General features: G+C 45.3%; 1 protein-coding gene across 1 annotated transcript; it reads right to left on the bottom strand.

The window, feature by feature from the left end:
• Positions 1 to 37,812: 37,812 nt before the first annotated feature.
• BAG3 (BAG cochaperone 3) lies at positions 37,813 to 118,390 on the bottom strand. Its single transcript, XM_078643923.1, has 4 exons — positions 117,973 to 118,390; positions 68,489 to 68,836; positions 47,786 to 48,163; positions 37,813 to 40,409 (listed from the first exon to the last, which is right to left on the bottom strand). Exons 1-4 carry the CDS (start codon positions 118,141 to 118,143, stop codon positions 39,702 to 39,704), a joined length of 1,605 nt encoding a protein of 534 aa, XP_078500049.1. The 5' UTR covers positions 118,144 to 118,390; the 3' UTR covers positions 37,813 to 39,701.
• Positions 118,391 to 144,179: the final 25,789 nt, after the last annotated feature.

The raw sequence follows: 144,179 nt of genomic DNA, 5'->3' as shown, positions 1-144,179 counted from the left end.
ATTTTATATAATGCACTAGGCGTACTTGTCCCCAGACAGGATCAACAAATACTTCATGATTGACACCGCTGCCTGTCCCAGATGCGACCTGATAGGCGCGGACATTTTGCACATGCTCTGGAATTGCCCCTCTCTGGCCACATATTGGGGGGAGGTGACATCTCTCTTAACGCACAGCGCTGGCCCGGGGCTACCACACACTTGGGAGGCCTGCATACTGGGTTTGTATAGAAGAAATAAGCCAAATAAGACTCACGCCAGGTTCTGGGATTTAGGCCTCATCACAGCCAAGCGGTGAATCACCAAACACTGGAAAAAGCGGGAGCCGCCAATCCCCAAATACTGGTGTGCTTCCTTCACCAATTGGGCTAGAGCAGAAAGTGTGGCTTTACATCGGGAGGAGGTTGCGGGCTTGAGGCAGGTTCCAATTGCGCAGCTCTGGGATGGTTTTGTGGGATCCCTCCAGAAAGAAGGCGCGACCAGGGGATTCATATAGGGATTGCCATGAGCGAGATGACACAGATGGAATAGATGAGGATACGCTAGGCGCGCAGATGGGGCTTTCCTCCCCCCCCAATGGCAGTCAACGCTCGGAGCGCTGGCTGTGTGGCATATCTAGATTGACTGAGGTTGCCGACTCCCAGGGTGCCCAGAGGGATGACAACTGCGCCCATAACATGTTCAACACACTAACCGGTGGGCCAACACGAAGGACCGTTACAGTATCCTCCGGGCCACCATCCACGGCGACACTCTCTCACACACACTCTCCCTTCCCCCCCCCCCACTTCCGTATAAACACCCCCCGTTTACCTGTTCTGGATTCTTACCTTCCATATATAGTTCATGAGCCCGGAGGCATACACGTACACCGAATCAGACATTGGGACTGATGTGGGTCGCGCCTCTCCAGCTAACTGACAGGCTATACAACTACCCGTGCGAAACACTACACAATGAAGAGATGTAACGAGAGGCTCCGCTGTCTCTTAGTGGGCGGAGTACCTCGTGGCAAGGGTTGACCACATACGAGAGTCAAATACACCCACACTATTGACAAACACCGGAGGTTCGCACGCAATCTTTATGGGTTTCGGTAGCACGACTGCTGACATGTTCCTTGGAGATACAGCCGACAAAATGGGACACACCGATGAGAAATGTCCAGTTTACAGAGTTGAAATGTTTTTTTATGTATAATAAAATAAGACGTCATTTGAAGGTACATTGTACATATGAGCACCTGTAACGCGAAGGTTACTGTTACCGACCTACGGATTTAGGTAGCTGATGTGTGCCTGCATATACGTTACTTGTGTCTATTTGTACATCACGGACACCCACAAGTTGCAGCCGGCCCTCAGGGTTGTACGCTATGCTATATGTACTGCAATGCGGAATATTAATAAACGTCTTACAAAAAAACAAAAGCAAAAACAAACAAAAAAAAAAGAACGGCCAGTTCTTAGTGACATCTTTATTGACGTCTTATGTCCAACCTTACGTCAAACCCAGGCACCTTTCAGGTATAAATATACCAACGTTGCCTTAAGCAAACACGCGGTGGTGAATCTGGAGCAGAGCAGCTATCTACTTGCCCGAAAGCCCAGCTGATGCGAGAGCCCACGGAAGCTGCCCCTCCTCTTTGACGCGCTGAGAAAGAAGCTGTCTTTTCTCCTGCCGAGAAATCCAGCTCCGGCGTTTCCAGCCTACCCTTGCGGGTTGCTGGGATATCGAGTCCTGAGAGAGAGATACCAGACCTCCTGCTTTCTATTACCCAGGTACGGAACTGACTAAACCCTTACAGAGAAGTCTTGAGTCAGATTCTTGGCAAAACAAACTTAACTTAAACTGCTACTTACTTACTCCCACCCATGTATTAGGCTTAGGTCAGGTACACCGGGGTAGGCGTATTTAGAAGCACCAGTTGAGTACGATTAGTCAATGTATATATGTATGTATATATTTTATATATTTTAAAGTATCATATGGCTAAGAAACCATATCAATGCTTTTACAGTATTATTTTATAATCCTCCTTTTACTGTACGCACTTTACTTTACCATGAGCATTACAATCGTGGCAATTCATTTCTCTTGTATGAGGAAGAAGACTGCTCAATAAACAACACCTTTTTATTGAAAACGCCCGTCTCTCTTTTCTCTGTATTCTGGTGAAACTAAGTACGCACATTTGACTGAGTGAAATAGCTGTCTATTGTTTTCACACGACTCTAGGGATACACTCTTATTCAGGGAGAGCAAAGTTGTCATGTTTTATGGTTGTCAGAAGCTAATCCCTTCTTCTCTATCCAGGGAGGTTAAACTCCTCGTTTATCCGAGAAATTTTCTAGTGACCTCTAAGCTAGCTGGCAAACCTTAAGTCTAATATAGTCAGTAGAGACCTAGATAACCTCAGTCCTACGTCTACACTGCTGAATATATTATTCCAATGCGCAGAGCCTATTGGGAATATAGGAACTACACTACAATGTCACTTTGTGATTTCCCCTTTATAGAATATTCATTTCAGTTCATTAGATTGCTCCCCAGTCAGTGTCCCTCCAGTTTAAAGGCACTCCTGAACAGTTTCAACACAGTTATTCAGAAACTTGTGAGGAATCGGACTGCAATATAAGATTCATTAAAAAAAATAGCAGAGCTGCCTTTCCAAGTTTTATGTCGCTCTATAATCCATGTATAAACAAGAGCAGCTTCTAAACATTGTGCAGACACCCATGTGGCAGCTTTGCAAATCTCTGCTCATGCAATAAGCTTTATGGAATTCACTGAAGTAACTTTAGCCTGACTGAGAGTGAGGAGCAGATCTCGTTTTGAGCAATATTTTAATGGAATAGCATTTTCTACTCTGTACTATTAAACATGAAATTGTGTCTTTTGACAGAACGATTCCTGGTGCTGTTCTGCAAATCATACAAAACATTGTGACTTATGCCACACTAAACTGACTGTTTCTGTAACAAATCCGAGTATGGTTTTAGGAAGAGTATGCCAATACTTTTAAGTTTTGCCCATTGGGCGTGCAGCCTTCAGATAGTGAGGAGTTGCAGTGAAGTTTCAAGATGAGGGAGCATGAACTATGGAAATGACAAACCAAATTTTCTTCTTTTCAATAGTGAAGAGAATCCTTCTTTGCCAGATAGGAATATTTCTCAGTACTTTGCGGTTCTACACACCTGCAGTGATGTCCACATGACTTAACAAAGTGTAGTAGTCCTTTCAGTCTCTTTCCAACACAGCCAAACAAACGTGCCATGACCACAACAAAACTATGGGCCTGACTTAGGACCTAATTACGACTTTTGGCAGAGCGGTGGCGTGGCAGTGCTAACCACTCCGCCACCGTTCTGCCGAAGGTCGCTGCCACCCGCCATATTATGACCACTTTTCTGCACAGCATGGACTCAAAAGCCCATGCCGTGCAGGTACCTCGGTGCATGCACACACAGGGGGGCACATGTTGTATGTACCCCCACATGGATCTCCAGGCTGAGGGGGCAAAGAGGGCCCTTTAGATCCCCTTTGTTTCAGCACCGCCAGCCTTTTCATGGAGGAAAGACCTCCATGAAACTGCTGGCTGTCCTGAAACTTGCAATATGCATGGCTGTGCCGTAGTGGCATCACCTGCATATTACACAGCCCCTGATTGCCAGGCCATCGCCGGGGAACAGCCGTTACCTGGCAGAGTCGGTGGTCCAATTACAGTCCGACCAGCCAAGTCGTAATTGGGCGGTCGGACCACTAGTGTGGCGGTAGCTGGACAGCCACCGCCGCACCACCACGGGTCTTGCAGCCCTTCGACCGCCAGACTCGTAATTAGGCCCTTAGAGTTGGACTGATGGCACTCTGTCTGTCAGAGTGGTTGAGGACATCACATCTGACATCCTGACGTCCTACCGTCCATCACACAGATGACCACTGGGCCAGCGATCATCTCTGTATATTGAAAGGAACAGCCATCACGGTGGTTTGTTTCGTGGAGTTTGGTGGACAGGTCGTTTTCGGGTTAGACCGCCGTTCACCAAACATTTAACATTGTTGTGTTTTTCAGACACAGACTCCCAAAATAAGAGTTTGTTTCAGAAAAACAAAAAAACTATGATGCAGGGAATTTGTGGGGGTCAATATTTTTGTTTTATTTCGCTCCCTACTAGGTTTTTCTTGGCAGTGACCGACAGGGGAAAAAAGTATTACACTGCCTTTCCTAAATAGGGCGGGTGTTGTCAAGTCTTACCACTGACAGCCCCTATTTATTAAAGCCATCAGAGGACGTTTCGATGCAGGCAATGGGGGTTCCGTTAACGGAAAACGTATAGTCCCCATCTCTAAATGAGGCGGGCAGACCGAGGATTTGCAAACTGGGAACTCCGTGGCGTTTGAGACGTAGTATTCTGCCCACCAAACTCTTAATTTGGCCCTTTGTGACATACTGCCAGTGTGACTCAGACCCAGACTTCCATTCGCTCATTCTACCTATAACATACAGAAGAGTTAGCACACTCATAAATAATATAATAAGGCAGGCCTAAAACAAAGACAAAAATAAATCAGACATACTTTTTCTTCTCTGACTGTACTACTCTTTCTCTGACATTGCCAGATTTCTTTTTCTTTTCATTTCCCTTAAGAGATAAAAACAGCCTAGATATTTGTAAGGTAACTTTGAGGTGTTGGAAAGGCGACCCCAGGGGAGACAGAAGGTGTCTGACTGTCCGCCCCGAGACCCACCTCTCTGTATGGAATAGGCCGAGCACCGTAGGGAGGCCTCCTTGGCGAGGCTCCTCTCCTACAATCGTAACAGCAGGGTAATCACACTACTTACAGATAGACACTACACAGGAAGGAGGTTCACAAGAATCTTTATATAAGTACTCAAAGCAAGTTCTTGGCAGGATAGCGGCAAGGATCGAGGGATCCGTAATGTCTTGAGTTCGGGGGAAAAGGGGGTAGCGGGACAGTCTTGGCACCCACTGGTGCGGGGATAGGTCAAGGGTTCAGGCCGCGACAGCGTCAGCAGGGCCTCGGAGACAGTTCCGCTTGGACAGGCCGCGACAGCGTCAGCAGGGCCTCGAAGATAGTTCAGCTTGGTCAGGCCGCGACAGCGTCAGCAGGGCCTTGAAGATAGTTCAGCTTGGTCAGGCCGCGACAGCGTCAGCAGGGCCTCGAAGGTGGTTCAGCTTGGTCAGGCCGCGACAGCGTCAGCAGGGCCTCGAAGGTGGTTCAGCTTGGTCAGGCCGCGACAGCGTCAGCAGGGCCTCAAAGGTAGTTCAGCTTGGACAGGCCGCGACAGTGTCAGCAGGGCCTCAAGGGTAGTTCAGCTTGGACAGGCCGCGACAGCGTCAGCAGGGCCTCAAAGGTAGTTCCAGGTGCAAGAGTTCGGATCAGGATCAGCCGCGACGAGGTCAGCAGGGCTTCGACTCCAGATACAACTGCCGTCCTGATCCAGGGCTGGCCCAGATATAGGACTGGAGTCCTTTGATGTCCGGACCCTCGCGCCTGGGGGTCAGAGGGGCCGGGATGAAGGTGTCCAGACACCCAGCAGGGGGGTGGAGCTAGCGCCCAGGGAGGCTGGAGGGCGATCGATACCAGGCATCCGGGGACGGCTGGAGGCCCATCGAAACTTCCTGCCTCTCGGATCTGTCAAGTGGCCGCTCGACCACCTGGGAGGATCTTGGTGCCCCGATGTCGGGGCTGCGCTGGGGCCGGGGCCAGGGTGGCGGCGGCCCCGTGCTCGGGACGTGATGGGCCCAAGATGGAGTCGGGCCAGAGATGGGGCCAGGCATGGTTGCTGGACCGGCGGTGTTGGCGAGCAGGGCCCGCCGGGGGCCAGGAAGAGGGAGAGCCGTAGGTTGCCAGGGGGCGGCCCTCCTTGCGGGTTCGGGAATGTTCGGGTCAGGGGGGTCGACAGCAGATCGACGGCGGCCCGATGTCGTCCGGGGCCCGCCATGTGGGAGGGGTAGGCCCACGCCACGAGGCCGTGTCCAACACACGTCCCCTCCAGCTGAAGGCGGGGAGAGTCACCCATCGTCCTGGGGACTCTCTTCGTCGAGGCGGAAGAATCGGGACAGGCCATCAGCGTTGGCGTGGTCGTTGCCAGGGCGATGCTCCACAGTGAAGTCCATCCCTTGGAGGGAGATGGACCATCGCAGCAGCTTCGGGTTTTCGCCACGCATGTGCATCAGCCACCGTAGGGGCCGGTGGTCTGTCTGCACCCGGAAGTGGGTGCCGAAGAGGTATGGCCTGAGTTTCTTAAGGGCCCACACGACGGCGAAGGCCTCTCTCTCGATGGTGCTCCATCGTTGTTCTCTGGCCAGCAGCCGCCGGCTGATGAAGGCGATTGGATGGTCAATTCCCTCGGGGTCCATCTGAGATAGGACCGCCCGATGCCGTGTTCCGAGGCGTCGGTTTGGACCACAAACTCTCGGCTGTAGTCGGGGGCCTGGAGCACAGGGGCGGTACACATGGCTGTTTTCAAGGTCTCGAAGGCCACCTGACACGCGGGGGTCCACTGCACTTTCTGTGGCCGGTTCTTCGAGGTCAGTTCCGTGAGGGGCCCCACAATGCTCCCATAGTTCTGGATAAAACGCCGATAGTACCCCGTGAGCCCCAGGAAGGCTCGGACGGCGGTCTGGTTGGCCGGGGGTTCCCAGGCTAGGATGGCGTCTATCTTTGGTTGGAGGGGAGCCACTTGGCCGCTCCCCACTTGGTGTCCCAGGTAGGTCACGGACCCTTGGCCTATCTGGCATTTGCTGGCCTTCACAGTTAGCCCGGCCCGGCGGAGGGCGGTGAGGACTTCCCAAAGGTGTTTCAGGTGCTCAGCCCAGTGGAGGCTGTAGACCGCAATGTCGTCTAGGTAGGCGGCACTGAACTCTTCTAGCCCCGCCAGTACTTTGTTTACTAGTCTCTGGAAGGTGGCCGGGGCGTTTTTCATGCCGAAGGGCATCACCTTGAACTGGAAGTGGCCGTCGGGTGTGGAGAAGGCTGAGCGCTCCTGGGCGCTAGGGGTGAGGCCGATCTGCCAATACCCGGCGGTGAGGTCGAAGGTACTGAGGTACTTGGCGGCCCCCAGGCGGTCGATCAGTTCATCGGCCCGGGGGATGGGATGTGCATCGGTTCTCGTAACAGCATTCAGCCCCCGGTAGTCGACGCAAAACCGGAGTTCTGGCGGGGTGCCAGGGGCGGCGGCCTTGGGGACCAGGACCACTGGGCTGGCCCAGGGGCTGTCGGAGGGTTCGACTACCCCCAGGGCCAGCATCTTGGTGACTTCCTTCTGGATGCAGGCCCGAACTCGGTCGGGGACCCGGTAGGCCCGGTGTCGTACTGGCTGACTGTCCCCGGTGTCGACATCGTGGACACACCATTGGGTAACCCCGGGGGTGAGGGAGAACAGATCTGTGAATTGTCCCAACAGTTCCTGACAGTCTCGACGCTGCGCGGGGGTCAGGTCGGGGGAGAGAGAGATCCCTTCGACGGAGCCGTCCTTCTCAGTGCACTTTAGGAGGTCGGGCAAGGGCTCGGAGTCGTCTTCGGTCCCATCGTCGGTAGCGAGTAGCAGGCTCAGTTCTGTGCGGGCAAAATGAGGTTTGAGCCGGTTGGCGTGCAGAACCCGGAGGGGGTTCCGGGGAGACTCCATATCCACGAGGTAAGTGACGGGGCTCTTGCGCTCGATCACCTTGAAGGGCCCCGACCATTTGTACTGGAGGGCACAGGGTTCGACCGGGGACATGACCCAGACCCGCTGGCACGGCTCGAACTCGATGGAGGAGGAGTGCTGGTCGTACCAGCGTTTCATGTCCTCCTGACTGGCCTCCAGGTTGGCCTCTGCAAGGGCCCGGAACTTCCGAGTCTGGTTTCGAAGGGTCAGGAGGTATCGGTAGACATCCGGGGGTGCGCCTTGGACGGTAGTTTCCCAGCCCTCTTTGACCAGGCTGAGCGGACCTCGGACAGGGTGTCCGTACAAGAGTTCAAAGGGGCTGAACCCCAGGGATTTCTGTGGTACCTCCCGATAGGCAAACAGGAGGCAGGGCAGCAGGACGTCCCATCTGCATCGTAGTGGCTCCTCTAGGCCCAGTATCATCCCCTTGAGTGTCCGGTTGAACCGCTCCACAAGTCCATTCCCTTGGGGATGATACGGGGTGGTGAACTTGTATGTGACCCCGAACTGTTGCCACAGGGACCGCATATATTTAGATATAAAGTTTGTGCCTCGATCGCTCACGACCTCCCGGGGGAATCCTACTCGGGAGAAGATCCCCATCAAGGCTCGCCCCACCACGGGAGCGGTGATGGTTCTGAGGGGGATGGCCTCAGGATAGCGGGTGGTGTGGTCCACTAGGACAAGTATGAAGCGATGCCCTTGCGAGGTTTGAGGGTCCAGGGGCCCCACAATGTCTATTCCCACTCGCTCGAAGGGGGTGGTCACTACTGGAAAAGGTTGGAGCGGGGCCTTCACCTTCCCCCCGCTCTTTCCGCTGGCTTGGCATGTCGGGCAGGTGCGGCAGTGGTTATGTACATCAGTGCGCATTTTGGGCCAGTAGAAATGGGTCACCAGGCGGCTGTAAGTTTTGTCCTGCCCCAGGTGCCCTGCGAGGGGCACATCGTGCGCCAGGTTCAAAAGGAAGTCTCTGAATCGGAGGGGAACCACTAGCACTCGGCTGGCCCCCAGCTCGGCAATTTTCTGTTCACTATATAGGAGGTCGTGGTCCCAGTAGACCCAGTGGGACCCTGAGGTGTCCCCGGTAGCTTGGGCAGCGGCTTGTTGGCGGGTCCCCTCGAGGGAAGGGCAGGTCTTCTGCTCCTGCCGAAACTGTTCTCGGGTGGGACCACCCTCTTGGCGCCATTGGGCGAGTTCGGGGATGTCGCTGAGCTCGTGGTGGCTTTCGGGCTCCGAGGGCCTGGTCTCGGAGTCGCATTCTTCATGGATGGCCGAGGGTGGTGGCTCGGGCCACTCCGGCTCTTCGGTCGGGGAGGCCTCGGTCGCTGCCGGGGCTCGGGCCGCCATAGATCGGGTCGTCGCACAGACCCACTCTGGTAGTCCCATCATTCCTAGGTGCTCCCTCCGCTCGACTTGGGCCCAGGGAGAGCTCTCGAGGTCGTTCCCAAGGAGGCAGTCCACGGGGGCGTCGTCCCGGACGGTCACCTTGAGGGTGCCCGACACTCCCCCCCATTCGAAGGGAATTCGGGCCCTCTGGCATAGAGTTTCGGAGTTGTCGGCGGCCCTCACGGGGCAGCGTACGTTCGGGATGATCTGTTCGGGGGTCACCAAGTGGCAGCGGACGGCGGTCACACTGGCTCCCGTGTCTCGGAGGGCTTCGGTCCGTCGTCCATTGATGTGGACCCACTGACGGTATTTTCGAGTGTTGCTCGGTAGCGGGGCCTGGGGGACCATGTCTCTATTGCCCAGGCAGGCTAGGGCCATGGCGGCCGGTTCATACTCGATTTGCTCTTCCTCGTAGACCTCTACGTCTTCTTCTCCCTCTCTTCCCAGAGCTGCAGCAGCGAACTGGCGGGTCGGAGGCCCAGTGGTGCCGGGACGCTGGTTCATGGGGCAGAGGGGGTCACTGGCATAGTGACCGGTCCGCTGGCATCTGTGGCAAGTAATGTTCGGGTGGGGCCCCGGCCGTGCTGGGGGGTCCCTCCTCAGGGACGGCGAAGTGTTACTCGGGGGGGACCCGGGAGGGGGCCCCCGGCCCGAGGCCGGCGGGAAACTTCGGCTCTGGTTCTGTCCTCCTCCGCCTCCCCGCTGGCGGGGGTGCCCCCGGCCGCCCTGACCGGTTTCTCCTATCGGTGTTCGGGGGACCCGGGTGCTCACCCATCGATCTGCCTCGACGGCGAGTTTCCGGGGCTCGGTTAGCTTGCTGTCGAGTAGATGCTGTCGGAGCTCGACAAAGCAGTTGTTGGAGAGGTGCTCCCAAACGATGAGGTTGAACAGCTGCTCGTAGGTGGACACTTTGCTGCCCTTTATCCATCCTTCCAGGGCCCTGCTATAAAAGTTCACGTACTCGACCCACGTGGTACCGGGGATTTTCTTGCAGTCTCTGAATCTCTGCCGGTACATCTCGGGGGTGAGGCCATACCGGACGAGCAGGGCGTCCTTCATGTGGTCATAGGAGGACATTACGTCGTCGGCCAGCTCCAGCAGGGTGTCTCTTCCTTCGCTGACGAATCTCCCCCATAAGCCGGCACCCCAGTCGGATCGCGGAATGCGGTGCGCGGTCATGGCAACTTCGTACGCCTTGAACCATTGCTGGATATCGTCATTCTTGTAGTACTCCTTTACGATATCCTTCGGGATGTGGACCTTTGGGTCGGCAGGCGGTGAGGGGTTCCGGGCTCCCGTGGCGCCAGTTCCTTCGAGGTTGGCTTTGATTTCGAGTTCTTTGAGGCCACGCTCGTGTTCGTATGCGAGTTTTTTTTCTTCCAATTCTCTTTGCCGCCGCCTCTCTTCCAGATCTCCCTCCAATCGCCGTTGGTCAAGGGCCATTTTTTTTTCTGCTAATTGGAGTTCTCCGTCCAGCCGGAGTCGGGCGAGCTCTAGTTCATGGAGCCGACTCCTCTCTCGCTCCCGGGCATCTTCGTGGGAGAGGCCCGGGTCCCTGTTGGCGGTTCTTTCCTCTATGGGGGCTATGACGGTACTCACGGGTCTTTCTCGTACAATGTCATCGTTCGGTTGGGGTGGGGTCTCTGTGGTCTCCACCCAGGTTTGCAGCGCTTCTTTGAAATCGTCCTTTGTACTTAGTCCAGTGGTAGCGATACCCAAGTCTTTGCAAAATTGTTTAAGTTCTTTATGGGTATACTCCTCTAACAGGTCTTTCTGGAATTCTGCGGTCGTTCCGGCTTCCTTAGTAGTCATCGTGGCTGTGGGTCTCTGTCAGTAGTGACGTGTTACTCGCTGTACGATTTTGCGTGGGCTCGGATCCCGTCGCTGCCACCAATGTTGGAAAGGCGACCCCAGGGGAGACAGAAGGTGTCTGACTGTCCGCCCCGAGACCCACCTCTCTGTATGGAATAGGCCGAGCACCGTAGGGAGGCCTCCTTGGCGAGGCTCCTCTCCTACAATCGTAACAGCAGGGTAATCACACTACTTACAGATAGACACTACACAGGAAGGAGGTTCACAAGAATCTTTATATAAGTACTCAAAGCAAGTTCTTGGCAGGATAGCGGCAAGGATCGAGGGATCCGTAATGTCTTGAGTTCGGGGGAAAAGAGTGTAGCGGGACAGTCTTGGCACCCGCTGGTGCGGGGATAGGTCAAGGGTTCAGGCCGCGACAGCGTCAGCAGGGCCTCGGAGACAGTTCCGCTTGGACAGGCCGCGACAGCGTCAGCAGGGCCTCGAAGATAGTTCAGCTTGGTCAGGCCGCGACAGCGTCAGCAGGGCCTTGAAGATAGTTCAGCTTGGTCAGGCCGCGACAGCGTCAGCAGGGCCTCGAAGGTGGTTCAGCTTGGTCAGGCCGCGACAGCGTCAGCAGGGCCTCGAAGGTGGTTCAGCTTGGTCAGGCCGCGACAGCGTCAGCAGGGCCTCAAAGGTAGTTCAGCTTGGACAGGCCGCGACAGCGTCAGCAGGGCCTCAAAGGTAGTTCAGCTTGGACAGGCCGCGACAGCATCAGCAGGGCCTCAAAGGTAGTTCCAGGTGCAAGAGTTCGGATCAGGATCAGCCGCGACGAGGTCAGCAGGGCTTCGACTCCAGATACAACTGCCGTCCTGATCCAGGGCTGGCCCAGATATAGGACTGGAGTCCTTTGATGTCCGGACCCTCGCGCCTGGGGGTCAGAGGGGCTGGGATGAAGGTGTCCAGACACCCAGCAGGGGGGTGGAGCCAGCGCCCAGGGAGGCTGGAGGGCGATCGATACCAGGCATCCGGGGACGGCTGGAGGGCCATCGAAACTTCCTGCCTCTCGGATCTGTCAAGTGGCCGCTCGACCACCTGGGAGGATCTTGGTGCCCCGATGTCGGGGCTGCGCTGGGGCCGGGGCCAGGGTGGCGGCGGCCCCGTGCTCGGGACGTGATGGGCCCAAGATGGAGTCGGGCCAGAGATGGGGCCAGGCATGGTTGCTGGACCGGCGGTGTTGGCGAGCAGGGCCCGCCGGGGGCCAGGAAGAGGGAGAGCCGTAGGTTGCCAGGGGGCGGCCCTCCTTGCGGGTTCGGGAATGTTCAGGTCAGGGGGGTCGACAGCAGATCGACGGCGGCCCGATGTCGTCCGGGGCCCGCCATGTGGGAGGGGTAGGCCCACGCCACGAGGCCGTGTCCAACATGAGGCTACCTAACTAAATAAGACCCTGAGTTCATCCTCACATGTAGTGAACCACCGTGTCCTGCTCCACCGACTGGCCAGAGCAGGAATCGGGGGCACAGCTCTGGCCTGGTTAGAGTCATTCCTGTTGGGCCGCTCATTTCAGGTCAGGGATGGCAGCTCCCGTTCTGACTCTCTTCCTTTGACAAGTGGGGTCCCCCAGGGTTCCTCACTGAGCCCCACCTTGTTTAATGCCTACATGGCCCCCTTGGAGGATGTAGTCGCCCCCTTCAACATCAAGACTGTGAGCTACGCGGACGACACGCAATTGGTCGTCTCGCTCTCACACTTAGACCAATACCCAGATAATCTTCTGCACTGCCTCCAGAAAATCCACCTCTGGATGTGCGAATCCTCGCTCAAACTTAATGGTTCCAAGACAGAGGTTATGCTGATGGGCAAGAAATGGGCAACAATTCCACCATCCGTCTGGCCCGACATCATGGGTGAGGTACCCACCCCCAGAAAAGAAATTAGGAGTCTGGGGGTTTGGCTTGAACCGGACCTATCCATGAGAACCCAGGCTACTAAAACAGCGGGAACCTGCTTTGGACTTATGCGGTCAGTCCGCAAGATCCTCCCTTTGCTCCCCCCTCTTTCCAGGAAACTGCTGGTGCAAGGACTGGTTCTTGCACGACTGGATTACAGCAATGCTGTTTACTTAGGAGCCCCTGAAGCGACCCTGGGCAAGCTGCAACGTACCCAAAATGCAGCTGCTCGGATGCTGATGGGCCTCCCTTCCAGATCCTCCGCCAGATCGGCCCTTAAGGCACTCCACTGGTTGCCAGTGCGAGAGAGGATCGAGTTCAAGCCTATGTGCATTGCCCACAAACTCCTCAATGGACAAGGCCCTTCTATCCTAGGGGACATGGTCACCCCCTACAAAGCCCCGAGATCCCTGCGCTCGGACAATGAGCGTCTGGCTAATGTCCCCAGGGTTAGGAAGGCACGTACCGGAGGTCGCCGTTTCTCAGTAAAGGCGGCCTCCCGATGGAACCTGCTCCCCCGCAGTCTGCGATTGGAACCCTGCTACCTACGTTTCCGCAAGCAGCTTAAAACGTTGCTCTTCCCTAAATAAAATGGTTTTCTCCCCTTTCCCCCCTCTCAGCCAACCTTACCGGTTTTATAGCGCGGGGATGCCTCCGGGTCACCAGGCGCTCTACCAATCTCTAAATAATAATAATAATAATAATAAATCATGTGTCCGTTGGCAGCAGCAATACACATATCCTCTAAATTATGTATTTTATCTGCAACAATCTCCGCAATAGAATAGGTGGTCTACTACAAACCATGCTCACTTAATTTCATCTTAGTTTTTTGTTAGTTGTGTACTTACACGCCGACAGCGTATGGTTTTCAGTATTCACTAAGGTGGGGTGTGCTGCTAATATTGGAATGGTATTCATACCTACAGTTCTATTGTATTATCTTTCATTTGCCCTTCTCTGTGTTTAAATTGTTTGATGTGTGACTTATAGCCTTGAAAACCTTTAGGGCTCACAGCCAAAGGGTGAAACGTGTTGGCTTGTTAAAAAAAAAACTACAATATCGATAAGGAAATATTTTCATGAATTTGTTGAAAGATTTATGAAGGTTTTTTTAATAATATGTTACAGCACTTCTAATAATAAGAAATAATGTGTATTTCATTGGGTTTAGGTTACATTAGTAGGTCACAAAATATAGTAACTTGGCCTTAAGTTAGCATTACTAGGCCTTAGCCTGCTGACACTCACATCCATTTTAAAGCTGCTGAAGATGGATGCAGAATTCATTGTTTGTGAAAGCTTTCCTGCATGCATGTTTTGTCTATCCTGTGTTTTACCATTGCAGAAAATGAGCTAAATAGAGTTCAGTTTCATGGTGATGTTTTCTTAGTGCTGCATGAAATGTTTTAATTTGTGTTACTCAAGAAGAAAGCTGTGTGCTGAGAGTTCCTGCTATTAAAGTTCCTTTGTCCCGGTCTGCTCTAAGCAGTGCCCTTGCATTGTTTTCATTTCTTGCACGAAGTTCACTTAATCATGTCTCATTTAATTCGTCACTTACTTATGCAAAGTAGGTGCTCCTAAATGTTTCTTGTTTCATGTTTATACGAAAGATGATTTCCTGTTACCCCTATGATCTCACTTCATACTCTGTCGGGTGTTCCTTCACTGTCTGAAAACCTATAAAAAGTTCCCTTTTTGGCATTCGTGCCAGACATTTCTTGCTCTATAGACCATGCATGCTCCACGTTAGTCTGTCTATTTGACTTTATACTTAGAGTTATGTTGCCTGTTAGACCTGGTACCATTGGCATGTCTCCCTTCCTTTTTTTTGCTGTTGTCTCCTCTGTTTTTAATATGTTTTGCTGGTTTCGATGCTTTGGGCACTGTGCCACTGCTATTCAATGCCACAGTGCAAGTGCCCCCTTTGGTAAATTACTGTAATGGATTAGGGACTCCCTGATTGGCTTATTTGATTTACTTGTCAGACCCTAGTACAGTGCCCCATGTGTGCCCATGGCCTGTAGATCAAATGCTGCTAGTGGGCTTGCAGCACTGATTGTGCCACTCACAGAAGCAGCTTGTAAAGTGTGTCTCAGGCCTGCCATTGCAGAGCCTGTGTGCAGTCTAGTACTGCCATATTGACTTGGTAAGTGCACCCGCTTACCAGTCCCTAAACCTTCCCTTTTCTACATGTTAGCCACCCCTGGGGTAGGCCCTAGGGCAGGGTGCATTGTATATGTAAGGTAAGACATGCCCTGATGTGTGTGGCATGTCCTGATAGTGAATTACAGCCAATTTCGTTTTTCACTATTGCAAGGCTACCTGTCCCCATAGGCCAGAATGGGCAGTTTGATTATAACATCTTATAATCCTAACTGACCCAGGGAACATGGTAGAAAAACGAAGTTAGTATGCCTGAACTCAGAATGATAAAATACATCTTTTAGTGAAGTTGGTTTTAACATTCTGTGTTTGAAAATACCACTTTTAGAAAGTAGGTATTTTCTTGCCTAACCATCCAGCCTGCCTCTTCTAGGTTGTGTATTGCATGTCTGGTATGTGAGTGACAGGGGCTGGGGTGGCTGAAGGAGGCAGGGTGAGTCAGCACTAGTGTGAATAGGCCTATCTGCACTAGGAGTGGTGGGAGGAGTAGCACCTGGGCCTGAATAGGGCTGTGCCTGCCTTCCACGATGTTGGCTCCACCTCCTGTGGTGCGTCTGACGACCCTGACAAAGGAGGAAGTTGTGCACCTGCAGAATGGACCCAAAACTGGTTTGGACTAGGTACAGACACTCTCCGCCTTCACAGACAAAGGATTTGTGTGTATAAAAAGGGAGAACCAGACCCCAGTACTTTAGATCACTTCTGGGAATCAAGATGGACCTTTTGCCAAGGAGAAGAACCAGAGAATCTGCAGGAGTTTGTGAAAACCCCTGTGCCAGTGTGCAATTGCTGGGGTTGGCCTGCAGTGGTTTCTTTATTGCCAAGGAAAGGAGAAAGACTTTTTATTTGCAACTTTCATCATCTTGAAGAAGAATCTCCAAAGGCTTGAACTGTGCTTGCCTCCTGCTGAAGTCTCAGTGATACAAGGCTTCACCACCAGCTCCCCTGTGAATATCCTTGCTGGGAATTCTGTCTGCAAAAGCCTGCATGTTGTTGGGAGCTGGAAGTGAGACTCAACAAGAAGAAGTGTGTTGCATCCCCAGCTGTTGCCGACGCATCATCGGTGAAGCGTTTTGCCACCGCATGGGTCGCAGGTGCATCACCGGAGAAGCGTGTCTCCGTCGGAGCTGTTGGTTGTCGCATTCCCGGAGAAGTGTGTCGCCATCTCAAGGGTTGCCGTCGCATCACCGGAAAAGCGTGTTGCAGGGCCTGTCACGGCTCCAAAGTTACAGAGTCGCCGCATGGCTGTCGGCGTGCACGCATTGTCTTATCGCATCAAGGCGTCATCTTCTCACATCGCAACCGGGATGCACCACGAGATCGTCGGATCAACTCCTCTCAAGTAAGGAACAGACGCATCGCCTACTTTGCGCAAGCACTGAGGAACAGATGCATCGCCTACCCCGAAGCAAAGAACTGATGCATCGTTCTCTCTGCGAACCTTTTTTTATCTTGTGTGACGCATCCAAAGGTACTTTGTGAAAAACGTGTCGCATTTACCATCTAAAGTGAATTGAGTTACTTCAAGCATTTTAAAGTCATTTTCTTAATATTGTATTGTGGATTTTTGTCGTTGGGTCTAGTGTTAAGTCTAGATAAAGAATACTTATTTTTATAAAAACCTGTGTTGTGTCCATCTGTAGTGTCTTCACCGTATTACTGTATGTGTTTACAAATGCTTTACACACTGCCTCCGAGATAAGCCTTCCTGCTCCTGCCAAGCTACCACAGGGTTGAGAACGGGTTGTTTAGGAGTGTAGCCCCCTTACTCTGACTAGAAGCAAGGGTCCATATTTGGACAAAGGCGCAAGCCATTGCCAACTAGAGACCCCCAGTTCTAACATTGCCTTTCTAACGAGCATGCCTGTATGTCCTTCTGCTATTGGTTTATACTTAGACTTCCCTTGACTTTTGAACTGAGCAGATTTATGGAAATCATTTGCTGTTTTGGTTCTATTTATTTGCTTTAATAGATGATTTTATTTTATGACCTCTTGCAATTGCCTTTATTTGATTAATTATTGATGTTGATTTGAATTTAACCAACAATGTTTGCATTCTGTAGTGACTCTTGAATTGTAATAAACCTTTATGGTTTTGACCTTGAGTTTTGTATTCTGAAAGTCTTCTTTATTGTTCTAGGGCAACTGTCCTGTGGGACTCACATGCCTCCTATCCTGTGTTCATCCTTTCTAACTTTTAAGTTTAATCATCGACAAAAGCAAAATCCATATAATATAACTTGTCCATTAAATAGAGGAATTTATTCTAATCATTAATTGTTCTTCCTGTTTAAGCAAAAGCAATTATAATATGTCATTGGTTTGGTAGGTTAAACTCATCAAGCACGGGACACCCTTATTCTACAAAAAAAAATAGATGAAATAGTAATTAGACATGCAGCCACCTCACACTTTTGATACTATCACCATATAACAAACTGTCTGTTTGTTCCTACCAGCCTGCAAACAGTGCTCCCTTTGCTGTATGTTATGTCACAATGTCCTACTGTGTAAGTTGGATGTGTTGTAATGCATTGATGAGGCATAGGGTCAAGCTTACAGGAGATACAGCCTGGCTATGTTCTATCACTGTCAGCAAGAAATGGCTTTGCCAAGAGATGCCCTCCACCCAGTGAACTTCTCTGTACTCCTCGCACTCATCCGTTTATGAAGCCCCAGCCCGAACTGTTTCTGTTTCTTTCTATCACTGTCCTTCCAAGCCACCGAGTCCCTTTTATTTTCATGATCTCTAGCCTCCAAGCCTCCCTAACTTTCGTCCTGTACCAACACGGTGTTCCCAAAACTGTGGTTGTTGCTCTCCTCCATCTGCCCATCCACCACTTTATAAATTAGCCTCTCCATCACCCCCTCCTCCCCATGCACCTCATGCTGGTCGCCTTCTCCCTTCATTATCGCTCGTCTCCATCATGGTGTTCGATACCTACATCCACCCCATCTAAACTTTTGCTTTCCATCACCCCAAGCTTTTTGTGTGCCTGCGGACGTACCCTCACACCTTATATGGTCATCTCTCGCTCCCCTTCTCACTGACCAGCCAGGACAGTGAGACATTTTCACAGTGACTGGGGCCTCTGGAGGCAGCTTCTAGGACTGGATGCGTAGTTCCCCCCAGCTCTGAAAGCAGCGTGGAGCGCAAAGCCAGCCCGACCTGCACACCGCAGTACAAATGATTGAATATGCTACTTACCAGTATGCATGTGTTCTTGGCATGTAGGGCTGCTGACATTCATATCTATACCATAGATCGCCTCCTAGTGTTGGGTCCGGATGATTGCACATTGTTGTCCTGGAAGAGTCTTCGAAGTATCACGAGATAGGTGGCTCCTCCCCTGGACTACAGTGCGCATGGGCATCGACTCCATCCCCAGATTGTTTTTAGCCATTGTGGCGAAGATGGAGTGTAACAGTGTGAGCGATGACCATGCTAAGAGTAAGTGTAAATTCTGCAGCCGCTACAGGCGCCGGGGAGGAGGGCGGGCGATATGAATGTCAGCAGCCCTACATGCCAAGAACAGATGCATACTGGTAAGTAGCATACTCAGTTCGAGGCATGTGGGCTGCTGAATTCATATCTATAGCATAGAATACATAGCAGTCCCTCCATTATCAGCGGCCGCCTGTGCCAGCTGCAGACGTTTGAAAAAGTGTTTTTAGAACAGCCTGCCCTACAGCTGCTTGCTGCTTGGAGTGCACATCTACACAGTAGTGTTTAGTAAATGTGTGTGGGGTAGACCATGTGGCCGCTCTACAAATGTCTTCCAAAGGAATATTACCCAGGAAAGCCATCGAGGCCCCCAACTTGCGGGTGGAGTGGGCTCTGGGGGGGACCGTTAAAGTGCGCTTAGCTTTTTGATAGCAAATTTGAATACACTTAACGATCCACCTGGCTATACCTGCTTTGGAAATGGGGTTGCCTTTGTGTTGTGCAGAAAAGGCAACAAAGAGTTGTTTTGTCTTTCTAAAATCTTGTGTTCTATCGATGTAGTACATCAAAGCTCGTTTGACGTCAAGATTGTGGAGCATTCTTCCGGCCACTGTCTCTGGGTTTTGAAAGAACACAGGCAGTTCAATAGTCTGATTGACATGGAGCTGTGAAACCACCTTAGGAAGAAATTTAGGGTTAGTGCGCAGCACCACCCTGTTTGAGTGGATCTGTATAAAGGGCTCTTGCACGATGAGCGCCTGGAGCTCACTAACACGTCGCAGTGACGTAATGGCTATAAGGAAAGCCACTTTCCATGTTAAGAACTGGATTTCGCATGAATGTAGAGGCTCAAAAGGTGGACCCATCAGTCTGGTGAGGACCACATTAAGGTTCCATACAGGAGCTGGCGGGGTCCTGGGAGGAATGACTTGTTTCAGTCCTTCTAGAAAGGCTTTACTGGCAGGCACTCTGAAAACGGAGAGATGCTGCCTGTTCTGGAGATAAGCCGCTATGGCGGTTTAGTGTATCCGAATGGAAGCATACGCCAGATTGCATTTGTAAAGATGTAACAAATAACAAATGATGTTGTGAGTAGATGCATCTAGCGGGTTGACGTTGTGTTCTGCACAGTAAATGACGAACCGCTTCCATTTTGCTGCATAGCATGCTCTGGTGGTGGGCTTTCATGCCTCCCGTATGATATCCATGCAGTCAGGAGGCAAGTTAAGGTAGCCAAATTCTAAGACCTCAGGAGCCAGATCGCCAGGTTGAGCTGTTGCGGATCTGGGTGCTGAATGTCGCCATGGCTCTGCGTCAAAAGTCTGGGTGTGAGGTGCAGCCTTTGATGCGGTACAATGGAGAGTTCTAGAAACGTGGTGTACCATGGTTGGCGTGCCCACGTTGGAGCAACCAGGATGAGTGTCATCGAGTGTTGCTTTAGCTTTTTTGCCACCAGCGGTATGAGAGGTGCTGGGGGAAAAGCGTACGCAAATTTGCCTGACCAGTTCATCCATATCGCATTGCCCTGCGACTGTGGGTGAGGGAACCTGGCGGCAAAGAGTTGGCATTTTGCGTTTTCCCTTGTGGCGAACAGGTCTATCTGTGGATGACCCCACTGCTGGAAGTACGGGTGGAGTACTGATGGGTGTAACTCCCACTCGTGCATTTGGTGGCTGTACCTGCTGAGCAGATCCGCCATCTGATTGTCCTTGCCCGGGAGGTGTCCCGCCATGAGGAAGATGTTTCTCTGAATGGCCCACTTCCACATGCTCTGAGCCAGATGAGACAACTGTGGAGAGTGTGCACCTCCCTGCTTCTGAATGTAGTACATGGCTGTCATGTTGTCCGTCCGGATCAACACGACTTTGTTGCACAGGTGCACTTTGAATGCCTTCATTGCCATGAAGATTGCCATCAGCTCTAGGTGGTTGATGTGCATCTTCTTTTGCTGCGTTGTCCATAGTCCCTGCACTGTGTAGTGCAGTACATGAGCTCCCCAACCTTGGAGAGAAGCGTCCGTCGTTAGGATGATCTGTGGAACAGGCTCCCGGAACGGTCGGCCCTTGCAAAGGTTGTGTGGATTCCACCAATGCAGAGAGTTGTATGCCCGACCGGTCACCAACACTAGGTCCTTTAACTTTCCGTGAGCCTGATTCCACTGACGTGCCAAGTACTCCTGAAGCGGACGCATATGTAGCCTTGCGTGCGGGACTATGAAGATGCAGGAGGCCATCATGCCTATCAACTGCATGAACACTCGTGCTGGAAGCGAGTGTTGCGGTCTGAATTTCTGGATCAGCGACTGAATGCTGTTGATCCTCACAGAATTTGGCTGAGCCGTGGCCGCCAGAGAATCTATCGTCGTGCCCAGATACTGCCGCACATGGGCTGGCTGAAGGTGCGATTTGGGATAATTCAGTGAAAATCCCAGACTGTGAAGAAGGTGAATGGTGTGGGACATGTTGGCGGCGCACAGCTGGGCCGACTTCGCTTGGACAAGCCAGTCATCCAGATAAGGGTAAACGTGAACGTTCTGCCTTCTGAGGTGCGCAGCCACTGTCGCCAGTCATTTTGTGAACACCCTGGGCGCCGTGGTCACTCCGAAAGGTAGGACCTTGAACTGATAATGCCGACCCTGAATGGTGAATCTGAGGTATTTTCTGTGTGATGGATGTAGAGGAATGTGAAAGTATGCATCCTTGAGATCTAAGGTTGCTAGGAAGTCTCCCTGGTTGAGCAACGGAAGAACTTGCTGCAGTGTCAGCATGTGAAAGTGTTCTGAGAGAATATATTGGTTCAGGGGTCTGAGGTCCAGAGTGGGTCTGAGGGACCCGTCCTTTTTCGGGATTAAGAAGTACAGGGAGTACACTCCTGTGCCTTCCTATTCCACCCGCACGAGCTCTATTGCCCCTTTTTGCAGCATGACAAGTACCTCCTGCTGCAATAAGTGCAAATGCTCTGTGGACATAGGACGGTGTTTTGGTGGCATGTTGGGTGGAGTGGATGTTAATTCCAGACAATAACCGAACTGTATAAGTCTTCTGACCCACCTGTCTGTGGTGATGGATTTCCAGACTGGCAGGAACTGCTGGAGTCTCCCCCCGACCGGCGTTGTGTGGTCGGGGGGGAAGTGGCAGGGCGTCACTGTTTGGTGGTGGCAGAGAAACGGGAGTTGTTATTTCCACGGCCTCTGCCCTTGGCACTGTTGCCCCGATAGCCGCCTCTACTCTGCTTGGTGTAAGAGGACTGCGCTCCACCTTTAGTGTATTGCGTTTGCTGGGACATCTGGCCTCTGGAAACACCTCTATTGCTTGAGCGACGAAAAGTATTGGCCCGAAACTGTTGGGACTGGAGAGGCCCCATGGACTTTGCAGTCTCGGTATCCTTCTTTATTTTTTCCAGTGTGGTATCCAGCTCAGGACCAAACAACCTATCAGGGTTGACCGGCTGATTGAGGATGGTGGTTTGTATCTCCGGCTTGAAACCAAAGATTCTGAGCCATGCTTGACGTTTCAACATCACACTGGTGTTAATGGCCCTGGCCGCAGTGTCCGCCACGTCCAGCGCACATTTAATGGAAGCGTTGGAGATGAGCTTCCCTTCCTGAATGAGAATTTCCGCCGCCTCTTTATACTGATCGGGTAGATGTTGCAACAGGGTCTCTAGTGTGTTATAGTGCGCCCTGTCATATCTGGCCAAGAGTGCCTGAGTGTTTGATATACGCCAGATATTGGCTGCTTGAGCCGCCACCCTCTTTCCTGATGCCTCCAGCACTTTAGATTCCCTGTCTGCGGGAGGAGCATCACCAGTGGTTTGCGAATTCGCCCTCTTCCGGGCATTAGAAACGACCAAAGATTCCAATGGCAACTGGCCCTTGATGTAGGTAGGGTCTCCAGGTGCCGGCTTATATTTTTTTTCAATTCTAGGGTTGACCACCCTGGCACGTGTGGGTTCCTTAAAGATGTCTGCAGCATGTTTGAGAACCCCTTTCAACATTGGGAGAGTTTTGACAGTCTTTTCTGCTGTGGAAAAGGTATCAAAAAGGAAGTCCACGTCAACAGGGTCAGCGTGCAGCTCGACGTCGTGGTTTTTAGCCGCCCTTTCAATGAGAGCATTAAATGCTGCAGAATCCTCAGTAGGAGATGTTTTAACATTGTATACTTGAGTGTCCGGGGCAGTTTGCGGATCCCCTGGGTCCCCTGCAGCTGCCCAAGAGTCCTGGTGATCCTCAGGATCAGTGTTGGCAGGAAAGTTATACTCTTCTTCATCACCTTCCCCAGCCTCCACATCTGAATAAGTGGGTGGGGGTGTGGCAACTCTAGGAGTCTGTGGAGCAAGTGGCTCAACTAGAACTGGGGAATTCGTAGAAGGCTTCTTGCGCTCCAAAAGAATGGTGTAGGACTCCAAAGGCTGCGTCGCCGTGATTTTCCTCTTGTAGAGGGTAAGTTTACCGTTGTCGGCGTCAATAAAGTGTTCCGACTGCTCCTCCATCAAGGGTTGTCGATGCTTCAAGCTCTCAAGCTGCGGAGAAGGCTTCGACCCTGCAGCCCCGTGCACGGGCGCGTTGGCGACCGACCTCGGTGCGAAGGCCTTCGGTGCCACTTTGGGCGGCAGCGTAAACAGGAGTGGCGTCGAAGACTGTGGCGTTTTGGCAGCCGGCTTCGGGGTGGAAGCATCCTTCGGATCGACCGCGGAAGCCTTGTTCCTGATGCGTTGCAGTGAGTCCGACACCTGCTTCGTAAAGGAAGCGGACGGTTTCGTCGACCCGACAGACGTCCTCGGTCCACCAGCGTGTGGAGACTCGAGCGTCGATGGTTTGGTTTTCTCCGGCCGAGGCACAGCTTTCTTAGGTGCGCCGTGTCCGCCTTCCGCACCGACGTCCTTTGGCGCCGACGACTTCGGGTCGGCGGCCTTGACTCCTGGGGTTGGGGCCCCAGTCTTCGGCTCGATGCCCTTGTTCGATTTTGGATCGACGTCCTTGACCGACTTTGGCATGACGCCTTTGGTCGACTTCACCGGGTCGACAGGCTTCTTCCGCTGCGTCCGCCCCGACACATCGGAAGACGAGGAGGCGGCCAGAGGGACAAACGTGTTCCGTTTCGTTGGCGTTTCCATCACTTTCGGTTTCGTCGACACCGAGGGTTTTACTTTCGGTTTCGTTGTGACGACCGGCGGCTCCGCAGAAGTGTCCGTAGCCGGGCCCGCAGGCGAGGCCGTGGATTTGGGTGAAAGGTCTTGGGTAAGGCCGTGTGGCGATCCCGCGACCTGAGCCTTAGTGATTGTTCGAACGGGGCATAGCTCTTCGCCAGAACTATCTTCCATGGTGTGGAAAAGTAAATTTTGCCATGTTCTGTGTCCCTACGTGTCCTCCATCTTATGTTATGTGTGCATGATTAAATATGCATATGTATCCCCCATGTTTGATTAAAGACGCAATTACAGTTGTGTCCATCACTAGTATGCCAGTTTCCAGTTCTCGTGAAAGCTACGAGTATCAGGCCTATGTAAAGTTACGTTGCCACGTTTCTCAGTGTGCACGTTATTTCATTGTAAAGTCCCCGTTTCTAGGCCTCAAAAGGGCCCGGACACCAGATTCAGCTCCTGTCTTCTGAGTCCTCGCTGAGGAGCGATACAGCCCCCACCTGTATCCTCGACCCTTCACTTACTTCCTGCCCCACAGTGCCCGGCTCAGCCTGGCTCTGCCTCTGAGTCTGCCAAGAGTATGTTATGATTCTAGTTATCAGTCCAGCCCTCCTTCTCTGCATTCCTAAGCTACTGAATCGCATCAATAGTTTCCGTCATTTCTAGCCTTTACGTCTCCATGTAAGAGAAATACTGCATTTAATGGTCATTTAATATTCTTCATCACGCACTACATGTAGAATAATGCATGCTCCAGTCTTAGAGTCCGTTAGCCTTTACCCCGATAACTTTTGGATTCTATCAACATGTTCTCTAAACATCAGATACTAGATACTGTTTAGGTACATGTCGCCCTGACTCTCCAGACTTCAGTCTCTGCTCCTAGCACAGAGTTCATAGCCCCCAGCTTCTCCTAGTAACACGTCATTGTCAGTTTGCGCGCACCATTAGGTTAGAGGTCCCGGCTCCTTAGGTAGCCCCCTCCATGTTTCCGCCCCATTTATGACATATTCTGTTACGTTTGCATCACATGTCTATGTATACGCCTCTGTTACACCCATTTTCACCCTTATCTTTCGCGACTGCTATCGACCACACCCACTGCTCCGCCTACTGTAATTCATTGTAATGTAACTGTTTTAGTATATATATTTGTGCACTGTTATTAAATGTTACGCCTATTCTGATCCTGCCCCCGGCAGCGCTGCCATCCTGTTCCCGTGCAGGTTGTCCTGTTCCTGTCCTTTATGCTGTATTAAACCTGCAAACTCCTACTACCTCGAATCTTGACTCTTATTTATTGAGCTATCTGTTATTACTATGTCCAGTAAAACCTAGATCCGGTATTATTTATTTATATACCACATAATGGCGCCCGAATAGGGACTTGCCCTTTCCCCACGCGCCGGTGAAGCCACGCCGGCCCCCTGACCCTCTGCAGCCGTGACGGAACCATACCGTGCACGTGCAGATATTTCTGCTTCAAGTATCCCTCAGGCCCACGGAGGAGACGGAGGTGGTGGTCCAGCATCCAGACGAGGCGGTGGAGGAACGCGGCGAGTCCCGACCAGAGCCCAAGCCGAGAGTCCAAGGTCCGAGGTATCCGGAGGCCCACCCGTAACAGAAGTCCGAAGTTCGTCCGTCCGGCGTCGAAGCAGTCCAGTCCAGTCCGAGGCCTTCCGTTCTTGCTGCCCGGTGAGTACCATTGCTGGGGTAGTATCTAGACAGGGTCAATCTAATTGACTCTGGTCCGTGGGTTGGTGGTACACAGACCCACAAACGAAGTGTCCACTTCGGTGGATGCGGGTCCTGACGTGTCTCTTTATGAGACCGGTAAGTTTCGTACTGTTTCAGCAGTGCATCTAGTTTCTGTTCTAGTCAGTTCTGTTCTCGAGAAATTCATGTATTCTGTTTTCAGTATTCCAGGTAGTATTCTGTCCGAACTGTTATTTTAAATGTTCTTCATGTATTTTAATGTCGTGGTATGAATGTGGAGTAATTATCGTGTTCATTGTGTATTGTATTGTGTCCAGATTACAGTTCAGTCATGCCGTTATTTTCCAGACTACGTCAGTTAAGAACTAGAAAAGGTCTGTTAGAAGAAGCAGTTCCTGTCCCGCCTAGGGACAGTCCAGGTCATTTTATGTATCAGAAGCATGGCATAAGTGCCATATTATATCTAGATTTATGGGTAGAGTATACCAAACAGTTAGAAGAAAAGTATAGATGGCCCGTATCGGGTACATGGGATGCCGAGTGCATCATGCGAGTAGAAGAAGCATTATGGAAAAAGAAAGCCAGACAGTCACAGAAAGATGCCATTGAGTTATGGCGCAAAGAATCTCATAAAAGAACCGAAAAAGAAATCAGAAAGTCAGAATTAAGTAGAGAATCTTTAGAACGAGCCCAAGAAAGGGAACTAATCGAGATAGGTGAACGAGTCAAAACTGAACAGTCAGATAGACAGAGACATGCCCTCATTAAGGGTATGTATCCTCTTCTTGCCAAAAGCGACCCCGGAGGCATCCAGTAATTTTCCGCCACCATTAGTTCCGACTAAGCTACGTCACAAACCGACCGCAGCTGATATTTTCATCTCGTCCTATTTGGACGACACAGTCCCGGAATATGCAAATCCTGTTCCGCCAGTCCCTGTAAATCAGGCAATTCCTGCTCCCCCAGACACCGGGGCACCTCTTGCAGTACCTGCTACGGTACCCCCGGTCCAGCCTACATTACAATTTCCCACTCTGCCAGCACGAAGAGTATCAGTCGACGATTCCAGCATAGGGGCCGCAGGAGGAGGTCCTCCTGGCACCCCGCCACCGCACCAACGTAGAACGTTGGCCGAGTTACATGAATGTGCGTTACAACGTACGCCCAAATTTAAGTCCGTTGCAGATATCCGACGAGCTCTTACTGAATGCCGCTATGATCCAGTTGCAGGTGATGATAGTACAGTAATATATTCCATCCGTGTAAGACGGGTGACCGGGTATTTAGACACCCTACCAGATATGAAAGGAGATCTAGACAGAATATATCGTTTCATCCGTACAGGGGATGATCCAGAAAGTATTGGCGAAGCCATGTCTCAAAGGAAAGCTGAGATCCAGCTCATGATATTAAAGTTTCTGATTAATTGTCTAATAAGAGAACAAGATTACCCGATAAAGATCCGGCCGAAATGAAAATCCTGACAAGGTGGAGTGATAATATAGCCGAGGGTAAACACAAGACTATCAGTAGTATAGAGAGTATGTACAAGAAAATTCGTAAGGAAATAATAAAGTTACACGAACAACGTAAAACAGCACAAGTAAAGGAGAAAGAAAATGACTCTTCTACTGAAGAGGTAGAGGACGAGAATCCCGCCAGAATAGCGTATGTAGGAAAATCTAGATTTCCAGACCGACATTCACGTCTAGACTACAAGAAAACTGTTCCTCATCCGGCACCAGAACAAGGTTCTCTAGAACAAGTATTTCAAGCTACCGATCACATTCTGAAATCACGAATCGGTTATAGCGAGTTAAGTACTATGCATGAACAAGAACTAGCCCGATCAGCAGTCCGATGGATTACTGATTCTACCACTTTTCCAGACGAAATAGTGGCACAAATGTTCCTGAAATTGCCCCCAGCCGAGCAGCGACTGGTGGGTATGTATATGATCCAGCACCTCATTACATTGTATGAGGGTCAACATTCTGATCCAGGTCCGTTACGCGATGCCCTGAACGAGTTACTCCAATATAGATGGAAAGGTTTAGGTACCGATTTAATTAGTGTCATCCTAGAACAGCGCCACAAATATAGAACGTTTCTGAACCCGCATTTTGTTCATGTCTCACCTCCAGAAAGTAAACCCTTTTACATAGACAGACAGAATCCGTTACGAGAAGTACACCCAGTCAGGACAACAGATGGTGAAATGCAACGAGTGTTTGTTTACACCCCGATTACAAAGATGGAACTCTTAGAGATGAAGAAACTAATTCCCTGTCATGACAAAGATCCAGCAGGGTTCCACCGAGAATTAAAAGACATGCTCCGTATGGGAGAATACACGTATCCAGATATAATTAAAATGTTAAAAGTCTTATTGCCCGCAGGGGTATACGAGAAACTCAAGGAAAAAGATTGGGAGGTGGGAGAGAAAAAGATCGATTGGGCAGTTCTAGAAGCTGAAGATAAGGCACGAGTACCAGGTACCGGTCTAGGAGAAAAATGTAAAGAATTACCAGAGCTGTTAATTCAAGTTTTGCCAAGATTATTAGCCACTAAAAAGGAAGACTGGGATGCAATCTCAGCCTGTAAACAGAAACAAGACGAAGACACTAGTGATTTTTATTCTAGATTCGAGAAATGCTTTAGTATCAACAGTGGCCTCAAGACAAGTAGCGAGTCATACCCTCATCTTTTTGTTACTAAATTAGTCGAGAATTCAAGTCCACAAGTTAAGAATCGAGTTTTGAAAGTCGAAAGTACCTGGCAAGCTAATACCCCGTCCCAGATGTTACAGATGCTTCAATACCACCAGAATAGAATCAGAGAAGAGCAAGAACACGAAAGGAAACGTATGAAAGACACGAAAATGAAAGTACTGGTTGCACAATCTATTCCACAAGACAGTCAGAAGAGGGGTACGAATCAAGCCAGTCATCCTGCAGTTCCCGTTAAAGGGACATGCAATTATTGTAAACAGCCAGGTCATTTTATAAACGAGTGTGCAGTTCTGAAACATAATATAGCTACCGGTAAGACTAAAGAAAGACCACGTCCGCCTAGACAAGAACAAGTTTTACAGACTTCTCAGCCACAGAATGCACAACAGACAGTTCCAGTACCGCAGCCTATTGCTGCAACACAGCATGTTACACAACAGATGTACCAGTATGCACAGTCCGAGTATCCAGAGTATCAGCCATATTCATGAAACAGCCTAGAGAGGGAGGTAGGCTTGCCTCTCATCGAGATACCTGTAGATCAAGAGGGTCCCTATGTTCATAGTCAAGTACTAGGGAAAGACAGAAAGTTTCTGATTGATACAGGGGCAAGTAGGACCACCATTAGTCACGCCGAAGTTCCAGGGGCTCCGCTCTCAGGCTCTAGAAATGTTTCCCTTGGATTTTCAGGAAAGCCTATTGTAAACGAGATATCTCAGCCAGTTACTCTAGAAGTAGGTCCATTGTCCCGCACTACTGATCTGTTACTTACGAAGTCATGTCCAGAAAATCTGTTAGGCATTAAAACACTGAAAGAATTAGGTGCAGTTATTTGCTGTTCCCCCGAGGGAATACGACTGTTTCTACGTGACTTCAAGGGTCACTATGTATTACGAGATTTTGATCCGAGATTGTCTAATGTTCCGCAGCATCTATGGGCGCAAGGTCCAACTGATGTAGGTTATATGCAAATCACACCCCATCGTGTGACTCTCAAGCCAGGTGTAGTGTTACCACGAATCAGACAGTACAGATTGCCACCTGAGGCTGTAGCAGCCTTATCCAAAATTATTGACGAGCTCATCGCTCAAGGAGTAGTTGTAGAAACTGACTCCAATGTATGTAATTCTCCGATCATTCCAGTCATGAAACGTACTGATCCAAATGCACCCCCAGTATATCGATTAGTGATTGACCTACGAGAACTTAATAAATGTATTATTCCCCAGTACCCAGTCGTCCCAGATATCTCTTCCCTATTGACAGCCATTGATTCCGAAGCCTCATTTTTCACAGTCATAGACCTCAAGAACGCATTTTTTAGTGTCCCCATTCATCCAGACAGCCAGTTTCTTTTCGGATTTTGTTTAAATGGAAGGAGCTATATGTTCACACGCGCTCCTCAAGGTTTCACAGAAAGTCCAAGTATTTACAGTCAAGCACTTAAGAGACAACTAGACAATATTCACATGCCAACTGACACTGCCCTGCTCCAGTATGTCGATGATCTACTGATCACAGCCCGTTCTGAACGTGCTTGCGAGCGAGCATCCCTTACAGTCTTGTATTTCCTTGCCGAGATGGGGCACAAGGTGTCCCCTTCGAAGCTTCAATTCTGTGTCCAGCAAGTGATCTATTTAGGCCACTTACTGTCCAAGAGGGGTAGGCAGTTGACACCCGACCGTATCCAGTTAATAGCGAGTCTTCCTCAGCCCAAGACCCAGAAGGAGGTACGTGCTTTTATCGGCCTCACTTCTTACTGCAGACAATGGATTCCTCAGTATGCATTTCTAGCTAAACCACTGATACAGTTAACGACACAGGAGGCAGCCGTATCGACTGTCCTCCCTTGGACATCTGAACATACACTTAGTTTTAATGAGTTAAAGAAAGCTCTATGCCAAGCTCCAGTTCTAGCAACACCGAACTACAGTAAGCCTTTTACACTTTTTGTCACTGAACGCGAAGGTACAGCATTATCTGTTCTCACACAAGATCAAGCAGGACAATACAAGCCCTGTGCTTATTTTTCGAGCACACTAGATCCTGTAGCCCAGGCTCTGCCTGCGTGCCTCAAGTCAGTTGCAGCCACAGCACTAGCTATCAGACAAAGTGATTCCATAGTATTAGGACATTCCTTGACAGTACAAGTTCCACACTCCGTGGAAGTTCTTTTAAACCGAACACAGACTCAGCACTTGACAATTGCACGTTTAACAGGTTATGAATTGACACTGTTCCAGCCACACATAGAAATCAGACGCTGCAACGTTCTAAATCCTGCTACACTGTTACCGTCAGTTAATTTGAATCCTGCCACACATGACTGTGTGGAAGTAGTTAACATTATGACTAAGCCAAGACAAGACTTGACAGATATTCCATTACCAGATCCCGACCTGACACTTTATGTGGATGGTTCATGTATGAGAACAAGTACAGGAGAACTAGTAGCCGCGTATGCAGTGACTACTGACACTGAAGTTATAGAAACACACCGTATTGACACCCTGTCTGCTCAAGCAGCAGAGCTAGTTGCTCTGACACAAGCCTGCATACACGCCAAGAACCTGAAAGTTAATATTTATACAGATTCACGCTACGCATTTGGAGTCGTACACGACTTTGGAGTGCTCTGGCAGGAGAGAGGTTTCATGACTTCTCATGGAACCAAGATTCAGCATGGTCTCCTTATTCAAGCTCTGTTAGATGCCATACACTTACCGACATCTATTGCTATCATGAAATGCAAAGCACATACGAAAGTTACTGACATTATTTCCCAAGGTAATGATCTAGCAGATCGCACAGCCAAGCTTACAGCACAGACACCAGACATTCCAGTTAATAAGACACCGACATACACTCCAGATCTGACTACCTGTATGACAGTTAAGGACCCTACTCAAGATGTCATAGATATCCAGTTACATGCCACTCCCGATGAAATTAAGAAGTGGTCCGAACAAGGAGGGGTCCAGACAGATCAAGGATGGGTAACGAAGGGTAAAGCCACATGGTTTCTCCCCGATTCTATGGTTCAAGTCATCATCAATACCGCACATAGTCCAGCACATTTAGGAGAAAAAGCTATGTTAGATAGTATCCAGAACATTTGGTTCAACAAGCATTTACGAGCTGCAGCCAAGCAGAAAGTCCGTACCTGTATGATATGTTGTCAGTTTAATCCAGGTAAAAGTGTCCCGGTGGAACAAGGTGGATTCCAGCCCCCTGACCACCCTTTTGAAGTCCTCCAGATGGATTATATTCAGATGGAGCGATGTCGAGGTTTCAAGTATGTCCTAGTAGTTGTATGCGCTTTGTCCAGATGGACAGAGGCATATCCAGTCCCAGATTACACAGCCGCGACCACTGCCAAGCAGTTGGTTCGTGAGTTCTTCCCCCGTTATGGACTCCCAAGGGTCGTATATTCTGATAACGGCCAGCCATTCTCATCCGAGTTGATGAAACATGTTTCCCTTTTGTTAGGGTACCAGTGGAAGTTCCATTGTGTACGCCATCCAGAAGCAGCCGGTCTCGTAGAGAGACATAATCAAACCTTGAAAATCCGAATTGCAAAAGTATGTAAAGAGAAAGGTGTGGACTGGCTATTAGCTCTGCCAGTTGCCTTATTTTATATGCGCATGGTCGCACATTCCAGATCAGGTCTGTCCCCTTATGAGGTCGTATTCGGCCGCCCCCCTAACATGTGGGGTACACCTAGACCTCGAAGTATTACCGATGTTTCAAGTAATATGCTGACAGATTACCTAGCTTCCTTGATGTCTGCCCTCAACTCTTGTCGTTCACAGGTTGCTGCCGCATTTCCAGACAATACCGAGGTGGCACCGCATGAAATCGTTCCCGGATCCATGGTTCTTGTCCGGAATTTTGATCGTTCAAGTCCGCTGGAGCCTCGCTGGAAGGAACCCCGACAGGTCCTGCTGGCCACCCGTACTGCCGTCAAGCTGGAAGGCAGGAAGGGCTGGGTCCATTTGTCACATGTGAAAAGATTTTTTGGATTGAAACCTGTTTCAAAGAACATTTCCGAGGATCTTAAAGACTGCCAAAGTACTATTCTTAAGGACTGTCCCGCAAAAGACATTGCTACGAACCCTTCCCTGTTAGAGAAAACTCCGCAACAGGAGTATAAGCTTAAACTAAGGTCTAGTAAAATAAGTCAGCCAGTTTGATTGTCTAAGTCCTCCCCTAGGTGAAACGGTTAGACCGGTTTCTGACATGTATATAATAGACCCCCACAGAGAGAGAGTTAGTGAGAACTCTAGAAGTTGCACTATTATTTTATGTTTTCTGCTATATTTTAGCATTATGATTTCCTGCACCAGTTATGCATTTTATTTGTGTTTTTCAGTTTCTCATGTAAATAAGTCTGCTAATGTTACAGTAGAGCACACGTTTAGTGATCTGCCTCCTCATGAACTCTCATATCGTCTTGCTATGCGTAATAACTCCTTTATCCGCATGTTACATTATTCACACCAGACCAGCAATGCCACAAATTGTTGGGTGTGTGGTCGACTCCCCCCTTTCCAGACACCGAAGGGAGTTCTGCCACTCTTTCCTTATCCATTTTCACATAATGGTTTGTGTGGAGCATGGTCCACGTTAACGTCATCTTCAACAGATATGTCTTTTCTTAACAGTACATGTTTTCCAGACAAGCAAGGTCTTCCCCACAGAACAGGGTTAGATCTAGAAAATGAAGTTTATAATTTGGGTAATTATTCTTCGAATTTTATGGTCCTGAATGTTCAGTCTGATTCTACTCCAGACTTACCTGCCATGTCAGTATTACCAGTTAAAGGTGAATTATGTGTCCGAAATAATGGTTCCGTACATGTAGGCCATAGTGATTGTACTACTATTGTCAAGTATAGTGACAGTAGGAAATCTATTTTCAAAGCTTCACGTCATTCTTATTTTGTTTGTGGTCAGACCGCATATGTTCGTCTGCCCCTCGATTGGGAGGGAACCTGTTACATTGCCTTCCTACTGCCACCAGTTTTCCTAGCCCCACCTGACTATCATAGGAATTCCCACCTAGTACATACTAGACACAAGAGAAATCTCCCGATTGTCGATTATACTGAAACTGCTCTAGAGCAATACATAGATATCAATAAAGGTGTCTTCCCCTACTTAGGTACAGTTGTAAATAGTAAACTGATACGTAGATTAACCAGAACACTTGAAGCAGTAGTGATCGAGACTACTTCTGCTCTAGGTAACTTAACCGAAGAGCAATCCTTTATGAGGATTGTCGTGCTCCAGAATCGTCTCGTCCTTGACGTCATACTGGCCGATAGGGGCGGGGCATGTAGAGTCATCGGATCTAGTTGCTGCATTTTCATTCCTAATAACGCACCGTCTGTTTATTCAGCTATTACCAGACTCCATAAAATTGCCCATATGTTACACCAAGATCCAGGCACCTGGACATGGTCCGGTTGGTTCTGGAATATAATTTCCGCCTGGGGATGGAAAGTATTGTCATTTCTGGGTATTGCAGTAGCGATCATATTCAGTTGCTGCCTCTGTATACAATGTGGCCCTGCGATTTGCGGCATTTGTGCTACATCTTGTATTCCTAGTCCCGAGTCCCGTCCTAAATCCCGTTCCAAGAAAATTCGAGACGAGCAAATGATACTGTATGAAATGATAGATGGTATCATGAATATTGATGTTTCCTGATGGAAACGTAGTGACAAGGAGGGAATGTGGAAAAGTAAATTTTGCCATGTTCTGTGTCCCTACGTGTCCTCCATCTTATGTTATGTGTGCATGATTAAATATGCATATGTATCCCCCATGTTTGATTAAAGACGCAATTACAGTTGTGTCCATCACTAGTATGCCAGTTTCCAGTTCTCGTGAAAGCTACGAGTATCAGGCCTATGTAAAGTTACGTTGCCACGTTTCTCAGTGTGCACGTTATTTCATTGTAAAGTCCCCGTTTCTAGGCCTCAAAAGGGCCCGGACACCAGATTCAGCTCCTGTCTTCTGAGTCCTCGCTGAGGAGCGATACAGCCCCCACCTGTATCCTCGACCCTTCACTTACTTCCTGCCCCACAGTGCCCGGCTCAGCCTGGCTCTGCCTCTGAGTCTGCCAAGAGTATGTTATGATTCTAGTTATCAGTCCAGCCCTCCTTCTCTGCATTCCTAAGCTACTGAATCGCATCAATAGTTTCCGTCATTGTCTAGCCTTTACGTCTCCATGTAAGAGAAATACTGCATTTAATGGTCATTTAATATTCTTCATCACGCACTACATGTAGAATAATGCATGCTCCAGTCTTAGAGTCTGTTAGCCTTTACCCCGATAACTTTTGGATTCTATCAACATGTTCTCTAAACATCAGATACTAGATACTGTTTAGGTACATGTCGCCCTGACTCTCCAGACTTCAGTCTCTGCTCCTAGCACAGAGTTCATAGCCCCCAGCTTCTCCTAGTAACACGTCATTGTCAGTTTGCGCGCACCATTAGGTTAGAGGTCCCGGCTCCTTAGGTAGCCCCCTCCATGTTTCCGCCCCATTTATGACATATTCTGTTACGTTTGCATCACATGTCTATGTATACGCCTCTGTTACACCCATTTTCACCCTTATCTTTCGCGACTGCTATCGACCACACCCACTGCTCCGCCTACTGTAATTCATTGTAATGTAACTGTTTTAGTATATATATTTGTGCACTGTTATTAAATGTTACGCCTATTCTGATCCTGCCCCCGGCAGCGCTGCCATCCTGTTCCCGTGCAGGTTGTCCTGTTCCTGTCCTTTATGCTGTATTAAACCTGCAAACTCCTACTACCTCGAATCTTGACTCTTATTTATTGAGCTATCTGTTATTACTATGTCCAGTAAAACCTAGATCCGGTATTATTTATTTATATACCACAATGGCCCCATAGGCCTCATTGTCGTCTCCTACCTCGTCGACGACTTCTTCCGCATCTAGCGCCTCGACATCCGCGTCGTAGTCGTAGTCGATCTCCTCCGCAGGAGGTGAAATTTGCAGATGAACTTCTTGTTCGTCGGCGTCTTCTCTCTCGAAGATGTCCACCGGTGCCGGGGCCGACTGCTGGGCCTCCAGTCGCGCCACGCGCCGAAGCCGAATTGTCTTCTTCGATCGAAACCGGGAATAAGCCATACAGTTGGCTTCATCGTGGTCCGGCGACAGGCACTTGTTGCACACTGGGTGGACGTCGATGTGGGGATACTTCGATCCACACACGGGACATTTCTTGAACGGGCTCCGTTCCATGATGGGTCGGTGAAAGTCTTGCTGCGTCGACTGGGCCTCAAGTGCAAAGAGTCACGCGACTCCTCGGGACGTCCGGCTCGGGACTGAGCCGGAACAGAGATGGGCACCGAGTGCAAAAGCAATACCGACGGTAAAGGAAAAGGCCGTTAGGCCTTAAGAAAGTCTATATCGATTCCAAACTGGAGATAACGAATACACATCCGAACCCAATGGCGGAACAAAACAATCTGGGGATGGAGTCGATGCCCATGCGCACTGTAGTCCAGGGGAGGAGCCACCTATCTCGTGATACTTCGAAGACTCTTCCAGGACAACAATGTGCAATCATCCGGACCCAACACTAGGCGGCGATCTATGCTATAGATATGAATTCAGCAGCCCACATGCCTCGAACTCTATGAATTCATGGTCCGCTGCTGGGCATAATATTGCACAGCAGCACTACTACGTGATCTCACTAGTGCACTGTGGGCTAGCATGAGTTTTGAAACGTATAACCATGCACAGGAAGTGCACCCTTTTAGGTTCTGTGAGGCATACATCTTGTGCTTAATTTGTACCTGCCCTCATTTCTAGGAACGGGATTTGTAGGATTTGTGATGGGTTATAAGGTGGGAGGTGGAATGTGACAGTCATTCCTGTTCCATTACACTGGATCACTTGTTCACAGTCTCAGGGAGGCTGCTGTGCCCTGCAGTGCTGGCCTTCCCAGATCCGCCTGGGTGGATCATCAGTACGCATGCGCACTTTCTTCCCCGTCTACCTGTGCAACCATACGGCCCAGGTCAAATCTCTGCGGACCCCACTCTGCCTATCCCCCCAAAACTGCTGCTGCTGACATCCAGCCTGGCTGCTAAGGTGGAGGCCCTAAATTCGAGAGACATAGAAAACAGGTCAAAACTGCCCACTTATAAACTGTTTCTGTTAATTTATAATTTGTGTATTTAGCCTGAAGTCTGTATATTTTTGCTAGTACGCAAATACAATATTAATCTTGTCAGACATTACATAGACAAAGATACAAAGTGCCCTCTGTCATGTTTGACAGTTTTAACCAGTCCTGACTTTTGAACCAAATACTACTCAGCAATATTATGTGTAAGCCTAGTGTTGTGTATTAATCGCCTTAACAGTTCACACACAAATTACACAAATTGTGAGAACAACTTTTCACGTTGTGATCTAAAGTCCAGTGAGGAAGATTACTGAGATGCATCATTTATTTTCCCCAGGAGCGGGATATGAATTCCCTGGCTTTAAATTGCTCGAGGAAGGCTTTTGGATTTCAAAGGGAGATGGTACTGGTCACCTGAGCATCCTGTCAAAGAACACTGAACACAAGATTGATAAACATTGCACTCAGTGCTGATGATCCAAAGAGAGATAATGGATGAGCGTAATGACGTTTATTTCTCTGAGATCAGCAGAAATTAAAATGTAGACACTCTTTGCTCTAACTAAAATGTTAGGTATTTTCTATTTGTTTGTTTTTGTTAATATTTGGGTGTGCTAATCTGTTTCTAAAGTTCACAATAATTGCCTTGCATCTCTTATGGGTTAGATTAGTGTTACATAAATAATTGTAAATTATAAATACATTTGTGATTTTCTTTGACTACTAACTGAGAGCAGATTTCTACTTTTGAGTCGCCAGCAGAGATGTGAGTCTCCATATAGGCCGATCTTTGTGAGGTATGCCAACAGGACCCCTGTTTATTCCAACTATGTGCAGTCACAGGCTAGCTACAGTGAGGGCCAGGAAGTATCAAACCAGTGGGCCTAACCGTTTTTTGGCTTGCTTCCAAACATTAAACCCTTACCCTGTAAGTGATGTTCCAACTTCATGTCTCGCTGCATGGTAATGATGTCCCATTCACTTAAGGTCAATGAGGGATTTGTCTAATATTGGTCCTCGAGGGAGGTAAATAGCAAGGACAGCAGGAATGTCCACGTTTGGTCCCCGGGGAGCCTCAACAAAGCTGATTTCAAGATAACCAATGGTGATTTCAATGATTTGCATATAGATGTAATGTATTCAAATGGGGAGACAGCATTTACAACACTGTCAGTACCACGCGCGTTGGGAACAACGTGGACGTTACATTGTCTGCGCGCTAGATGGCGTGCAACACCAGGGAATGTGTTGCATTTCAAGTCCATCACATTCTCTGCTGTTGCGCTAATTGGAGTAGGAATAGTAATTTATACTATTCCTAAATCCAGCGTGCCATCTAGTGTAAGTCGCAGAAACGACTTGCGTTGTAATGACATGCTTGGTAACAATGCAGACGATGTAACGCGTTGTTACCTACCGTGATGTAATATGTGGCTTTGTAACGTCACATATTCATATAAATGTATTCTATGTGGCTAGACTGACAATCTAGCATGGCTAAGGCCTTAGTAGACAATTGATGGACATCCTTGAGGTAAGACGTCATGAATTACAACAGCTGTATAAAAGCTAATCTCTAGTCAGTGTTTCATTAACAAACCATTATTAAAAACAACCATGACAATGCAGGTTCTAAATTAATTTTATTCTTTGCAAATATAACAATACATTTCTCTGCACACATATAAATAAACCTACAGTTTTGTACACACACTTTATCTGGGTTCTTACATAAAGTGCCTAGTTGTGGAAGGGGAAGCAGTGCCTTGTTAAAGCAGTCTGATTTACATAATGGTGTGGCATGTGGCAGTGAGCCAGGTCAGGTTCATTCAAATAAATGCCTGCAGACCTCTATATAACAAGTGGAAGCCCTCTCTCGTACCCCTGGTATGGGATGCAACATTCAGGTTATTTGAGATTGTGAACCCCACGAGTATCGTGCTAATCAGTCAGTATTAGCACTGGCCAAAAGTAGTTACATTCATATGGCTTCAGAAGTAGTTATAATCATATGGCTTTAAAGGTTCATTACAATCATATGGCTTTTCAGTGGTCCGTGTTTAGTAGCTGGTGGCCTCAGTTAATAGTACTCAGTGGGAATAGGCCCTTTTTAAAACTCCCTGTAACAACTTTGCCCAGTTGGGATCCGACTTATATCATCAGCAACTGGGCCAATGTCAGAATTAGAAGCCAATATGAACCCCCTCATATTCTCTAGGCAAAACAATGAAGAAGACACCAAGGACTGAATTTACACAGACTACACTCCAATAACAAAAAAAGGCCAAGCATAGAACAGCTATAGAAAGAAACCCATCTGAGGTCTTCTTGCAAGGAGAAGTGGGGAAGAGTCTGGGCGATCCCTCTTCAAAGAATAAGTCTTGGATCAAATGACCATGGAGACCTATCAATCTTTATTTTTAGGGGGCACTCCTAAAGAGAGATAAGGGACGGCATGGTCTTGAAGACTGGGGTCTGTAAACACAGCCCTTAAAATGGCTCTTTCTGAAGGGGTCCACGACTGACAAAGGACAGAGTAAAAACTCATTGACTCCCCTAATCTAAGAAGTGAAAGATCTCCATAGAGAAGGGATGAGGCACATTGGTAGGAAAAGGCAAAGGGGAGGAAGCTGGGTGTTTGAAGTATAGTATCTGCTTCAAAGAGGCTAGAGAACACTATCCAATGGATCCATTCTGAGAGTGGCTTGATAACATGGCTTTGCAGATGCTCCAGAAATAATCAAATGCAGGAAGAACAACATAACTGTGCAACACTGCCAAAAAGGCAACTCCTTAACATGCCCATTGGTACTAAAGTATTGCAGGAAAGGCTGCTCAGAGAATTGAGAAATGGTTGCCTTTGCTTGAAATTATTCAACTGGAAGCTGGTTGTGATCTGTTCTGCTCACTCCAAGAGGGAGATATTGGCACATATTAAATCTCCCATAGGAGCTCAAAACAGGATATAGTATAAGGTAAGATTCTGTATGAAAGAGCATTAACAATAGTATCTTCACAATCTGCAATGTCTTATTTAAGAGTCAAGTTCAATATGCTGTACACATTGGGCTATAACAATGTTAAATGCTACAAAACTTCCCAGGAATATTCGGATGAAACACGTTTCTCCTTAAATACACCAAATACTAATGTGGAAAACAAGGCACTGTGGAAGAAAATGGCTGCATCTCTTGCTCTGGATTCAGGAGTCATTCCGATTTTATCATTGAATAGACAGATAAAATAATCTGTTTTCAATTTTCTTGCAGTTTATATTCCAGAGTTAAAACAATTGTTGACTAAAGCAGTTCTTGTTTGTACATCAGAGCAGATAGATATGTTTAAAAGATTAAACCATAAGTTTTTTCTTAATTGCTTTTTTCGCCCCGCCCACCAACATGTTCTCAAAGCCATATTTTGTGCAATGCTCTGGAAAACACATGCAACATAAATGACACTGAAAAAGCACAATTAAGGTATTAAATTGTGAAAGCAAATAGCTGGTGTATAACCCCCTAGGGTGCAGTTGCATCGCTAGGTGTCTGGGATGAACTGGTGGGGCTGGTGAATCCCTCTTCCTTTGATCCCGATTGGCGAGTTCCTCGGCCACTTTTGTCTGCCCCAGAGTCAACCTCCATGCTTTCCTGCACACATGGTGGGGCATAGCAAGTGTTTGCATTCTCCTGTGCCTTCTTCTCCAGTCTTTCCAGAATGCTCTGGACCTTCCGGACACCATCTCGCCTGACTTGACGTACATCTGCCCGGCCTTCAGGATCCACAGAATCCAATGCCAGCAGCTCTTTGGTGAGGTACTCTTCCAGCATCAGATATGGCTTCTCATTCTTCTTGCCCTTATATTCCTCCACAGCCTGCTCAAGTGTCTGTACTCTGTCTAAAATCCACTCCACCTGCAGTATGCCACGGTGCTTCGCAGACATCTCTGGTTCCGCGGACTGCTCAGGTGCAGGCTTTTGAGGGGTGGGTTCCTCAGGTGGGGGAGGACTTATACCAGGGCTGGGCATACTTTTCTCCATGCTCTCCAGCTCAGAGACCGGAGGAGGCGGAGGCGGAAACTCTGGCTCAACCTCTTGGTGAGCAATGTGGAAGGGGACATTGCTAGGAGGAGAATCTGGCTCAAAAGGACTTGCCTTGCTCTCGGACACTGGTTGTGGAGAGGATTCTTTCTGGTATGGTATTTGTTGAGATGTTTCTTGTGGAAAAGCCTTCAGAAAGATAAAAAAAAGATATTGGTAAGTTTGGTGGTGTATGTAGTCTAACATGTTAACATTCCATCTTATTTTTTTGTACTGAACACTGAAGTTATGCATGAAAAATAATACGATGATCTGCCTTTAAATCAGTGACTCATAGAAAGAAAGAAAGGCAAAGCTTAGGTTTGTACATGGACGTCACTAAGGGGGCACAGCTGCGACCCCTGGCATCAGAGGTAGGAAACTTAGTGTCAGGAACTCAGAGGCAGCTCGCCCTTATGAACATAGGTTGGTGCTCCAATCTGCTTGTTTTGCGTATTTATTTTTTTACTACACTAATGGTGTATAATAATATATTATTCACCATCAGTGAAATAAAAATGGGGTTCAAATTGCTGGAATATGACCCTCCTTAGCACCTGAGGTAAGTAAAACAAATGTTTTAATGTATGTTGTGTGCATGTGAGAAAGTGTGTGTGTATGTGTAATTCTGTGTATATGTGTATGCATGTGTGTGTGACAGAACGTAAAGGTCAAATGGCATGCAATGTCACTTCCGCTACCCCTGGGCGTTTGTTGATTTGACATTTATGAGTTTGTTGGGAGTATACCAGATTCTGCACTTGAACTGTGATTTTGCAAAGGAAAACGTCCACCCATGTCTAATTTACACTTTGTTGGTAAGTTCAAACATGGCATACTTACAAGTCTACAAAGAGAAATGGCCACCCTATATTCCCTAAGGGAACCTGGGTATGTAGTATAAAAGGACAATGTTTCCTATGAAAATATGATCATTAAGTTTTCTGTTTATGTATCGGCCTATTACTATGTGCGGTAAACATCACTTACAATGCAACTTTTACCACGCAGTGCCTTTACGACGCAACTTTTACAACGCAAACCATTACAGCGTATTGCGCTGGGGGCGCTCTAGGATAGGGAATAGGTTTAATGTACTATCCAACACCTTCCCTACTATCCACGGGGACTGGAGTTGGAATAGTAAATTAAACTATTCACTATCCAGCGCCCAAAAGCACTATGCGTTGTAAAGGTATTCGTTGTAAATACTGCGTTGTAAAGGCATGCGATGTAAAAGCATGCGTTGTAATGTCATACATCCCTATGTGCAATCCTTATTATCACTAAAGAAAAACCAAAAGATGGCTTAAATGAAATCTATTTTCAAACCTAATTTAATCAGTTTGAGGGCAGTATATACTGATTCAATCAAAATGGTGGCAAAAAACGTCTAGACAAGGGAGTGTGGGCAGTGCATTTTAAAATAACGCAATTAGATCAAATGAAAGAAAGAAAGAAAGAAAGAAAGAAACAACGATTGTATTAAGGTGATGCGCATTGGCAGTATGTCAGTCCGGACAGGCATCATTAAAACGTCTTCTTTGCCACCATTTGGTGATATTGTTGCAAGCGTTAACAACAATGAAAAGGAGAGCTTCTGGGAGGTGGTGTTTGGCCTTGAGGAAAATAACAATTCTTTAGAAGAGTTGTATCAGGAAGCGTTTTCACTGGGAACTAGCCAGCTGTGGTTTCTTCACTTGGGCAGGGGAGCGTTGCCCCCTTGCCGCTGAGAGACTCGCAGGAAAAATAAAATGGCAATGAAAACATTTCACTGCCATTTTATTCTTCCGATGTGCGCACTCACCACACTGCAGCATTCAGTCTTACTCCAGCCCAGAGACATGCGGGCGTGTCCTCTGCTGCCAATTGGCAACAGCGGACAGGAGACGTGGCTGGATGCTCCAAAGTGCGCATGTCACTTTGGGCGGCTGTCTTGCTTCAGAAACTACTTGCCCCATACACATAAATCCATGTGTCCCTTTTGGGTGTCATGCTGTGAGATTAGAAATTATGCGAGTTTTCTCCTTATATCAGAGCTCTGACATAACACTCTCTAATTATGCGAGGGTTTGGATTCTAGCAAGGGTCTGATTTTATAACCTTTTTGCAAATATACATACAGGGGCTGGAAGTAAGAAGGAAGAGGAATTTTTGGGGTTTGAATGACAATGGAGTGGGTGCACACCCATAAATTAAAACGTTTAAGGATATTCACGAAATCATCTCCAACCTCTTCATACACTGTAAAAGTTTGGAAATTTACGTGTGACATGGCCAGGAATAAAACATTTTCCAGCGTGGGGAGAAAGATGTAGGGGATACGAATTTGCAATCGCTCAGCAGATTTTCACATGAGCAAATATACATATCTGTTCATGCGAAAATGGAATTCAAAATTTAGGGCTATGATTTCCAGGCATACATCTGTAAACTCTTGTGAATCCCTGAGAGCTGTAAATCTGCACCAATTCAAGTACATATAACTGTGGTGCACTTCTGAGACTTTCATTAAAAATTGGGCCCCTAATTTATTTTCATGTTGCCTATAATGGTTTTAAATGTATTCTCCATTATTAGTCTTTCTTTAGAATATTGGCATCTGTCAAACATGTTACTAAATGATGGCTCAGAAATTTTTTATTTAAAGTTAAAAAAAAAAAATTCATTGGGCATTTGTAGAGCGCATGGCTACCCGGAGGCCTCCCAGCGCTAGGCTGAACCTACTGGTCCGGATGGCAGGACGACGGAGAGCATATTCAGGTAAATAGGAACGTTTTTAACTGTTTCCTAAAGGAGAGGTGGTTGGACAATAGCACAACCAAACTTTTTACGCTGTACATGTTTTTGTTTACATTTTATTTTGAAAGCAAACTATGACCACTCTTGCTTTTATACTTATGCATTTGTATTGAATCAGGGAGCATTCACTGAGCATCATAAATAGCCCTGAATTGTTAAATTTTGAAAATATGAACACTGTTTATTTTATATTTATACTGGAATCAATGTCAATAATACGAGATGAGCTCCCAGCATTATCTAAGAACACTTACCCTATCTGTAAAGTCTTTGCATTAAGGAATCATATATATAAGTTTGAACAACTTATATATATATGGATAAAAAGTTTGCCTTATCAGCAGGCACTCTTCTTTCACATGCCCACACTGTGGTACTATAAACTAGCAGTTAAAAGGTTTTTGTTGCAAAGAATTGGACCTCATTGTCCATAGGACAAAATAAACAATAAAACACGTTGGCTTTGACCATAAACAATATGTCGTGTGTGTGTGGTCCGATAGGAATTCCACACCCTGGTTGTTTCAAATCCATTTTTTGCTTTTTGAATAGGGCTTTCATTACAAAGGTACAGAAGAGTATCGCCCACTAGTTTTGCCTAATTTCGTCCAATCCTTCATCTACTTTCAGACTGGTAACTCAAACTTCTCTATTCAAGCCACTGAACAATATGACACTAAATATAATTGGTATGTTCCAATACCTTAAATGGGAAACTGGAATCTACACAGGGAGCCTAGTCCTTCCGCAGAGAAGCCACATCATCCAAACTCTACCTACAATGCCCGCCTCTGTGTCCCTAATGACAAACTGTTCCTTCTCTCATCCCTATTCAGAATGTTTAAGGAATTTGTAAAGACACCGGTTGTCTTTGGGATCTAGTTATATAGTTATATAGTTTGCGCTATATAAAACTTCATAAATAAAATAAATAAATAAACGTAACTTTGGACTCTATATTGGACAGGCCAAAGAACCATGACAAATGAAATGGTAATAATGGAGCCCACATGCCAGATGTCATGTAAGACCATGGACTGACTGACTAATGGCTGCTGCTTCACCCGAGGGATAGCGATTGCAGGTTCTACTCATGTGTACAGGGTACATCTTCCAGGATTGATTTATTTCTGCTACAAGGCTCTACTTGCCTTATACAAACCAATGGGACTTGGAGGTTCCTAATAAGGAGGAACTCTGCCATTGTCGGGTGAAACACCAAAATTGAACAAAATTGATGAGAAACTTAATTTGAGACTGGGCGGACCATTATAACCATCAATCCAAGAAAACAATCACTGTGACATTAATTAGAATTGCAGAAATGTTTTTTTTCTTGTTTACATCATCAGTGTAGGAAACTCTAATGAAGTGTCACACAAGTACTTCAGAGGGAAGCACAACTTTACATAACCACATTATGTGATTCCAGTGGTCAACTCATTTTCCAACCCACTGACATACCTGAGTTACATGGAAACTATATCATTGAAACTATACAGCAAGACAAATAGGAATGTGTTACACATTTACATCTACCCTCTTTAGACAAGGTCTGTATCTTCAAACCATGAGATTGAGGTTATTTCTTACTTGGCAACTTTTAATTCCCTGGGTGAGGATGACTAACATAATGAATTCTACAAAATTAACAGATCATCGTCCCATGCTCTGCACTGTTTTTAAGAATGGTGAAGAAAGAGAAGCATTCGCCCCAATCTCTAAAATAGTGTTATTCCTCCACAAAAGGGGTAAAGATCCATTCAATTGTGCCAGCTATAAACCAATCTCTTTATAAATATTGATGTCAACAATATTAGCCATAATCTTTGCAAATAGACTATGCAAAGTGATCGTGACTGTAAACCACTCCTCTTAAGTGGGGTTTGTAGAAGGACACATATCTAGAAATCTTTTCCGAACACTAGTACACCTCAGATGGCAAAGCTGAGACTCGCAAAGCTGACCTTCCTGTTGGAAGCAGAGAAGGTGTTTGATTGAGTAGAATGAGGATATCTTTTCCAAACACTGGAGCGGGTCAGCCTAGGAGATCATTCCCTCTCTAACGTACTACATATTCTCCCGTTGAACAGAACAACTATGGCAAATTTATATTATGACCTGTAGTGATAAACAGAGGGACACAATAGGAATGTCCTTTGTCCCCATCAATTTTTCTACCGGCCGTAGAAGTATTGTCAGTAGCTATATGCAAATTGAAGGATACAATAGGAATTAAGATCTCTGCTACCAATATCAAGTCATTCTTGTATGCTGATGCTATTTTGCTTACATTTAATGAGCCGAAATCATCAATCCCTGCAATGATGTTTTTCTGGTTATAGAATTAAGTACTAGTGTGAGACCTTACCTACGTCACATACCACTACCAAAGCAAGCCTACAAGGTTATAATACGACATGGGCCTCAAGGGATACATAAGATGAGTGAAGACAATTTACTCACTCTAGTTTTTTTTTTTTTTTGCAGAGTTTTATATAGCGCGAACTAGACCCGAACCGAATCAGGTATCAGAGCGCTTTACATATTTTTCCGGTTACGTTACATGAGGACACACTTTCATTTTAGGCACGGGGAGATTAAGTGATTTGCCCAGAATCATAGGAGGTTTTGGCGTCGTTACCGAGATTCGAACCCAGATCCCCAGGTCCGAGGTCGAGCGCCCTAGCCGTTAGGCCAACTCCTCTCCCCTATTTGCCAAATAACTTTACCCGATGGTCACAACTTAATCTGTGGGGCAGGGAACAAATAAAAACAAGCATTGGAAAAGTCAACAGGTTTTGCCTTGTTTATCTATTGGCTTTGCCAATCCGTTTTGCTGATGCGATTTACCGCTGGACAAAAAGAAAAGGTACAATGACACGCTTCCTGCAGCTAGTCACATCATGTTGTAGGCGTATGCATGTATGTTGCTACAGAATGGTAAGGTAACCAATTTTTTTCTATGGACCGATCTAAGATGGAAGACGTCACATAGATAAGTAAATTTAAAAATCAAGTTTTAGTGTAAGAAAGTTCCTTTGAGATAACAGAAAGATCCAGCAGCAAATGGAGGCTGCTAGGCTATCCAAAACTTTTTAATTAAAATGGATAGGTGAACAATGGAGGAGAGTGTGGGGGGCTGTGAGGAACCAACAGGGAATGTCCAAAAGTGTCATTTAAAATGTCGAGAGGCCGAACAACAAATGGTAGCTGCTGGGCCCTCCCCAAAAAGTTAAAAAAATATATTTAAATGACTGCGAAGGGTGGGGGAGGAGTAGGTGAAGATTGGGTGAAGGGTAAGCAAGAGCAGGTACAGGGGAAGAAGCAGCAAAGAGGAGAGAAAAAGACAACTTATGTCACTCTCCTGAGGTGTTTAATGAAAAATAAAATATAAATTCCCTAAAAGAAAGTAGTGGAACGAAACAAGACAGGCATTCCAAAGGCTGGTAATGAGGCTGTGCTCAAGGAGAGAGACATACACAAGAGGGGAAAGGAAAGCCATTGAATAAAAAGCATGCGAACAGGAGCCGCTCCACCGCTAAGGCAGAGGAGCGTGGCCTCACTGAGAAGGTCAAAAAAGGAAAAAATATGGGACCCATGGAACTCATATTGAGGGAATATATGTATCCTGCCCGCAGCATAGACTGCGATGATATCCCTACTCCATAGCACCCAGCGGAACACTATGCTGAATTTGGGATCATAGTCTGTCTCCACTGTATTCTCACATGTCAAATCCATGATACTGTATATTTATGTATGTTAATAAAAAGAATTGTAAAAAAAAGTAAAAATAAAAATTACTCATTGTTATCATTTTATGTTTCCATCCTTGCTCAGCCGGGTAGGGGCGGGGAGGGCTACTCTGCTCACAGAGCAGGGCAGGGAAGGAGTGGTTTTCCACTTCAAGTTACATGACACTTTGGTCGGCCGTCTCGGGCTGGCCAAACAACCATGTGCACATTGCATGTTCTCCACCCAGGCTGCATTACAGCCTCTGTGGAGAATATTCCCAGGCTCCCATTTCCTGGCTGAGTACCAAACCACGGCTCCCCATAGCCAATCACAACGCTGCTTCCTGCCTTGGAGTCCTGGAAGCGGGCGAAGAGGACCGAGTGGCAGCAGCAGCAGTACACAGGTAAATATTTTATTTTTATTTTTTCATTCCCCTGTGACCTGCTCCCCACCACCGCCGTTAAATATCAGCTGCCACTGCATGCAAATGAGAGTCACAATTAAGCCAACCAATGGTAAAGAATGAGCAGGCTGTATGTAAGCCCAGTGTACGTTTTTGGTAAGGTACACAAAAGATTTTAAGCTGTCTGGTAGGCCTAAGACGAGCCCCACCGAAACAAGGCAATTGGTCTGGTCACCAGTAAGGATATGCTCGAGGAATTGGGTTACTGAAAGTGTGGTTCGTCGGGTGATTAATAATAAGTTCCAAGGGGTGTAGTCCCCAGGGTGCAGGGGTGTGGTCACTCTTGTCATATGACCATTAATCAGAAGGAGCATCCTCTCTTTAGTGTTTGGTGTCCCTGTGCTTAAGTGACGGTGTAGTTTGTGAGAGGGCAACATCAATGGAAGTGGAATGGAAATTAACACTCAATCCCCTCTTTTGTTAGTTTTTTTTCCATTCTGCACGTTCACCTTGGAGTAATAAGTGTAAGTGCTCTGCACCAGTGTTAGTTTTTGACACATGGAGTACGGCATAAATAAAATACCTGAGTTCTGTCCACAGTGGTCTGTAGCCGAATTGGAGATGGTATCTGGTTGTTGGTTCGGACTGGCGACCCTTCACGGCTCGAACCCTTCTGGGCAGCTCTGAACAGACCCTGTTGTGGTTCCTGCCTGGGCTCCCAGTCGTCATGAACTTTATGATACACAGGCTGGTGCTGCTGGTACTCGTTTGACTGGGCCGGGAAGTATGTCTTCTGTGCCTGGTGATAGGGCTGTGAAGGCTGCCTTGGAACATTGGGAACATTGCTCTCATGGATCACCGGGATAGGAATATACCCTCGCGGGAGCTGGTGACCTGTTGAACCTGGTCTGCCTGGCAGCTGAGGGGAACCAGTGTGTGATTCCACAGGAGACTGAGACGTCTAGGGAGAAAAAAGAAATTTGATAAATATGAAGAGTAAAACAATATTGTGTCAATACTGGTTACCTCCATTGCATCGGCTGTATCACAACAGGGGGAGCAAGTAGATAAGACAGACAGCAATACATAACTAAAGGGGAAGCAAAGAGAGATTGCTCAGGGGCCATTCACTCATCAGAAACCTTGCAAAATGTCAATTGTGCTTCAACTACTGTAAAGATTATTTTAAAAAAAAGAGACTTAATTCACATTCGTTCATTGTCACATCACTGGGAGAAACTGGGACAAAAGGGCTTAAGGAAATATTGACAATGTGACCCGACTTGCGGAAGACAATAGGACAGAGTGCACCTAAGCAGCCTGGCCATGGCTGAGGGTTGAAAATGCCTGCACTTTCGTCTCAGATTATTATTTTCTAAACCTTACTATCCAGTAGTATGAACAATGTCACAGTGCAACAGAAACCCTTCTTTGCAGCTGAAATGAATAAACTTTGTTTCCAATTTAAAATGAAATCAGCCAGTGGACAGACACACACGTTCCTCTGGTGCATATTCCTTCATCACTCTAGTTTTGTAACCTGCAGTTGGCGGAGTAAGAGACCAGAAAAGTAGGTAGAATTTTGGTAATGTGAAGGATATGGACTGGACATACCAGAGGTTGTACGACAGTACACTGCATGCCTTTTACACGCATTTTTTAGCACGCATGCCAATATCACGCATTGTTTTCATATTTAAAAACTATGAATTTGTGGGGGAGACCCCCAACTTACCTTAAATGCGTTGTATTGGCATGCGTTTTAAATGCATATTTGCGGTAAAAATATTTGCGCTAAAAAATGCGTAGTAAAGGCTTAACGTGGTAAAAACCTAGCAGAGATAGGTTTATCTGATAGCATAAAACAGACAAACCTGCCACAGGGAGCACAGGATGGTCACTATTCTCTCTTGCATCTATGCCACCCTTCCCATTTCAAAGTGAACATTCTGAACAGCCACATCATGAACATTCCACAATAAAGAGCCAAACAAAACAAACTTTGAACACAAAACTGAAAACTAGGAACATATATATATATATATATATATATATATATATATATAAATAAATATATATATATATATATACACACATCACTTGGTGTCTGAGAGGCCTCGTCACTGGATGGCTCAGGTAGAGATGAGTTACAGTTGGGGTCCTTCCTTCAGGCCCTAAGGGGTGACCTGCTCTCTAAGTTTGCAATTTCAGAAGCAAATCAGAAGGGGATCCATGACAAGTGCGAAGCATTGGAGTCTAAACTGGATGATATTTGTGTGCGTACATGATCTCTTGAACTGGAGGTTGAAACCCTCTGGGATTCAGTCCAGGGGAACGTGAAGGATATTGAGGCTTTGAAACTGCAGAATTGAGCCTTACAGTTGGACCTGGAGAGGCTAGAAACGCAGGCCCGTAGAAACAATCTGAGGATCCTTAAAATCCCGGAGGGAGTGGAGAAGGGGGACATTAAGGCCTTCATCTGTAAATTGCTTAGGGAGGGAGTCTTGAAAGATCGAGAGGATATTGATTTGGAATCAAAGATTCAGAGAGTCCATGGGTATCCATTCAAGCCCCACCCAGATAGGAAAACACCGAGGAAATTCCTAGGTAATTTCCAGACCTACGCAGTTAAGGAGCTGATTTTGGGGAGATCCCTGAAGGGGATGACATCACATCATGAGGTGGGGGCCTATCAGATCCGTTCGGATATAGGCAGCACAAAGGCACTGGGAGCTGGGCTCTAGAATGCCAGAACTTAGGAGTTTGGGAGCACAGGTGCAAATGAAGTTTCCCGCATTACTAAAGGTAATGTGGAAAAAAAAGAAGTATAACTTCAGCTCCACGGAGGATGTAGATGCTCTTTTGCTCCTGATGAGGGGGTAGATCCGCACAGCTCTGTATAGGATGGCATAGCCCCGTGTAGTGGGCATACGGCTGGTCTCCCTAGTAGGTCTTATGGCAACTGAATGGGTAGGGTTTTCTGATTCATAGGGTGAGAGTGAGAATAAAGGTGAAGGTGTGGTGGTAAGAGGGAAGCAACAAAAAAAAAGATACATAGTAAAAAAAAGACGAGATTTAAAAAAAAAAAGAATTTTTTTAAAAGTGAGGGGGGTGGGTAGGAAATCTAGGAGTGCAGTGTGAATTTTGTTCGAACACCACACCCCATCCATCGGGTATTTGACGGAAGAGAGACGTGTCTGTTGGTGGAAGAATCTAGGAGACGCTGGGTCGCTCCTTGGAGGGTCCCATCTGGCGCTCTTTTTTGGATCCGAGAGATGGAAGGTGGGTTCCTCAAGGTGGGGGGGGGGTGTTGCTAGGGAGGAGGGGGGGTGGGAAGAATTGGAAAATTGTCTTCTTACAAATAATAACAAAGTTTAATGGCTCAAGTTAGGTAGTTCCTTTCCGGGTTGGGTATGAGTAGGTTACGGGGGATTAAGTTCCTCTCCTGGAATATTAATGGCTTTAGGAACCCTAGGAAGCTATCCCGGGTGGGTGAGTCCTTAAAGAAGAGCGAGGCTCATGTTTATCTACTGCAGGAAACCCACCTGGAAGCCCAGGAATGCAAACAGGGTTTTAATAAGTTCAGCTGGGTTCAAGAGGTTATATCCTCAAATCAAAGGGGTTGTACAAGAGGAGTATCTATAATGATTAGGCGTAATATGGGGGTGAAGGTGGAGAAATGGGGCACTGATCAATCCAGGAGTTGGTTAGTTGCAACACTCTCTATATGTGGTATATCAGTAGTATGTGCCGTTTACTATGGGCCTAACGAGGATAATCCGGGCCCTCTCCTGAAACTCCAGGCCAGCTTGCTAGATACATCGGCCCCAGTAATACTTGGTGGTGATTTCAACTTGGTGTTTGATACCCAGTTGGACCGTACATCTAAAGCAAAATATAATGTGCCATCTAGAACTTTCTCTGCACTTAAGACTTTGGTCAAAGAGTTCAGGCTGCTGGATATATGGAGAGTGGATAAGGGGAATGCTAGAGAGTATTCCTTCTATAGTAAGAAATATAGGCAATATTCAAGAATCGATTACTTTCTAGTAGATCAGAGTCCGTTATCAGACCGTAAGTCGTTAGCCTATATTCCTGCGCTGATATCACACTATTCCGCAGTTGAGTTGAGGCTTAACCTTAAACCTGATGGGTGTCAGAGGAGATGGACTTTGGATAGGACCTTACTATTAGAGAGGGTGATGGATGAGCTTGATGTAAAAGCTGAAGAGTTCTTTAGGTTTAATGCCGCCTCTGCTAGGGACCAAATAGTGTGGGAAACCTTCAAAACATACCTAAGAGGACTTCTGAGCTCCCTAATGATCAATAAAAACAGGATAGCTAAAGAAGCAGACACAGATAGCATTAGGAGAATCAAGGAAAAGGAGAGAGAGCTGCAACTGGCTGCTCTGACATCCAGAAGCCTTATGCCACAATTAGAAAGGGAGCTGATTTCCTTGCAAGCGGATCTCCAAGCCAGGATAGATAAAACTGTGAAGGATAGATGGGACGCCAGTAAACGACAGCATTTTGCCTATGGCGAAAAATGTGGCTCTCTGCTGGCTTGGAAATCCAGTGTGGATAGGGTTAGGAACCACATCAAGAACTTGGTTCAAAGAGGGTCCGGGGACCTGCTGCAGGAAGATGCCGAGATCAGGGAGGAGGCCAGATCCTTTATGTACGATCTATATAAGGAGGACACCGACTATAGTCCGGAAGCTGTCAAAGTATGGCTGAACCAGAGACACCTCCCTTGCCTGTCGGAGATCGACAGGACATATCCATCATCTAGTATCTCAGAGGGAGAGATCATAGAACAACTTAAAAAAATGAGCAGGGGCAAAGCTGCAGGGACAGATGGGCTCCCTGTTGAGATATGTTTGGGCCTATCAAATAGGTTAGTTCCGGCCCTAAAAACTCTTTTTAACAAAATATATATACACAAGGAAGCTATCCCCCCCTCATGGTCAGAAGCAACAGTGTCCCTGATCCTCAAGCAAGATAAGGACCCCAGAAAATTGAGGCATATAGGCCCATTTCATTACTTAATTCGGATCTTAAGATCTTCTCCAGGATTCTGGCTGCCAGGATGGCAAAAATTATTAAAACTATTATACATCCTAATCAGAGGGGGTTCATACCGGGTAGGCAGCTCAATGAGCTTACTTTTCAAGCCATTGGGGCAATCGAGGTTACAATTGAAAAAAAGTTACCATTAACCCTTGTTGCAATTGATGCCGCTAAGGCGTTTGACCAGGTGAACTGGAATTATCTTTGGGAGACCATGCATAGTTTCAGTTTCCCTATGAATTTTATTGAGGCTGTCAAATCTCTCTATTCGAACTCAAGAGCGAACGTTTTAGTCAATTGTATTCTTTCGGAATGGTTCGATATCTCAAGAGGCACCAGACAGGGCTGTCCCCTCTCACCCCTATTGTTTAATTTATATATTGAACCCTTTGTTTGTTCCCTTAGAGAAGATCCTCTTATTTTGCAGTTTAATATCGCTGATTTGGATCTTAAGTTTGCCCTTTATGCGGACGACCTCTTAATGTACACATCTGATCATATAAAAGCCATACCCAGACTGTTCGAGTTAGCTGGGGAATTCGGTAAGGTCTCGGGTTACAAAGTTAATAGGGACAAAACTGAAATAATGAGTTGGAACGGCGCAAATGTAATACCAGGGGCAAAGGGTCGGATGAGATACTTGGGGATTCACTGAGCGCAGAAGCTGATAGACACATCGAAGATCAGTTGGGAGAAGGTTTTTAAGGAGGTGGGCTGTTTACTATCATGCTTTACCACTAAATATATACGGGAGGGTGAACCTTGTTAAAATGATAATTTTGCCTAAGTTAACTTTTTTGTTTAATTCAATCCCACTTTCCTTTAATGATAGAGACCTTGCCACTCTTCAATGTAAAATTGGGTCATTTATTTGGGCCACAAAAACATCGAGTATTGCGTGGAAAAGGCTCAGGAGAGGGCTAAAATTAGGAGGATTAGCCTTACCCGACCTGCTCTCCTATTGTCATGCTTTTCATTTTAAAAATGTAAGAATGTTAGCCAATACGACTGATTCTTCTTCCATGGGCCGCTTGTTTCGGGCATTGCTGCATGATGTTCCGCAGGGACAGGAGTTTTTTCTTTATAAATTTGGGGCCCCAAGTTCTACAAAAAAGTCTGACTTAAGGTCTTATTGGCTGCACTAAAAAATTGGAGGTACATCAGATATATACTGTGAATACCATACTAGGAATAGGAATTCTTCTGGAACCCCGAAATGCCTCCAGGACCAATTATCGCAACCACTTAGAGCTGCAGGTATCACACTGTGGGGAGAGCTCCAGGAGAATTTAGAACTTATCAGCTGGGATTCATTATCCAGAATAACTAGTGGGACATTGATGAGGTTTACGTTTTATCAGTTGTCTGCATGGTGGGCATCACAGTCGTGGGGCAATGATGATATGAGTATAACTGTGGATTCTATCTCTAGTGGATTTTATCTCTAAAACAGGACGATGGAAACGTGAAGTATCTTTTTGGTATGGAGCGCTCATAGACACAGGGGACTGTCTAGACTTAGAGTTGGCGGGACGCTGCGGTAGTGTTTTTCCCGAAAATGGGGGCGATTTACGGAAACTATGGTGTGACGCCTTTTCTATGTTACAGGCTGTGGTCAAACCAGCTAATCTTAGGAGAAACCACCTATACACCGCTTATAGAGTGTATTGGACCCCAGGTAAACTGTCTAAGATATCTGCAACAATCTATCATTGCCCCAGATGTAAGTACCCAGCTGCTGATGACCTGCATATATTTATGGATTGCCCGAAGATGGGCCCCTTTTGGATTGAGGTATGTGGTTTTCTGGAGGATGTACTATGCATGCATCCAGCCTCGAAGTTTGTATTTTATGTAGTAATCATTGCAAGGAAGGAAATTTGTAGAGCTTGGAAGTCTGAGGCACCTCCTTCTTTTGTGGACTGTCTAAAGAACATCATTATGACTAGTCAATCCGATATGGCCTGTGATATCTCTAGCGCCAATAAAATCTGGGCAGCTCTGAAGATCTGGAGAGAGTAAGGTCAGTCCTACGATTATACCGGAGGTCTGTCGGTCCGGTCCTCCCTAGTAACAGATCGCCTCTCAGTTGATGTGAACGGGAGTAGGACTAGAATACAGCCGTACCTCTGGGAAGACTTTATCTCTCCTTCAGGCCCACCACTAGGGCGGTCTCAAATAAGGGCTTGTACGAAGTGAGTGGAGTTATTCCATCCTGAGCGTTTTCCGATGGCATGTATGAGGACACAAAAAAAAGAGAAACGGGCACTGATGAAGCTAAATTCAAAAGCAGAAACGAGTCTGCCGAGCGTTTCTTTGGACTTTAGAGAGAGAAGTCCATAAAGACATTTTCAATCTACCCAGGAGCTGTGTCGCACTCTGTTCGTACCTGAAGAGAGCCTGGTTGTTGTGTTATGCCAGTCAGCAGGTACTGGCCAGCGATACGCCCTCCCGTTCAGGAGTTACGCGGGACACCTGCAAAGTTGGTTCGGAGCACTGTCTGCAACGCGTCGCCGCCCAGTGCTACACGTCTCCACCAGGAGGTATCTGGGACATGGGGAGGGAGGAGGCAATATTACATTGCCTGACAAGTGGAAACTGGAACAGGCTTGGGCTCCTTCAGGCAGCTGCGGAAGGTGTGGACTCAGCTGCCAGCTCGATTGGGACATCGCTTGGTGTCTGAGAGGCCCAGTCACTGGATGGGCTCTCACAGAGGACTTCAACACCCAGAAAGCAGCTGCCCGGGAGGAGAACTGTGATGTGTCCAGCAGTCCGCAATGGCGGAGGAGGGGCAAGCAGTCTCCTGTCGGGAAGTGGTCACAGCAGTCATCTATTTTGAGTGACCCCCCCAAAGAAAAGAATAGCTAGAGAAACGGGAACTGATGAAGCTAAATTCAAAAGCAGAAACGCTTCTGCCAAGCGTTTCTTTGGACTCTGCACACGCAGCAAGCGAGAAATCAATAAAGCCCTTTTTAATCTACCCCGGAGCTGTGTCGCACTATGTTCGTACCGGAAGAGAGCCTGGTTGTTATATAGCTTAGTGAATATATATGAGTGAGGATTGGCTACCATAGGAAATCCGCAACATTCTATTGGGAATAACTTTGGCGCCGGTTGAGGAATTTGCGTGTAATTTTCCAAAATTTTGGCCAGCTCCGCTGCGCTCCTTCCCTGGAAGTTTCCGGGGGATTCGTGAAGTGGGGGCTGAGAAAAAAGGGGGGTCATCAGTGATGTCATTTGAGATGTCATCAGTGATGTCACTGACCATGTCATGAATGATCTAATATGTGACATCATCAGCAGTGGATTGCGGGTGCGCGAAATATAGTTAGTACAACTAACTATATAGGAGCAATTTCAATGGTTTTGTATGAATGAAATGTCCAGCTAACTATAACACCCCTAAAACTTAGTTTTTTGAGTGAATTTCAAAGGTTTTTTAAAAGCTAATTCCTAACTATATAACGCCTGAAACCTATGTTTTTTTTCAGTGAATATATATATATATGTGTGTGTGTGTGTGTATATATACAAGTATATATATTTATATAAAAGTGTATATATTTCAGGTTGTCTGGTATATATATATATATATGGACACACACATACTTATTGAGAGATACATAGATAGAAAATAGATAGATAGATTTAATATTAAAAATGTAAACATAAAACATTTCAAGCAGAACTAACAAGCAAAAAGGAAAAGTCCACTATAAAATCATCTAAGATTGAATGGCAATTATCTAATACAAGTACTTGTATGATCACCAATCCTGGACTTAATCTTGGCTGCCCTGACAGAGCATTTCTTATATTAGAGCCACTTATATTGTCAGAAGTCGAATTGGGAATGTGATTGTTCCCGTCACTACCACTCATACTATCAGAAACAGAATTAGAAGTACTTTCACCTACAATTTTCACTACCCTCAAACCATTCCACCAATTACGTCCATTAACTCTGATAGCAATACCACACCTTTTATCAGTAACAACAGGTTCACCAAATGTTTCTCCTTCTTTCTTTACATTACATTCCTTTTTCATACGAACTACATCACCAACCAAAAAAGCAAGTTTGCGTACACACTTGCATTTATAAAAACATTCTTTCAGCTTCATATGTGCTCTGACTGTTTCTGACCATGATGTAATAACTTTCCAATAACACCCTTTGCTGAACCCATTTGACCATTCAACTTTAGTAGCAGTTTCCTTCCCCTTAACAACTCAAATGGAGATACTTGAGCAGTAGAATGTGTACTGGTGCAAAAAACCAAAGCAAGGAATGTACAGCATTACTTACAACACATCTGTTAGAGATAGCCCACTAAATACATTGTACCAACACACAAATCATGTGTTCTACTTGACCATTGGTTTGAGGATTATATAATGATGTCAAGCATATGAAGACATCACCAAATCTCACGAATTAGACACCCTTGTCTGGAGCTAAGACCTGTGGAAATCTTTACCGAAGAAATACCTTCTTTGAGAAAATCGATTGCAACTTTTGAGCTTGGTTCAGAAACAAATCAAACTTCAGGTCACTTGGCATAAAAATCAACTAGAACTAAGGCAAAACGTGAGTGCATGGGTAAAGTATTGAATGGTTCACCTAAATCAATACCAACCGTTTCCCATGCCTTAGACGGAATTTCCAGTGACTGTAAAGGAGGGCTCTTAACCTTAAGGTTTTCTCAGCATTGTTACAAATCATACACTCACCAACACGCTGATCAACCTCTTTGTCCATGGATAGCCACCAGAACCTTTGACACATACGTTGTTTAGTGAAAGTACATTCCAAAAGCTCTACGTGTGCTACCTTAATAATTCTAAGCCTTAATTCAGCGAGAGGGCCCAATTTCTCACCACAACAGAAGCAAACCATCCTCCACTGACAATTTTGTATTGGTCTTCCCAATGGTTAAATAACTCTTATCATAACCTTGATCAACATCATCAACAGTTTCATCAATGGATGGAAACCTAGACATGAAATCAGCTTTCACATTTTTAGCACCTTGTATGTTTTCGATATCAAAATGGTATTGAAGCAATTTTGTTGAAAACCTGGCTATCTGTGGAGTCAGGTCTTTAATTTGTGTCACTTAAAATGGCTACTAATGGCTTATGGTCTGTATTTACAATGTATTTAGTACCACAAATATACAGCTCAGAGACCACGATTGCTTGCACCAACAGTAATTCAACGTGCTAACTTGGGATCAAAAGGTTTAAGAGCCTTGAAGCTGACTAACTGTTTTATGATCCAATCAAAGGTTTCTTGACATACATTGCTCCACACAAATGGTGTATTCTTCTTGAGAAAAACAGATAGTGGATTTGTATGTGAGGCATAATCAGGAATAAAACATGCATAGAATTCCCATAACCCCATGAACGATTTAAGCCCCACCATGTCCCTTGGTGGAGTGGCGTCAATAATGGCACCCACCAAACCAGGTCTAGGTTCAATACCATTGCCAGAAACGATGTAAACCCGATATTCTACTTTAAACCTCAATAATTCATATTTCTTTTTTTTAAATATTTTATTTATTAAAGTCCAAAACTTGCAATACATTAAATTCATTAAAACCAATACATCCATAAAAGGAATTACCTTTAGGTATACACATTAAAAAAAAATGTATATACAATACACTAAGCAATAAGAATTCAGGGACAAATACACACAAAACATACAAAAAGTAGATTTTAGCCAGATTCATAAGGTAATGACCCCTCATATTCTCAGTCAAAATACATAACCCATATTTTCTGAACTTCCTAAGACCCCCCACATGTAATGCATAAGTGTGTTCACTTCTTCTAACTGCTTTCGTATTATGGGCCCATTTCATGACAGAAGGAATCAAATTGGTGCGCCACCTTTGCAATAAAGGTGATCTAGCTACTGCCATCGCAATGTATAAAAATGTAACCAGATAGTCAGGAAGGGAGTGGTCTTGATCAAAACCAATAACAATTAACAAATCACTCACTGCTAATTGAATACCACATTCGATTTCCAAATAGCAAAAGATGTCCTTCCAGAACTTCTGAATCCTGGGGCATTGTAACATTGTAACATAATATGCGACCAATTGGCTGAAGGATGATTAATACAGCAAAAGCAGTGCGGAGAGTGATTGGCATACATTTTTTAAAGAGAGAGCGGGGTTCGATAAAGTTGCCATTTACTGAAAAAAAGCATACTACGCCAATTCGCACCTCTCAGCGTGCTAAAATTAAGATTATTACTAGTTGACCACAAGTTGGCAGAAATTTCTAGGTCTTCACAATCCATCCATTTTTTGATAGCCTTCAGCCCAAGATCTAGGGCCCTAACTGAGGCTAAGCGCGTTTTCCAAGCCCCAGGTTTTCCTGCCAGATGCATCTTCTAAAAGTTCAATGGCTAGCTGATGTTGTTCGCTAATTTGAGAAACATCTAGCTCAGCCAGGAATTTATGGAAGATGTTATATGACCCCAGAAGATTAAAATCATTAACAATCAAATACGACATTTTGGTCACAGTCAACCATCTTCCATTCCTCAGAAAATCTCAGACCTTACGAAATCCTACCGCATCCCACTTTAAGGTGAGTTCTGAGGATTGTGTAATCCCTGCTAGTGATAAAATGTCAGCTAATGGAGTGGTTGAGTTGATTCGTTTTTTAAAAAGCCAGTGAAGACACTTATAATGAACTCGCTTAGGGGATCGGAAAATTGACAATGGAGAATGGATTTGACTTTCCTTACACATTAATTCCATGAAACTATTAATAAAGAGGTTTGACTGAGGTTGAGATTTGAATTTAGACAAAAACTGTGCAAAATAAGCATAGTAATAATCCCTGAGATTCGGAAGGGCTAGACCTCCTTGATCCCGTTCTTCATATAAAGTACTAAGTGCAATACGTGATGATTTATTTGCCCAAAGAAAAGCTGTAAACATAGACTCTACTTGGGTGAAAAAGGAAACAAGGGATAGTAGAAAACAAAAAATTAAAAAAGGAAGAACAGACATTTTAATCAGTGCAACCCGGCCCAAAATGGATAGCGGAAGAGAGTTCCAGCGTGAGAACAAGGCCTACATTTTTCGAAGGAGCGGTACAAAATTCAGATGCTATAAATCCGAAACTTTTTCAGAGAAATATACCCCAAGATATCTTTGAGGATGGCCGTTAGCGCAAGCATGGATATCGGGGTGCAGATCCAGGCTTGCCCCACCGCATTGTAAAATTTCAGTTTTTCTTTTATTAATGCGATACCCACCTAGGGCCTCAAAGTCCTCAAAGACCTGGACGACATTAGCCTGAACCTCTATCTCAGGTTTGATAATGAGCATGATATCGTCCGCGTATAATTTCAATTTCGCCATTGATGGAATAGGGGGCCGGATATCAGCACAGTTCCTTATAGCTATCGCCAGTGGTTCGATAAAGAAAGCAAACAAGACCGGTGATAAAGGGCACCATTGCCTTGTTGCCCGTTTTACTCTGACCTGTCCGGCCACCGAGTTGTTGACAACTACATTGGCTTTAGCATTCTTGTATAAATTATAAATCAGGGCCGTGATCTTTGGGGAAATGCCAAAGTGATCTAAAATCATGAACAATGTTTCCCACACAACGAGGTCAAAAGCCTTCTCAGCGTCTAGTAGAAGGACTAACGCAGGTATCCTCTGGGTGTTGAAATAATCCAACGCCTCAGATAAATAATGAGTGTTGGAGGCTAGCTGCCTACCAGCGATAAAACCGTTCAGGTTCGAATGTATCAATTGTGCCGCGTGATGGTTAAACCGAAGTGACAACAGTTTAGTGACGATTTTATAGTCGAGTTTAACAAAGTTATCGGGCGATAAGAGTTCGGATCCTCACTGTTCTTGCTTTTTTTCAAAAAGCTGAACATGTTACTTTGTCTGAAGGACTCTGGTATTTCCCCACCCTGGAGTATAGAGTTTACCAAACGAAGGAAAAAGTCCGTCACTGAACTGAAAAAAGCATGTTGATAACGACAAGTAGTGGTACAAGGAACTCGTTTTCCAGGTTTACCCCGATTTAGATTTTTCACCTTACCAAGAGGGGACCAGAATAAAGCAAACAAGGAACCCTCTTAGGTAATTCTAAAGTGTTGTGTGGCACAGAGGATCCCTTGTTGGTGGGGGCATGTGCCGCTTAATGAAAATGTTTTTTGCCTCACTCTGAGTGTTGGGCTGTGCCAGACTGTGTTAGAGTACCTTATAATGAAGCATGCCACTATCTAGTGGGTGAGGACAATTTTAAAAATCACTGAGGGTTTCCAAAAGGGAATTTAGGCTGTTACCAGTACGGCTTAAGTCCAATATATGTTTGCTAATGTGCCTCTTTGTTCAATTATCTTGTCTTGTATACTGAGTATTATATAATGTACATCTACCTCCTGGAGCTATATATTCATATATCATAAGCTCGGAGAAACATCTCACCAGCACACCCCATGATCTGCTGATGAGACCAGTATTCTGCTGGTTCACTTTTGTGTCGTGAGGCTTTGGTTGTGAGGCTTTGGGTTTCACACTTTTTGCACACATCAGCCATCTATGTACAAACCCATTGAGTTCTTCTATTAACCCAAATTCAAGGAGAAACCAGATAGTGAATTCAACTGTAGCATTCTGTCTAAGACCTTTATGCATTGCAATGGTCAAGAACTGAGAACTTAAAGGGGAGTCCCAAAGACCTCTGCCTCAGAGATTAAAATTACCACCTGTAGTTCCACGTTACCCTGAATTATAGAGCCTTACTGTGTACATACTATACCTTATATATGTTTGGGTGTCGTCTGCTAGAACATTTCCGTACGTTTTGAAGATTTTCATTTTAAGTGCCCTACATTTTCAATTGTTTTTTTTAAATATACAGCTCTGCCTCCGCATCAAGTTTACCGATAGTCACTAATGTGACAAAATGTATCGGAGCTCCAATTCTACCCCAGCATTAAGTGCGCCGTCACCGCTTGACATATTTTCCACCGGAGGCCTGTTGAAAGAGTGTTACACATTTGGAGAGCGATAGTATCTGAGGCCCTGTGATAGCAGGGATAAATGACAGTACCCACATCAGATACTGCACAATGACCACTGACTGCCCAGGACCCCGAGAGAAAATGCATCATCGTGAGGCACATGCAGTGGGGAAACAAATACATCTCTCTGCTCGGTGCGGGGCTATTTAATATACTTATAATAATGGGGGGTCAACACGAGACCCAGGACTTCTTCAAGTTCACCTACTGAACAGGATGGCCCTATGTTTGGTGGACAATAAACAGAGCTAATACAAATGTACCTGAATTTTAGTTCCTTGCCATAGATTCCACACCTAAACTGACCATCCTCAGACACAAAACACACTTTACAAAAAAAAAAAAAAAAGTGCATTTGATCAGCGCTACGGAAACAAAGGTGGGTAGTTGTTGATGCTTTGCTGAACACTAAGGGGCACATGCATCATTGAAGGATTTTGCACTTCCTAAATTGCGAAAATTAAGGAATCGCAATTTAGGAATTGCAAAATCCTATGCATCAAGAAATCCTAAAAGTTTTTAGGATTTCTTAATTTTCGGAAATTGCGATTCCTTAATTGCGAATCGCAATTAAGGAATGGCATTACATTGATTCCTATGGGCCTAGAGGCCCATAGGAATCAATGCCTTTTTGCCAAAGAAATTTTTGCCAATGACATTTTGTTGATGCATTGCAAGGGTGCTGAGGGGGGTCCAAAGGACCCCCCCCGCACCCTTGAAATGTTTGTTTTAGTGCAAGTTTCACACACACATGTCCAAAGGACATGTGTGTGTGTAACATGACACTTTCCAAAATGCATTTTTGTGCTTTTTTTCAGAATTTCGCAAATTAACACGAGGGTCAACCTCGTGTTAATTTGCACTTCCTATTTCAAAATTCGCATTTTTTTAAAAATTCATGCATTGCATTTAAGGAATCGCACAAATGCGATTCCTTAAGTGTATTCGCATTTTTAGGAATTGCAAAAAAATGCGGATTTTCAAAAATTGTTTCATGCATCCCAAAAACTTATTTAGGAAGTGCAAACGGCCGAATTTACCGATTAGCACCGTTTGCACTTCCTAAATAGGTTGATGCATGTGCCCCTAAGAGCCGGACCAGCAGTCAGCACTGCATTTCAGCACAAAAGCAATGTGAAGGCCAGGCTTGTCTGCGTCATTATCACAAGCATAGATCTGACAGACAGGACCACGGTTGTCTAGACAACCAAACGTCTTTAATTGTTGGTACAGAGCGTGAGGCCAACCATATAAGGACTAAACAGGAGCGACGAAGGCACACTTCGTCAAAGGCACAGCACAGTTTCTGACCAAACGAAGACAGTTAGCAATTCATGCCCAGTAAGTGACCCCGGCATCAGCCAAGGGACACTCCACCTAAGGAGATGCCAAGGTATGTTCTGGTAAATCTTTCTGCCCGAGTCCTTTAAAACTGAGGTGGGGACCCTCGTTGTATGTCCCACTGTGAGGTGCACGGAGAAATGCAAACCTTGAGTGAGGGAAATACGCAGCCAGTAAGTCATCCCAATCACCTGGTACTTAGTCCACCACTTCATTCAACACAGGAATAGAATAAAAGGGGCCTCAAAGTCAATCACTTCCTTGAGGCTATTTTTGGGACTCAAAACAAGAGCGGTGTCCAAAAATATAAAGATCTAGGTCAGTTCCCTGCCTCGAAATGGATGGAAGGAAAGTGACAGCAGCACCAGCCAACAAAGCAGCTCCTCAGTGAAAATCCAAAAGGTGGAAGCTGAAGAGGAAAGATGCCCGAAGTCCAAGATGCACTCTCACTGACGACATCCCACGCAGGCCCAGAAAGGAGACGGGAAAATAACGTCCTAAAAACCTCGGCAGTGCCGATGTGGAGTGATTGGGCGAAGGCTGCCTCAGAGAGGGCAGCAAAGGCTAGGAATGTGGTGGATGGCCAGGCAACCCAGGACCCCCAAAAATGGGGTACAAATGTTACTGTTGTGCAAACTAAGCACCAGCCAGACAAGAGGGACTAGTAATATGCCTGCATGACAGGAGAAACTTCGATCTGCCACAAAAAAGGGATGAAGAACTCATGACTTCTTTAGAGAAGCAGACAGATGGAGCATGGGGATCTGAAAATGGTTAACCCGGGAAGGGACTCGCCTTTTGCAGAGGAATCCTACTCGTAGTGGCCCTCCAGGGATGTAGAGTTCTCACAATAATCACCTACGTAGTCCACGAAAGCAACAAATACTGAATAACTAAATAACCCAACATTTGTTGCCATTTTATTTACGGAGTTGGATGCAAGGTAAGAAATTTCGATTATGAGAGAAAACCCCATGGTGGCTGCTGAGAAAAAGCCCCTGGGGGCACTTGGAAGACAAGCCGAAGACAGGAGAGCAGTCAGAAGGACCAAGATGGGCATACAGCCCTCCTAAAAGGTGTTTTCAAGAACTGTGTTAAACAGTGTTGAGGGGACAACCAGGAAAGACTGAGTAGGACCACTAGTGTGAAAGAGACTCTTCGTGCAAGAGACAGCATAAAGCCTCAATAGCTTCCATGGGGCCCAAGCAAGATCCTCAACTGTGAACTTGCAGGCTATATATACTTCTGGCACACAGCTAGCTGAAGATACCTTTGAGAGCACAATGTCAAAAAACTAGAGCACTCTGGTCAGGGCCTGTATCAGAGCCGTAAGCCAAGATGAAGGAACCGGTAGGGGTCTTCAAGAGGAGCTTTTGTTGAGGCTTCTAATATCATGCCCTGGAGACACTTCAGACAAAACCTGGATAAGCAACCTTGTGGGGATTTGGGACAAAACAAACATAGGTTACCTGCAGTAAAGCTCTTACACATGGCAGTTAAGGGAGCCCCAAAGGAAGCCAGGTGTAGGTACTCATCGGAGGCCTCAGTTGAAGAACTGATGAGTATTCTTGGACAGGCCTGACATTAGGCCAATCCATAAAGGAGAAAACCTGGCACATAACCCTGAGGTATAAGAGACTTTTTCTTTATTTTATTAATTGAAGGGAGAGGGGCAATTACAGTTAAAAGAAAACCCTCAATTCGCAGGTGTGTTATAACAACGCTGTTTCCTTTATGTGAATTAATGTCCATATCTGTCATTATGTACCCGGACTTAGGACCAGGGTCAGTGGGAGGCTCTTTAAGGGGAAAGGAAAAAGTTTCATTTGGAGCACATGTTGCACAAACTGGCAATTTCATGTGCATAGCTAATCTTTCTTAAGTACTGATTGGAAATTCTTCACGAGGCAGGTATAATAAACCTCACAGGGTTCAGCCATAAAGTAGCCTCTGCATGGCTTAGTCAAATATAGCATCAACTCTGAAGCCAATACCTAATGCAGAGTGTTTGGGACAAGTGTGCAGCCATCTCAAAGTGGCTGATTTGCAAGAAATTACTAACTCTAGAACACAGCAGCAGTTGAGATCTAGCGAGCCTCATTCTCCACTCTAAATACAACAATATGCATTTTTTCTGAATCTGAAACATGAGGTCCCAAGCCATATGTCTGCGTGGCAGCCAGGGAACCTACAAAGTATGAGTGCCTGCAATTGCCCGGTCCATGCAACACCTGTGCTTTTCAGGCTCTGCTAGACCCAATTCCACCATGAACCTTAGTTGAGCTGCTAAGAAATATTGAGTGACATTGGTGACCCCGAGTCCTCTTTCTGCTGTGTGTCTGTATATCTACTTATGGTGCATACAGGGTCTTTTCCTGTCCCGCACAAATGTGTTGATCTCGGTTTGCAGTGCCTTTAAAGTGTTAGTAGGGGGCATAGGACGAGTCTGAAACCACAACAGTATCTTGAGCAGGGCATTCATTTCCAGGGCAGCAACTCAGTGTCTCTCAAAATCATGTATATTGCCACCTCCCCAGTGTCATTATCTTGCATATAAGTCAGCTCACCCCAGTATATGGACAATGGTTGTTTCTGGAACCTTCTGGCTTCCTCGCGCTTGAGGACCGAGCTGTCAGATTCAGACAGAGGAGGACACATCACCAGTGACCACCTACCATCGCCAAAGAGGCCCTGGGCCCAAAGAAAGGACACATGCCAGGTCCGCCTTTTGTTCCTCTATAGGCCGGCTGCAGCTTGCCTTGTCTAAATGTGTGTTTGTTTGTGAAGCAGTCCATGCTCTTTTGAATCACAAACAAAACACACATTCAGGCTGGCACTCTGATCCTGAGGTACACCAGCGCCCAACGGAGGCCCGTGACTTCACACAACACACATAGGATTAAACAGCTTGTGAAAGCTGGGGGCAGTGGGCCATCAGGGGACATTAGCAAATGGGAAACACTGAGCCATGTAGGAGACAGAGCAAGAGGGGACGACACCCAAAAACAGTTAATGTGCCAACATAACACACTGCGTGTATCTGGGAATATCGTAACACAGAGGAACACTGTGTTAACCTGGGCCATGCTGTCTAAATGAAGGGCACGAGTCTTTGTTTTAACATGGGGGTACCTCGTCAACCACAACAGAGGTCCATAGATTCACACACATTATTAAAAGTATTAAGGAATTAACTGAAACGAGGCGCATTGTAGGTCTGAGCTGGGGAGGGAGTGCGCATGCGTGTATATTTCATTTTTAAACATGGGCGCGTTGACACAGAAAAGCGCAGAGCTAATGAAGTTATGTCACACAATCCAATCCAGTGAATCATTCAGTCATCCACCATAGTTTGTACCTAAGCTGGCTAGTGCTGCGTGTTATTATTAGCTTTGCATTCAAGGGGGGGTGGGGAACAGGCCTGAGCTGAGGTCTACACACACTGTAGAATAAAGCGTGTGCCATCATTTTTAGATTATAATTATCACTCACTTATTCTAGCAAAAACATGGCCGGTATGGATCAGTGGTGGCGGGGCAAGGGACGTGGGGTGATGGGAGTAAGAGGGGTGTAAAAAAAGAAAGAAAAATATCGTAGCGCCTGCCGCGCCTCTCCTTCATCGTCTCACCGTCATCTCTTCCGGACGGTGTTCCAAGAATAGGAAGCACCCATGCTGAGGATCCCTAGAGCCAATCACAATGCTGCAATGCAATGCTGAATGAAAGGGAACCGAGATAGATAAGAAACTACGATGCTGGCATGATGTTGGCATTGGGGTTGCTATGACAACTTCTCCTTGGGCCCAGCAATGACATTTAAGCAAGATGCACTCTTCACTAGTCATCAGGTTTCAATAATGCAGCAGAACAGGTGCAGCAGATATACAGTTTTCTTGCTCAAGGGACACCCAACGTCACTTTGAGAATGTGCCTATCACGGCCACTTAACACGTGTTCACTGAGTGCCACAGTCCCTACTCGAAGGTACTTTGTGTTACTGACGCATGTCACTCCTAGTTATTCCTACTCGCCTGCCTTTCTGCCCTCCTCAAGTGCTAGCCTTTTGCATGTTGCCTAATTGATATGGCCAGAACTGATTGCTATCAGCTTGCCCTTTAGCCTGCTGTTGAGGCCTTGAGCATTTCCAACCACTGCCATCCCACTGGCTGCTGACTCTTAGTTCCAAAAACATGCCTTAAAAGATGTGCATGCTAATGGGTGGGGTTATGAAAAAATAAAGTAGTGCTGTACGCTAGGGGACAAGCATGTGGATTAAATGATGGCATCATCTGCAAAACCCTACAGCCCTATTATCATGAAGACTATCTTTCATTTTGTGATTTCTTTACTTTATGTTTTTAATCCAAAATAAACTTTGTATTCAACTTTGATTGTAAGTATTGGCATCAGTTCAACTCCAACTAAATTCGTTGCACTGTGCTTAATTAAGCACCCGTGATGTCTTGAAAATGGAATTCTCAAAAATCATCTCATTGAAAACTAGGAACACACCAGGATGAGAAAAGAAGTGTCAATGAGAGAACTCAAAGGGCAAGAGCTGCTGAAGAAATCCCGAAATGGAGAATAAATGCACAGAAAAACTGACACTAGGTAGTGAACTACTCAAAGGCACTTCATGGCACATTGTCCAAAAAGGACGGATTGGGAGGAAAATATTCCTTCCTGAGTCTCTGAAGCACATAATAAGAACACAAAACAATCCTGCGGAGGAAAGCTAAGGATGTTTGTTAAAAATAGCGCACATGAATATTAAAATATCCAACCTGGGAATTTCCTAGTGTTCACGGTTGGCACCTTTTTTACCTCAGGGTATGAAAAGTGAAATGGAGGGAGAGCGAAACTGTGGAAAGCTGAGAAAGTTCATGACTGCGTTTATTGTAATACTTGTGTACAACTATTAGTAACCGGAGAAGGAATCTCTGTGCCCAGCGCTCCTAGAGTCTGTGCTGTTGGTACACATGATTACCTGCCAGTAGCCCCCTGATTAAAACATGCCACAACCTTATCCACCAAAACCACTGCCAAACGTTCCCCTCGAGGCTTCCATGCTATTCAGCTATCTACTTCTCGCGTGAGCCCTGCTCTCCTAAACCAGGCGTGATCTCTAGGGACAGATTCCTCTGCGCGTTTCATTGTAAGTCCCTCAGAACACTCATCGTGCAGACAGCAAAGCATCGGTAAATGTTTGAACATTACAGGGCAAGGTTGACCTAAAATCATTTCAGGACTACAAATGCTTCTTTCACCCATTAAACTAGAACACCCTTAAAAAAAATCCAGGACAGGGTGGGAAATAGTTATCCATTCTGGAAACAATACTTGTTTAGCCGAAAATGGTCACAATGATGTTTGTAAAAATTTAGGTGCATTCACACCCAGTAAAACATCAACTTTTGCAAAGAAGCAGCTCATTTTGAGCAGATTTACATTCAAAAGAATACTTCAATTAACCCTAAATGGAAATCTATCTAAAGTTTCAAGCATAATGGTCCTAGGCTCATATAAATATAAAGACAGATTTCACAACCTCAGCAACGTGCCCAAGAGTTTGAAATAAAATTCCCATTATTCAAAAATAAAATAATGTCCAAAAATGGGTAAGGACAAGTTTCAAACCCTAAACAGGTTCTCCCTATCCTGTTGCATTATGACCAATGTCAAGCTATAACGTCAGGTTACATGAAGATAACTTACATTCAGAGCTTAAAAGATCCTGGAACACACAGTAAATACCATTAAGAAGGAGCTAGGCACATTCCTGCAGGCAGCTTACCTCCGGCCGCTGAGAGACGGGGCTCTGTCCCATTGAAGCCGTCTGTCCACTTGCCTTTTCCATTTGGGGCGCATCACCAATGCCGCGTGCTGGCGATTGAGACCGCCCGCTGCTCCATAGAGGTGACTGTGAGCGCATTGGTGACTGTGAGCGCAGGGGTGACGTGCCTGGTTCCACCATAACTCTTTCCATGCCAGGCCGGTGCTGGCCATAGTATGGGTGCCGCTGGCAGTTACTTAAGCCATCATGTAGGACCTGAATCGGGATGTAGCCAGGCCTTAGCTGGGGGTAGGTACCACCTTCTTTAGTTCCATCCCGAAATGGGCCATTCGGCAAAGGTTGATTCTCCTAAAAAAAAAAAAGAAAAAATCAATAAGAAGACTGGGTCTGGTAAAGCAACTAAAATGAATAGACAAAAACAGATTACATTTACAACATCTCACTAAGTTAACATACGTTTTTCACATTTCGACAGAATCATTTTTTAAGGGCAATGTCGATATGTTATATTTTAATTGTTGAATAGAAAAAACTGATTTCTGAACAGTCCTGGGGGAAGTCCTCTTTGACATAGTGTCTCCAAGTTACTTCACGAATACCTCGAATTCCCAGGAGAAATTCTGAGCCCCAAGTCGTTCTGGTTCCATAATTTTGCTCTTACGACCAGACAGCGACACCAGAATACTATATTAGCAACACCCTGTGTATTCTTGTTGAATTTGTTTGTTGATAAACAGTTTAGCAAAAATGAATCAAAATAATAGATCTCTTTTGGGCCAGTGTCATAACTGACCCCCCTTTTGGCTGCCGGGTATTCCTTTCGCAAGTGTCCAAGTCCTTTTATATCCTGGCTTTGAATAAGATAAAATATTCATAGAGATTGACAGACACCATTCGCAACAAGCTAAATTAAGCAAATGATCCAATTTATGGCATACCAACTCCATGCATATTACAAATGGTGTCCTTACAAAATGGATGCTTTTAGAGAAAATAGTTATGTGCTGTCAAAGTAAACTTGATATCTTAGTGGTATTTCTTCGACAGTCTTAATGCTGGAAGATATTGTATAGAGTTCTAATATAAAAAAAATACACATCAAACACAAAGTAAAAAAAAATATTACAACAGTGACGTTTATATATAGAAAAAAACATAAACAACCATGCATGAGATAGTTAGAAAGAATGAAGCACAGAAAGGGGGAGTACGGGGTTTACTCCATATCTTTGGACGTACCAAGTAAAATGATTTGTATTGAGCAAATAATTTATAACCATTTCCAGTGTGTATTTTTAGCAGATAAATAATTTGGAAACAAGCACTTCAATAAATACATGTATTTTCTAAACTATAAGAAATAAATGTAATCCTTAACGTAACCATTGTTTTCTTTGTAGCTTAGCTTCCAGCTCCAAGAAAAGATGTATTTTCTCTTAAATTCACACCTTAGATCAGACAGCAATGAAACTAGAGCAGTTTCTTGTGCCAGGTCTCGGCAGAGGACACTCATTTGGACATATTCCTAAGGCAGCGGTCGGAGAACTATTTATCTGATACTCCCCATTTTATTTGCAGGTGGTATCTGCCACATTACAATTAGTAAAATTAATCCGCTGGGCTATTGGCAGGACTATAACCGTTCCAAGGTTAAATTATGTATTAGTTACAGTTCCTTTTCACAGTGTTATGAGGCAGCAAAATTGGGTAGCAACCATTGCATCTTTTTATATTCCAGCATAACTCTCAACACCAGTCATGCGCTCCACCTGCATCTTTTATTGGTCTGCACTGGAGGGTGCTTAATAAATGCCGCCTCGAAGACATACTGAGTGCGCTACGCACTCAAACAGTCGAAATAATGGTAGGGCAAAGGTTAAGCCCGTCTAGGGGCTGGCAGTGATTCGGAAGGGGAGTCAAGTCCTGGAGTGTTCGGGGTCGTGCGTTGAGACAGGTGTACAGGGGTAGGGGTCTGTGTGCGTTGTTGCTTTAACAGGTGCATTGTGGGGGAGCATGAAAAGTTTGACAGGAGTTTGCCGGAGTTGCTAGTTAGGGATCCAGTCCAGGGGAAGGGTAGGCAGCTTGTTAAAGGTTCACTTTAGGACATATGCAGGCACATGCATCAAAGGAAAAACCTGTCGCAAACGGGCAGATTCTCAGAATCTGCCCCTTTGCGACCGGTATTTTTGCACTTGGGATGCATCATCCCAAATGCAAAAATCGCAATTTGAGGAATCTCTAAATTGCAATTCCTTAAATTGCGATTGCATTAAAGGAATCCCAAGTTGAGATTCCTTAAATGCAATGCATTAAAGTAAAAAAAGAAATAGCAATTTCGCTAATAGGAGTAGCAAATTACCATGAAGTTCAACTTCATGGTAATTTGCAAAAACTTTGAAAAATGCACTTTTGTGCATTTTTCAAAGTTTCATGTTACACACACACATGTGCACAGATCAATTTCAAGGGTGCAATAGGGTGTCATTTTGACACCCTTAAATATTGCATGAGTAATTTGCGAGTACCTACTGGTACTCGCAAATTGCTGATGCAATCTCCAATTCATTCCTATGGGCCTGGAGGCCCATAGGAATGAATGGGACAGCATTCCTTAATTGCAACTAGCAATCTGCGAGTAGCAATTAAGGAATGTGTAGGAATCGCTATTTTTATAGCGATTCCTACATGCATAGGCTTTTGCGATTCCTTAATTGCGATTCCTTAATAATAGCAATTAAGGAATTGCAAAAGTTGATGCATGTGCCAGTTGGTTATTTACAGGTTGTTATTGTTATTGGTGTTTTATAAAGCGCATGACTCACCCGGGGGCATCTCCGCGCTAACTAGACAACTAACTGAAAGCGAAACGTGGCTGGGAAATGACCTCAGAATAGGAAAGCTTTCAAATGTTTCCTAAAGGCCAAGTAGGATGGTGACTTACGCAGGGCTTTTGGTAGGGAGTTCCAGTATTTAGGGCCCACATAGGAGAAAGCTTTGCCTCCCAAGCGAGTCCGTTGAATACGTCGAATCGATAGTAAAGCCTTACCATTGGATCTTAAATTACGGCAGGATGTCAACTTGCGAAGTTTATTTTGTAGATACTTAGGGCCTATTCCCCTAGTTGCTTTAAATGTCAAGCAGCATGTCTTGAAAAAGGACCTCTTTTTCACTGGAAGCCAGTGCAATTCTCTCAGTAGGGGAAGGGATGGCGTTCCAGGGGGACGATTTAGGACCATCCGGGCAGCTGTATTTTGGATGACCTGGAGCTTTGCTATTAACGTCTCCCCCACTTCCGCCAGCAAAGCATTTCCATAGTCCATCCGGCTGATTTCCAGAGCCTGGACCACCGTTCTACGGTGGTTCAGGGGAAGGTATGGGATGATTTTCCGCATCAGCCGGAGGCTTATAGTAGCATGAGCTCATGATGTATCCGACATTGTGCTTCATAGACAGATTCTGATCCAACTGTATTCCTAGACTTTTTACAGAGTTAGAGGGGACGGGAGGTTCATATAGATACTCATAGGATGCAGACGGAATTCAATTGGGAAATGATGAAATGCAATAAAGTTAATGAGTTATCTGCAGGCTGGGCATGTTTGGGGGGATGGTAGGGGTGGGAGTGGGATAGGGGATAGATCTCTCGATGTATAGCGAGCTTTTAGTTTTGCAAGGCAGTGGCCAAGGAATTTTGTAATGTGCACCTGTTTAATAAAGAAGCCTTTTTCACACACAAGTGGTCAGTGTTTGTCTGCACCCCCATGCCCGCCAAATACAGGTTAGACTGCTGCAGATGGGAAACCACACTTGAAGGCACCAAACATTGTACTCAGTCACCTCTTTCGAGATTCTGACATTGCAGTTATGAGTTTTGCGGTTTAGTCCCACCATACCATTATCAGATGTACAGAGCAAGCCTCCCTCGCGTTGAGATTTCTAGCATTAATTAAAACTGTTTCATAAACAGGCAATAAAATAGAACTAGAATTACAAGCTTCGTCGTAGGGAACACAATGCAACAATTGTATGTCACATCACTTCCTTCCAGCAGCGACGGTGACTCATTAAAGGCAGAAAAAAACATGAGCTGGAAAATAAAAAACAAGAGAGCAACGCTCGGGATGAATGGGAGGTTTTCCAGCCCATGTCGTGTATTTACACAATGATTTATTAGTCAGATTAATTTTAGGTTGATGCACGATCTGGATACTGAACGAAAACAGGATGCTCCGTTAGCATGTGGGTGGTAGGGTGGGAACTATGCCGCTCTGTTTTACTCTTGCTAGCTTGATTAGGGAATTAAGAAAAACACATTTAAGGGTAAATTTTGCAGAATGTTTTTCCATTCTTTAATGACCGTCCTAAAAAAAGTATAGCAGTGCTGCCTTCATGCATAAAAGACCCTTAGTGCTACGCCCAATTGGTCGAACTGGCACACACACTTGGGAAGGGTTCCATGTCTGAGATCGGTGGTGACAGAATGCACAGGAATCTGATTGGATGAGCACCTTCCTTCCTTCCTTTGTGTATTTAAAAACAAAATTTTTAAGTCACCTGGTAAGAGTTAGGGGTAGGAAGTACCTGCGAAAAATATTGAGTGGGTCTGTCAATGTGGCAGTTCCGCTTGTTGCTCTCTGCCCTACAAAGATGGCGGCATGAGTCAGAGAGGTCTTGGTGAAAGGTTCTAAATAAGTAACAGGTCCTCACAGGTCAAATGGAATAGGATAATTGAACAGGCTAGCATCAGGCTGGCCCTGAACCAGCAGAACGCAGTTTCCCCAGGGCCATCATTTCCTCAACCTGCCCCATAAAGCATCAGCTTGCGACGAAAAGAGGTGGAGTGGTAATAGAAACCCCGATTCATCGGCCTCCTAGCAGAGCACTTAGTGGGTAACGCAGGTCACATCACCACTAGGCCTACTGCCCTGTGGATAACATTGATACGATAGCCCTCATTCTCACCAGCTCACAGCCAGGTACAGAACCACAGGCCAGTCTTCAGGGAGTTGGAACTTGCTCATCTAATCAGTCTGTCCACGTGGGACATTGGAGGGCTCATTCTTCACACCGGCAAAACCAGAGTTTGCTTCATCCTCTAATCTGCGCTCCTATGAACAAGTTAACACACACACTACTAGGACTGCAACTTGGGGAGGATGTTCTCCTTTTTAGGTAGGAGATTTGCATTTTGGTGATATAGTATCCCCAGCTGGGAATATGCGGATTCTATTAGGACTGGTTGAGTTACATGAGGTAGGACATTCAAGCTACAGAAAGAGCCTCAGTTACCTGGATATCCAAATGAGTACAGCATTGATCACCTCATGTATTCTTATCTGTTCCAGCAAGGTTGATGAATGAATACACCGAACACGAATATGACACAGAAACTCCACAGAATGTGTATTTTGTTTGGGGACAATCTTGTCTTTGTCCAGGCAGTGCAGGTGGGTCACTGTGCTCCTGGTGATGCTCAAGGTTAGATGTTGGGACCATCTTTTGGTAGTCACTGCCTCTCTGCCCTGCACCTACCTCAACAGGTCCCGAATTACAACTGTGCAAAACCCTAAGATGTGCACTGGCAGCCCTAAGATGCACACTGTGAATGCACTGGCATCCCTAGGATGTGCACTGGAAGACGCTGTGAATGCACTGTTAGTCCTAGTTTGCGCACTGGTAGCATGCTGGGTTGCACTGGCAGCTCTAAAATGCGCACTGGCAGCCCTAGTGTCTTTTGTGGCTAATAGCGATCCCTTTACAACTCCACAGGGACACCTAGTAACAGCCTGTGGTACCACACCCTTTCCTTGCAGAGTGGATTTTTTTTATTACTTATGCTACTGCTGAAATATTTTTTCTTTTGTTTTTTTCAAACAAACAAAAAAAATCTTGTTTTTTCATGTAGTCTGCAGCCACAGAGTGGAGCATACCCTCAACCGCCCTCATAGTTGGACATGTGATAGTTTGGTGAGCCCACCATGGTCTCGGTACATACTATATCAGGCCCAACTGGAGTAATTGGTTTAATACATTAACAGTGAAACTTAGTTAGCTATAAGTCATGACAGTTGCAGATTCAAATATAGAAATATTCTTTTTTTTAAAAACTGCTAGAGCTGTACTGATAGAACCGCACAGCTTCATGGCTAGACATTTGCAGCTGGATCTGTAAAAGTTGGAAACTATAACGACATATTGAAATTTTAGTTTTAACAAGCATGCTGTGAAGACTTGCCTCGGTATTGTGCCTGGGGTTTTTACATACTTTCCAGAAACCTTCCCTGTCAGAACTCTATTTTAAAGTCCCAATTTTGAAGTTTCCTTGCTGGAATGCAAAACACAGCAGAGAATGTGACCACATGAACTAAATGATCCCAGTTTGTACCCCATTATGTCCATACCTATGACCTATGTACCTATGAAGACCAGTACAATAAAATAGGTAAACGTATGCAATGCCCAGTGTTCGATACACTTCTGCTGCCAAGATGGTGAGTCACTGACAGAGCCTGTGAAAGCTCTGGTCGTGAGTAGCCCTCACATTCTCTCAGGGATCCTTGCGGCTCCACAAGACACCAACGATGTGGCAAGAGTTCTGGTCTTTAGAAATCATACAATAAAGTGTCCCACGTGGCGGCTTTGCAGCCCTTGGAATAAAGCAGCAGACAGGGCAGGAAGCATTCATTGAGCAGCACCCTCTGAGGTGTACGCCTGGTCCAGTCTGAGGTCCACGGCGGTCGGTTGTTCAATTATTGTGAGGTACACTAACTGGCCTGTATCTGTTTCCCACGGCACATCCCACGTACTTCCGGGCACTGTGCTGGGAAGAATTCAGTCTACAACGAGTTGGTTTCTCATTTATTGAAACGAAAATACATACTTGTCCGGCAGAATCAGTCCATTCATTTGAAAAATAAAGTAGCCCAACATGTAGTCGCAGCCGGCATGACTAGTCGGTGTGGGGCCGGTGTGGGGGTAACGGGCGGGTTCGAGGGGCAGAGGTGAGGGGTAATAATAATAATAATAATAAAAAAAATGTAACTTACCATCCCAGGCCCCACGTTTTCCTGCTGCTCTACAGAACAGGAAGCAGCCACAGGCAGCCTCCCTCTCCTCCCCTAAGACAATCATAATGCTGCAATGGCAGCGTTGTGATTGGTTGGGGCGGCACCTATGGGGAGGCCATTTTCTCTATGTAGGCTGCATGCAGCCTACATAGAGAAAAGGCAGAGTCGTATGACTGGTTTGGTCGGGCCCAGAGGGCTGACCAAACAGTCAGGGCCCACAGCATTAGGCAAGCCACTCCTCCCTGACTCGCCCACCTGGCCGCCCCCAACCAGGCATACCCTTCTGATTTCTAGCAGTGCGAGAAGCAGAAACATAAAATGGTATTTAAAATACAGTTTTATGTTTCTGCATCTCGCACTGCGAGAAAGCAGGGGGGCGACGTTACTCCGCCGTAATGGAGCAGCCACCAATTTGCGGAAGACCTAGTGTGCACATGAATGACGTAATTAGGTCCAATTTACCAAACACAAGTGCTGTTTACATCCGAGACGTCTTCTCTCGTAGCTGGAATCGTGCTGACTTGTCTTCCCTCTCTCATTCCCTTGCTTCCTCTCCTCCCGACCTTACTGGCATTTCTCTTGACTCACAGGCCGCTGCAGTTGGCAACTGGCTAGCTTCCGCATGCGATTTAGTAGCCCCCCTTAAGTTAGTCAAGTCCTTTCGCCCTCATGAGGCCCACCGTTGGTTTAACTCGGAACTCAAGATCCTCAAATTGGAACTTAGACGCTCGGAGCGCCTTTGGCGCCGCAGCTACTGCCCCGACCTCAAGGCCAAATACAAATCTCTTCTTAAAGAGTATAAGAAGGCCATTCTGGCCACAAAGACCAAGTATTTCTCCGAACAAGTAACTCTTTCGGCCAACAAATCCAAAGAACTCTTTTCCTTGGTCAACAATTTAGCCACCTCTGATCGTGCTTGCCCTCACTTTACTCCCTCCCAGGCCCTCTGCTCTTCGTTAAACAACTTCTTCATCGAGAAGATTGTTAAAATTAAATCTAACATTTCTGTTACTCCTTTTACTCCAATTCACTCTGTTCCCTCTGCGCCTAAATCTTCTTTTTCCTCTTTCCCGCCCCTCTCCTTGGACTCTTTCTTAGCTCTGCTCACTAAAACCAAGTCTGGCTCTCCCACCGACTGTGCCCCTGCCCGCATTCTTAAAACTCTCTTCTCTTCCTGTCCTGCTACCCCTCTTTCCCTCCTCAATGCCTCTCTTTCCACCGGATTGGTCCCTTCTTCATTTAAATCTGCTATTGTTTCCCCCATTCTTAAAAAACCTGGTCTTGATTCTTCCCTCCCCTCTAATTTCAGACCCATCTCTCTTCTTCCCTATCTTGCTAAAATTCTGGAATCTTACGTCACCTCCTGTCTCTCTGCCTATGTCGAACAGAACCAACTCCTTGCTTCTCACCAAGCAGGTTTTCGCTCGGGTCATTCGACCGAAACCGTGGTGCTAGCCGTCCTTGACGAGCTTAAAGCCAAGGCCGACGTCAACTCTCCCCAAGCTTTGATTCTCCTCGACCTGTCCGCTGCGTTTGACACGGTCGACCATAACATTCTTTTGGACCGTGTCAGCGCAGCGGGCATACAAGGCCTTGCCCTTTCTTGGATCACGTCCTTTTTGACAGGACGTTCTCAAGCTGTTCACCTCCCCGGCTTTTCCGCTCTCCCCCTCCCGGTGCCCTGTGGGGTTCCCCAAGGTTCCTCCCTCTCTCCCCTTCTTTTCAATCTTTACATCCATCCACTTATCTTTTCCCTCCTTGAGCTGGGGGTCTCTGTGTATAACTACGCAGATGACCTCCAGCTCGTCTTTGATCTTTCTTCTTCTTCTCACTCCCTTTCTTTCTTCTATTCCACTATGGTCTTTATTTCTGGGTGGATGAGCGCCAACCACCTCAAGCTCAATCCAGATAAGACTGAGCTTGTCGTGACTGGCGGCTCATCCAGGCCTTGGTCCCCTGCCTTTTGGCCCCCTATTCTTGGCCCCCCTCCCACTCCGGTTCCCTCCGTCAAAACTTTGGGCATCAAGGTCAGTCAGGACCTGTCCATGCATGGCCAGGTCAGTGCCGTGGTGTCCTCCTGCTTCCTCTCCCTCCGGATCATCCGGAAAATCTCCCGCTTTTTTTCTCTGGACTCTCTCAAAATCATTATCTCTGCCCTCATTACTTCCCGCCTTGATTATGGCAATAGCTTGTTCGCAGGCATTCCTGCCTACGAAACCCGCCGCCTCCAAGCTATCCAAAATCAGGCTGCCCGTCTCATCTTTCACCTACCCAAAACCCATCACATCACTCCTGTCCTCAAATCCCTCCACTGGTTACCCATTCGGCAGAGATCTTTGTTCAAGCTTGGGTGCCTTGTTTATCGGGCCCTTGATCACTCTGCACCGGCTTTCATCAATTCTCTGATTTCCCGTCACATCCCTGCCCGCACTCTCCGTTCATCCTCTTCTGCCCTCCTCACTGTTCCCCGTTTCCACAAATCTCGCACTGGTGGAACTAGATTTTCTGTTCTTGCTCCCCGGTTCTGGAATTCCCTTCCTCTCTCTTTGCGTTCTATCCCCATTTTTTCACACTTTCGTAAAGCGCTAAAAACTTTTCTGTTTGCCCTGGCCTACCCCCGCTAAACCTCCTGGCCCTGTCTGTTCTGTTCTTTAGAGCTCTCAGCGCCAGGAAGCCACTTTGGCCATCGTGCGCTCTACAAATAATTTCATTCATTCATTCATTCAGATGACTAATCAATTCAGTACAAAATCTTTATTTGGTACAAACAAGTTGCCCATGAAAGAAAAAAAATGCAACATTAAAAAAACCTTAAATAAGAGATCAAATCATTTCTGGGCAGATAAAACATAGGATAAACTGTCTTGGAACAGTGGTTTTGCAGTGAGGAGATACAATACATACCCTAGTCCTACCACAATCCTAAATAAATATAACAATACAAAGACTTAAAAACACTCAATTATGTATGCATCAAGCTTAGGGAGCAACGTCATCAACTCATCATATACTTCTAAAATACAATAAAAGTGCATAAAATGTATAGAATCCAAGTTAAGCTAAAAAGTAATGCTTTTCCTAAAGCGAACTACGCCCCTTACAAATAAGGGGAATACTAAAACATAGTAAAGGGCCCGTCAAGGCACACAAGACTTTTAAGGCAGCCTTATTATCCCTGACATTATTTACAATAAAAAGTGGTTTTAGGTCAAATTTCCCCAACCCATCTTGAATTCTACAAAATAGAATAAAGTGCTTAGTGCTCTGCTTTGAAGTGCCCTCACATGGGATCATATCACTGGGCCGTTGCTTCATTACTGGAAAGCCGACTAAAAACTGCAATATACCCAGCCGCAGTCAGCTTAAAACAAATCGGTGCTAGGAGCACGAGACCATAGACAAATACGATTGGAAGCCTTTCCCAGATAATATTGACATATATAAAGTGACCATAGGTTTCCTACACTCATTAAGGGCCCTGTTTTCAGAGCTGGAACCTAAGTAAAGAGCTTTCATCTCACTTTTATGCAGGGCCACCACACTATGTGGGAATCAAATCACAAGAGAGCTCTGCAGCTTTTTAAGGGTATCATTAATATGGGAAAGCTAAGGAATATTAAAAACATGATCAAGTGCTAAACAGTTTATGATAATAGATCTTGTGAAGAGTGTTTCGGGCTTGGCCCAGATTGATCGCTAAAGCAGGATTGGCTTAAGTAAAAGTAGATTCTCCAGATAGGTTAACCCAACCTCTTCATGAGTAATATATGTCAAAACAGAGGTAGGTATGCTCAACAGATGCCTGAGGAAGGCACTCTCCTCAACCTGTAGAAGGCCACATGGCACATAGCCCTAATGCCTCCTCCATAAATAGCAGATGACAATGCTTTGCATATATAAATAATTTCTCTGACAGGGCGGCTACCAAACGTGCTAAAAAATCTAAAGACACCCTCACACACACACACTACTGATTTTTAATCTAGCATTTTGTACCTGATTGACTCATGAGCCATTATGTGCAAATAATACATACCCAAATAATGTAATGTGTTAGGCCTCTTAATTGGGAAAACTTTAACAAGCATTGAAAATGCAATAGGTCTCGCAATAGAAGAGTTTGACATTTTTCGTTTTGCGCATGGGTGAGTGGCGTTGCGTGGGTGAGTGGCGTTGCGTGGGTGAGTGGCGTTGCGTGGGTGAGTGCCGTTGCGTGGTTGAGTGCCGTTGCGTGGTTGAGTGCCGTTGCGTGGGTGAGTGGCGTTGCGTGGGTGAGTGGCGTTGCGTGGGTGAGTGGCGTTGCGTGGGTGAGTGGCGTTGCGTGGCGTTGCGTGGCGTTGCGTGGTTGAGTGGCGTTGCGTGGTTGAGTGGCGTTGCGTGGTTGAGTGGCGTTGCGTGGTTGAGTGGCGTTGCGTGGTTGAGTGGCGTTGCGTGGTTGAGTGGCGTTGCGTGGTTGAGTGGCGTTGCGTGGTTGAGTGGCGTTGCGTGGTCGAGTGGCGTTGCGTGGTCGAGTGGCGTTGCGTGGTCGAGTGGCGTTGCGTGTGCGAGTGGCGTTGCGTGTGCGAGTGGCGTTGCGTGTGCGAGTGGCGTTGCGTGTGCGAGTGGCGTTGCGTGTGCGAGTGGCGTTGCGTGGTTGAGTGAATGGTTAGCTGTTGCTTATGCGACGTATAGCACTTAATACTAAAGTAGGCAGACCTTAGCCTTTGTGAGAATAATAGCAAAATAAAAACCAGATCAAGTCAAGGACGCAAACGGCACCATGCTATTGTTTATTTACTCAAATGATTTGCATAAAAATGTAACTTGTGAGCACGTTTCTCTAACTCTCCAATAATCCCATTACAACACTTTGCACAAATGAGATTGGGACTCATCCTTCCGAAGTCGAGAAAAATGTGCAACGCTGTGTTGTAGTTAATTTTTTTAATTAACAAAATGCAAATAATGTGGAGAGATTTCAAGTGATTCAGGAATGGGCGCCGTGTAAAGAGAAAGTATGGCCGGCCTGGGCAGTGATAGGGGAGGAGGGAGGAGAAATGCGAGTCACGGCAGCAGCAGCCTTTGATGTGCCTGCTGGCCGGCCGTGAATAATTAGGGGGTGAGAAATGCGCTCGGAGGGCTGCCTTTGATGTGGTAATGCGAGGCAGGCAGGCAGGCGGCTGGTGGCATTGTGCACGCGCTTTTTAGGGCTTGCGCAAGCGCAATGACCTAAAAAGCACATGCACTACATGCAATCGCCAGTGAAATCGCCAGTGGTGGTTAACCTCTGTTTAAGCCGCAATAGAGCTTCGCCAGCTATGCGCTGAAGCGCATCAGCAGGCGAGCCCTAATAAAAAACACTTCTGCACTTCTGTTTTTTCCCCCCTATAGCATCGTAAAAGTTTTAGTAATGCTAATCTTCAATTTCCTCCCCTACATAAATTCAACAAATGTGTCTATCAGTCTCTGCAGTCCGACTGCAGTTCTTGAGATCAGTACTGCCTCATTGGCATAAAGTAACACAAGGACCGAATGGCCAGCAACAGTGGGCATGTCAATCTGCCCTAAGAACATCATCAACCTCTTTAATATAAAGGGAAAAAAGGAACAGGGCTAAGACACAACCCTGTCTTATTCCCTTCTGGACTTTAAAGGAATGAGTACATTCCCCGCTTGGGCCAAAGTGTACCTACGCAATCAAACTTCCATACAATTTAACAAGAAAGCTGACAATATTCTCAGGTGTCCCAAGTGAAAGTAGGGTATGCCATAGAATCAAATGATCCACTAAATTAAAGGCACTGCTGAGGTCAGCAAAACACAGGTATAATGAGCCATGCGGAGCCTTTGTGTATTTCCCAATAAGTAGGTCCACACAGGTAAAAATAGGACCCCAAGGTTCCCCTGCAGCCTTGAAGGCATCGACCAGGACACCATTTGACCCACACGCTTTGCCCCCGGCACTATGATCTAGGTCAAAAAAGATGTCCTCTGGGGTCACTTCCAGGGGTCTGCTACAGATTGGAATACCTATCAGGCCCGTATCACCCGCTAAGGAGCCAAAAAGGTCAGAATAATGCTCAACCCATTCATGGGCGACACACGTGCAAGAAAAGTACTGGGGCAGAGTCATTTTTTAAGAAGGGGGCACTAACAGTGTTCCAGAATAGAGTGGCATCATTGGTCGAAGCTGCTTAGGCCAGGTTGGACCAAGCCTCATCTCTGACTACCTTCTTACTATTAGCTAGTGATAAATTGTAGTCCTTCCTAAGTAACTTAATGGCAGTGTGGTCCCTTGGTGGACTATGCAGTGAAAGCTGCAGCAATTTGGCAGCCTGACTGCATGAGTGATCAAACCAACCACGTTTCATTGAGGACCTGGGGTCTAGGTCTAAGGGTCAAGAATACGTTAAGTGACCTAGTGATTGCTTCAAATGCATAAACCAACATTGCATTATCTACCTTATCATCCAGCGCAGTATTTAAACTTTGCTTCTTAGTTTTGCAGCACTGCTGAAGGATAAACCCCTGTCCACTTAATCCGAACACCACTGGGTCTAATGCATCCATATGAGCAATATTTATGCTTACCCTCAGCCTCTCAACATGTAATAGCGGAGATACAACTAGAGGGCTAAGATCACTTACTGCAGTTGCAATTATTCTTTGGTCAAGAACAAGGTTGCTAGCTGAAAAGGAGACTAAAATATGACCAATAGTCGTGCTAGCTCCTCTACCAATTAAAGAGGGGATCTGGGCTTTATTTGCTTCAGTACTGATCTCCAATAATGATAAATCTATCTTTAAAAATGGAAAGACTCCCCATAGGTGTAATGTAGAAAATGAGAGGCTCCATCACTTGCTAGATCAGTTATGCCATACACTAGTTTAGCCGAAAAAGTAGATTTCTGAATATTTAAGTTCCCAGCCCATAAAAAAAGACTGTTTGAAGGGCTGGCTTGCAAAAACATGTCTAGGTCAGCCTCTATGGCAGTAATAACCACACTGCAGATGGAGTCAAAGATATTATTATAAAAGTTCATCAAAACCAAGTCAAACTCACCCATTAAAGACAGCCGCACAAGCCGGTAATAGGGCGATACAGTAAAGGACCTCCTAATAACCATAGGCAACACATATGAGATTACAATTTGAAAACCACCTTTCAGTCGACCTGATAATGACAGAACAGCAGGCATAAAAATAGTGGCGAACCCCTCCACATGGAAGGGGACTACATCCCAGGTTTCCTGGAGGCAGATCAAGTGAGATGTGGAGGTGATTAGACCCAACTGGGGCGTCTAATTTGTTTTGAAACCAAATATATTTCATACTTTTTTTATATCCCACTGAAGACAGTAGAGGGGATACAGCAGTTTGACTAGGCACTCTTGGTACCATTGGCCCAATTAGCGGAGGGATATGGTTAGAAGTGAGGGCAATAAGCCCAACCACCAGCCCATGACTAGGACATAAAGGGTCATTAGTCTGGTCACCCACTTCCTCCGGTTGGGGTGAGTCTCCAAGGGTATTAGGCCAATCTGTCTCCTGTAAATCACTTAAACCCTTAAACCTGTTGGATGTAGGGATGGGAATTTGATACTCAGCCATTGAGAATTGGGAAGAGAGAGGGGCAACTGGCGTCCTGGGAGATGGGTGCAAGTGACGACAAAAATACTCCAGGGGAAGAGGTGTAATTGAGAAGACAAACGTAGACTGTAACCAATGGAGGACCTTGTTCCTCAATTGATCAGATGACTCAACTGTACCTGTGGGCAACCTGGGACATTAGTCATTATTGCCACATAAGAACAACAGGCAGGGGCTAAATTGATGGTAATATTATATATTTGCTTCCCCTCCCTCTTGGAGCTGCTAATATTCCCAATTGCTGTGGAACACTTCTTGATGGAGTGCCAGGTGGACATATACTGCCAGGGAAAGTTGTCAAGTTGTTAATTCTAGACTCATCTGGCCCTGGACCCATAACCTGAGATACAGCCCTCGCCTGCCTATGAGTCCCTTTCCCCATTCCTAGACCTATCGGCAGATTGTAATTGATTATTATATGGGAGACTATTGAACTGTGCAGAGTCATGTGCAGGTATGTTGCAGTTAGTTAGATGGCCATCCTGGCCATGCAGCGATGACCTTTGTGACAGGTGAATCATCTTGGCCAAAGACCCAGCAAAACCACACTATGCGTTGTCTTAATATAGCCTAAAAGTCCTTCAATGGCTCTCAATCGTGCATAAATGGGAAAAAGCAAACTTTCCACCATCCACCTCCATCAGGCCTAAAAAATTCTCTTGGGGCGACTCCCCCTTCTGCAGGGAAAAAGTGCAGTGGGAATCTCTATACTGGGGGCAGATACACTGTTTTAGTGGCAGGGAAGGTCTTTTTCATTGCTTGCTGCTCTTTACGTTTGGCTGGAGGAGCACTATTACTTGGCAAGGGCCGAAAGTTGCTAATATTCCGTCCTCCATCCCCTGAGGGAGATGGCCTTACTGAGAACGTCGTCGGGGCTGGCAACGGGTTATGAACCGCCACTGGGATGGTATCCATCCATAGCGAGTTGTGCTGTTGACTCTGGAGTTAATAATACCTCTGGGGCTGCAGCCATAGTGACCAATAGACGGCGCTCTGCCTGTTCGAACTCTTTATTTCAGGCCATTGCAGGATGCTTAATGTATCCATCCAGAGATGTAGAGTTTGGGCCCGTTTTGGCTGGAATGGATGCTTTATGTTTGGTCATGGTAAACAAAGACAGGTACACTCAATATAAGCTCATGACCTACACGAAAATAATTATTATTCTAAAGGCAGTGGTTCAAACATTAGCCCTCAACCAGCCACCCTTACCTGACCTCTGAGGGAGCAAAGATAAATACCTGTATGGAAATCTGTAGCCAAAACTATAATTACCAGAGTGCAGGACTAAAGAGGGGGGGTGCCTCTTCTGGTCTATGATGGGCACAGACAGGCCTGCTCTTGGCCGAGTCTTCACCCAGGCAAGTTCCAGGTTCGGGTGTGATCCAGCACTTAACATCGCGTCAACTGCTGCAAGGTCCCTCCTTGTGCAAGGGAAGGCTGGGGATGTAGTCCCACCCCAGCCAGGGTCTCAGTTAACACTTGCGGCAAATGTGGGCAGGGAAACCGCTTCAATGAAGAAATCATCATCCGCTTGACATATCATTTAGTCATTCATTTCTATGCTCTCCAATTGCTCTTACCTGTGTCATGTTGTCTTCTTGGTTTCCCTACCCGTTGAGGCACTCACCAGGGCAGATCGGAGCTGGTCAAATCAATTTGAGGGGATGATGTGGCGAAACGGACAGAGCTGCCAACTTTAGAACTAGAAGCAATTCTCGACGTTGGTTCAAAATCCTGTGATTCTGGGCTAATCACTAAATCTCCCCCAGACCTCAGGGGGTCCCCCTGCAAGGCAAGGTAAGGTAATGGGGGGCTGTTACCCATTCCCTAACTGCCTTGCTGCTTCTGAGTGTTTTATTTGTTTGCAGTTGACCAGTCAAAGGGGACCCCCCTTTGAGGTGAATGATGTGGGATCCCCCTGCACCGTGGGGGCGGCAGGTGCCTTTGTTACGCCCCTGATCTCCCTGTGCCTACCAAAAATGAATATGTCCTTGTGTAATGTAACTGGTGCTCATGTAAAGTATGTACTTACTTTGTGTGACACCTGTCTGTGAGTGACCCGGGAAGGCTAGTTCTCTGATATTAGGTTACCAATTGTCGGGGAGGTTTCTCACTAAGCGTCGCAACTAGAGGTGCTACGTCCACTAGACTGTACACCCTGCTTTCATCCAGCTATTACGCAATCTTCGTCTACCATGCAGCTTATTTTCCTCCTTGTCTCTTTGAGCTTAATTTCCGTGAACTAGTGTCCTTTTTACCAGGACTTTTACTTTTTTTTATATAATTGTCTACAGTGGTCTTAGTCAATGCTATTGAACCTTCCAGTCATTCCCAAGACCACCCAACACTGGTCTGCAGTGTAGGTGGGCTCAGGGCTTTTTAAGTTTGTTTTTCCTCCGGCTGGAGAAGAGCAGGACTTTTCCCATATGGTCTTGTTTTGGGTGATTCCAGATTAACAAACACACTCTTATTGTCTGATGCCATTTCCAACCTCCTTTTGTGATTGAAAAGACTCTGAGCATTTGCAAAGTCAATAGGTTTCACCTATACACACTCTATTGTCTTTGTTAATGTTTTTTTTACATGTTGCACAGCAGCACGAGCTGCTATGCAATACGGCTTAAAGTAACGAAAAAGCGCTAAGACGCGCCTAGCATTGTCCGCGTCATAACAATTTTTAACTGCTATTTGCTAATTGCTGAACTGTGCAACCTTTTTTTTTTTTAACAGCACGGGGGTGTGGGACAACAGAGGAAGGCGGGGTAGGGGATGAATGGGGAGTGGAGTACATCGAACAACAAACAGCGGGAGGAGAGTCGGATGGGGAAACAATGGCCAGTGGGAGGAGGGAAGGGGTGGATTAAACAATGGACAGTGGGAGATGGTCAGGGGGTGGTGAAACAACGGACAGAAGGAGGAGGGCAGGTGTGAGGGAGAGGGACTGCATACATGCACTCCATAAGAGTGCATGTGCAAAAAGAATAAACTGCAGGAGCCTGTGGCCAGTGGAAGGACACTGACAGCAGACAGGAAGCAGTACTTGGTCCACCCTCCAAGGCACAGACACACAGAGAAGCCCCAGGAGGAAGCTGAGGCGAGGAGGATGGGGTGACCAATAAGAAGAAAGGAAACTAGTGTGACATCAGAGCCAACCAATGCTAAGTAATAGTAAGGGTTGGACTCTAAGACTGTTTTAAGCTTTTTTTTGCAACAGTTTTTGCAAGAACATCGCAATCGCTGTGTAGGTGAAATCTAAAAATGCTGTAAAGTCGTTCAATAAACAGTATGTCCTCCATACTGATATGTTCTTTTTATGAGCCCAAACGTAATCAGAATGATTATACCGGAAACATACAAGTGCTCCATGTGACTATATAGAAACCTGAAAATAATTTGAAGTACTGTTTCTTGGCATTTCATACATATTCCAAAAAACAACGCAAACTGTTCCTTATCTAATCAAGCAAGAGAGGAAAAGCAAACAAGTTTCTAACCCATAGGCAAATCAGAGGACAACGCAGACTGAAGCAACGCAATGCTGGCAACGTTTAAACCTCACCCTATAGGTATAGGCAAGGCTCCATGCTTGTGTGGTAATTTTAAGGAGGACAAAATGGAGTCATTGGCATTGGGTGAATCAGGCGCAGGGTCAGACACAGTACTCCTTTGTTGGGACCGTCCCAAACAGGTCAATTGGTGCTATTCAGACAGAGAACAAAGGCTAGACACATCAAGGAGGCCTTTGGAATATAACCAGCAGGGTGCGGCTCACCAGAAGTACAAAGTGCTTCCAGAGATGGGTTTGCCTGACCCATGATTCAAGCGCATCTTTGAGCACCTCCTGGGGTTAAAATCCATTTGGCATTGACTGAACGAGTACAAGTACAGTCAGGGGTGTGGCTTAAGAGGGAGTTGCTTAGGGTGTTTCATATTCTCTAATAAATAGTTGGGTACAGGTGCTTTCAGTCGGGTATGGTGAGGTGTCTGTCGGATTTCACCTGGGATTTTTACGTACACACAGACATAAGTACATACACTCTCGTGACTGTTTTGCAGATCTTAAACATGTTTATTTTACAGAATGAGTTTCAAGTACCCCATGCAATTTACACTCCTCTGCCTTTCCTCTGCCCTTTAAGCACTCCTCATAAAATATATTTTAACATGAAACGCCAGAGGGATTGTTAGGAAATCTGAGGCTCACACCACTCCCAACTTTCCTGGCCAAGTTACGCCCCTGAGTGTAGTACTAAAGCTCTCCAAGGAAGACGACAGCAAACTATTAAAATCAGGATGATTGTTCCGACGACTAACCACTTGATGCCAATGAGAGCGCTGAAAACAGGAAACGCTCTTAGCTAACACCATGGTACCTATTTTAATATCCCCAGATGGATGGATGAGGTGGCCCTGCCAGCATTCAGCCCTGTGGCCTACATACCTCTTCAGCCGGAGAAATAAGCCCTTTGTGAAATTTGACAGACTTCACTCTCTGCCTTTGAATGTCAATTGTTGGATTTTTAAGGGTGTTCGGACCAGTGAGTAGCGGAGGAGCAGCTTCCCTTCTGTTCTCTTGTTAAACGCGGTGATACCAGTAAGCAGAGTCCTAAATGCAAGAGCCTTTCAATATATGTTGCAATGGCATGTGCCTGGGCAAAGAGAAAATGGTTACTGAAATCCTCTTGCTCAGCTCTGAGGGCCACCAAGTTCCCTTACCAGGCTGTTTTCATAATTCACTGTAGACAACTCAGCATTTCTTTGAAGACGGCGAGCCCTGGGGATATTCAGAACCATCAACAGACCCATGCAAAGAGCCTAGAAACTGTTGAGAGCTAACAACTATCCAAGTCAAGTGCTCAAGTAATGTTCAAAACTATCAACTGTTCAGCTGTTTGGGGCTATTAACTTTCTGAACCTGGACAGCAAACGTTTCAAGGGATAGACATTTTCTAAATCTAAGAAGCTGACAGGAATATATGGATATCATTCCTTCAAGATAAAGAGTCTATCGATGAAGCAGGGATGCCATCTTTAGACGGCCAGGAAATTGGCCAATCACTACCCAAGGATTATAGAGGGGTTTTAATTCGCCTCCACAGACATCCACGTTGAATGAGAGGACAAACGTTATGTCCCACATTCAGCCAAGGAGGATTCATTTATTGAAGACGTTTGTTGTACCTGCAGTAGGCCAGATCAGTTGTAGTACTGAACTGTAGAAGCTTTCAGTCATGGTAATACAAAAAGATGCAGAAAGCAAGCATAGTTTGTGAGGGGGAAGTACGTAAAAGAAAGAGAAACTATCAATAATGCAATAACTGTGGCAATAACGCAATAACTGTAATTTAGATCTTCTGGACGAATATGACATGATGAGGTAACTTCTACAATAGGAAGGCACACAAGAGTGGACATTAGTCTATATACAAATAGGATCTATGATCATAAATTTGATTCCACGCCAGATAGAGATGAGTGGTGGCTGAGAAAGCGCTATCTCGACCTGTCCAGTTGAAGGAAAAAGTGTTGCCTTGGCCAGACATTACTACGATGGAGCGTTTCATAAAATAGAAGTTCATGAGTAAAATGAATTTAGTAGAAATGGAGGAAAATTAAGTACCATGCACAGGAACCAATGAGAAGCCAGGAAAGAGACGAGGCCCCTTTTAATTTTATATAAAAACAATAGATTTATTTAAGCACAGCGCAAGTGCTGTGCAGGCGAAACCTAAAAAACAACAGACTTCACGGTTACTCATACGTAACCACTTGGGTTACATTTGTTCCAGGATCTGTGCAGATGGCAGTACCAAGAGCCTCCCCCAAGATCACATAGATTCTAGCACTAACACCAGCACTGTTGGGGGCAAAAATTGAACGGCACCAGCATCACATACCTGCGGGGGTCCCGTGAACGGCGCAGCTCTCTCCCGCTACCGCTGCAGGCAACGCGGTCGCCGAGTGGGGAGAGTAGAGGAACCACAACACCCAGCATCCCTTGCTGGAATTGGGACGCCGCCTGCTTGCACCGATTTTCGCGCCCGGAGGCCCATAAAACCAAGCTGCTCCTCCGGTGGAGCGGGGCACTAGCACCAGCACTGTTGGGGGCAAAAATTGAACGGCACCAGCATCACATACCTGCGGGGGTCCCGTGAACGGCGCAGCTCTCTCCCGCTACCGCTGCAGGCAACGCGGTCGCCGAGTGGGGAGAGTAGAGGAACCACAACACCCAGCATCCCTTGCTGGAATTGGGACGCCGCCTGCTTGCATCGATTTCCGCGCCCGGAGGCGCATAAAACCAAGCTGCTCCTCCGGTGGAGCGGGGCACTGGCACCAGCACTGTTGGGGGCAAAAATTGAACGGCACCAGCATCACATACCTGCGGGGGTCCCGTGAACGGCGCAGCTCTCTCCCGCTAGCGCTGCAGGCAACGCGGTCGCCGAGTGGGGAGAGTAGAGGAACCACAACACCCAGCATCCCTTGCTGGAATTGGGCCGCCGCCTGCTTGCATCGATTTCCGCGCCCGGAGGCGCATAAAACCAAGCTGCTCCTCCGGTGGAGCGGGGCACTAGCACCAGCACTGTTGGGGGCAAAAATTGAATGGCACCAGCATCACATACCTGCAGGGGTCCCGTGAACGGCGCAGCTCTCTCCCACTACCGCTGCAGGCAACGCGGTCGCCGAGTGGGGAGAGTAGAGGAACCACAACACCCAGCATCCCTTGCTGGAATTGGGACGCCGCCTGCTTGCACCGATTTTCGCGCCCGGAGGCCCATAAAACCAAGCTGCTCCTCCGGTGGAGCGGGGCACTAGCACCAGCACTGTTGGGGGCAAAAATTGAACGGCACCAGCATCACATACCTGCAGGGGTCCCATGAACGGCGCAGCTCTCTCCCGCTACCGCTGCAGGCAACGCGGTCGCCGAGTGGGGAGAGTAGAGGAACCACAACACCCAGCATCCCTTGCTGGAATTGGGACGCCGCCTGCTTGCATCGATTTCCGCGCCCGGAGGCGCATAAAACCAAGCTGCTCCTCCGGTGGAGCGGGGCACTGGCACCAGCACTGTTGGGGGCAAAAATTGAACGGCACCAGCATCACATACCTGCGGGGGTCCCGTGAACGGCGCAGCTCTCTCCCGCTAGCGCTGCAGGCAACGCGGTCGCCGAGTGGGGAGAGTAGAGGAACCACAACACCCAGCATCCCTTGCTGGAATTGGGCCGCCGCCTGCTTGCATCGATTTTCGCGCCAAGAGGCGCATAAAACCAAGCTGCTCCTCCGGTGGAGCGGGGCACTAGCACCAGCACTGTTGGGGGCAAAAATTGAACGGCACCAGCATCACATACCTGCGGGGGTCCCGTGAACGGCGCAGCTCTCTTCCGCTACCGCTGCAGGCAACGCGGTCGCCGAGTGGGGAGAGTAGAGGAACCACAACACGCAGCATCCCTTGCTGGAATTGGGACGCCGCCTGCTTGCATTGATTTCCGCGCCCGGAGGCACATAAAACCAAGCTGCTCCTCCCGCGTCGCGGGACGCGCGCGGGTAAGCCGGGCTAAGCCCGGGCAAAGGGCGGGCCGTCTGTGGCCGTCCGGGGCCGATTGAGGCCGGGCAGGGCCACCCCTCTGACACTCATGGTTGACCAACAACAGGGACACTAATAAATAAGGTGTGAGACACTGTAATACAGCGATATATTAGGGCTATAGTTCATGACAAATTCGGGTTAAGAATCTTGTCTATCTACGGTCTGGTGTTTTCTATAGAATTGTTATGGCTAAAGCCAACCCTAAAGTGTGTTCTGGGGTTGGTGCGGTCAGGACATTGGATGCCTTTCTTAAACGGGCCGAATCTTCTGTGGCCAAGGAAATCGAACTTGTAGAAAGGAGGTGGTCCTTGGACCCATCTTGTCACATTGTTCCCCCCACCCTAATGCCAGAGTCGTTGGATTGTCCTATTGTTATATCTGGCCCTACAAATCTCCCGCAGGCTACTAATGGGTCAGTTCTAAATGACAGTTTGTCTATCAGCTCGGTTCCTTCTCCTGTCATCAGCTTACCTCCCTCACCCCCGATAACAAGCAACGTCGGGCAATACCGGCGAGTAACGCTAAAACCATACTGGGCAAAGGAAAGGCCAGCAATGCTCCTAAAGGAAGCCGTCAACAGGCTAAACAACCCAAGAATATAAATTCCTCATCTGGGCTGGGTGGTCAGCAAGATAATCTTCCAGTTATGGCTACTGAAGGTAGAGTGCCAGGTAGAAATGAGCAGAGTGTGCAAGAAGTAGTGGGTAATGATGGATGTAGTATGTCTGAGTTTATTAGGCTCATGGATGAGCGGCTTAGGTCCTTTATCTCTCCACTAATGGCCAAACTTGAGCTAATAGACGAAAGATTAAGTGTCATCGAAAAACACCTCCCAGCCCACATAAGTCCAACACTTGGGAATGATCCACCTGTACTTCCACCTGTAGCAGATCCCCTGAGTACAATTACATCTAGAGTAAATAATTTGGTGGACTCTATGATGATCCCGTTGCCTCAGGTTACAACTCAGGTAGCAGTACCCACCGCGTTACCTCCTGTGTTCGGATGTAGGGAGGGAGTAAAACATGGTCCTCGGGGCCCTGTGGGGAGTTTAAGTCCACTGACACAGCCTTCTAAAAAAGAGTTTTCATTGCACCTCCCTCCGGAGGCATGCCCCTACTCAGTAATTTTGGCAAACGTTCCGAAAACCGAGGATGGTCGTGAAGAACACTGGTCCACATTAAAGAATAAAGCTCTTCATTTCCTGACCACCAAAACTGTGTTGGGTGAATACCTGCATAATAACTTTAAAATGGTGAGAAGGGTACCATGGGTGGGCAAGTCCCAAAAAAGTATGGAAGGTGATTGTGTCATGGTGAGTTATGGCTCCCCCAGATTGGTGGATGATATTTTGAGGCAGGCGGGATCAGTTAGAAATCGCCATGACTACGTAAATGTAGTCCCACTGAGGTTTTTTTTACCCCCCCCACAATATTGGAATTATGGGTAGGGGTCAGCCAAGTCCTCAAGTAGCTCCATATATTGACCCAGTCACTTTAAGTAACAGATATGAGGCATTGAGCTCATTGGATGCTAATGACTGACTCGAGGATGTTAACTCCAAGGCTCAGAGAAGGGTGTGTCCTGTTGATGAAGATAGAGTGTGTTTACCAGTGGAAACAGGGTTGCAAACCCCATTAGCACAACTAATAACCTCCAATGGGAACAGGGACCCCGATATAATAGAGATAAGGAATAGAACCACTGAACAACCTATGGGGGTTAGTGGGTTGGACCCAGGGTATGTTGGAACCTCTGATGGGAAACGAACTATTAGTGAAAAAGGGGAAGCAGTGGAAGTAGTAAGAGTCATATCATGGAATATAGCTGGTCTGACATCTAAATTTAACAATCCTGAGTGGCGCCAACATATTACCAGGTACCAGATAATTAGTCTCCAGGAGACATGGGTGGTTGACAATAGCCCCTTTCACATCCAGGGGTACAAATGCTTTTTTGTCCAGGCACCAAAATCACGATCAGGCAGAGCTATGGGAGGACTGTCTATCTATGTAGACTTGAACCTACAGGGCACATGGACCAATATGGACTGGTGCTCGCATGCTCTGCAGGCAGTACGGTTTAGGGGCAAAGGATTAAGGTTGACCATGTTTAATGTTTATAATAATGGAGCTACTGGAGATTATAAAACACTTATAAGGGAACTGAATGATGGATTGAGCATAGAACTCACAGCCAGGGAAGGGGCCTACGCCCTCTCTATACTTATTATGGGCGACTTTAACTGCCACCTATGTCCGGCTCTAGTTCCTATAGATGCGGAATGGTCACATTGCCCAGTGAAGGGAGGGCCGCACTTTGACCATACACCAGAAGGTCACGCCTTTAGTAAACTCCTACTTAACCATGATATAGAGCAAACCATTAATATGATGGTTGTGGAAAGGGATGGAAGTTTACCCCCGACATTCAAGGGCAGAGGGTGTTCCTCATTTATTGACTACATCCTGGTTTCTAGAGCCTTAAAAAACAGAATTTCCAGTGTAGGGATAAAATGGAGCTCTTTTAGTGATCATAATCCTTTAGTACTGGGGCTCTTATACTTGGCTCGTCCCAGGTGTAGACAGACGGGTACAACTATCGAGAAGGTAACGGACATGGGTAGACGGTTGAAGTGGTCTAAAATAGATGGGGAAACCTTCTACAAATCCCTGATGGACACTGGGAAGTCCGCTGTCGGGGATTGTTTAGATATGTCAGTAGAAGGTTTGGCGTTACTCTCAGCATTTGGGCAGATTACTAGCTTGATAGACGGGTTGCTAAAAACAAGAGCGCCTATGAGGAACAACTGTCAACCAAGATGGTTTGACAGTGATTGTTCCCATGCTCTAAGGGAGCTTAAAAGTAGCCTTAAAACTAGGCCTAGGAATACTCAACAAGTAGCAATCTGCAGACAAAAATACAAGAGCGAGATTAAGAGGAGGAAACTAGCCCTACAGGGGGAAGCATGGGCCGATTTAAGAGAGGCAGGAGAAAATAGGGACCTGTCTGAATTTTGGAGAATTATTAACAGACCAAGTTTCCAAGATGATAATGCCCCTGAAATAGGGACAAATATTTTGCCGGAACAGTGGGTTACACATTTTAAGGGGCTGTATAACCATGAAGCAGGAATGATTGAAGAGGAGGTAGGGATGGTGCAGCAGGGTCAGCAGGGTGAGCCTGTAGTTTTTACCATTAAGGAAATTACGGCCGGAATCGAGGGTCTATCAAAAAACAAAGCCCCCGGTTCAGATAGGATCCCGCCTGATTTGTTTCTGAGCTGTGTGGAGTTGTGGGCCCCCATAACGACTAGAATTATAAATGCAGCTAATAGTTGTGGATTGCCGTCTTCATGGTCAACGGCCACAATTGTCCCTATTTTTAAAAAGGGCAATAGGGACAATCCCCAGTGCTATCGCCCGATTTCATTGATTGATGTGTCTGCGAAACTCCTGGGTCGAGGAATCCTTAAATCGCCTGGCTGAGTGGACCGAGGAAAATAACATCATCTCGGACACTCAGTACGGCTTTAGGATAGGGAGGTCCACTAGCGACCAATGCCTGAACCTCTACATGCTGACTGCCAAATACACAAAGGCCAGCAACGAAGTTATCTATATGGGGTTCATGGATTTGGCTGCCGCGTTCGACCATGTGAATAGGGACAAGCTCTGGGCTATGATGACCCTTATGGGGATCGACGTAGGCCTGATTAACATCTTAAGGGAGCTAAATAGTGATACCTCAGCAAAAGTACGATATAACAAGGAGGGTGGGTTGACAGAATCATTCCCATGTAGGAGCGGGGTACGGCAAGGCTGTATTCTCGCCCCTTTTTTATTTTCTCTTTATATAAATGGTTTAGAGCAGTTCTTATTAAATTTGAAGACAGATTGTCCAAGAGTAGGGTCACGTCATATTCCTGTGTTACTGTACGCGGATGACGCGGTCCTGCTTGCGCGCACGCCAAAGAGCCTACAAATTTTAATTGACGGATTTGTTAGATTTATGGAATCCTTAGATCTGTCCGTCAACCTGGGCAAGTCTTACGTGCTCTTGGCAGGCAATAAACCCTGCACCAAATCCTCCTTCAGGATAGGAAGCCACATAATAGAGTAAAAACATTTTCTTATCTAGGCTTGTTATTCGATGGGTCTCTACTGTTTAATTCCCTGGTGGAGGAGCGCTGTTGTAAATTGATTGCCACTAATGGGGCCACGGCTAGCTATGGGCGGAGGGTAGGCAGATGGTGCCCCGAACAGGTGATGAATCTTTATGGCTCTAGGTGCTGCTCCAGAGTTATCTATGGGGCAGAGGTATGGGGCTTTGTTAAGATCTCGCAGCTTCAGCGGGAAGAAAACAAATACTTACGATCCATCTTGAAAATACCACAAAGTACCCCTGCTATTATAGCACACAGGGAATTAGGGAGGCCATACCTTGAAGATTTGGTGAAGCTCAGGCCCATCTTGGCTTGGCTGAAGATTTGGACAAACCCCGAGGCGTCCCTAAGTAGGGAAATTCTAAGTGATTGCCTAGGAAGAGATAAATGCATGAGCATCCCATGGCTCAATTATTTAAAGGCTACCCTAGAATCTCTGGGCTATAAGAAACTCTTTGTCGATCCAGTAACAATTGCACCCCAGGACAAAGTGATCGTAAAGAGAGCCTTTTTAGGCCAGAAATCTAAATATAGAGCAGAGGTTGAAAGGTCTAAAAAAACTGTGAGTGCCCATAGTCTGGTCAAAAGCACCGAGGGAATGGAGCCATACCTATACCTTATGTATAATGCCCAGGATAGGTTTTTAATGTATCGTTTTAGGTTCAATTTATTACCTTATTTATTAGCGTCCCCGTTGGGGTTCTTAACTACAATTGAGCAGAAGGGATCCTGCGGCTGCGACAATAGGTCTCCGCAGGATTCCCTTCATTTTGTATTATTGTGCTCTTTTTACTCAATGCCTAGGCGTAGATTCTTGGTAGATATTTTAAAACAAGCTAATTTGAAATCCGCTAGAGCTGCTATAATCTATTTACAACAAGCGACTGACCCTTTTACATTATGTTGTATTATGAATTTCATCAGAGTGGCGGTTAGACTGAGGGTAACTACAGGGGGGGATTGATTGACAAGTCCTCCAATGTATTCATACTGTATATTCCCTCTTTTAAAAATTAGATTGTATGACAAGTTGGGTTCTGATAATGATTTAACGGGTTTTTAATAACTTGTATATATATGTGCTTTTATGGTGATTTTTAATCATCGAATAAAGAACTCTTGACTTGACTTGATCACCTAGATTCAGAAAGAGTAGAAGCATTCTGCATGTTCTCCATCATCATTTCAGAGGCCACGGTCAGGATTTTCACAATTCTGTGTGGTGTGCAGGATGTCAAATTTGAGCTTCTTCATGGTTGAGCGAACGCCATGAGTTCCTGGGAAGTGGTGGAAACAAACCTTATAAACAGCCCTTTACAATATGGTGGTCTGTCCAATGGAGGGTGTCTGAGGATTTCTATCCAAAATGTTAAGAGTGACTTTTTTCTGTGATGTTAGTTTCCTTTTTAAAGAATATATTAAGGAGGCTTTTAGGAGAGGCTGATAAGTCGCAATGCATGTCGTTCTCTGATTTTTTGTTGCGATTTTCACCCCTTTCCAGTGCTTAATTTGAGCTGGTGGCTTCTGGTGGTCAGCACTGGCACTTAATTGTTACCAGCAGCACTTATGACAGCCTATCACATGAGGGCACTCTGGGTGTAATTTGGAGATGAGAACGACAACAGGTGTTTGTTTATTAATGAATATAAATTATAAATGACTAATACATGCCGCTCAAGCTGTTCTTATAGCTTTGGAAGCCTGGAATAGTTTGAATTGTCACACCTGTAGAAGTGTTATGGTTAATAGTTGGGTTGTGACTGGCACTGGCGGGGCAATGAGTGGTGCAAGCTGCAATGCCTGGAATAGTTTGCATTGTCACACCTGTAGAAGTGTTATGGTTAATTGCTGTGTTGTTACTGGCACTGGCGGGGCAGTGAGTGGTGCAAGCTGCATCAGCCTCCTGATGAGGAACCTCACACTTTTTTTTTTTTTTTTTTTTACAAATTGAGCACTGCCCCTTGCTACAATTCCACCCCCAGCCCCCACAATATTTCTTCAAGCAAGTTGGATCTGTTTCCGGAATCTCTCTTGGCATACTCTAGCTACTTTAGCCTTCCTGCTGTCAGAAAGGGGGTGGTGCCTTGATGTTTTTTCCCCAGTGCTTTCTCCTTCTTCAACCAAGGATTACAAGGGCTTTCTCCATCTTCAACCATGGAGTACAAGATTTACAAAGTAGTTTTTACCCTTTGTGGGTTTTATCTCCTGGGACCGTCTAACGGAGACACGTGACACTTTTCATGTATATTATTCTTTGCAGGTTGACGCAGAAGGTGCCCGTCCCTCGTGCAATCTAAAAGCATACTCCACAGATCTTGTCCACATTTAATCCTTGACATCTCATCGTTCCTTAAACCAATGAAACCTCGCAGTTGGTTCTGTGTCTTATAAATGTAATACACAAAACATATACATTACTGTCACTCCGAAATACCTTCGAAAACCTGACTGTAAACACAATAGCCTTTAATTCTGCTCTTTGTAGTAGACTCAGTATTTTATTCTACTAACCATGTATTACTTGTGCTCACTGTTTACAGGTGATAATCAACGATGTGATATAAAAGCCTTGCTTGTTTATCGGACGTACTTAGTCCTCGTGTACTTGGTTATGCCTCGGTGATATCAATCTAGACTGGATTGTTCATTGTATTTCTTTTTTAGCAAATGGCCTTTGATAGCACTGTGAATTGGTTCTACCCGTTCGTCTGGTCCTCATGTTTGCACACGCTGTGAACGGCGTTGTAAAACGGTGTCAACCCATGTTCCGTCTACTACTGTCATCATGACACCGTTGCTATGTGCAGCCGAGCAATTACAACGCCTTAAATACTAATCTTATCTTCTGGCTCAGTTCAAAGGCTTATTTTAAAGTATGCGTAGAGTTCTGGAACCAGCACGCAAAACAATAAATAACTCTATAAAAATACCCACTCCTGCACCAGAATGTTCGTCGCCTATTGGTCGTTTGCGAGCGCCTGCGTCACAGCGCTGTGAACGCGGCTGTTGAATGTCGCACCCACGTGCTGCGGTGGAGCCGTGCTGTAAAGTGCCCGGCCAGCCTGAATGTGCCACGGTAGTGTAGCATTTCATGGGCTCCAAGGAGACAGGCCGCCGTCACAACGCCCCCTCCCTATCTCCCCAGCTGACAGCTGAAGGGAGGCAGCTGCTGCCTGGAAGCGTCGGGGGGCTGTCACGGAGAGCCGAGGCCTGCTGGCCTTTCAGACCAGCCAACACGTGTTCACTGTCAGACGCCATGTCCCACCGCTGCGACAGCCCGGGCCCTCCCGCGCGGGAAGACAAACGTCGCAATCCCACACACTTTGGTTTTAATTGTGGTGGTCTTTCCAGCAGTGCCCAGCCATCTGTCAAACTCGGATTGTTCAGTTCTCAACTTCAGGCTCTTCCAAACGAAAGCTACAAGCTAACACACACACCGACACTTGTACATTTGCAATTTTTTTTCTGTTTGTATCTCTTATGTAACTCATGTAATCCAAAGTCCTTCTGTATCACAACTGGTTCTTTTGTAAAGCGCTCTGACACCTTCGGGTAATGTTCGCGCTATATAAAATCGCATTAAATAAACTAAATACAAATAAATAAAAAGACACGCCAACACACACAGCCCTCTCACAAATTTAAAGAAACAGTCTTCAGCATTGGCCACCTCTCCAAAACGGGCTCACGTACATCAGAGATTATGCTGCAGCACAGCATCTCTCCCTGCCATTCCACTACAAAAGTTTGCTTCTTCGCCATCTCAGGGTCTTACCTTTTCCACAGAAGCATCTTCCACCATCCACAACAGAGCCAGCCTCACCCACAGAACCCCCAGATCCGCACAACGACACACTCTCCTCACAACATAGGCCTCTCCTCCAACAGGCCCCGTCCGCCCCCCATCTGCAGAACACACAGTGGCAGACTTCTCAAGTTGTCCTCGTCAGGTATGAGTATCCCAGCCAGCTCTGTTTTCTGGAGCGCAGTCCTTCAGTGTTTACATGCGCAAACAAAACAAGACTGGGACAAATACACCGGACAAGGAACACATTATGAGTTACCCAAATTCCAGAAAGCCTAGTCACTGAAATTGGAGTTGTGTGGCATTGCACCAGGCTTAGACAGACACTCTGCCGCACCCCCTCCCTCGGCTGGCGCTGCTGTGCTACTGCCCAAGATAAGCCCCAGCACTCCAGCCCCCTCCCACGCTGAGGTTCCAATATTCCATCAGGGTCAGATGCTGACGGAAAGTAGAGCTTTGGGAAGACAAGCCGATAACTTCTGCACTCTTACAAGTCCAGTATCACACCCACATCAGGTGGAAGGATCGTGTGCATACAAACCACCTAGGACATACCATGAGCAAATAGAGATAAATACTGCAAGGCAGCGTAATTATGGTGAGAACCTCCCCGAGCCTTGAACACAACTACATGGCGACGAAGATAAAATATTTCCAACATTGCATGAAAATTGAAAGAACAGCAAAAATAATAGACACATTCTGAGAATAACTGAAAGCCCATTTTGTGGAAAAACGAATTATAAGCAATACATTTTGACCAAAATAATAGAAAGCCCCTGACGACGAAACTTTTTCGAAGAAAAAAGCTGGGGAATTTCATAATTAATTCTGGATAGGAAACCGTGTTCAATTTCAAAGCACAAACAAGAGGTGAGCAGACAAAAGTAGAAGGCCTAGGTAGGTAGTGGTACGGTTTAACTGGAGGAAGGAAGGTCCTGAACATAACTACCCCTCTGCCCCCTCCCCTCCTCCCCCCGCCACACACACAGAAAGACGGGGAAAAGGAGTAGTATAGAAGAGGAACATACATTAATTTTAACAAGCATTTGCAATGCAAACGGTCCGGCATTTGTGAAAGAGCTATTGGCGTTGTAAAGGACAATGTTTTTTACTTGGGTTTTTTGTTTGCAATTGAGTGATTATATTTTCATAGCACTATTGCCATTCGCATGACCTCACGGCGCTGGAGAACGAGGAAATGGGAAATTGGTTACAGGGGAGGGGAGGTGGAAAATAAATTACACCATTGGAAAAAGGAATAAAAAAAATTGGGAAGGAGTTGCTGTAAAGGGTCGGGGATAATGCATGACAGGAGAGAGTGTGATACTGAAGCAGGATATGTGTGTGAGAGACAGAGTGAAAGGGGGTTTAGAAATAAGTGTGAGTGAGTGACAGGGAGAAAGGGGTGGTTAGAGAAGAATGGAGCAGGGGGGAAGGGATATGAGAGGGAGTGGGAAACAGAGGGCGGTTGTGAGTTTGTGAGAAAGTGACTAGAGCAGAATTGATGAAAAAGATAGCTGGAGGGAGTGTATTTGGAAAGAACCTTGGTGGGAAAGAGGACGCTGATCTTGCAAAAAAACAATCTTTGTCCAGGAGCCAGAGACAAAACAATAGATGTAATTTGTGTTTATATGTACAGCACTGTTAAACTGACCCTGAAGCAACGTTACATGTGCAAAAATACGTTAACTTCATGATCTGGAGCAAATTGAGCATGGCCTAAACAACTTGAAGTTCATGTTTTGACATTTAATAAAATAACTTTTTTGCAATACCTAGCTTTTAGGCTTAACATGTATATCCTGTGCTATTTATGGGGAGCATATTGTGTGTAAATCTTGGCTTATATACACACAGCAGACACTTTTTATATCCAGCCTCCATTCTGTCACTGGCATAGCGTGGTGGTAACCCGCCTCTCCACCAGACCACAAGGGGCACAGTGGACTAGTGCATGGAGGAAGTACAGAACACGCTTTGAAGTGAATACAAATACAAATATAACAACTGCTCATGCGGACATGACTGCAGTTTTATGCGTCGGTTTTCGAAAACTGGAACTACAAGCTATGTTGCCCGAAGGTCGCTATATATTTATTCTTAAATTGAATTGTGAAAGTGTTTTCTCTCATCTCCTTGCGTTAATTTTGTCTCTAGTAGGAAAATGCTCGCTTCAAGCCCGTTAAACAGACAGACTTCCGCTTTTCAAAGAAAGCTGATCTTGTACACATCTCCCCAGCCCAGTGCACAGAGAAGTGTATCATACCTGCATCATCCGCAAAGAGCTAAGGCAACTTCACAAAACATGATTTGGAAACCAAAGCCAGGTTTTTGAAAACGATCCTCTTGTTTGAAAAACAAATGGGGATGCATGGTACAATTAAATTAATAATGTGTCTGAGGGAAAAGGAGGCGCCTCTCTGAGATCCACGCTGCCCTAAAGCAATCTTTAAACTGTTACATATGAAGAAACAGCCGGGATTAAAGAAGTACTTTAGATACACTATAGATTTTATTATGTGAAATTATGATGCAAGACACCCTGGTAAACACAGTCTAGGGCCTCTTCCAGCCCTTCAAAGACACGGCGGACGAGCCTTTTGCTCTCTGACCAGAGATGAAGGGACTGATGAAGGTGGCACTAACTGTATAGGTTCAAAGGAATCTAGTGGACTCAACTTGATGTCTGTACCACGAGATTGTATCATACCAATGGAAATATGGTTTTTACAAAATAAAATAAGAATTTGTATAAACAGAGTGACTACTGATTTTGGTCCTGAAGAATGCCAAGAACCGGTTGGTCGATGTAGGCAGAAAACATGTTGACCAGGTTAGAATAGGGAAATATCCATATCCCTATTTCACTAAGCTTGTATTTTTACCCTATCCATTGGGGGTACCAGAATAAAATTATTTCAACCCACCAAGAGGTAGTTTTAACTCACACACAATTTTTTGTTGTTTGCACTCTGCCCCTCCCTCCCCTATTCGTAAGATAGGTTTTTTAGGGTGCTTGTTAAAAAAAAAACCTGCTCCTCTCCTATGGGAGAGTAGTTGCCCACACCGGGGGCCTTGCGGTGCCAGCGTGAAGAGGGAACCCAATGATGAAGCATGTCACCCTTGGGTGAGTGAGGGTTCTGGTCTTAAACACACCAGTGCTTCCTAATTTACCTTTCGAGCCCTCATGAATTGTAATTTATTTTACCATCCCCGTATATTTTGTGAGATACAAACACAATCCTGGCCCAGTACGTGACTTATTGCAGAAATGTACCATGTCTATCTTGCATTGAAGTATATTTTCCTAACTGTCGGGACCCTGTGCCGCTGCCGGGAGGTTTCTTCGCTACCTCAGTCAAGCACGGACACAGGGTCTGTTCGCGCATGCGATTCTCTAAGGCCTCCGATTCATAATTTCCTGTTTGCGCTCAGGACACCTCTTGCATCGTGTAACAGCAGCAAAAAACATCTTGCCCAAGATCATACCGAGCTTACCACTGATCATGGCCAAGATCATACAGTGTCCGCGAGAAGCTAGAGGGTGGTAGAGATTTCCCTGCCTAAGCGTTAGAGGGGAGCTGGTGGATCATGGGTAATCTGCCGAAGCTCGTATTGGCTCTAAGTGGGATAATGAGGGACTGCAGTACCATATCGCCCCGCCTGCAAGAGAGGCGCTGTAACTCCCACAGGGAGATGGGGGTGACAGGCTTTGTCTTACATGGCTCTGTACGCCACGGAGGCGGCGGGACTCCAGCAGAAAGCTGAGGTAAGGAGCACTGCCTTATATCGCACAGTCTACCAGGGCGGTGCCAGGTTTCAGTCTAGTTGTTGTCCTGGAGTCAGTGATGGGGAAAGGAGCAGGGGGATAGGGAAATGGCCTGAAGTAACAACATGGGAGTCAGGAGAGAGACGGGGCAACAAACAACAGTAGGGTAACAACGTGGGAGGGGGGTGATCAAGCAACGGCAGAGTGGGGGAGAGAGGGAGGGGTAGACCAGTCAAACAACAAAGCGGTAGGGGACACACAACTACGAGTAGTTACAGACATATTTAAATTGTGTAGGAACAGCAAATCAGAATAAAGAAAGGAGGACCTCTGAACGAAACATGAGCTGCTAAAAAATAAGAAGCCTGGAGTGCCGCAGGGAGGAGTGAGCACGGTAGCGGCTGGATGCCGAACTTACGTTACATTTTAACGTGAGTGTCTGAGTCACCATTCTGAAGCTGAAAACGAGCTAATCCGAGAAAAAAAATAGTACGCTGACAATCACATACATTAAGAATACAGTAAGCGTACATGTAACAGGGGCACTCGGCTTGGGAGGAAACCAAGCAACGAAAGGAGGAACAAATACAACTAAGTGACCAGTGAAAAGCACGCATTTATGAGAGGCACTACAGAGAACCAATGGCAGCAATGGGTGTCCACCTGGGCGTGCACGTACCCCACAGAGTAGATACAGCAGTCTCGAAGAGACAGCACATGCGCTGCCTAGGCGATATCTAAAAATGGGTGAAGGAAGAGGTTGGAGCCCCCACCCCATTAAAACATGGAGGGAAAAAGGAAGTGGAAGATGGAAGAGAGAAACAACATGCAAGGATAAAAAACGCAATGGGAAGAGGAGGTCAGGGCGTACACCATTTTAACAGCAATTTAGAACGAGCATTGCCCAAGACAAAAAGATCTGGTCATAGCAACCTGGTGAGATGATTGTTATTATTTTTAATAACAAGCATATGTCAAAAAATTTAAAGGAAACCATTCTGCCACCTATTATGTCCACCATATGCTTGTAATAGAAACATTTACATTTAAAAAACCTTAACTTATGCGTCAGTTTTACTAATAATGTTTTTAAATAGCACATCTTTCAGTTGCGACATGTTATTTGTGAAGGAGGCAAGAAGTAGTCACCAACTAACCAAGCACTCAAATACAGGCAGCTACAATGTTACAATGTCACTTAAAACGTGTTTTTAACAACAGCTTAGAAAAGGAGTCAGGAGATAAATCAACATCAAACTGGGCACCCAAAGTACAGGCAAAATAAATAGCTATCATTTAAATAAAATCTGAATCCGTTTTGGTGCTAAAGAGAGAAACTATTTTTAGGCAGAGGTCAACAAGGATCATGGGCTTTATGCAGTCACTCAAAGTGAAGGAAGCCAACGGGCAAAATGGGCTGACCCTTTGTACCATGCTGTATGCCTTGGTCAGGGGAAGCAAAATGTGAACAGCAATTTAACAGACCTACTGATAAAGTCAAATGAGAAAAAAACTCATCCAAGAATTTATATTATATGTCATTTTTTTAGGGAAAAAATAGTCTGGTGAAACAGCTAAAGCAGTCTCAAAGGCCAGACATAAAAAAGTGAAACGTCTCCGAGTGACAGGACATGGAGAAGTAAGGTTAGTGAAGGCGGAAAAAGCGTCTTTGCAAACCTTGTAGAACGACCAACTAAGAAAACATATTTTCAAGGTAAACGAAATGTACACCTTGAAAAATGTAATAAGTAAGTCCGAAAAAAGGCACTCTATGAATTAGATTTCTATCAAATGGTAAATGCGATTCATCTTGAAAATGTGAACTAAAGAGGCTATGGAAATAGTTTTACGGAACTAGTATTCTATTAAGTAGCTTTTCTATTAAATCACATACAATTGAATGTGTAGTGTAAGGTCCAAACTTTTGATCTCATGGCAATGTAAAAATAGACCTTGCTAACAGCAAAGTCAATGGGTCTGAACAGCAGCCTATATTGGGTTTTTGTCAGAATTAATCACTTACCAGAGAAATAGATATGAAAATGTCCTTCAAAGGGACAACTTTAGGATCATGTAAAAGGATGATGTTTCCCAATTATTATTCATAGTTTTAGGTCTGGCCTTGAGGCCACCTTAGTTATCTCACCAGGCTCGTGTAATCAAAGACATATATTAATACAAAATATGTAGTATATAGAGGGGTTTGGGTCAGCCCTCTTCATCAACTGCTCTGTTCAGCTTTAATTCGTATTTTGCTGAGGCTCGCCACCTCATACAGAGTGAAGTGGCCAGCCCACTTCAGCCACTGACTCTCTTGCACTGTAAGTGACTGCATTTCGTTAGAACATAGGTGCACACTTGCCTAAAAAAAGTGCACTTAATAGTGAGGGCTGGGCGGACACAACTTTACTTTGCCAATGCTTTTTGCTGCATAAATTCAAAGCTAGCTGTACCTGTTCTTTGTGCAAATAAGAATAATGTTTTGATATGACGTTCATTAAAACCAGAAAGTATTTTCCAGACCAGTTCTACCTGCCTGCTGGGTAAATTATTGTTTTTTACTGCAATCCCGTGGCCGCAGGTTTAGACATCTAGATGTTTTTCATTTTATTGTTTTTCTTTTTGTGGCATTTGCCTGCATGATTTTTGTTTTTAATTTACCATCACGTCAGCTTGCTAAGGTCAGACCTATTAGCTTTGGCAATGCATTTTATTTCCGGCTTCCCTCTTAGCAGATCTAATTAATTCGTGCATGTGGAATGGTACAAGACTGTAAATCTAACTCTGTTATTGTGCAGCATGTTGATACCAAAGTTTTATGGAACTCAGTGAAAACACAGCATAGATTCCTCTCTAAGGAACAGAACACAGTAGGTTGTAGACGCATGCATGCATGAGGGTGCATTCAGCCTCGGGATGGTAAGGTGAGACTCGAGAGAATACTGAGCTCCAAACATTTGTAATGCCTGAAGAGTTGTCCACTGGGCCTGAAGTCAGGTCAAGTGTGAGCTGTGTTCGTGGGTGATTCTCAGCTGTCAACTTCCGCAAAACTATTCTTTCTCTCTCATTTCGGCACTCCTATCTGTGTACCCATCCACTCATAATAATGCACAGGGGGTGTCTGTCACATTTGAGACCAAGTACCCGTCAAGTCTGACCCTGAGTCAAGTGACTTGCCAATCAATGTCTCACACTCACACACTAGTCCCTTACATAAACGCTTGTTAGATCAGGCGAGGGCAAATGTTGATGAAACATTCATGTTTGGTAGGTAGGAAGCACTATTGGATCTAAAAGGGACCGGTCCTGCTCTTGCAGTTATATGTTTTATTTTTTGAGTGGTTACAAAGCACAAACTTAGCTAGGGGGGGCAGATTAGATTCACACAACATATCTCATATTTCAGGAGGACTTCAAAATAACAGGGAGACCTGAAGGCACATCTCTTCTACTGGACCTTCTAGCAGATCTCACCTATTCCTTGTAATTCGAGGGTGGGGGAGGTAAGATCATGTAGGATTCCTTTCTTCTGAGGTGTTATCACAACACCTCGTATCACTGATCTGAACTTGCAAAGCACAGTTTCAACTTGCCATGTTCCTGAACACCACCTTGTTTAATGCTACATTCGATGGCTTTTCTCCATCCCCAGTGCTCTAGGGTGGCTCAACTGCGGCCGCGGCCAATGCTTTACAAGAACGCCAAACATAAATACATCCAACAGTATTAAAGCTGGTATTGTTTACAGGGTGGTACAAATGGCTACGGTGGGAGTTTGGAGGTAGACTGTGCCATACACTAAGCTGTGTGGCATCTCAGGTAGAGTGCCCAGGAGACTGAAGGTTTCAGCAGCTATGGTTTCGGGCATGAACAGACCATGTGGTAAAAATGTCTCTGATCTCACCACACTCCACAGATCCGTATTTTTCTCACTTTTAGCAGTCGGGTTTTGATATACTACACTTTGTGCAACAGTCTCAGTCCAACTATAAAATCAGTGAACTCTGTAGTAAGTTTGCACTTTCGCTTAGGTAAAGAGAGTCTAGTGACTTTATGGAGCAACAAGAAGCCTAGTGATGTCCACGTACTTCATCTGCGGAAATGGAACGCGAGGCGGAAGGCTACATTCGTCAGGTGTGTGAGTAGTGGGCTTGATATTGCCATTTTCAGTGAATTGTTGGGAACAGGGGTAAAAGATGTGTCAAATAATTCCTAGCATGCAGTACCTAAATGTAAATGTAAATGTATTTGAGCTTGTAAAGCGCACTGCTACCCGTCCGTAGGTTTCCTGGCGCTGTATAACTCTGGGGAACCCGTCCTGGCTTTCCCTGTGGGATGGTCCCTGCTGGGAGTCCCCAAGGTGGAGCCAGGCATCCCCGGAATTGATGGGGCCGTTGTGGAGATTAGGCAAGCTAATGCCCAGAGTTGCCGAGTGGAACCCCTGATTAGAGTAAGCACCGAAGCGAGAATTATCGAGTCCGCTGACCCAAGTCCACGACCCTGCCGCGTCGGGAATTGAACCCTGGTCCCGGGCCGACTTCTGCTCCCGGGTCTGCCGCCTCTAACCAGTGAGCCACACTACTCCAAAGATGTAATCATGCACAATGCTCGTCTGGTGACAATATTGGGAGGAGCACCCGATGCCCGGGCCTGTACTTTACTATACAGACACTGAAAATGTTCTCTGGAGCACAGCTTAAAAATCTTTTTTTTAAAGAAATACCCTATGACGCGACCAACGCTAATGCACTTAAAACATTTTTTATTAGCACTGAACTCTTTTTAAAATTACTTTTAGCCATACTGCACAGCAGCCGCACTGCTTTGCAGCATGACTACAAAACATTGCCAAGACCAATAGCTTGCAAAGGCAAGATCTATTGGCTTTGCCAATGCTTCTTTTAATTTCCTAGGTCAAACCCCGGATTTGGGGTTATGTTCTCGCCGAGAGTGCTGTCACTGTATCAGCAGAGCAATTCTTAAAAAAAATTCCCTATCAGACCAGCTGCGAGCTCTGCGTTTGGATGATGGTTGGCAGCAAGGCTGGTGTCGGCAGCTGCCCTACCAGTATAGCGGGCCGACCACCAAACTGTAAATAGGCCACTCCGTTTCTTTGCTAACTTCCAGTTCTTCAGAATAGCACTCTTTGCCACCACCTCCAGCCTCACAGCAAAAATCTAATCCTGCCTAGAGAGGAACCTAGCGGCCTGGTATGATTTTTCAAAGAACAAACTCCTTCCTTTCAAAGACACGTGACCAAAAAGCAGCAATACTGGTTCAAGCCCAATGTAGATGCTTACATCTGCCTCCATTTCGTTTGGATATTTGCAGTAACTACTATACCACACCCCATCCTTACAGTTTTTGTCTGGTGCTAAAGTTACATAATCCTATCCCAATTAGAAAGGTCACCGGGCTATTGCATCTGTTGCAGGTAACAGTGTAACACGGAGGTCAGAGGTCCCATTTCCACCCCCCCCTTTTGTACAGCCCAAAGGGTCTAAGCAGATGCTGCAGAGATAAGCTTATTATCGTGGAGTAGGTAAACACATCTACTGCAGGGCTTTGTGATCAACTGTAAGTAATTTGTTTCAAATCTGGCGATCTATTGCAGTGATCTACGTTGAACCTGTAGGTCACAGATTTGGATCGGAAACTGTTACTCAGTTTAGTATGCCAAACTGTGTAGACTTTATCAAATCACAAACTAAAAAAAACACAGAACCCTATCTTCTTAAACAAGCAAGTGCTCATAAACAGACCCAGTGTAGCTGCCAAAAGCATGGCGAGGACCCACAAAATTGCTGGATCTTACACTGGAGTGGCCAGGCACTCACTCACCGCTCACCCCACCCCTCAGATGTGTTGTAGGTGGATCAAGGGGTATTTGGTTGAAATGCTCCTTTCCCATCTGACAACACTACGTGATCTTAGCAACTCACTTTATCTCACTATGATTCTGATCCCAATTTACAAAAATACTTTTCCTATTGATAAACCCTTCCCCGGTCAGTATGTGGTTGTTCCCATCCGCAGAAGAAAAAGCCCCGTTCAGATCATCGCAGGTTTAGTTGCTCCGAAGAGTTGCTCTAGAGAGTTTGCAGGACTTAGTACTCTCTACTCGGTTTGTAATGCATGCTTGTGACCTTACTTGAGCCATTAGTAGGCAATGAGAACCAACCACTGGATGCAGAACAGTACATTTAAATTCTGCTAAAATGGAGGTGTTGGTGGTACACCAGTATACCGATCTATGGCCTCCAGCATGGGCCTTACACCTGGCCAGCTCATCGTGTACTGAAATCCTGGTGTGCTCCTCTAAAATCAATTGTCGAGGTAACACACAATTTCAATGATTGATAAAACTGGTAATTTCCTATGCAAGCTCATCAGATGACTCATACCTCCTATGACCTGGTGCTCCAGTCTAGGGTTTTCGTTTGACTATTTAATTGTTTCCCTAATTCACTCAGTTGATCAAATTAAACACACCTGAAAACAATAAATTGTTAAAAAAAAAAAAAGAACTGTACCAGGGCTGGAGCATTGCGTCCTTGTTTACACGGAGTCTTAAGTAACTTTATCCTTATGATGACTATTTCTATAACTGACATTTCCACAAAGAACCTCAGAGTAACAGCTCCAGTTCTTTTTTTTATTTCTAAGTATTTTATTAATTTTATAAGCAGATACATTAGCATTTCTGTTACAAGGTTAGCCAAACGTAGTTTGTAGAGGAGTAGTTACAGGTACTTTGAAATATATTAAACCAGAGTATGCAAACAAAATTTACAATGGTCTTCACCAGCACTATCCTTTTTGGCTCCAGCGGGCGCAAAGAGTATCAGAATGCAATCTGCTGTAAGGTAAACGGCCGAGCACAGAAGTCCAGCCCATCAAACACTCTATTGGCTGGTAGGAATTAGACAACTGAGTTAAAATGTTATGCCATGCATGGAATAGGCCAAACTTAAAATGTTATTCGTTCGATATATTCCACCTGAAGGACGAGATCATGTTGAAAAGCACTTATTTTCAGTAATTGACGTCTGAATAATATCCTTGATATGTTATTTGATCTTAGCAGAGCTAGCAACCTTGAGGTTGCAAGAGTGCTACAGAAGACATTTTAACAAAACATAGTAGTACATTTTTTGCGTGTCACATCTAAAAAGGGCCTATCTTATAAACATCTCTCAGCTTCCAACCACAAATCTATACCATACTTAATTTTAGACCTAACATACAACAGCAGAGCCCCTCATTTCCTTTTATTAACTGCCTGGTCTCAGCATGTACATAAAATACCAATTCTAGCTTTACAAAATAGCATGTCTCATCTCCGGAATAGTGAAAAAGGTAATATAACGATACATGCAATCCTCGATCCACGTGGGGCAGCCAGATCATGAGGGTTAAAGTTGACATAACTCCCAATGACGTCAAATTGCTTACTTACTTCTCAGCCCAATTAAGTTTATTACATACTATTTCATGCAGATGTAGTTTGGTTATATTTCAAATGGTCTTCAGAAGCTTAAAACGTAGGATTTATTAAACTTTAGTACACTTCCAGGCCGTTTTCTTTGTTTCTTAGACCATTGTCAACCTATGTAAACCTAACAAATATTTCTAACATTTACCTTTCATTCTATCCCACAAAAGTTTTCAACTGAGGCTTAAAATGTTAGCACCAGATTAAATCTAGGGTTGCAGTCTTACTTTGAAGGCACTCAATACTGGGGTTAAAGATGGCCCACCAAAATCATTTCTAAATTTCTTATGGCCGACTATCCAACAACTCTTGATAAAGATCGAGACTTCTGAATCTCTATATTGGCTTATTCTTTTCACCATGTTTATTAATTGCATCTAATTTCCTTATTAACCCTATCCAAGTGACATTCATTATTACTAAAATGTCTGCATACAGAAGACATGGTACACAGGCACTTCCTATCTTTAAGGAATAAGAAGATGTTTGTGATAAGGTATGCGATAAGTCTGCCCAAAAGTACAGGAAATAACGTAGAGGCGTGTATGCACCCTTGTCGTAATCCATTGTTTGCGAGAATGTACATGGACACAATACTCCAGATCAGTCGCAACTTTTACCCAGTAATTCCTGTGAAGTTCTTATAAAGTAATAATAACATCAAAGGGATTTTCCTTTGTCTTAATTTCTCCCATAACAACTCACAACAGGCAGAATTCAAGGCATCTTGGAAGCATGGGGGTAGCTTGGTCAGTATGATTGGGGGGTGTGAGCTTCCGATTTCCCAACAATCACACCTGGACATTGTTAAAACACAAAGGAGAAGCAAGACATGAGGGGGGCTTAAGGGATAGTGCAAAGAGAGAGGAGTGCAGATTGTTAGGTGTACTTGAACAGAATATGTTTCAAACTAATCAACATTTTGAAGGCCTTCAATCCATAGAAGAGAGTATGTTGTTGTCAGAATGCCCATGTAAAAATCTCAGGTAAACTCTGACACACACTTCACATTATCCGAATGAAAGCAGTTGTACCCAACTATTTACTACAGAATACATTTTTAGAAGGGTGTAAACCCCAAACACCCCTGCCCACCGTGCCCCCCCCGCCCGGAGCCACGCCCCTGCTTGGAAGTCAACTAAACAACAGATTAAGATTCTCATTGCTTCTATTGACCTCTAAACCAAACACCACGGGTTAAAACAATTTTTGGTTTTTGATGCCCTTCATTAAAACTCTTAAAACTTGCTTGCTTGCTCCACTGAAATTAGTTCCTCCTGATCAGTCTAATTTTGAGAAGCAGAGAACAAGATTATCAGGCCCAGCAGCATGTGATCAATTAGTTTAAGAAATTATGTTCACGTAAATTTCTGAAAATATGGACAATGTCTCTTCATCACAAATATACTGCACGATTAGTGGCTCTGAATATCTATTGCTATACCATTATTCCATATGAATTATCCAGAATATTTTTTCTGAAACCATACATACAATTGAAACTTTTCTACCTAACCAATGTTGCACTAATTACCAATATTTCCCGATATATTTGGACATAACAGCTGCCAACATTTCATTCCAACATGATGGTGGATGAAATGTTCAGAATTGTTATAAAAATGATTTATATTCCTTCTTCTGAAGTCAATTTATTAAGTGAATTCTAGAATAACTTGTGGAAGATCGCCTGGGCGAAGAAGAGTAAAAAACATTCCTTTGCATCTTCTAGATAAATATGACGGGCACTGCCTGGTGTGCAGCTCTCTCAATGGACATAAGTACTGATGAGCATAAAAAGATTTGTCATATACCTAAATTCAAAGAAAGCCCAGATAGACTTTTACCCCAAGATTTTATAGATGTATTTATACATTTATTCTGAGTTTTCTTAAGCATGAACCAAGACTCTAAAGTCTCAGAGCATTATACAAACATATACAAATAGGTATCCTGAAAATATGAATACGTTTTCCAAGGTAAAAACATGTAGGAATAATAATGACAGAGCACTAGAAATAAAAAGCCATACAAAAAGCACCCGGGGAAAGGGAGGGAGAAAGTTCAGTGATCAGTTAGAAACAGACCAGTATTCACGCAACAGACAAGTAATTTCCAGTGTATATACAGCATATGTAGAATACACAACGTCAAAGAGTTTGTAAGCTATTACCAGAATACCTAGACCTAGTCAGCGAGGGGCGAAGAATTACAGGCACCTGACGCCAGAATATAAAGCCTGGGATTCGCACGATCCCTCATTCAGATATTTCAATAATATTACGTCTCTTTTTATAGTTGTCACCGGGTAGGGGCGTGAAAGTAGTATGCTGCTGTAACTTCAGTGACTTCCCAATGTCTCTTGGTTCAAATTCTGCTCTAGCCACTTTTTAGGCCAGTGAATCCTGGGATCATTTTAAAACTGAGTGCCCGGCTTGCCCTTTGAATATCAAGGAGGTTTCATCTTCCACAATCGACAGGTATGCTGCCCGACAGGGTCCCACTCGGCCACAGTTACTTTCTAACCTTTCTCGGGTCTAGGGTCCATACTTGCTCAAAACGCGCTTTTCCATTTAGTGTGACTAAAGATTTGTTAGCGGGGTGGCTGCTTTTGTTGCAAGCACAATAACACCATTTAATTGATATTTATCATTGAGGGGATCTTGGATTTTATAATCAGTCGCTGGGGGTCCTGAACCCCTACGCCTTCACGAGAAAACTAGAGGTGAATGACTTCAGTGGCTGCTTTCTCAAGGGGTGTTTCCTTCAATTTTCTTTTATTAACAAGAGACAGGGGTGCTTTGATCAGGCTCAATATAGAATGACATATTGCGACAGTTTACTGAATATCGTAGTAGGTGGTGTACGAGGTGCTGGCATTTCAGGTGTATTTTCTTTCCTTTACTATGGCTTAGCTTTCTTTGATTCTTTAAATATGCTACTTAAAATTATGCAGCTCCTTTTTGCCCTTATGTTTGGTGAGAATATTTTCGTCCCAGAGCATTTCATTTTTTGAAATATCCAATCCTCCTGACATTTTCTGTGCTTTACTCAAGCCTCTCTTCAGCGACTTTCTCCCAGGACGCATGACTGCAGACTGCCACGTCACATCCTGCTTGGCATCAATCAGCCGTCATCAATTTTAATAGGAACAACTTTCCTCGTGAACTGAAACTCTTTCATTGAAAATTGTTGTTACCAGGGCCGACTTTGCCAAAGCCTCCCTTAAACCAGCCTGAAGATACCTTCCTCGCAGCTGCCTCTCGTCTGACAAGCATTACAACAGCCCACCTGTTCGCCAGTGACGTGAAGCTGATACTTTCTCAGTTCTACCAAATATTATCCATTCATTGGCACCACCCCTGACATGCACTTCTTTAGAGACAGCCTACCTCTATTCTCCTCCCTAGCCTGACAATGGATGCTTCCACAAACAGCCACCCACACCTGCTGAACAGCCGCTTCCTTTCTCTGGGATGACAGGAAGTGGGTGTTTGTTTTGCACATGGTCTGATCAGCACCCAAAGGTGAATTAACAGCATGTTCCGGTTCATGTGGGCGCCTGGCTCAACACGACAAGGGCTGGCTGACTGCAGTTGTTACTCTGACTGCAGGGGAGCCTGTCCCTGCTTTACAGAGCCACCAAAAACCAAAGCATGTCATATAGTGCCAGGGTCGGACTGGGGCAAAAACAAAAATAGGTCCGGGCACCAAAATAAAAGTGACCCCGTTTCGAAACAGATAGCTAAAAAACAAGGTGGTGCACATTTGCAAACCAGGCCAGTTTTGAACTTGCAGGGAAACCTGTATCAGTATTTTGCTGCATGCTATTACATAATTTGTAAAGAAACAAGTGCCAGGACCATTGCCAGGAAACAAGTGCAGCTTGCACCATCCATGTCTCTACTAATGACAATACAGACTCTTTATACGCTAAAAATTACTAATATCTGCCACCCAAGCTATTTTTATAGCTTTGGGTGGCAGTGATTAATGATTTTTAATGTAAAAGAACCATTAAACAATTGCTGTTGTGTTCATCACAAAATGAAACAAAAAGTGCCACCATGTGGCTGGCTTTCATAATTCCCGGTGTTGACAATTATGTGCAGGTGGGGAGCACTGGAAAGCACCGGCTCAAATTAAGCACTGCTGCAGGCAATGTTTGTGGTGATATCAAGGAAATCAACTGTAAAAACAGGCCTAGCAGACGATAAACAGACCCACAATCTGTTCAAAACCAGCCCAAACACTGGTCTGTGAGACCAGCCCATCGAGTACAGCCTGATTGCCCTATAGGCCAGCCCGACCTGGACTGTATATAGCTATGAACAAGCGTCATTTTCATGCGTGTGCTGCACCTGTGATATGGAGGCTGCTCTGTCAGCACAATACTATTCAAGAAGGCCAGGCCTGGGGCATTAATAGGGTTCAGCTAGTGGTACCGGTCCCTTCGTTGCTTTTAAAAACCTTCGACTAAATTAAACCTGGAACATAGTTTGGAAAAGTACATTTTAGCTATTTTGAGGCTGAATGGTGGTCTCTCTTTTTAGCTTCAGTGCATTAAGAGACAGCGACTACAGACCTGTCTTAAATGCTGTTTTACGCTTTGCTGGCCCATCAGTGGCTCCAGTTCTGTAATATCGCACTGTTGACACTAAAAGCCAGACAGCATGTCATACTGTCTCAGCTGCTACAAAGGAGTTCGTTGTCAACTTGCAGGTTTCTCTACTCTGGAAAATACCCTTCCTCAGATATGGCCCATTCAGACGACTGCCAAATAATTTACTCTGGGCTCACTGTGAATGGCTTTGACGGGCTACAGTTACTTAGAACCCGAGCAGGTAAAATGTAAGTGAACCAGAGAAAGTGTGACCTCATAAAATCAACCCTGAAACTGCCCTTTGGCTCACACTGTTTGCAAGGATCAAATGCAAAGTTACGAGGCCTACTTGGGCAAAGGCTAACTGCAGAAGCTAGCACCAATTATGAGTATAACAGGAAACTGCATCCACTCACCATACACCTGATCATGCAGCAAAGCTTCAAATGGATAAAACAGAAAGGCAGACCCTGCGAGCCCAGAGGCCCAGATTGTGCAGAGCACTGAATGCAAACCAGAACCACATGCACATTAGTACATGCTTGAAAACTGCACTAGCCAGGCTGCCTACAAGTATACTCCATGCAAGCAGGGATTGCCTCTGTAGGACACTGGTCTAGGATCCTCCCTGCCGGGCTCTTAATGCCTCCCTGCTTACAATGTACCTACTCTGGGAGAACTACTGAGCTATGACTCGCCAAGAGGCTTTGTGCTATACTCCAAACACTAAATAAATAAAGGTGAATTTCAGAATTACAGACTGTGGGGCATATCTGATTAGGGAGAAAGCCCAGGTTTGAAATGAATGGGTTAAAAAGCAGGGCTGGTTCAAGGGTTGTGGACTATGCTGACAATGTTACTTCAACAACATTTGTTTATGTCTTCTGTGCTTGCCGGTGTTGAATGAATCCTTCAGTATCCCCAGTAAGAGTTTCAGCTTCTTCCACATTAATATTCAGTCATATAGCCTCATTAGTGTGTTTTCTTGGTGCCAGGGAAATACCAGTCCGGGAGAATAATTTCAGGGGTATTCACTTTGTGTACAGCAGTCACATATTTCGCTGGAATTATTTCCCAACTGCAGTAGCAACACATTAGGAGGTCTCTGATGACACACTACATTATGTTCCATCCAATGTTCTATCCACCCCTTTTCTGTCACTTTACTTGAAACATATCCAGTTTTTAGTTGTCACCTTTATAAGCCTCGTATTATGGGGAAATGTGCATTTCTAAGCCCCCTTCGCTGCACTAACCAAGTACAGTGAGTATTGCTTTTGCTTTGTCTCTCTCTAGCAGTAGCACAATGTTTTCCCATTCAGATGCAGAGCGCATTAAAGAAAATATGACAATGTTCTATTTTAAGGCTGGAGTCAATCCTTGTTCCAAAGGGACAGAGACATTTGCAGACCACAGTGTACTCTGCCAACCACCAGCCCTTCTCCCACACCCACTCAGCACAGCACCGCACACGTTCAGCTGCTCCAGTTACTTGTGAGCACAAGCACAATCATCTTTCTGTTTACAAGCCTTGATGGTACCCAGTGCTGTTTGTCTGCTTTATGGCTGATCATTTCATGGTTTTTATACAGCAACTTGGCATTTTGTTGTGCTTCCGGGCAGTCTGGCAACTTCGGGCACGCCTAGCTAGTGCTGAAGTTAGTGAGTAACCCATGACTCGTGGGTTACGTGCGGATCCCTTGGTACACACTCATCTGTAACGACGTACAATGTAATATTTTTACACACTTGGGGTGTGATCTTGGTGTATCCTGTTAGCTCATCAATACCTGAGGAGAGAGGTCACAAGCTTTCTTGGTAGCAGGAACAAAACACTCACTCATCATACGCAGGCAGTCTTGTGTCGGAGTCGGACGGGGGGGCTATTAACCGGTGTGCGGTGATGGGTTCATCTGGAGACAGGAGTCCCAACACGCAAGTTCAGTGCCAGCTCCGCTTGCCCCACCTTCCGTCCTAGAAAGAGTGCCCCATTTTGCTCTACCTTTGCAAAGCCCAGGTGTCTACCCACGCAGCCCCCATAACATGAATCCTTTCTGGTATGTGCTTGCGCTGACTGGCCCCTCCCAAAACATTAAACACACCTAAATACTCTACCTAAAACTGTACAGTGCAGTGGGTCAAAAAATTAGCTGAGATTAGACTCCCACCTTCAATCCAAGATAACCTTCTTATCGCATCTTAAGTTTGAAATATAGGAGGGCCATGCCCCCCCCCCCCCTTCTCAGACAGCCACCCCCTTTCAAGCCAAGCAAAATCCCACATGTACAGTGGCATCCAGACACATCTTCCATACAGGACAGTTGGAAACCTCAGGCTCCGCCTCCTTTTAACCCCTCCAGAACAGGACAGCCAGAACCCCCCAGGGCCCCACAGGGGACACTCGTCCGTCAGCCACGCACAATTCCCAGTTGGTAGCCAGACATGTCCCAAGTGATGGACCCAAACGAATTGTGACCCTCCTTGGACACTGCTGGCACCTACACAAATACACAGAGCCTAAAATAGCCGCCAATGGCCCTTCTCCTCAAGGGGCATACATAGTTTACCATAGCCTGAAAAATCAGCTGTGAGTGTGACAGTAAGAGACCTAGAGAAGCCAAGGGGAAACCCGAGGGAGAGACTCGAGCGCGAAATGTCACCTAATTCTTCTTATTCGAATATTAGCGCTCACTAAGTGTCTCTGGGATAAACCAAATCTAGTCCGAGCTATCAGAAGGCACAGCAGCCGTCCCTGCTCTCAGCGTGGAGCCGCGCAGTCCAGAACTTGAGACGAAGCCGTCTGTCCGGACACGAGAGAGGGGGCACCCTGTACAGAGCCTGGACGGACACCGAGAGCGCTGGGGGCGAGGGCAGCGCCTGCGAGGGGCACAGGCAGGGGGTGGGTCGCGGCACGGCCAAGAGGGCCCTGAGGTAACGGCCCGTGACGCAGTATTAGGGAGCACCGCGAGGGGAGTACGGGCTCAGTCACGAATACTGCTCCGGGGGCTACACCTGCCAGCGGCCCCCGAAGTTCCACACGTGTCTGACTCTATTTACTGTAAAATATCGGAAGTATTTCCCAAAATGCTGCGCTTCTAAAGTGGGCACAGACTGCTGCAGTCGGAGCCTGGATCCAGCTGTCTGACCAGCAATGGTCGTAGCCTCCAGCGGCTCCGCCATGGGCCCTCACTGTGGCTGCTAGGGGGTAGGGTGGACCCCCTTCGGCCCGGGAGCCTCGCTTCCCTTCACCACACTGCAGGCGGCCAGTGGAAGTCCACCTGTCTTCTTTTTTGCCCCCTGCCCTGGCATGTTTCCGTGGTAGTACCCACCCGTGCCCCTGGTACCGCCTCCCCCCTCCATTACCTTGGACGGCTCCCCGCGAGGGTCGCTCCAGGTGGTCGTCCGGTTGTTGTGATCCACGAAGAAGGGCCATCCAGTGTGAGGGTCCAGCTTGATCTCCCAGCCGGGGGGCAGGGGCTCTCCCCCGGGGACTTGCAGTGGGCTCCGCATCCTCCTTGGCTGAGGGTGCTCCATGGGCCGCCGCGCTCCCTAAATATCACCCCGGGCCCGGCTGGAAGGCTCTGGAAGAGCCCGGAGGAGAAGGGGGAGCTTCCGAGAGAGGTAGGAAAGAGAGGGAGGGCAGGAGAAGAGGAGAAGGGAGGAGGGAAGAGACATATAGGGAGGAGAGGACTCATAGGAGGGGGATAGCGGAGCCGAGGGATGAAGGGAGGAGAGACCGGGCGGTGGGCGAGGCACCAGGAGCGAGGAAGGAAAGGAAGGCGAGGAACAGGGGAGGGGAAACGAGGGAGAGGAGGAGGAGCAAGGGAGCTGGAAACGAGGATAGGGGAGGAGATTAGAGGAAGGAAAGAGAGTGCGAAAAGAAGTATGGGCCAAAAAGAGGCAGAATAATTGGAAGAAATACGGACAGAATGAAGGACAAGCGAACACGGGAGCAGTGGGTTAGAGGAGGGCGAGGCAAGGACAAAGACGAGGAGAAGAATGGTGAAAGGAAGGAGGGTGGGGGGTTGGAGAAAAGGGATGGGGAGGAGATTGCCAGTCATCTTTATTTTAATTTGTGCCCTTGTTTAGCCTCTGAGCCCAGTGCCAGAGAGGAGCACACAGAGTACAGACTCCTCTCTTTTTGGACAGAAGCCACAGACTGCAGACTTCCTGCAGAACCCGAGGAACATTCAGAACGGACAGAACAAGGACAGCGCGCGCACGTGGCGAGGGACGCAGACTACAGGCGCTGCCAGGCAGTGGTGCCAGGGTGCAAGAACTCCTCAGACAAGCATTTGCAATGCAATAGGTCTCGCATTAGGAAAGTTTGAGCTATTGGTATTGTAAATGGCAAAGTTTTTATTTATGTTTTTTTTTTTTAAATAGCTAAATTAATAGCTTTGTCATTTACAATGCCAATAGTTATAACTTTCGCAAATGTGATACCTATAGCATTTGTAATGCAATATGTTTTGTATTTACATGACTTAGATGTATTGATATTACAAATAACAATGGCAATGAGTTGTCTCTATGTAGAAGACACTGAGTAAGTCGTCTACTGGTTTGTGGTCAATGCTCTTAGCTCACGAAATAGACTCTGTAGAGCAGTCTTTGGGCTTTTATTTGTTCGCTGATGTTTACTGTAAGTATATGATTAAATCTATTAAAAAAAAAATTCTATAAAAAAATAAAAACGACCACCAGCCAAGACAAAGTATTGTTCCAAAATAGGGAGCGGTAGCTAGCATTTGCCATGTGTGAACATGTGCCTGCAAAAACGGCAATGAGGATTAAGTGTGACAGGCGCAGAATGTAGTTAAAAGTCTCTCACAACTCTCTGGTTTCGCGTAGCACAGGCCGGCTTAAATGAGGACTGAGTGTGTCGGGTGCTGAATGTCGTGAAAAGTCGCTCTCTACTCTATTGATTTCGCGTAGCACGGATAATTTAAGATTATGGCAGCCTGTATGCATGCATTCTTGTCGGCTACCCACCCATGCCCAGCCGCCATCAGCTCTCACCAGTATTGAAAACGCAGCACGGGCCCGGTGTAGAGAGGCACGGCAGGCTGCCTCCGTAGCTCGCGCGGTTCCTCTCTTTCTGGCGTGACCACATTTTCTTTGGCCATATACATGTCGCGTAGGGTCAAGGCGCTGAACAGAAGCACAGACAGCAGGGCTTTAAGTGGTCAGATAAAAAGTCAAAACGAAACCTAAGAGCCGCGCGCGTGAGCTTCTACCGTAGACAGCTCACATCGCGCGGCTCTTAGGTTTCATTTTCCAAAGCGCATGGCAGAGTCGCGCTCGCACACATGCGCGCTCACGAGGTCAAATCCGACATCCGAGACGGAAAGCGCGTGCACCTCCCCTGTCCCATTTACAAAGTATACTAAAGTATACTAGAGGTCCCTTCGCTACGCTCGACCTAAAAAACTTCCTTGTTTACTGGATGAGGCGCGCTCCAGCAGCAAACTTATATTTTGCCTCGAGCTCTAACAATTCTTACTTCGTTTTTTTTAAAAAGATGAGGGACATCATCTTATAGAGGAACGTCAATGTCTGCCCTGAACCCACCCAAACCAGGAGGCAGACAAACATTCCGAGGACTTACAGCTTTTCAGGCACCCCACTACATCCGATGAAAAAACCTTAAGGCTCCATAAAGTTGATAACATCTGACACTACATTCTATGCAACTCAGGGCCGCAGCATGGCTGACCAGACCAAGCTATTACTGAAGCAATCTCAGAGAGAAATGGTGAAATTGTCAGAGTAGTCACCACATTCATTCTACTGCCTGACAATTTAGCATATTAAACAGCACAACACAACTTCAAATAAATTCCCTGTGCAAACAATATTTACAGGTTTCTTTTTCCTTTGGCAGCACAGTGAACATTCCATGCCAATGTACTTAGCAGCATCACCAGGTGAAGTACTGGGTTTTTAAGAACCCAGCGGTGCCAGGGAACACACCCAAAGACTTCGAGTTCTCCTGTCTCAGACTACAGAAACGCAGAGACTTCTTGGTGACTTCAAAGATCAAATTTTTTGGCTGCAGCCAGTAACAGGTATCCTAGACTCTAACGCAACTCTGTTCTGAAGAGTCATAAGACGATCCGACTGGAGCTCAGCAGTCAAGTTACTAAGGGCACCGGCAGTTTCAATTATGGTGGATTCGACCACCCTTGTCAATTGCCTTATGTTCCTGCTGTTAACCATGGGTCCCCAAAATGGCAGAAAACCCTTCACGAAATCTCCCAATTCTTGTCCTGCAGTATCTTCCTTGCTGAAGACACCTCTAACCCTTGTCTTGCGGTAATCTGCCGCAGCTGTGTAGGTGGGAGGCACCAGGAACGGAACAAAACAAAACATGTGCCCGAGAAGTCAGGGGGCAACCATGTATAGGCTCTATCATGACAGATGAAATAAGTACCCCTTGCTGCTCGGAACGAAGGGGAAGTCTGAGATGCAAAAACATATGTCTCAGTGCAGATACTCTTCCCTAACTGAGCTCTGGGATTCTCGCCATTACCTTGCAGACATAGGTGACCCTGATGGGGTACAATCCAAATCGGGGAGGATTTCTTTGCTCGCTGGTTTTCACTCAGAGTAACTCCATATCCGGTCACGTTCCATCCAATATACGCCAGTGTCTCATCTCTCGGGATAGTCTCATAGGAAGTAACTTCTCTAATCATATCTACTATACCCTTAACTAGAGCACTATTCTTTGGATTATCTTTTACAGAGCGTAGGGGGTGGACTTCATGAGCATAGATGAACATCGTTCTGTATGCCCACACAGAACCATTGTAGCTGAATGGCAGGACCAGATACGGGATACCTTTATCAGCAGTATGAGGCATAAGACCACACACCCAACAGTTAGTCGTGTTCACTACTAATTGGTGTTGGTGCAAAAGCTGAACGAAGGAGTTATTGATAAACTCTAATCTCCTAACGGGTTCATGTTCAGGAAAAGGGTGAAAAGAATGCGAGGAAACAGTAGAAGGAGGCATGGGCTGTGCAGTGGGTGCAAATGTCACTCGAAAAGAGAATAAAACATATCCTATTAAAAACATCATTACACTAAACAACATGAAAATGCATAATATCAAAAAGCGTTTTCTGGTCATCCTTATACATATTTTGGCTTTAAAGTTCATCTCTTTGGCAGGTCTCTCCATCTTGAAAAACTCCATCCTCTAACCTTGCTGCTCGCGGATGTAGGGTGTTCCGTGCTAAGGAATGCGCCTGTCAGTCCAAGGGAAACGCCCAAGAACCAACCAGAACCGTCAACCTTGTGTCTTCGGCTTGCACTCCAAAGACTTGTCGCCGGCGACCCTACAGCTGAACCCGGACGGTGGTTCGAAAAACAAAGATAAAAAAGTTTCTCAGATGAGAGAGCTGCACTTTTCAAAAATAGTAAAGAAAAATCTTTATTTGTCCATAGTTCTCGGCCTCAGATTATAACGACTTTTTCCAGATAATGTCTGGTCTTGGAACAAAAGTTCGGGCTCGGTAGTGTCCAATCGAATTGAGGGTGGCACAGCTTCCTGCAAAAGATTGTCACTTTCACGTTCAGAATTTGTTCCTTTTACACGTGCATCTCTGAAAGGCAGAAAACGAGGCACAGTCTCAGTCTCAGAGTCAGCAATACCCTCCTGGACCCACCAGTCGTACGGCAGAGGCAAAGGGACCCTCTTACAATGTACGCCGTGGATCCAGTTCTTCTTCCCTTCCACTCGCACGGCTGATCTCGTTGACAAAAGGACTAGGTGGGGGCCGGTACAACGGGGCTGATCATTCTTTGTCCGCTGGAAGTTTTTGACCAGCACCCACGAACCAGGATCAATAGCGTACCCTGGATCTTCAGAGTCCTGAGGCAGAGTATCGTGAACCTGTTGGTGTAAAACACGCAATTTAGCCGTCAAATCATACAAGTAATCAAGTAGTGCAGGGTGTTCGATCTCACTGAATTTTGTCGGTCTAGGCACTCCCCATATGTTGGCCGGTCGGCCAAACACAATTTCGTACGGACTAAGTCCCACTCGTGAGTGCACAGTCATTCTTGTAGATAGAAGTGCTATGGCAAAGCATCAGGCCATTTAAGACCAGAGCTCGCTTGTATCTTGGCCAATTTCAGTTTTAACGTGCCATTGTAGCACTCTACTAGTCCAGCTGATTGGGGGTGATTTGCAGTGTGAAACTTTTGGCGTATGCCTAGCCCTTCACATACTCTCTTCATCACTTGACCCACAAATTCACTCCCATTATCACTCCAGACCATTCTCGGTAAGCCGAACCTAGGGAAAAATTCTTTGACAAGGGCTTTAGCTGTGGATAGGGCAGTATTGTCTTTCAGGGAATATGCTTCTACCCATCTCGAAAAGGCACAAACAACAACGAGTACGTATTTCAAGTTGTTGCACCTCTCCATGTGGATGAAATCTAGCTGCAAAACCTCGAACGGATACGTTGGAGGTGCAAAATGACCAGCTGGAGTTGGAGTTCCCCTACCAGGATTGTATTTCAGACAAACCATTCAATTCTTGACCACATTCTCTGCACACTTAGGAATTCCAGCATTTTGCCATACTGGAGCCAACAACTTACAGATCCCTTTCACACTGATGTGAGCCATTCCATGCGCCATTGTAACCACTGCAAGCACGTATGCATCGGGTAACAACCATCGCTGATGTTCTGACAATTCAACCCAACAACCATTTGCATCCAATTTACCCGTACTCTCTCTCCACACACTCAACTCTTTCTCTGTAGCTTCAGCTTGAATAGACTTCACACTCTCTATCGTATCTTCACACATTCCAATGTCACCAACCCATCTCGCAGGGCCTGCAACATACATTCGACTCATCACATCCCTTGCTGTTTCTTTCGCGACTTTATCAGAAATGCATTGCCACGACCAACATCATCAGTAACCTTCTTATGTGCACTGCATTTCACAATCGCAACTTGCAACGGCAAAGTAAGTGACTCAAGAAGCTCATTCACCAACTGACCATGCTGTATTTTGGCTCCATGCAAAGTCAAAAACCCACGTTCCTTCCACAATCGTCCAAAACTATGAGCCACACCAAATGCATACTGGCTGTCAGTATATATGGTCACTTTCATTCCTTTTGATAACACACACGCTCTTGTAAGTGCAATCAACTCTGCTGCTTGAGCTGAATTATGTGGGATGCGTGCAGCTTCAACAATCGTATGCAAAGTCGTAACAGCATATGCCGCAGTTGTATCACCATTCGGAAGCTTGAAGCATGAACCATCCACCCATAAGGTACCATCACTCTTCTCAAGAGGAGTGTCCTTGAGATCTACTCTCCCTTTCGTTTCTTCCTCTGTCTTAAGAAAGCAATCATGCTGTTCAGAAACATCTGTTTCTGCTACAATTGGCAACAACGTAGCTGGATTCAACGTGTTGCATCTCTTTATGTGTACATGACTCGCTAAAAGTGTCAACTCGTAACCTGACAATCGAGCACTAGTTAAATGCTGTGTCTTGGTCCTGTTTAACAAAGTGTCTACTGCATGTGGAACCATTACAATCAACATATTATTCACCACTAAACCAGCAGATTGTCGAATAGAAACAGCTGCTGCCGCTGTGGCTCTCAAGCAACTCGGCAGCGCTTTAGCTACCGGATCCAAAGTCGACGAAAAATATGTGCATGGACGTTGCTTGTCCCCAAAAGACTGTGTCAACACTGACAACGCGCATCCCTCTCTCTCGTGGACATAAAGCGTAAAAGGCTTACTGTAGTCGGGAGTACCCAAACCAGGAGCCGATCACAATGCATCGCGCAATTCGGTAAAGCTTTTCTGACAATCTTCAGACCATGGAAGGGGATTCGGTGTATCTTTACAAGTCAATGCTACCAAAGGTTTGGCCAGCAGAGAAAAATTCGGTATCCATTGTCTGCAATATGACGTGATACCCAAGAAAGCACGCACTTCTCTCTGTGTCATTGGCATACTCAATTTTGCAATTGCCTGAATCCTTTCTGGGGTCAGTTTCCTTCCCTCCTTCGATAAGAGATGACCTAAGTAGGTGACTTCTTGTCGACAATACTGTAATTTAGAAAGAGACACTTTATGATGCAGATCAGACAAATGACGCAACAACGACAAGGTGGCTTCTCTACAAATCTCCTCAGTATCTGCAGCCACTAGTAAATCGTCAATGTACTGAATAAGTGCAGCACCATCAGGTAAAACAATCGTATCAAGCTGTATTTTTAACACCTGACTATATATTGATGGGCTTTCACAATAGCCTTGGGGAGCGCGTTTGAACCGGAAGCTTCGTCCTCCTAAACAGAAGCCGAAAATATCCCTACTCTCCTCAGCAATCGGGATGCTGAAAAAGGCATTTTTCAGGTCAATCACTGAGAACCAAGTGGCAGAAGCTGGAATCATCGTTAATAAGGCAGTGATATCAGGAACAACTGGAAACTGTGGCACAACTATTTTATTCACCTCCCTAAGATCAATCACAAACCTGTAAACAGGTGGCTGGGAAGAGTCAGTTCGCTTCAGAACAGGCAGAACAGGGCTATTGCAAACGTTACCTCTTGTTTCTTCAATTACATCTTTTTCAATCAAGTCATGAATGATCGCTAGCAATGCCTTTTCACCTTCACTAGAGATCTTGTATTGGGGAATGCGTGGCATTTTAACATTCGCTTTCAATGTCACAACATGTGGCGGTATCTCCAAAAGACCCACATCATTAGGACCAGTAGCCCAAATAGTATCAGGAAGAGAAAACAATTCTGCCGGAAGTTTATCTTTCGATAAATACATCGGGGAGACCACTTTCTTACCCAATGTGAGCTGTACTCCCGAAGGAGAACAATACAATGTTGCGTACAATCTTTTTAACAGATCCAATCCTAACAAATTCTCACCACAACCCGTCGTCAGAATAAGGGGTGCTTCGAATTCACAAGGTCCAACAGACAGAGACATAGGACTAGAAATCGGGTTCCTAACCGGGGCGCCAGAAAAACCTACAGAAACATTCATTTCGCCAGACAAAGGTGCGCCAGGGAGTTTAGAGTGCATAATAGAACTCTTTGTAGCACCAGTATCCAACAGAAAAGGCTCTGACACACCTGATGTAATCACCTCAACATAAGGTCCACTCTGATCTACTGGAACTGAGACAACTCCCTCTCTTTGTCTACGGCTGTCCTAGCAATCATCACCTTCCATAGTCTCACCTTCTGCATAATAGTCATCAGCATAGTACTGAGTTGTCCTACCAGACGCGTTATTCTGCTGATCAAAACTATTCATTGAATTTTGAGGAGGAAAGAGACGTGCATTCTGGGGGAAACCTCCACGTCCTCTACCTCTAGATGCTTGTGGAACACCTCGACCTCTTGCGCTAGGAACACCATTCATACGCTGTAACAAAACAGGACAGCTACTTTTAAAATGACCCTCTTCTTTACTTTATGCACACTGATTATGGCCTACAGGAAAACGTGGTTGAGAAAACTCGAACCGTTGCGAGTTTCTCTGAAACTGCTGAGGTTGCTGATAATCACGCTGACCATTACGAGGCGGATACGCTTGTTGTAAAAGAACCTTCGTCTTCAATTCTTTAGTTTTCTTGTCTGCTCTATCCTTCTCGTCCTTGTCTCTATTTTCATAATACTGTGCAGTAGCCAATATCTGTGCTGAAGAGGAAACGGCCCAAGATCTCTCGGAATCTTTCAATTTCTTACACAATTCGGGGAGCAAATTGTGCACAAACTTGTCAACGAACAACCGTTGACCACCTTCTGTACTCATGTCTTGACCACTGTGGTCGATAAACGTTTCCTCAAACCTAGTGAAGAAATCAGACACGGTTTCCTCCTTCTTCTGCTTACATGCAGACAATTTAACCCAATTTACACGCATCGCAGGCATTAGAGTCTTCATGTAAGTAACGATTTTACCAGGGAGTTCTGCTACTAAAGGCTCAGGTTTAGCACCACCAACTTGTCGGCCATCTGCAGCAGCAATATTAACCCAGGTATCACCTAACTGTTGTGCATGATCTGCATGACGAATTAAACCCCATAAAGGCTGTGGAACAACATTTCCAAACAACATGTCTATATCAGCTAGATTCATAACACATGAGTCCTAGTTTTACTACTGAATTATGCGACATTGACTGTAATCCAATCAAATTAATCAAAACAGAACAGTTCCTTCAATGACATTTACTTTGCCACAGTAACCCAAATACAATTTTATCCAAAATTGGATAGTGCTTCCAACGCAGTTTCCTCACTCATCATGTTTAGCGACAGAGTCGCACCCATAGGGCTCATTCATGAATACATAGCTGCTTTCTTTTGTGTCTTTTTTCTGTTATAAATTACACAGAGCTCAAGCAAATCATATTGGCTCCAACAGCTAAAGTTTTCATCCTTATGTTATAAAATATGAAACACTTTAACGATGAGCCATGTTCCACATTTAGGATACAGTGTCTCATTCTGCACCATACCAAGTCCATGACCCAGGCCTTACTAATATATTATTTAGGAATATGCCATTTTAATTAGATGTAATGAAGCGATCAAGAAACAAATCCATTGAAAACACTGCTTTTTCGGGTCAGAGAGAAGGGCAATTGAGTGACGGTCTGAAGCCTGTCAGATGTATTCAGTGGTCTTTCAATATGGCGACGAGGCCCTATAATGGGATCAAAAAGAAGTTTTATTTGGTTTAGGTTTCTCAGAATGGTTAATCTAGGTCAAGTCTGAAGTGTCCTCGAGATTTGGTTTCCCTCATATGGTATTATGGTGGTTAGAACTTGAGGTATTACATATGGTAGGTGGGGGTTTAAGCCCAGAATGAATTCTTCCTGGGAGATGAATTCTGAAGCAGCGAGATCTGGATTAAACATCATTTTGCTTGGTTTGGATTATTGCCTTGGCGTTACTGTAGAGGTATATATATATATCGTTTTTTTTTTAATGAAAACGACAACGGTTACAGTCACATTATAGTTAGGTGAAATGTTCAGTAATGTAGGGAAGGAAGGCAGGTTTGTACCCGCCTGGGAGGAGATTTAAAAATGCTTGCACCAGACGGGAGCAAACATGTTTCCTAACCTGCGGTAGTGCGGGTAAGGAAACTACTGTGTCCCAGAGGTGGGCTCCCGGGACAAAAAACTGAGATGGCTCAGGAAGGGGGGCAGTCCGGCTCCCTCCCTTTTAATTAGTATCACTGCCTTGGGTGATGGGCTCCCCAGGGTCTGTTAAAAGCTTGGGGAGGGTGGCCGCGCATCCCCCTCACATTTTTTTAATTTCCCAGCCCCAGGGGAATGGATCCCTGGGGCCTTTTTAGGCTCCGAAATTGGGGCTGCACACCCCCTCCCTTCTTTTTCACCTCGGCCTTGGAGATGCTGTCCCCAGGGACTCTCAGAGGCTTGGGTCAACCCTGGAGGGGAGAGTTTAGAGGGGTTATTGAGACAAGAGCAGAGCCTGCCCATGTTGATTTTTTTGCCATAGATTCGCAGATCATCTGCAAATATGTGGCTAAAAAAACATTTTTAGCCCCGGCGGGCTCCCTCTGGGACCCTACCACCAGGCAGTCCGGGTATCCCTATCCTGCCTCTTATTTCTTTTTTGTGCATTTTCTTAAGACTCAGGACTGAGTCCCTAGTACTAAGATGGCTGCCACTACTTTTTTGGTTTACCTTGTGGCAGCTAATCAGATCTCAGCAGGAGATCTGAGGGATACAGGGAGGCTCAGGGTCCCAAGATATACAAAGTTTTTGACCATTAATTGCTCAAGAAACTACTGAACGGATTTCCACCAAATCACAAAAAGCACCACTTCTGGACCAAGATCTAGCTTTCTGCCCAGTTTGGTGTAAATCCGCTCAGTGGTTTGGGCTACAGCTGTGTCTAAAGTTCCTATGGAAAAATAAATGGGGGAAATGTGTTTTAGGAACCCCTTTATTCTCAGGCCCTGCTTGACAGAGCACCCTGAAATTTTCAGTGCGCAAACTAGTCAAAAAGTTTTTGGGAAAGTTTTGTGGAGATTTGTCAAACGGTGCAAAGTTTTTAGCGACACAAAAAAGTGATTTCTTATGGAAACACAATTCTAACTATCACTAACCAGTGGCAACCGCTATTGGGTAAAATGTAAACATATATATATATATCTATATCTATATATATAGATATATAGATATAGATATATATATGGCTCAACAACCCGCCCACAGTCGCAAAACAGGTCCCAACACGCTCTGGCTCATAGTTAATGGTTTATTGCGGCTTAAGGTAACGCCTTTCGACAGTGCCTACGGTCTTCTTCACAACAAAATTGAAAAAAGATTTTTGTACTCAGTGAAACAAAACCTAGAGAAATACAGAAAATCAAGGACAAGGTACAGAAAATAATCTAGTGATAGACAATTTAAATTTACTGAGTAATTTGGAGGATTTAGGGAGATGTCGGAACTAGTACCTGTACTTGGCCTCTACAGGAGCAGAAGGGCTGAAGAACTGTAAGGACGAAATTTTCCCAACTCCCCAACCCCACTGTGCAGTAGATTTTACTCTGTCCACAGAAAGGAAGGGGAAAGGGGAATGGGGAGATAGAGAGACTGCCACAGCGATGCCACCTGGAGTTCTTCCTCTATTGGTCTTCAAGCACCTGTAAATACAAGCACACTATTACTCTATTCATTCTCTAGCGAATACATTACACAATAGAATTCACTCATAAATTTGGCTCCAATACCTGTGTTACTCTGTGCACTAGCTTCTCTCTTGATATTGTAATGGTCACTTAAAATGTTGGTATATATCTGCACAGTCACTAACAATAAATGTCTTTCCTTTTCACTAAGGGAATGCTGATGAGGAACTGCTCCAGAAGATGGTTGGTAAGTATAAATATATATATGTTTACATACTTGTAGACCAGCAGAAGGAACTTACAGCAGATTAGTGAAAGTTGAATAGGGACCTGAAGGTACGTTTTTAGCGCAAGATTTGAACTGTCAGTGAATGTTCTGCGCTAACTGCTATTAACCATGTCTCCGTGATACTGCTCCAAAAGAGAAGTTATTCAACATTGTCTCCTCTTAGCAGAAACTACAAAACAAATATTTCTCATGGAGCAATAAAGAAAATGTCTCTCAAAAAGGTTCACAGCCTGTAGCCTGAATTCCCAAAATGAACACGAGTTATCCTGACTAGCGACTCAGTACAAGAGCCTCAATCAGCGAATTCACTCTTAAATATCTGGAAAAGGAAAAAATAGCTGAGAGTCTCCCTCGAAGGCTGCTATGAAACGCCACTGACCTCTGACCTCAGAATAATGTAGATAACAGGAAATGCGAGTGAATTAATCTCACCAAAACCTGTCAGAAAACGCTGCTCGGGAAAAGGCTGCTGCCTCCGAGAAACGACGGTTGAAGTGCAACGCACATCAGCTGCGCGAGCACAAATAATCAACACAGGCATTCAGAATGCGGAACACTAGAATGCGAACTGAGCTAGTGTTGTCCGCCATGTTACTGATTCAGCTGCTTCTTCAAACGGAACCAATGCTGTGGAAAGTTTTTGATAAGAGCTGTCTCCAGCTCAAAGGAGTCTACCTGATAAATAGAGAAAACCTTTTCACAGGAACAGGTATCAAGCGCTTCTGCCCTACTTGATATCGGCCAGCCTTGACAGGAGAACACAAGAAAGTCTTACTACAGACCCAATTCTTAAAGAAACCGCAGATAGAATGGGTCTCAACATCTATGGAACACACACAACGGGCTTCAGAAAAAAATCCACCTTCATACCTCCATTACCCAAGGAATCGATTGATCTCTTTTCTGAAAGAGTTGTCCAAGACCTAAAGAAGATCACGTCAGAATCTAGCAAAAATTTCAATAAAGAGACAAAAGACAAAGAAAGAATATATGAAAAAACGAAGGCCAAGATTAAAGCAAGAGCAGACAAAGTGGTGAGGCAACCGGACTAAGGGGGCAACATTGTCCTCTGGCCCTTGAAGCAATACAATGCAGAAGCTAAAAAACAGCTAAATGACACGAACTGCTATCAGCAAGTTCCATTAAGTAATCTTTTGGAGGTTCAAACAAAGTTTTTTAAGGAATTGGTAAGGTGAAGGGGGATGGGGGTTACTCACGGAAGGGGAATACCACTACCTGAAAGTTAAAAACCCTATCACCCTGATTCTTTATTTAATCCCAAAGATACATAAGAGCATGACAGTGCCCACAGGAAGGCCAAATATTTCGGCTATTGGGAGCTTATTTGAGACCACAATTACTGGGGAAGAAAACATTGAAGTTGTACCAGCATACAGAAATGCTAATGCAGATGGCAAAACTGTGCCAAGAAAAGATTTTTTTCTTTTTGGCACTGATACCTATAGGCAATTGAGAGGAACGGCGATGGGCACCTGCTTCGCCCCCAACTATGCAAACTTGCATATGGGCTGGTGGGAAGAACAGGTTCTCAGGGTTAATTTCCTAGTAGAATGGAGGGACAACATCAAAGCCTGGTATTGATTCATCAATGATCTTTTTATTGTTTGGAGGGGCTCTATGGAGAGTGCCAATGCTTTTATAACTGCTATAAATGTTAATGTACTCAACCTGTCATTCACCAAAACTATCAGCAACAACAGTTTACATTTTTCAGATCTATAAGTGTTTATCCAGAATGACACTCTACATACACAAACTTTTACAAAGGAAACAGCAGGAAACGCCATTTTACACTCTGAAAACTTCCATCCAACAAATCTCAAGTTGAGTATCCCATATGCAGAGCAATTGCGCATGAAAAGAAATTGTAGCGAAGGGGACTAATTAGCTCTAGCGCAGGCAGAATTAACAGGAAGATTCAGGGAAAGAGGGTATTGCGAAGCAGTTTCAAATCAGGCATTGGCAAAATTTGAGAAAAATCCCGAAATCAGATTCTAACAGCGAAACATGAACAAAATGGAGACTCAAAGGCCCAAGCTCAGGATGTCCGAATGATAACTAGGTACAGTGCCTATCATGCAAGGGTGAGAGATTGCTTGAGTAGGCACTAGCACCTGGTTAAACCAGATCCCACTTTGGGTAACATAATTTAATTTAATTTAAATTTAAATTTAAATTTAATTTAATTTAATTTAATTTAATTTAATTTAATTTAATTGTGGGTTTATATAGCGCTAGGAATCGACTCCCGGAGGAGTATCTCCACGCTTCGACCGCTGGGGAACCCGTCCTGGCTCACCCTGAGAGATGGTCCCTGATGGGTATCTCTAAGGTGCGACCAAGCATCCCCGGCGGTCTGGGGGGGCCGTTGTGAAGATGAGGCAAGCTGATGCCCAGAGTTGCCGAGTGTGGTTTCTGACTAGAGTAGGCACCGAGGCGAGAATTATCGAGTCCGCTGACCCTGGTCCACGACTCTGCCGCATCGGGAATCGAACCCTGGTCTCGGGCCGTTCTCTGCTTACGGGTCTGCCGCCTCTAACCAGTGAGCCACACTTCTCCATAATCTACCGAAAACCCATGCTCACATACAGAAGGGCTTGCTCTATGAGACAAGAATTGGTAAAAAGCAGACCTGATATAGTGGAGAGTGGGAGTTGGCTTAAAACCAATCCAGGCTTCACCAGATGCCTAAAATGTAAAGTTTGCAGGCATGGGAGAAATATGAAGGAAGTAAAACTGCCCCTAATGGAAAAACCATGGAGGATTCCACGTTTCCTAAACTGTAAGAGTGACCATGTGGTTTATGTTACAGTGTACTTGCCCTCTAACATACGTGGGAAGCACAATCCACATGGGGCATATCAGAATTTTGTAACACCTAAGGGTAGTAAAGAACAAAGATCAATCATACCCTGTTGCAAGGTACATTAATGAAATTTATGGGGGCCAAATAGAAGATCTGATATTTTATCTAGTAGACTCGGTCCCAAGACGAAGAAGAGGAGGGGATAGAGAAGTGAATTTAAGGAAACTAGAATCAAAATACATCTTGATGTTTGACTGCAAAACCCCAAATGGGCTGAACAGTGATGAAGAAATGCATGTTCACTTAACTTAAAAGTACTGAAAACAATAAGGCGCCCAGTTATGTAAATCCCCTTTTTTTAATCAATTCGCTAAGAAAGTTTCCACAGTGTAGGAGAGAAGATTAGGATGCAGTATGACTCCAGGTAGGCTAGTTGACACTTTTTATACTAAAAAAGTATTCTTTTAAGATATTTATTAGTGCCAGAATTAATATATTAGGACCATCTTACTAATTGAATGGGTCCAAGGGGTGCAACCCATTCAAACGATGATAAGCCACGTATAGACAATACCTCATTGGAGAATGTTAGATGGATGTTTTGCCACGTAATTGATTATTGCCAAACAGTTGAAAAAGAAAAAAATCTGATGTGATAAAAAGCACTTGCACTTTAGTATACATTAAAAACATTTGCCCAATTTGCACAAGTACATAGGGATATTTGTTCAAGAAACTTTATCACAAGAGGGAACATTAGTACACTCTATTGCTCATGCACTTTAAATAAAAATATTTGCACAATTTGCACATTATTGTGAAATATGATTATGCTGCTATGAAATCCAGGTGCACTGGCACTTTATCCTCCCTGCGAAAATTTGTACGAATATATTATTGAGCAGATGATGTATACCAGCAGAAGTGATAACAACATTTTCTGTTATGTTTTACCTTTTAAGCTGTATAGTGAATTCTGTATCGGCTAAGAAAATAGTAGCATGCTGCTATCTTGGAAAGTTGAAAATTATTGCACTTTATTCTCAAACAGATAGGCACAAAGCACTTGCACTTTATAAATCGACCGAAATCATGATTTTAGAATGGTAGTTGGATGGAGTCATTATAAATCAATATGAGTTGGGATTATATATTGGTAAATCTATACAATTTCTGATATTCCCATACAGAAAAACTAAATGCAGCATAGTAAACATTGTGGTATTTATTATTCCAATCAGTGACACCCTGGTGGCAGCAGGGATTCACACAGCCAACGCATTACCAAGCATCTCTGTGAAACAGAAAGAGATCCATCCCCGATACATGTTAAGAAAATAAATGGTACAATAAAGTTATCTGAATGGTATGTTTAAAATTTGTCAACAGCAGTTCTGACGCAAGTAAAGAAACAAAAAGAAAAAATTGAAAAAAATAAAATGAAAAAATATGTGTGTATAAACTACAAGAGTAGTCGTTAACTAAGAATAATGCAAATAATATAATGTGTTAAAAAACTAAAAATAAAAAGCATGAGAAAAAAAGACACACATATAGTCTATTGTTGGTTTCTATGAACATATGATGTCGGAAAAAAAGAGTTTAAATTGTGGCAATGAAATGGTGTTTGATGTGTGAGCAAGGCAGGGGATCCTGCCGAAATGCATAGCAGCCTTTCTAACAAAATTAATGTTTGGAACCCTACCTTCGATTTGCTGTGTCGTCTTTCTGGTGAAGCAGTGGTAACCGGAAGTGGTAAAGGATATATATAAATATATTTTGGTGCCAATTAGATTGAGAAAGCCTTCTGTGAAGGCGAAACGCATCTCTCTGAGCTCGGAGTCGAGGGAGACCTATGCAAATAAATGAGCCATATCCTGACAACTTCGTGTGCGTGCCTTCTTCTTTGGGAGCAGGATTGGGTATTCATTGCATATAGCGTTAACGGTCTAACGCTGATCACGCAACACCAGCCGATTGGGCTCTCTCTGGTGACCGCATTTGTTTCGAGGAGCATGGAGTGCTAGAGAGAGAGCCCCCAGAGAAGCTACCAGGCAATGGATTTAGGATGACAACAGTGGGAGACCTGGATCCCGCAGTGTGGTGGTCTGCCGACTGTCAACACAGGGTTTGCATTTCCTGAGCTAGAAATGCATTTCATGAGATTCTGGTGCACTTTGGTGGCTGGGCACCATGGACACCAATGTGGAAGTGGTGAGAACTGTTTGGTGTGGATGTATGACGGTACGACGCGGGCTATTACCACGCATACCGTTACAACACGTGTTTTACAACGCAAATCGTTACCACGACTTGCGCTGTAGGGTGCGAACTTAGGAATAGTTTAATTTACTATTCCAACACCAGTCCCCGTGGATAGTAGGGAAGGTGTTGGAATAGTAAATTAACTATTCCTTGTCCTTGAGCGCCCTCCAGCGCAAGTCGTGGTTACAACTTGCATTGTAAGAGACGCATCGTAATGGTAGCGCGGGGTAACATCCGCGTCGTAAAGGATGTTCCATGTTTGGTGTATACTACTTTATCAATTTGGTCTCCTTCTACCTCGAGTTTTTGTGCCTGGTTGGAATGGACAATATGTGCTGTATGTCATTGTTTATTTTGATTTCAAGGAACAAAGGTCCTAAGCAAATAATAATGTACACAAAATAATTAGAATATAACCAACGATGGGTTACTCTAGCCATCCAGTGTCCAGCCGGACAATGGAGTTTTATTTTTACAATGGAGAAAATAAAGTCAGAAATACTTAGAACAGCATAAATAGTGAGGCACAAGCCTGTACCTTTAAAGAACCGGGAAGTGTGGGGGAATGGGGTAACAATACAGACAATTGAACCAAAACAGAAATACAGGCAAAGACTTTGAGCATTGGCCACCTGCATTCAGTTTTAAATAACAGCAAGTTTTGACCAAAAATAGATACCACAACAGTTAAGCTCAATGGACATTTGTGGTTCTATTTAGAAATGTCGACGCTTCGATCCCTTGCTCATGGTAAACTGGGATCATCATCAGGACTAGAAAATAACATTTGCCTGGTTCAGAACATGTTTGTGCCTGTCAGGAGAAAAACAAGGAGAAAAAAGGGAAGAAATATGGCCTTTAAGAAACAATGACAAACATAAGACAAAAAAGTTACAGTAGGGCAGCGAATTTAAGGCATAAACACATCTAATTCTCTTTCAGACATTCGTGGGCAAGCAAGGATGAATGTTGTGTGGAGTCCGGGATTGGAACACACGGTACTGATTGTGACTAATAACGGCGTGGAGCCGGATGTGCCGCAGGATGTGAGGTCTGAAGCGAATTGAGGCGTCAAGCGTCTAAGTCCCGTTGGCTTAGGTCGCAAAGGGATCTTAAGTAAGGATGACTAGGCACGAGTGGTGATAACTAATTGAAAGTGTTAGGCTCGGCGAAGGAGGATTGTGGTAAACAGGCACACAGGTGAGAGTTACAGAGGGTGATAGTCTATGTGCCTAATAGGCATTATTGAGACCGCAGCAATGTGAATGCCTTTTCGGGCGTACGATGGTGCCGCAGTGAATGTGGCGAGACGTAACCAAACCGCGCTTACCAGTCGGCAGGAGTATCAAAAATTGAGTTTGTGACTTCGGAATAAGATCGCCACAGCTGAAAAGGGAAATTAAAATAAAATTAAAAGAATCATCCAGGGCGTGGCTGTGAAAGAAAGTGAGCCGCAGTGAACCGGCGCATGGGAGTGCATACCTCTGTAAGTAGCGATAACAACATGAATGGTTGTCCTGGAGGTAATGGAGGGAGAGGGCGGCCGCCGCTCTCCTCAGTGCGCTCCTGTATCCAAGGTTGGGGATTGTTTGAGTGCCGTACCGGATTAGGTATAGGGCTTGGTCCTCAAAGTGAAGTAAGTGAGCAGATAAGTCTCTTAAAATAATAAGAGGAAACAGGACAGATAGGGGCCGTGCACAGACTGGGATTAGGGCTTACCTTAGGGTTGCGTGATGGCTGGAATCAGGAGACAGCAGCAATGTGCCGTGAGGTTCCTGGCATGATAGCAGGTACTCGAGAGTGTTCAAAGATCACTGATTCAAGTAGTGCTAAACAGGGCGTCATTTTGGATGAGTCACATGGTCGGGAGAAAGAGAGGAAGGACTATCGTGCACTCGATGTGTACTGGGGCAGCCATATTGGAATAGTGGGAATAAGTGAAGGGTCGTGGAGCAGGGGTGATACTGGTGAAGTGCCTGGCGTGTGATTTGAACTCTCATTAATGTGTATCACATTTGGACAGTGTACCTTGATCATTACATTTAGAGAAGCAATTGCGGAAGCAATAGATATGGTAACAGTCTGGGTGACAAATAACAGAAACCAATGTACATAAATTTACAAAATTAAAATACATAAATGTAATGGTGATCTGAACTAATCAACACCTTCTGTTGGGAGATTTTGCCAGAAACTGATTAAAAAGTCAGGAGTAAGAGTTAATGTTTTGAAATACTTATAGCAACATGGCCCAATCTTCGTTTCGGTTCAAGCCATTTCTGATTGAGTCAAAAAGGATTATGGATTTTAGTTCCTCACGGTTCAGTAGTTGGGCCATATTGCCTCCTCTTTGTGGCAATTTGAGTGCTTTCAAGACAGTCCACCGGATATCGTCTTCATTGTGGTTGGCATCCGTGAAGTGCTCGACCAGTGGAGCGTTGGGCGTTTTGCACCTGATTCGACTTCTATGTCGCCCAATTCTGGTTTTCACCTTCTGCGTGGTTTGACCAATATAACCTTTCAGACAGGGACAATGAATTATGTAGATCATATTGCAGGTGTTACAATTAGTGAATGTACGGCAGTTAACAGTGATGTTATTGAAAGTGACACTTTTTCCTTCAATGGTGAATGGACAAACATTACAACAGCCGCATTTTACATGTCCCACCATAGGTGCTAAACACCAGACAGAGTCGAGTGTGGTATTGGGTTCAGTATTGGGTAGGGCTGCTCTAACCAGATGGTCTTTCAAATTCCTGCTCTTACGGAATGCGAACACAGGTTTTTCAATACTGAGGTTACCTGCATTGATGATTGGCCTGTGCTTTATTATCATTTTGCGGACTTGGTTAGATACTGGTGAGAAGGTGGTAACCAAGCTATCCTTTCCAGATCAGTTTTGGGTTTGGGGGTCAGCAGGACGTCGCGTGGACAGTACCATGCCCTTTTGGAGGCGTGTTTGACTATCCGCTTTGGATAACCTCGATCTTTGAGTTTGGATGAAAGAATGGCGGCTTCTTTAAATTAATCCTCTTTAGAGGAACAGCTGCGCCTGATTCTCAAAAATTGGGAGTAGGGGAGTGAATCTCTGAGAGCTCGCGGGTGGTTGCTGTCATAGCTCAAAAGTGTATTACGTTCTGTGGGTTTTCTATACAGTCGTGTCAGCAATTCTCCCTCAGAGTGAAAGATGGTTAGGTCAAGAAAGGCAATGGAGGAATTATCTGAAGGGATGGTAAATGATAAACCAGAGCAGTTATTATTTAGCCAATGAAGAAATTGGTGTAATGTACTGATGTCATGTTTCCAGATGATGAAAATATCATCGATGTATTTCCGCCATAAGGCAATGCCAGGAAAGAAAGGGTTGGTATGGCAAAGAATGGAGCCTGTCTCTAATTGGTCCATGAACAGAATAGTCAGGTTCGGCGCGAAAATTGCGCCCATGGAGGTCCCTTTGATTTGTTGGTAAAAAAGGTTATCTAAAATGAAGAAATTTCTTGTAAGGTAGAGTTCAAGGAGTTGGAGAATGAATAGTGTTGGGACCGAGTGGGGACGGGGACGTGTGTCGAGTACTTTCTCTATGACCAGTAGGGCAGCTGTCTGGGGAATATTTGTGTATAGAGACTTGACGTCCATCGTGCACATGGTATCAGATGTGGGGTCAAAGGGATAGTGCTCAATAAGATTTATCAAAGCCATGCTGTCCCTAGCATAGCAGGCAGTGGTGGGTACAAAATCCTTGATGAAAAAATCAACATAGGAGCCAAGAGGCTCCAGGATTGAGCCGCAAGCTGATACGATTGGTCGTCCAGGTGGGTTGGTGGTGTTTCTATGGACTTTAGGGAGGGTGTAGATGACCGGTGTGCATGGTGATTTCATGTTTAGAAAATTAAATTCTTTTTTACTCAGGAAGCCGTCTTTTACAGCTTCAGTGGAAAGTTTGCGTATAGTTGCTTGTATATCTTTAGTTGGATTGCTGGGGAGTCTTTGATAGTGTTCAGAGTTTCCCAATTGGCGCAAGATTTTTGCCTTGTAGGTGTCTATTTCCTGAAGGACTATGCCGCCGCCTTTATCGGCGCTTTTCATGATCAGGGAGTCATTGCTTTTGAGCATATTTATAGCTTGTTTCTCTTGAAGGGATATGTTGTAAGGGATAAACCTTCTTTTGTTCTCCAGGGTGGATAGATCTTTCAGTACTAGCTTTGCAAAGGTTATGATTTCGGCCGGTAACATAGTCCCAGTTGGTGAGAAGGTGGAAGGGGGCGGAAGGGAGTGTTGGTAGTGACAATAGGAGAGGGGTGGAGTTGGAAAAAAGCATTAATGTGAATGCGTCTAAAAAATCTAAGAAGTTCAGTTTGTAGCTCCATGAAGTTGGGGCGGATGGTGGGTACGAATGAGAGCCCTTTCTTGAGCAGAGAGAGTTCGTGTTCAGCTAGTGTGTGTCTAGACAGATTAAAAATAGGCATAATGTCCGTCGGTGTCATGCTGTCAGTAGAGGGGTCTACCATTGGTAGAAAATGTTGCGTGTTCTGCGTTCCCCTGGTGGATTGTACCATCTCTGTGTCTTCTTCACTTGCACTCGCTGGGGTGTATCGGATTGGCCTCTCCCTAAAAAATTGCTGGAATAAGTGCCTCCCTTCTTGCAGTGCTTGAAGTTTCCCCAGGGTCTGAGCTGTCGGAGGAATCAGCAGAGGTGTCTGAAAAGCCCACTAGATTCTGGCGTTTATTGAACCTTCCCCAGGGCCTGCTGTTCTGGGGGTTTGAGTATGATCTATTGTGATAAAAATCTTTCTGGAGGTAGGGGTAGTTATTTTCTACATTGTAGGGTTTAATATCTTTTTTAATTTTGTTTGCCTTTTTATTCTGCTCTATTCTGTGAAAGTCAGCAATGGTTTTTTGGACTTGGTTTACCATGAGCAAGGGATCGAAACGTCAACATTTCTAAATAGAACCACAAATGTCCATTGTGCTTAACTGTTGTGGTATCTATTTTTGGTCAAAACTTGCTGTTATTTAAAACTGAATGCAGGTGGCCAATGCTCAAAGTCTTTGCCTGTATTTCTGTTTTGGTTCAATTGTCTGTATTGTTACCCCATTCCCCCACACTTCCCGGTTCTTTAAAGGTATAGGCTTGTGCCTCACTATTTATGCTGTTCTAAGTATTTCTGACTTTATTTTCTCCATTGTAAAAATAAAACTCCATTGTCCGGCTGGACACTGGATGGCTAGAGTAATCCATCGTTGGTTATATTCTAATTAATTTGTGTACATTATTATTTGCTTAGGACCTTTGTTCCTTGAAATAGAATTGTTACCCGTGGTCCTAGGCCATTATTTCGGGTCCCCCTTGTCTGTTTGAAAATAATATTGTTTATTTTGAGACACTCAATTTTATGGTCTTTTGGCATTTGGCCACCGGACAAATGGAACTTTGACACTGATTCACAATTGGCACATATGCCATTGCATTGATTTTTTTTTCATGTGGTCGTCACTAACATTCATAGAAGTATTATGGGAGTGGGAGTCCCACAGCAAGCGTAGTACGCTCCTGGTTGCAGTCATTCATGACGATAATTCACAGTCTGTGCTCAATCTGGCCCGAGGTGCGAGTGTCATCGCCATGCCGTTTTTGCTGCTGGAGGCTTGAAATATTGACCAGCGTGAATATTTCGGAATACATGTTAATGTTGTAATCTCAATTTGTGACGTATGCCGATTTCCGGTGGACTCATTTCTTTTAAATGTGAAGTGGTGACATTTTGTCTCATTGCAGCAACACATGAGCATTTAGCAGCACGATTTTATTAATTGTTACTATATTTTATTATACATATTTTATATACTAAACATGCAGGCGATACGATGTGAGAGATTGGTGCCGCTTTGTAATTACCAGACACCTTACCATCATGGCAGGCGATGTTGAGTTCATGTTTAAGTGCACGTTTTATGCCTATCAATTATAAAAAGGCGCATATAGAAGCTGGTTTAGCATTGGGCTGCGAAATGTATATTTATCTGCTTACGCATTTGTACATTCGTTTACCAGTGATATCATCTGTGTCCATAGGCATTTAAAATACTGCATGCATGCTGATATTAGTGCAAGATCTCAACGTAATAGTACTCATTTTATGTTTATGCCTGCATTTGGTGGGAAGGGCTTTAAATATCTAGTCAAGGGAGACCCATGCAAATAAATGAGCGATATCCTGACAGCTTTGTGTGCGTGCCTTCTTCTTTGGGAGCAGGATTGGGTATATATATATATTGTGCTTTTTCTGTTCCTGAATTAAAGACTTGGACACCTCTTGGCTTGTGAGTGCTGCCTCTTTGGAGTAACGTACGAAGAGTTTGAGCGTAATATATATATATATATATATAAGAACCAAGTCCTGCTGCGAGCTAACGAGAGTCTCCACGCCGCTTCATCATCAGGAACGGACCACCACAAAGGAAGATTTATAAAGTGCAAATCTTTATTCCATAAAGTCACAACATGACGCGCTTCGACCAGGTTGCCCCGGCCTTGATCACATGACATGTCAGGAAAAACCACTCCCTTAAATCTCATGTGGCACACTCTAGTCACTCCCACTCTAATCATAGACAGTGAAGAAAGACACGATACAAACCGTGCAAAGTGTCTTGTGCATATTCAAATCACAATTAACACACCAAAAAATATATATCATGGTTTCACAATTAAAACATTTCATTATTGAAACCTCTTATCTTTAATAAGAAAATCCAGGGCAAGTGCCCAAATCCTATTTGTAGAAAGAGAATATGCAAATCATACCAAAAATAAAATGGGAAAGAGCAGCCCTCATGATGAGTACACCCAGTGTAATGATAATGAAGCACTGCTATATAAATAGCCTAACTTCTTAAAAAACAATTTAAAATCAGATGCAAATGTATTGCAGTAATTTAAACATAGATAGAGAAGCATCTTATCACTTGCCAAAAATTGAATGAAGAATTAAGTTATACAGCCAATTAAATAAAAATTGCAAAATAAGTGAAATAGATTAATCACAGTTGAATTATTATCGGGTATCTATTGATTCATCAAGTATATAGAATGGATTACACCCCCCTGCCTGAAAGATCCATCAGTAAAACTAGACAACTAGTAAAACCAATAAAAAATTCCACAGTTATGAATGGTATATCTAAAATCCATTATCTAAATAGATAAATAAAATAGACCTAAAATCCAACTTGATATATATACACATAAATACAATTAATATTTTAACCCCATACTATCAATCAATTCATATACCAAATTAAATATTCATAGCAGCATAAGAGAACAAAATAGATACAGAACAGTAAAATTGTTTTCATCTACTTGTGTTAAAATAGATCACACCAACCAACTTTTTATAAGAAATGAACCAGATCCTCCCCTGTATTAAGTCCATTTGGTATTTTGGTATTGAGTCGGACTATGTATTGACTCTCCAATTGGCGTAATCTTTTCTCCCTATTGCCACCACGGATGGACTTAGGGACAGAGTCAATAACATAGTATTTCAGATCCTCCAGTTTATTCTGATGCACTAGTTTAAAATGGCGGGCAACCGGGTAAGTTGGATCCGAGTTGACGATTGCCCGCAAGTGTTGGAGGATCCTATTAAAAACAGGGAGTTTTGTGCTACAGACATAAACAAATTGACAGGTGCACTCTAATATATAGACCGCATGATCTGTTTTGCATGTGTAATAACCATTTATTTTGTTTGGCATGTTAGAGAAGGGGTCCACAAAAGATTTTTTATTTACCCCAAACTTACATGCCCTACATGAAGTACACTTTACAAAACCCTTCTTATCAGTCAATCAGTTTTTCGGAATAGTCACTTCAGGACTGGTTTTAACCAAAGTATCCCGCATTGAGGGTGCTCTTCTAAATGTGAAGGTCGGTTGGTTTAAAAGTTCGGGAAATAATGTAATATCAGTGTGCAGGATGGGCCAGTGTCTACTAACAATTCTCCTAATTGTCTGTTCCTGATTACTAAAAGTAGTAATCAGTCTAACTGAGGGTTTTACACTAGTCTGTTCCAAAGCCTCACCCGGCATGACATTATCAATTAAGGACGTACCCTTCTTTAATTTATCAAGGGCTGCTTGTAAATCCTTTTGATTATACCCTCGGGCCTTAAATCTTTCCTTAGATTCTTCTAAACAAATATCTAGGTCCTCCTTCCTGCTACAAATTCTTTGAATTCGCAAAAATTCCCCATAGGGGATGCTCTTAATGAGGTGTTTGGGGTGGGCACTGCTGGCATGGAGAATAAAATTCCCAGCTGTAGATTTGCGATGCAATGTAGTACAAATGGTATTATTCTCCACAAAAATTTCAACGTCCAGAAATTCCACCCTACTGTCACTAACCTTCACTATAAACTGCAAATTAATAGAGTTGATGTTCAATTTCTTAACAAACTCAAGTGCTGACTCTTTAGAGCCCTTCCATATGACAAACACGTCATCAATAAACCTCCACCATCTGATGACATTTTAGGAGACGTCATCCGCATGCGTCTGCAGGAGGACGTGTTTCTCCCACCAGCCAACGTGCAAGCACGCATAGCTAGGAGAGAAACACGCCCCCATTGCGACACCTCGGAGTTGATGATACAATTCCTTATTAAAAATAAAGAAATTATTCATTAGACATAATTCCGTCATGCGGAGCAGCATTTTATTGTGTTCACTATAACAGATGTTTCTGTGAGACAGAAAGTGTTTAATGGCATTCAAACCATCCTGGTGGTTTATGCTAGTATAAAGGGAACAGATGTCCATCACTAATAAGTGATAGCCATCCTCCCATAACACTTCTTTAAGCTTTTCCAAAACATGACCTGTGTCTCTAATAAAAGAAGGCAGGTTAGAAACATGGTCATGGAGGAAAAAATCGATATATTTGGACATTGACTCCAGCAGGCTACCTCAGGCGGAGATAATGGGACGTCCAGGCACTGGGGTAACTTGCTTGTGCACCTTAGGGAGTAAATATAAGATTGGAGTAATAGGGTAATCCGTTCTTAAGAAGTTGTACTCATTCTTGTCTATAAGGCATTCCCTATTCCACTGTGATAGTTCTTTGAATACTTGGTCTTTAACCTTAAGTAAAATTGGGAAGGCTACCTGCTTGTAACACAACTCATCATTAAGCTGTTTTCTAGCTTCCTCAAGATAAACATCACGGGGCCAGAGAACAATATTTCCGCCTTTGTCCGCTTTATTGAATATAATATACTTTTCTTTACCCAATTTGTCCATCAGGCGGGAATATTGTTGCTCTCTATATTGGCTCTTCCTCTTCATAGAGATAAATTTTTTGTGGAGGGTTTTAAGGTCACTAATAACACAATCCCGAAAAATGTCTATGGCATCTCTTGCCATAATCGGCATAAATGTGGATGGTGGGCGAAAAGGAGTTAGAGCAGCGCTAGAGGTTGAGATACCCAT

This window comes from Lissotriton helveticus, chromosome 5_1 (assembly GCF_964261635.1).
Source record: "Lissotriton helveticus chromosome 5_1, aLisHel1.1, whole genome shotgun sequence".
Taxonomy (NCBI): Eukaryota; Metazoa; Chordata; class Amphibia; order Caudata; family Salamandridae; genus Lissotriton; species Lissotriton helveticus.
Note: the sequence above shows the minus strand (reverse complement) of the source record. Positions and strands in the feature narration are given on the sequence as shown.

Excerpts from the sequence above, each read along its gene's own strand:
- BAG3 (XM_078643923.1), bottom strand. The coding sequence starts at position 118,143 with ATGGAGCACCCTCAGCCAAGGAGGATGCGGAGCCCACTGCAAGTCCCC. Across the intron at positions 48,164-68,488 it reads CCGTCTCTCAGCGGCCGGAG|ACGTCTCAGTCTCCTGTGGA; the intron begins GTAAGCTGCCTG and ends TTTTCTCCCTAG. Across the intron at positions 40,410-47,785 it reads CCACTGTGGACAGAACTCAG|GCTTTTCCACAAGAAACATC; the intron begins GTATTTTATTTA and ends ATCTTTCTGAAG.